This window comes from Tympanuchus pallidicinctus, unplaced genomic scaffold (assembly GCF_026119805.1).
Source record: "Tympanuchus pallidicinctus isolate F22 unplaced genomic scaffold, pur_lepc_1.0 scaffold17, whole genome shotgun sequence".
Lineage (NCBI taxonomy): Eukaryota > Metazoa > Chordata > Aves > Galliformes > Phasianidae > Tympanuchus > Tympanuchus pallidicinctus.
In genome coordinates, this window is record NW_026294690.1 from 6,447,574 (window position 1) to 6,566,948 (window position 119,375).

Sequence of the window (119,375 nt, forward strand, 5' to 3'; positions counted from 1 at the left end):
ATCCAAAGCATGGGGCAAGGAAGGAAGTGGCACTAAAATGGAAATTCTTCAGAAACTGCCATAATTCTCTGAATAATCCTGCTAGTCTAATTAACATTTAACTGCATTAATTGGTGTCTGCCCCCTCAGCAATTCCAGACAAAAACAGCCAACAAAAGCTCCTCATATGAGGATGCTTTGGGACACACAGCTTGCACAGGCCCAGCCTGGCAGGAAGGCACAGCATTGCCCACCTCCCCACAGCACGCTGCTCTTCCCCCCCTCACTTTGCAAGGTTTGAGACAAACCTGCCTCTTCACAGTTCAAATGCACCTTCTAAAGTAAGCCTTTGTTTTCAGGATCTTTTTTTTCCCCCCATTTAATTTAACCCAGTTCCACCCTGTTTCTCTCAGAGCATTGTTTAATTATGTTTCTCTCAGCCCTTGGGGATTGCTTCTTTAAAAATCACACATGATTCTAGTAATTGCGGATGATGACCAGACTGCAGGAAGCACAAGTCACATTGTGGTTTCTCAGTTTGCAATATACTCCATAACATGATGCTAAAACATACATCTGGGGACAGCAGCCACGTGCTGCTACCTGCTCTGGACTCCCACATCCTCCTACCTTAAGGTATAACTAGGAAAATGAAAGCTCCGTCAATGTGGAGCCAGCCACTATTTTTTCTTATGTTTGATGAATTCACCTTTTCAAGCAAAAAACATCCGACCATCTCCCCCGCTACCTCTATCACTTGTAATAGAGGACCTACCTTTAAGTTCTGCCTCCGTGAATTCAGTGAGCCCCCTTCCTATTGATAAACAACAGTACAAAGAGACACTGCACTGTGTCACACAAACTTGAACAGTCTGTTATAGCTGATTAAATCAGTCGTGTCACCGCATCATCTAACATGACTTCAAGGAGACTCTTTGCCATCCACCTCGCAGCACGCGGTATTTCTTGACGCTGGCTAGCAGGAATTCAGAGCTTGTTACCAAAAGGGATTTCCTCACATGGACTGACAATCGCACGGCCCATACCCTCTCTCCAGAGGCTCAGTGCTGGAAATACACCCAGCTCCTTCATCGTGAATTGGACACGTGCAGGGCTGGTCACTATTTGAGCACTGGGTGTTTCTGGCACAGGCTGCAGATTTTCTCTGAAGGTACGCAGCTGTACTACTAGAACAGTACAGGGTTGCTCCTGGCTATGGGTACACCAGCCCTGAGGTATCACGTAGCTCTAAGCCTAATACAGCACAGCAAATTTATTTCCCTGTCGCTTTATTTTAGCACAAAGGTTTTCCTATTTTAATTCAGTTCCTTGTTCCTTTTTTTCCCCCCTGCTGTGGTTTCAATGGTACTTATTGCAATTAAAAAAAAAAAAAGATTTCTAAAACCTCAACATACGATTAACCTTGTGGAATAATTAAATGGACCAACCACCCTATGAACAGCTCAAAGGCACTGGAATCCCTGAATCACTCACCTACCCATAACAGCCTATGGAAACGTCCCAATCTTTTCACGCTTGCTCAATGCACCCAGCCACTACACCAACACCACAGGCAACTTTCTGTGTTGAAAACTAAAATTTCCTGAGACTCCCTTACAGCTTCAGTACGTTCTGAATTAATACTGGGCTGTTCATCAGAGCAAAAACGTGCTGACCCTTATGAAGCGTGAAAGTTACAATGCATGCATAGGCCAACACACAGCGCTTAATTATTCTTAGCAATTCAGAACTCAGCTGGTACTTGCTGTCACCAGTTTCACACTAAACACTGTCATCTTCAGCTTGGAATCTGAAAGCAACTTCTTCAGTATTGGAAGTAGGACAGCATCACTTATCTAAGTTCAGCATCGTCGTGCAAGTTGCTGAGCACTATGGCCCAAGATCTTACAAGCACGTGGGTACTTGTAACAGTGTACAAGTCTTGACAGATTCTTTCCTATTCTGAGATACTGGGACAACTGATTATTCCTTTTCAAGTTTATATACACTAGCTATAGAACGTATGAAATCACTTTGACCTGAACAGCAAAGTGAGAAGCTTCCATGTTAGCAGAGCATCATCCTGAAACACAGGAAAACTACTTGCCATTGGCAGGGAAAACAGGCCCTCTTGACTGAAACAATTTGGGGACTTAGAAATTATAGTTTTCCAACACAGCATGCATAGTCTAGACACGGGAACACAGAGTCTCTTCACATTGTAGGGATTTTCATTCATTTCCTTATCAAGCTGAACATGACTCACCGTTGCTCAGCACACACCGTATGCACATGCTGAGCTGAAATTAGCTTTAAATAAGCTTTCTGCAGGGCAGGGCAGCACAGACAGTGAAGGGGGAAAAGTACTGAGGGAAAACTTTTTTGAAAGCTACTGTCAGTCAACAGGAACTCAGCACTGCAGCCCAGGTCCTAAGATCATTCAAACGTCCGGGTAAAATCAAAGTCATTTATTCCAGGTGAGGGTCTGTTACTTGAAGATTGAACCCTGTTGCTAAGACATGCCCGGGTACCTTTCTTTTACACTGTGCACATAGCAGAAACGTAAGTTCGTTTGGCTGTGTTTGAGCAAGTCATCTATGTAAGCTAGTTTTAGCTTCCCAAAACTCTATTTTAGAGACTCCAAACAGAATTCCTCCTTCAGTCTAATCTCATGGTCATAGATCACACAATATCCGTGTGGGCAGCCAGTAACTGCTTTCTGAAAAGCCAATTTTATCACTATTTCATTTTACAGCAGAAGGTAATCACTCAACTCTGTCAAGCCTCCCTGGGCCTGCAGAGTGCCCAGCCAAGTGAAAACACAAAGTGCAAGCCAAATGAAATCCCTGCCATGCCCCACACAGACCTAAGAACAAAAAAGAGAAATGGTAGGTGTGTAAAAAGGGAAGGTGCTTGTTGACAGGATGTGCAGGCGCTTATATTTAGCAGCCAATGTTCCATGCTGCTCGTGCAAGACCAAGACAAGTAACGGGTGTCAGGTAGGTTAACCGCAAGCTTTGAGCTACATTTTCAGCATTGCTGGGCAGCCGCTTCTGGGAAATTATGCCAGGATGCAAAACAGGCAGGAAAACCCAAAATTGTGTGTTACCTCAACAAAAAGAACAGGAAAAATGTTGCTGCATTTCTCAGGCCTAAGATCTACTAAAGGGAAACATTTCTCTCTCTCTTCTCCCCGACCCCCAGCTCTGTGCACTGCTAAGTGCCTGTTAAACTGATAGCTCAATTGTCTTTGTTCAAACCAAATAAATCAAGAAAGATGCTCCATTTCAGAACATCACTGAAAATAACAGAGCCTGTTCTGTTCTTTTCAGGACAAAGTATTACTTTTAGCTTTACCACCTGACATGTTTCTTTCCCATTAACAGCCAGTGTTCTGCACAAGAAGAAAGAGGTTTCTTTATTCTTTCTTAAATAATTTTAAACAGCATGGCAATACATTGTGCCACACCTCCCCAAGTACTCAGTTACGTATGCCTATGCTATTCATGCAATTCATTTACTGGAAGGACAAGTGCAGAAACAAGATGTAAGAAGCATCTCTTTCTATTTTGAGTGGCTCTCAGAGATACACATACAGCAAAGGCACCTCTGGGCTCGTGAAAGAAAACATTTATACAGATGGCTGCTCCTCACCAATATGGTATTTAAAAAAAAAAAAAAAAAAAAGTAAATTCAAAGAAAAAATCAGGGAAAGTGATGTGAGGCTTGGTATTGTATCTGTCTGACCTTTATAAATGCAACACTTAAAACAGAACTCCTCCCCTGTTTTGCACATGAAACTATTTATGGGAAAAAGCACACATCTAAGAGATCTCCAAGAGTGGTTACAGGCAGAAGTGATGGTACAAAAAAAGCAATGTTTAAAACCAAGAAATAAGCTCATTCTAGCTGATGTAGCTCTTAATACCTGTAAAGTTTACTGGAATCATTGCTTATCCTTGTCCCAATATTGTATAGGCTTTTACACATGCCTTACCTTGCTCTGGAAACAACAATGGAGATACTTCACTAAGTTGAGCATATGCTCAGTATCTGCAGGATCTTTTGCCTTCTAATACTAAAGACTCACCATCAGCCCCTCATCCTCACTAACCAGCGTTGGGTATTTTTCAGTTACAACTCTTCATCCAACAGGCCCAAATGTTCAGGTCTCACTGAGAAGAAAGAGGCACGACCAAAATGAAGCAGACTACAGATTCATACAGCCAGCACCCTGACAGCAGCCAAACACAGGTGATGAGGAAAGAGTACTGGATTAGAGGAAACATTTACTGATGCCTCCCCCAGAGCCACATTGGTTTGCACACCAGGACAAACTGAGGCTTACAATCTGAGAGCATAATTATAAAACTAAATGGAGAGAGAAACAGACTTTGGGACCCCTGTCTGGCAGAGCTGACCGCAGTTCTGGTATACCTGCTTATTATCACGTGAACCAGATTGCAATCTTAGGTCTTCTTTTGCATTTATGTATTTAAAACAAACAAACAACAACAAAAAACTCTGCTTCCTTTATGTATCAAGCTACTCAGGATTCAAGGAGCTCTGGATTGCTCCTTGCATTCTTAGAAGATATGTACTCACACTATGAAATTCATCATGTTCTCAACCTTCATATCGCTGAATTCATTTGTAAGAACAACTCACGTGTGCCCCAAGAAAAGAAATAACAACCCAAAGTCTGAACAGTGCCTGCGATGGAAAGTACAGCAACAGTGGCAGGGTGGCACAGTCCTAGGTGTAGGAAATGAGGACAAGCTGAAACGCAGCAGCTGAGGATGCACAACTGAAGGAAGAAAAACTGCTTACCTTTGGAAGGCCTCAGGTGGTCAGGGATCTCCAGTGAGATACCCTCACCTCCACTGCCAACCCTACAATGAGCTCCTGGAAGGGGGTATCCTGGCTCCATCCCTTCTGGTCACTCAGGTGCATTGCATTGATAACACCTGAGCTCCTCTGGGTTGGCCCTGCCTTCCCACCAGGTGCTCATCAGGCCATGACTTAGCATTTCTGCTACACTGCCTCAAAAAGAACGGGGTATCTCACAGTAGGTGAATACAAAGCAATTCCAAGTTGATGGAGACTGTTCTGTCAGCTTCTCTGGAAATTTAACTGGGCTTTGGAAAAAGCTGACTGGGTAAGCATCACAGATTTGGACTGATGCCACAATGCTGACCATGGCTGAAGGCATGCGGTCTCATCCTCTATCACCACTACCTGTTTCAATTTATGCTGTAGGCTGAGTGTTTTCATGCTGTATCAAAAAGGAGCAGAGCTCTGGGATCTGCAGTGGACTCACATCAGCTCTCCAGACAAGGTTTAAGTTACCAGCTTTAGGCTACAAAAGCTCTTGATGGGTGCGGGGGGGCTTAGCCATACAGTGGAGATTCCCCAGGCAGGGGCCATGCTGTTTCCCCTGTAAAAAGAGATGAGCTGGAAATGAAACAAAGCTACTGCACAGGAACCACGGCACAGATGCCTGCTGGTGTGGTCTCGTTCCAAGCAGACCATAATAATTTTCACAACTTTCTAAAAAAGAACATTTTTGGCAGAAGGTGATCTGAGGTACAGGTAATATTAGATAAGTGCCTTGACATACTTAAAGTTACTTGTAAGAAGAAAAAAAGGCAAAATGAGGAAATGAGGATCCTATGGAAAAAAATGCAAAAAACAGTGTGCTAACAAGGTTTGCTTTTGGTTAATAAAACTAGAAAACGAGTGGTTTATTCCTTTTGTTGTGCTTTACCATTCTTCTTTCCTACTTCTCTCTTGGTAACAAAGAAAGAGCAGAACAAAGGGGATGGACAAAAGAAAAAAAATGCACTAAGATTACAAACCCAGTAAATTTTCAAGGCAAGCATCCTAAATCGTTACATTTAGACAGGAAGCCTGGTGGGTCTGGTGGGAAGAATAACACATGCTGGAAAGAATTCCTTTTCATAACCTATACCATAAAAATTGCCTTGCAAGGAAGACTTTCCACATTAACTTATTGGAAGGGAGGAGGTAGGGAGGACAGAGAATATTCAGATCATTGATACTTTACCAGCAGCTAATTAAATACATCTAATTTTTTAGCATCACCGACTTCAGATAACTGATTATACCTATGTTTAAAAGAAAAGAAAAAAGCCCCATGCAACCAAATCCTTCTCTATAGGTAAGAAATACACTCACTGATGGAGACTGCTAATTTTCAGCAATTCTAACCGATTCTGGCTGTATGGAGCTGCTCTTTCTTTCTACCAACATCACAAAATGCAAAAGGCTGAAGAGGAAACAAAAGTTAAACCAAACCATTTAAAAATTATAGTACTGTGACAGATTTTATTTCATTTTTATCAGAACTACATGCTTGCTACCACTAGGAACACACAGTCCTTATTTTTGTTTTTATTTTCCCTCTTTTAACCTATATTAAATGCCAACCTAAAGCTTGCTGTGCCTTGGAGATCTGGCTCAGGAGTTAACTGCACGAATTTTTATTTAAATAGATAAGCACTTAAGTTTGAAAATTAGACAAATACAAGTGAACAGGAAAATTAAATTACAAATTCAGTTCATACAAATATGTCTTATTCTAAGCACTAAGTCCTGTTAATTAGCTCAGATCTTTTAAAAATTCTTAAAATACTTATGAAACATTATTTACAAAATATATAAATAAATCCTAGGGCACTTTTAAATTAACCAGTACAGCAATAAAAAAGTCACCTTTTTGTACTGTGTGTACTAAAAATGTTCTTGTTTATTGATCATATCCCAGTTGGCAGTATAAAACATTTGTTCACTTACATTAAAATGGGTTCAAATAGAAGTAAGGAAGGTATTGGTTTCAAAAGAAAACAAAACAATATTATAAATGCTTAAAATCAATGAGGCTTCTTAATGTTCTTCCCTGCACAGTTTTGCAGTCATTTTTAGAAGTCCCTTCTACAGTATTTGTCTTGTGAACAGGTCATCTCAAAATAGCAGAGACAAAGTTTTAGCAAAAGAAAATATTCAGTACGTTGCTCACACTTCACAAAGACCTTTTACCAGGAGGGAGAGGACAGTGAGCGGAATGTCAGTGGCCAGCACAAGCCTTTACAACATTTAACTTAAGAGGCAGCATTTATAGAACTAATCACAGACTATACACATCCTGCACTGAACAGCAATCAAGAGGACTGGAAAATATACATTTAGGAAAACAAGAGACCAATGGTTTTCCATTACCTTTGATAAAATTAATGCTTTTCTCCTTGTCTTTTTTTTTGTCTTTTAACCAGCATCAACACCACCAACAACTACAACTACCTTTTCCATTAACATAACATATGCCAGATAACTACTGTACGTGAGAAATGTACAATAAAAGGAGAGAAACCACTGAATTTCCTATGCAGACACATGAAAATATAAAGCCATACAGATTTCAAAGTGCCATGAATACCAAAATTCAAGTGATGGTTTATAGCATGTACAAAAGAAACTAAATGAAACTTGCTCTACGGGTTGTTGAGCCCTTCAGCTACATCTTCAGTTTCCCCTTTGGCTGCTTTGGCGAGAATTTCCATCCATTTCAGCTGCAGCTCTTCATCTTCTGCACTGAAATATATAGTTTGCTGGGACTGGCAGAGCTTAAAGACATGCTTCACTTCAAACTTCTCACCAGAACCTGGAAAACTGACTTCGTATCCCGGCAGAGGAATAGGACGTGGACCCCGTCCATCCTAAAAGAAGAGGAAAGGGAAAATGTAAAATTCCTACAACCAATTCTACTTGAAGACTTGAATACAGGTCCAGCAGTGTGATTACTGGGGATTTTCACGTAACTCTACATAACCTACACATTTTCTTTCACTGAAAATCATTTCATTAGGTACAGGCAATCGTGTCCAGCTCCAAATAGCTGCACGTAGTCCCTCTGGACCCTGTGGGACGTTTGAAAGTTTGGTTCAAGGATGACAAGTACACAGAGTTGAACCCTGAGAGCCACAGTGACAACTGCCAGGGAAGAGACTGGGAAATAAAAGAGAATTCCAAATTTCCAATCAATCAGCGAATCTTCTCAACAGGTCTTGGGTTATTTATGACCCCTGTCAGGATTGCAAAGGAAAGTCAAAGCCCAGATTTTCTGCCATTCTTTAAAAGCGAGATTAACTCAGAGATGTAGGTAGCAATAAAGCTCTCTAACAGTCACATCCTGAGCATAAAGCAACTCCCCTGCTAAGCTGTATGCAGGTAGAGAGCAAGCAGCCTGTTTCACATCATGCCAGCACCTTCAGTGTTAGGTCCCAAAACTCAAGTCCAAACCAGTCAGACACCAAGCATCTGTAAGGAGACGTTGTCTTCTTGCAGCTACGTGTGTAGCAGCCTACTGAATATCTGCATCAGAACTGACAACATTCTCCTCTTCCCATAATGAATACAGATGACTCTGTACATCTATAAGGAAGCCAGAGCCCTGAGAACAATAGCAATTAAAAATCTGTTTTCTAACACTCAGGCTAAAACAATGCATGTCTCACAACTGCTCACATCAATGCAAACAAAGACCTGCATGTACAACACATATTAAATCAGGAAACCTGAATTAATTTATTTATCTACCATTTCTTATTGTTATACAAAAATGTCAGGGCCATAAGCTTGAAGACCACACATTATCTGAGGAGGTTTAAGGCAGCTTCATGTCAAACACAGAAGAATTCAGCTCCTCTTCTAAGTGCTTTATTAGCATACAGTTTCTAGGTACTGCATACACAGCATTCAGAACTGGCACACAGTGAGCAGACCCAGACCTGGCTATATGGCACAGCCAAAGCAAGATGGTACAGGACAGCACAGTGGGCACAAAATGCACAAAAGCACAAGCAACTTCCACCATGTCTGCTCTGCAGATCCCGTATTTAAGTTTTATGAAATATACACTAAGCCTTACCACATGGCAAACTAGAATTTGCCCACGACAGTGAAAAATTACAACATTTGTGTAAGAGCAAACTGATGTTTGAAATGTACGTGTTGCACCTACCCAGCAGTGCAGACACAAATTAAACAGACTGCCTTTGCCCTTTTCTTAATATGATGTGCTTGTGACTTCCTATTTACCTGCCTGATCCACAAGGAAGGGATTTAAGTAATTTCTTAGAAGTGCACTGCTGTCAGATAAGAGGTGAAGCACTCAGCCTCTGGGGGAAGGTCTGTTCCAGGCACCCTCAATACAGACATCTTTTCCTACACATCCTTTTGTATTGTACAAGCCCTCTTGCACAATCACACAGAGCAGCAGTTACCCTCTTTCATCTTTTCTGCTTTCAAGTAGGCTTACAAAATCCTTTTGGTTTCTACCTCCACTTCTTACCCACTTCTGACCTAACCTGAATCTTGCACAAATCATTGAAAGATCTGACTGGGTCACAGACCAAGACATACAGCTCTGCAGAACCACAAGAAAAGGACAGGCTTTGTTCTGTGCAGAACCAATTAAAGCTTCAACAAGGTCAACTAGTGAGCCACAGAAAAAATCTCTGATTTAATAACCCCAAGCTCTACCAAAATCAGTTACTCCCTCATTCGCTAGGAGTAAACCACATTTAAGTGACAAACACAGGATTTTTCTTAGGGAGTTATAAAGCACAGTTTCCACTTGGATCAAGCACCTGGCTATGCCAGATTCCTGCTCTGCATTTCTCCAAAATTAGCTGCTTCTCTAGCTAGCTGTGCTTCCTTAATTCTGCGTTTCTCACTGACACAGAAGTTAGTATCAGTGCCTTGGAGCCAGCTGTCAACACAGGACAACAGGAGAAGAATGAGAAGCTCCAGTCAGGATCTGTGGAAAGAGCCCAGTAAAACCAGCCATCCTTAAGCCTGAGGTGGTTTGTGCTTACAAGCAAACTCCTATAATTCTAGTTGGATAAACATGACAAACAGCTGCACAAATCCAGTCTCTGTCTGAGGACAGATCAAATTGGTATGATTTCCACACATAAATAAACTGTGAATTTTATCCTCATGCATAAAGCCCTGCACAAAATTTAAACTGTGAACACTCAGGAGATTTACTCATTCTCTTGGAACAAGTGTATAAAGCAAAAGAACACAGCTCTTGCTATTTTAAAGCCTGAGAGTCATTCTGCTATTTGCATGAAATTCCTTCTGCAGCACACAGTGTGAACGCTGTCAGGGCCACCATTAGTGTAGCAGGAGTCCCAGGCTGGGTTTGGTTTATTCCTCCTTCCCAAGAGGCAACTTTTTTTTTTTTTTTTTTTTAAGATAATCCCACAACTAATGCTCCTATGGTCACGCTTCACTTGATCAATACCTTTAATATCACTGTTGGCAATATTATTTCCAAAAGGTACCTCTTTTGGGAGCCGTATTTCTCATGTGTTTTGCATAAATTCAAACTAGTAGAAACACTGGGTTAATATTAAGGATTCACTTTGTAACTTTTTCCCTTCAGCTGGATGCTGAAGGGAAGATGAAGAAAGTATGTGAATGGGAACAGCAGTCCTTTGAAGAAAGGACTCACTGATGTTGTTTATAGTCTCAGCCTGTACTTCTGGTGTCTGATAGTAAATCCAGGCTTGGTTGTTGAATGTAAAACAGATTAACCTTGTCCTGTATGCTTTTCTGCTCTTCTATCAGGTGATATATCTCACATCTGAAATAGCTGAGGACACTAACCACTATATTCAACTGTCATAAAATTGACAATCAAATGACAAAGGCACCCTTTCCCCTAAAATACGGGATCTTACTAATAACATCAGAAGGCTCAAGATCAAATTTGGCAGGACACAGAACAAAGAATACAGCATACGAAGCACAGAACTTCCTCCAGCTTTTGACCGTGGCTTTGCATGACTGCCAGAAGAGGGTCTGGGGGATTGCACATCTTTCTGCTTGTGCTAAATATATCTGTCTTACGTCTCTTGGGTTATTACTTATGCTGTCCTGAGACAATCAGCTGAGCACTAGGAGAAATTCTCTTTCTAGGTCATACCATGTAAGAGATGCTGCATTCCTGCAACTTCTAGTTCCAGTCACCTACAGATGACATACACTGCTCCTGCGTGATGAAGGCCAAAGAGTTCAAACCTCTCTTTTCCTCCTCTTGCTCTCCTTGCCCAAGCTTATCTGTAAGTTAGGATGAATTAATGTATTCAAGAAAAACATGAGAGGTCTGAGAATGGATTTATCTTAATATCAGCTGCAGTCAGGACATTGATTCTTGGCCCTGACATCAGGCCTCACATCAGTATTTGATGCTCTCCAAGGAGCAAAAGGCATTCTGGCACAGTTTGCATGGAATACAGGGCTTGCACTGGTGCTTTGCTGATGTATAATTTTCACATCAACTGAAAAGTTTTGCAGTAAATCTCTTATCTCTACTTTGCTTTTTAAAGCTTTTTTTTTTGTTTCCCCTGACTGACTTCGCAGAGATCTAAAGATTGGTTTTGTTGCATTACATTTTAGTGTTTTGTCTGAGGCAGTTTGCCTTTTCAACTTGTAATTTCAGTCATGCATGTCCTGTTGACTGGAAGGGAACCCAGGCAGCTCACTGCCCATGGGAGAAGTTGGATATTTAGCCAGTGAAGGCTTTAGCAAGTGGGCTTTGTCTGGAACTCTAAATTTATCGTTTCAGCTTCTCAAGCACTACAGCATTAGACATGCTTGTTCAAAACCAGAGGTGTTCTCTCTGACAAGAAGCAAAATAAATACAGTTCCAAAGACAACACATATTTCTAGCTGAACATTTGCTACATGGTAAACTTTATTTCAAATACCTGTATAAAATCATGGGTAGTATTTAGTTTTCAGACCATTGCCAGCCACATGCATACAAAAATGATGCTAATTAAAAGAAAATCCTTTGTATCATTACACATACAGCAGGGTAGTAGCAGGCTGAATGTGAGCCCCATTCCTTCTTTTATTCCATCCAGAAGATGAAGCAAAGCTGTATATAAATGTTATCAAATGCCAAATACAAAACTGGAAGTGGGGGATCTGGTGTCAGTGCTGTCACATGATATCATCAGGGCTAAGGAAGCATGATTTGAATCTCTGCCTTTGAGTTTACTTACTTTTATCACAGTCAAATGCTAATTATCTTCAACAGTTCATTTAAAAAAGAAAAAAAAGCTTCCTACAGCAATTATTTGAAGTAATGATAAAATCATGATGCTATGACAAGCTTTACCAAAGGGCCTCTCCTTTTGAGGAGTACAACATAGAAGAGCCTTAATTATAAGAAAAAAAGAAGAAAAAAAAAACAGGAAAAAAAAAGCTTGAATTGTGATATTTAGAACTGCTTCACAGTTCTACTCATTTTATAGTAAAGTGCTTTCCTTAATATTAAGGTAATATAACTTTTGAATATATCCATCTGAAGCCTCTGGAAAACAAAACAAAACAAGAAGATATTTATCCCTAATTTGTCCTTCATTGTTAAAAAAAAATTAAAATAAATGTAAAAAGCTGACTTTTAAAACATTTGCTTGCAACTGTATCAGTAGCAACTATAGATAAGAAGGACATCTGAAATTTCCAAGGCTTTGTGCTAAATTCAGAATACCAAGTTCATTTCTGTTGTTGCAACCAAGTCAAATCCTTTGACCTATTTCTCAGCTAAACTTATGCTTTTTTTTTGCTGTACGACAGCCTTCATGAATGTCACTTTACCTGGCTAATTCCTTGCAGGTACAGAACAAGAGGTTCAGTCTTGGGGATGGTCACCCACATTTTGTACCAAGTCTTCCCTTTTTCAAGGAACTGGAGGTAGCTGCTGAAGAGGCTGTTTTCAGGTGCTAATAAGCTTTGCTTCTGGAGAAAGAACAAAAGAGAGCTGTTTCAATCATTTTTATAGAGTAAAAATACTTACAATACTTAGTTTTCCAGAGTCAAACAATACTGAAGGACAAATGCTGGACAGACCACATCTTGCCTGGATGAGGAGCTTACGAGATATGGTTTAGTGCTTGTGGTACTAATAGGAATGGGAGGGTGGTTGGACTAGATGATCTTGCAGGTCGTTTCCAACCTTGTGATTCTGTGTGATTCTGTGTAAAACAAAGTTTAATCATCATTATATACCATCAAGAAATAGCAGAATTCCATGTAACAGAAGCAGATGCTGAACTGCTGTTCCCAGTGGACAGGAAGTTAAATTTCACTTCTACGAAGTAAATTGAGAATGGCAATTAAGTTGACACTGCTAGTTTCTTGCTTAGCAAAGCAGACTGGGAGGTGATTTCAAATGAATGAAAAATGTGCCTCAGCATCAGTGAGTCTCCTTTGTATGTAAAGGATGGTGTTGCTGCAAGTCTGTACAGAAGACAGCTCTAATATCACTGGTAAAGTAGCACGAGCCTAGAAATAAGAAATAATGGTTGCTTGGAACCTGCCCCACAGAGTGCCAATCTTCCACAACCCACTTTCATAATCCGCTTCACTGCACAGCCAACAGTGATCACACTTTACACATCTGAAACAAGTATTTTGGGAAAGGAGAGAGCAAAGAGAAAGCTGGTGCCTCTCTACATTTTAGAATTACTGTGTAGACAGTGCACTTGGTTCATTCATTCACAGGGCACCAAGTGCTCTATGCTTGTTTTAGATTACTGCTGCAAGAGAGATGGGAGATGTTTGGAGTTTGGAACACAAACTGTATGCAAATACTTGTGCTTCTGTCATTCACATCTTCTCAGCACTGGGATTAGCAGACACTCTTGTGCATGGCTGCAGAGACATAAGCCAAATCAGAGAGTGCTACGGCAAAAAAAAAAGATAGAAGAAATTTCTGCCTTATGATAAAAAGCAAAGAAAAAGAAAATTCCTTTTCACATCAGACTTTGCACAGAAGTCTCCCAAGGATTTCTGCTAATAACATTTGGAAAGCAGCAGTCTCCTCAGATGCTATTAGGTTTGTTAAGACAGTTTCATGTAAACAGGAGGGAAAGAAAAAGTCTGCCTCTGATCCTTCTTTTTCATATCCATATTCTCTTGCATTTTACCTGATCCTCGGAGGACTTAGCACAAGGCTAGATGCATGAGAGTATAAAGGAAAAATAAGTGTTTCTCCTTGGGTTTTTGCAGCTTTCTGCTGTAATCTGCTTTCTGAAGTAAAGCCACAGGTCACATTTCACTGGTTCGCTTTTTGGCTTTTCAGATTAACACAGCTCACTGCTGGGTACGTGTAGGTTTTCACTTCACTGGCAAACAGCTCCACTGAAACAGCATTGGAAAATTTATCTTGAGATTCCTCAGACTGTTTTGAGGCATATTAAGTGCACTTCATCTGTAGGCACAACTATTTCATATACATGAAGTTTCTGATGGTGTAAAGCTCTGAATCCAGAATCTGCTCCATCTTCTCCATGCTCTGTAAAGATGTGAGTTTGGGGAAGGACATCACACATTTGTAGCTCTATATTTCTTAGACTCTAGGTGTGCTTTGGGGCACAAAGTTGAAAAAGAATTTGAGTAGCAGAGTTCAATTTGGCACACAGCAATAGTTTTTATCAGTGTGCTGACCTCTGAGACATTTAATAGCCTGGAAATAAATATGACATTCTGGGAAGTACAGGGGCAAGGGTCAAGGTGGATTTATTTGAACAAGCATTCACTGCAAGAGTTCTGGATGAGCACCAATAGGTTTGTATTTCTTGCACAGAGTTTAGCTCTTTTCCATGCAGGTTGCTTCTCTTGAGGAAGTATAACAAAGCTGAAAGGCAGTCTGGAGGCTATAAGGAGAGGCTTCAAGAAAGAAGTTTTTCAGTTTGTTGTTTTTCAGCACAGTTTGCAACTGTTTGCTGGTTTTCCACGCAGTATTCAAGCCAGGTTAGCATATGTCAGCATATGGGGGGAAGAATGGCTCATGAAGTTAAGATCTCCTGGTGTTTCAGTAGCTCTTTCCAGAATCTGTTACACTCTCTGAAGATATGCCTTTGTGGGTCCACTTTCAACTGAAATGAATGGCCCCTTTTATGCATGCAGTGACTTCTGAATGACTTCTGGCTGTAATTCAAAGGTAAAATAAATAAAAATCTTCTAGATGACCCATGAAATTCATTGCACGTCATAGCACTCACAGCTCTTCCTGTAGTCTAAAAAAACGCATTGGTAAGAGAAGGTTCATTTACTGGGAGATGAAAACAAACCAGTTTGCCAATATATTTCTTGTTTTTGTAAAAATAAGGGTAGGTGATGCTGCTATCACAGTATAAAGCTTGATGACATCCATAGCAATTGTGAAGCAACAGCTTATGCAGTACAATTTGCAGAAGTTATGTCTTGGAGAAAACAGTCTGCATGCTAGCAGGGTTAAGAATATTTCAGTGAGTCCTGACAGTCTTTCTTTTTTTGCATGATCAAGTAAGAAAAACGTGTTCTAATGATATTTTGGCAGGAGTGCAAAAAAACCCCAAACTCTACTTTGCCAAGCTCTGCCAACAGTTATTGTGAGAAACTCAAGGTTGGAAATGCATTGTAACAAAAAGCAGCCAGAAGCTTTTCCTATCTTTTGTTACTTTGAAAGCTGAAGCTTATTTGCAAAACCTGTGTGCATCCCTATAAACATCCTATGGGAACACCCCCACTAACAAACAGAATTCAGTGTGCACGAACGTTCAAATGTCACTGTAGGAAAAAAAAAAGTAACCAAATGATTTGATTTGTTTTAAACGCACTTGAATAACAGTAATAGTAATAATGGTAACAGACACACGAGGGCAGCTAGCACACCAGATGTTTCTTAGATAAACATCATACCTCTGCAGCTTGCCTTTTCTTCTGTTCTCCTACTGCTTCCACTCCAGGGCTGCATGGGCTCAGTGGCAGCTGAAGAAAACACTCTTTACACACTCGATTGTGACGACTGTTATCTGCAAGTGGTTTGAACTCTGAGCATTTTGCACAGATCACCTGCAGCAGAAGGACGGTGCTGCATTAGTCAGCATTAAAACGTAATCTTATTTATACTCTAAACAAACTGAATTGCAGAACGGACGTTACTGAAGTAAAATCCTGAAAGCTTTTGTAAATATAAAATAAAGTGATCAATCTACAATGCTTACTTTATTTACCTCCATTAAGAATTAATATCTTTGTGATCCCATCCCAAGAAATCCATTAAAGAAAACACATGCCTCCTGGGGAATACTTTATAACTGAGTTAAAAAGAGCTTAGGTTTACAGAGTGATCAGTGTTTCCCAATGCCAATCATAAGACAGTTTTGGAGTGAAGGTGGCTGGCACCTCCTTATCAGTAGGCAGTTCAGCCTGAAAGAACTGAGGCATCCAAAATTACCAACCATTTTATGAACACAGCCCAATATAATATGCATTACAACTTTCGTCTGATGCCAAATTAACAGCTTTTGATTCCAAGAACATGCAAAGAAACATCAGTCCCATGAAATCAGTGCCTGCAGAGAGTGATGGATCTGCAGCTCTGGAACTTGCTTCCACACTTAAACCTACTACTTGCTTTTGCACAGCTGCTCCAAGGAGAGAAACTGTCCCCCAGGGTGCAATGCAAGGGCAGTCAGATGGATTCAACATCTATTCAGAAATTACTGTATAATAATACACCACAAATGCCCTTCGGTTACAAGTATATGTTATTACATGCTTCACTGCAGGGCTGTAAGAAGGTAACTGCTTTAATTCAGCAAGCGTTAAGAGCCGTTCTGCCAAGTTATGTAAACAAAAGCAAGCTGGCATTTTTAGAAACATGATAGTCTTTCCTTGAGGCAATTTAACTTCTTTCATTTGCTGCTACTGCCATGTCAGAAAACACTACATAACCAACAACTATTTAACGATAAATTATTAATAATGTAATTCTTATCATCTCTCTGTCCGTAGGGGAAAATGATTATTTCCCTTCTTAAATAATACTCAGCTTTACAGTAGAGCATTTGAAACATAAAGAAACATTTTATGATTTTAGCTATTATTAAAAACTGAACAAAAAAATCCGGAAAGCTGAAAATCCCAGCTCTTTGCAAAGATGTCTCCTCCACAGTAATTTTGTTTCGATTGCTGAGACTGAGTATTTTAAACATCTTAGCTATGCATTTACATCTCCTTCCAGCTGAAAATTTATCTCCACTTCCCAAATGAATAATGGTATTTAAATAACATCATTCTGTACTCGTAACACTGGAACACTGAACCGTGAAACTCGAGTAACAGAAGGGAGGTTTGAAGTCACGTTACAGGAATCAATCTTGTGTTGGCTATGGATGCCATTTCCAGAAAAGTCTGAAAATTAAGCTGTCAGTGAATGGCACTGGGAAAGGGCAGCTAAGTGCCCTCTGCAACCTGGCCCTGCAGCTCCAGCACTCATTTTTTCAAACTTTCCAAGCACTTTGGAACAAGCAATTCTAGACAATTCTGTTTTAGGAAAAGATCATCTTAAATATTGTATGTTCAGTTGCTCATCCCAGAAAGAGCTAGCAAGAAGCAGGGCCACTGGAATGCCATTTTTTTCCTGCAAACAGTTAGCAACCACCTCCCAGATATATGCATGTTCCCAGAGAATGCATCACCTTTCTTTTTAACCACTGATGCAGCACGTGCCTGTAAAGCAGCACAGACTACGTCACTTGAAAAAAGCAGCAGACATTTGCTCTTTTCTACCCTACCTCTGAGGCACTAAAGCAAGTGGGAAGATCTGCTCTGTCAGCAATCTACACGTGAACAATCTATTTAGTTCCTGCACTGAAAAAATAAAGAATATCTTCTATGCTCTCTGCAAAAAAAAACTAAAAGCCTCAATGCATTCTGAAACTTACTGCTCCACACTGCTTGCAGTGGTGCCGCCGTTTAGTGATAGAGTTAAAGCTCTCACTGCAGCTCTTGCACGCCTGCTTCTCCTTGTCCCGCTTGGACTTGGAAGATTTCCTACAGGAATCGCTCTGAAATGAAAAATACAACTGTATGATTGAAGAGAAAAAATACACATCACAACGTAACTCAGAGCTCTCACACTGAGAGAGCAAAGCTCCTCCTTGGGTTTCACAGTATTCGAGTAATTCCAGAAAAGAATTCATGCTAACTCTGCTAATGGCTGAAGGCGAAGGTGGAAATGCTGGTTCAGTCACTGGGTGCTCTGTGGGATTACGTGACTTCTGATCACCAGAACTAATTCTCCACGTCCAGCCTGACTGCTGACACCACTCCTACATCCTTCAGCCTCTCTGAGTCTCTGTCTTGATGTTCCCTGGGTACAGAGGAAAACAGTATCTTTCTGCAGAACTATTGCAATCACCCTGGCTTGTAATGGGGACAAAACCACAATAATTACTTCTAATTAGGCTGGATCTTTTAATTTTTACTAAATTTACAACGGCTGCTATTGCAACGTTTCAAACTTTGATACAAGCACATGGGATGTTTTGCAATTCAGTTTGGTGAAGCACAGTCAGATGGGACTGCTCATTCAGGAAAATCACCATACCCTCATATTCATACATATTAATTGTTCAGCAACGCAAAACGCCTGCAAATCCAACACATGCACAAGCAGAGCGAAGAATTTCACTTTTCTTGTAAAGAACCAGATGTAACCAGTACAGCACTGAGTTCCAACAACTGAACAATGCCTTGGATGATTCACTGGCAAAATGCTCCTTTCAGACACTATTAGAGCTCCCCAAGTAAGGCACATAATTAAGGCAGCCTGATCTTCTTTTACTGACAAAGAGCAATCTACAGAGTCATGCTTTTTATTTGTATCACAGAAGTTGGCCAGTCTCTCCTGTTTCTTATTCCAATTTTGATGACAGTGCTATTTGATTTTTTATGAGACTGCCTTTCCTTCCAGTGGCTAGGAGCGGATTCCCCTCAAGTTGTTTGATCAGAACACTACATCACTGGCAAGCATTATTTTCTCCTTTTCTTAAAAGTCAACATTTGAACACAGAATAAGAAGCTTTTTGATTCTTCTATTAACAACGATTTCATCTGTGTCACTAGAACTGCAAGAGCATGAATGAAGCCACCATTTAAGCTTGCGAGCAAGACAATCTTGAAGAATACAATCCAAAAAATCAGTTTTGGGCTTTTGATTGGTACCTTCATATGCCTGCATAGGAAAAATGCTGAAGCTCCTCTAATATGAACTGAATGTACCGCTTAAATGGAAATTGGTCTACTTGATTTGAACTTGAACAGGAATATCCCGCAGCACACCTATGCATGCTTCTATAATACAGAAATGACTGCAGCTGAATATTTCCTTCCAGGGTTCTCATATTTGACTTCTCATCAATGTGAAACACTCTGGGCAGTGTTCACTTTCAGAAATACACGACCCGTGTATTTGACAAAGGAAAGAAAAACTGAAACTCTATTAGGCCTGGTTTATGTTATGACAGCTATGCATTGGTCTTTAATTTTAGACAGATCTTATTTTAGACAGACTTTAATTTGCGCTGTAGCATACAGCAAACTTTTGATACTAATTTCACTGATCCAAAAAGGCCCTGTATGAAGAGCTCCCCATGTTTGATAAATACCACCATGTTTCTTAACACTTCCCAACATTATAACAATACAGTAAGAATACAGGAGTCTGAAACATTGCTACTGTGGCTGCAGGAAAGATAATAAAAATGGTAACGTATTTTCTTTACAACTTGACAAATTTGAGAAGAAAAACACTGAATGCATCTTATTTAACTGCTGACACTGGGAAAAGAAGCGAGACGTCCTTTACTTTCAATCCCTGTGGAAAGCAACAGACACTGCTGCACAGGCAATCAGCCATCTCAGTCAGTGATGGCTCAGGAGGTTGACACCACCACGTAAACCATCTGAAAAGAGAGGTTTTTTGTAGTAAACAAGGAAATGCACCGTAATTCACAAACCTCATTCGTCAAAAGTTACTTTGCATCTGAGTCATTTATTACTTAAATGACATTTACTGTTGATGTGTGTTAAAAGGGAAACTTCACTTTCCTCAGCCTTTAAAATTCTGGTGGAAAAACTGGATAGGTACAACTCATGCGTAGGACTGTAATGTTTGCAAGGTCAGGGCCTGTGGCTGGAGTGCTTAGGAAAGCAGACATCAAATCAGTAGTGTGATGGGAAGAAGCAGAGAAGAAACACCACAGCTTACAGGAACAGCAAGAAACACAGTGGGCTCAGCAGATTGTTTTCTGTTGTTTATTACTTGTAATGTATTTCGATTTGTTCCTACAGCCAGCCTCAATGCTGCACACACAACATACACAAGGCTGATGAGGCTCATACGGGCAGATGCATGAAAAGATGTTTTCAATCTTTTTTTTTCTTCATATGCTTACATAGCTGCATATTTTCCAGTTACAAATTACATGTTTGCAGACACCCACACTGGGGCAGAACATCATAATGTACTTCTGGAAATGCTGAATATCTGTGAGAAATTAAAATCCTTTGTGTATTTCATACTTTGCAACACAACAGAAGTATTGAGCTTGTTTCTCTATATGCCAATGTCAGACATGCAGGACAATCTTTCAATGGGCAGTACTTTCCTTTTACAAACAGGAAGTTTACTATTAAGCCATATAAACTGTGCACTACAGCAAACAGCCACCACATACTGCACAACAAGCAGGTTACACCTTCTGCTTTATTTTTATTGCCTGATTATGATAATGTGCAACACTAAGGAAATGCTAGCAGTTTCTTCAATAGACTCAGCAAAACCACAGGAAGGAGGTATCAGTTTGCTGACCACCACTACCACCAAGTGGTTTGCATGTGGAAGCTGTGAAGCTCAAAATGTACTTGCTCATAAAATTACTGAAATGCTTCTTTTAAAGGGATATCATTAAAAACTAATTCTTTTCTTTTTTTTTTTTTAATAGAACTGCAACTTACATCTGAATTCACTGCCCATGCTAACGCGATCCATATACATATGCAGAAATACATATATATATTTAGCTTTGAGATGTTCATGCAACTTTCCTATTTATTTCAGGAATTAAAACTTTCTTTTAATATGCAACTTAACCAAAAATATTTAATTTGTCACAATACACCATGCAAATCACTGACATAAATACCTATAATCGACCAGAAGGATCTAAATATGTTATCTAGCTACAACTAAAGTGTGTTTATCCCACAGGCCAACAGAAATGTTCAAGTACCATTTAGGCAATTTTTTTCATAGTTACTTCCCTATAGCAACTGCAACTAAATCAACAGGGCCACCAATTGTAAAAGTGGCCATAAATAAATAAAAAATGCTTATTGCAAATAGGAAGTGTAAACAAACAATAAGTAGCAACAAGCACACTGATGAAGACACTTACTTGTAATAAACTCTTGTTAGAACAGGTCAGGCTGCTGGCATGTTTAACAGTGCTTCAATGATAGTTTGTAAACTTTACCAATAGGTCACAGCCTTGGAGAGCGATTCAGAGGAGCCTTCTAAGTAGCTCCAAGCTAATCTATAATATCCTATAGTATGTGTCTCACTGTGTTGGTTTTTTGTTATTGTTGTTTCTGCGTTTCTCAATAAATTTCAGCTGACCCTAAGGCATTTCCTGAAAATCTATTCTTCTCTGAAAATACTTTAGAAGGGAGAGATATGAACACTAAAAAAATAAATACATAAAAATAGACCTTACTAAGGACTCAATCCTCTTTTTGAAGCAGTGCTTATCTTGCTCAGAAGCAATCACAGATGTTATAAGAGCAAAATGAAAAATATTTTTTTTCTAAATATACCTCGCCTTTGCAGCAGCCAATCACTGGCAGGCCAGAGATGTACAAAGGCACTACCAACTACTCCTCTGTATTGGCAGAAAGCATGCTGTGAAAGCAATCCTCATCAAAATTTGGTTGTGAAGGTGAAATGCTGACTCGTACAAAATGTCAGCATTAACCAGTCTGGTTTCCTTTTGTTCTCATCCCCACAGGCATTCAGTACAGCTCCCCATCAGAACTTAAAAAACCACAACCCTGCAACAGTAACAATCAGCATCCCTCACATTAGGTTCACCACTGGTGCAGCACGCACCAGGAGAGGAGGATGTACACTCCCTGATGGTGCAAAGCCCTGCGAATAGCCAGGAGTATCACTCAGACAAGAAGTTAAGGACAGCACAGCTGCATCAACTAACAGTGGAATATAAACCAATACGCTGGAATATTTCTGATTTTCTCCTGATGGAAAAGAAACATAAAGCACCCCACACTAACCAAGTATTAGCTTTGAATTACTTACCCCTCCAAGCGCACCGCTGTCTGCTCCTGGCATCGATTCCACAGAGCTCGTACTTGCTATCTGAGGGAAAACAACGACACAGAACAACTTGAACACGGACCTTCTAAACATCACAATTTAAGTAACAGAAGCACTGGCAACTCTCATATCTCAGGGATGTCACTCAGTTCTCCACGTCTTTTCCTTGCCACTTACTGTGAGTCCCCACTCTTCTGACATCAAGCGGTGGTGAAACGCGTTATTTTCCTTGGGAATATTTTTATATACTTAAAAATAACAACAGCAAACTTTTTCTTGAAATGCTGCAGATGACAATGAAGTGCAGAGAAATGAGTGTCCCCTTTCTGCAGGAACTAAGCCACAAAGGGCTCTGAAGCTTTCTGTAAAGATGTCTTCAAAAGATCACTGTGGCAGTAACCCTGCTGGAGACTGACTGGCAATGACACTGAATTATTTCCCTCTTGACAGGTGGGACTTTATTACCATTCCTCTTAGATGTATTGTAGAAGTGTCCAAACTGACAATCTCACTGGATTGCACTTAGGCAGACTATGTAAGAGATAAGCAGTAACCACGAAAAACAGAAAATGCACAGTGAAGAGAGAGAGCAAAGGAGTGACAGAGACATGTTCTTTTCAACAGGCTCTGGGTGGTGGTTTTTTGTTAGTTTTTTTTTAAAGGAAATCTTAGTGAAAACAATATTACCAGGAACCATAACTGCTATATGTTATTGCATAGGGATAATCTCAAGAATCAGGCCCAAATGTCAGACACTGCCAAAGCTGTTTACCTACATGAAAGTGTAAGTCTTCTGTAGGTGATTCACAGGCAAAAGATCACCCCTCAATGGCTGTACGATGCTATGTAATCAGTAGGGAAAACAAAAGCACGTAAGGATTGCGTGCAAAGGCACGCAGCAGACACACAACTGAAATTAATCACGAGCACTGTAACATATCAAATGTACGGCCAAGGATGGGAGAAAAGCAATTTGGCAGTTTTTCTACAAGCTTATTATAACCAGAGCCCCGTTTCTAGTAGCTGTTACAGATCTAGCCTGGAATTTACAAGAGCATCTGTATTTCTTGACTCTTGAGAGTGAAAAAGGAACGTTGTTGTCATTTTTTCCTCTGAAGCATGCTGCCAGCATCCTACCAAGATGATGAGGTATGTATGGTAGATGCTGCTCACAGAAGCATACCACTACACAGAACACTCTCACTTTGTCCAGTTGTCCTTACGGAATTACATCCATCTCTTTTTAACTGACAGCAAATTTCTGGTACTTTTAGCCTTGACATCAGTTTTCAAAGCTCATTACCCAGATTAGATTATCTCCTAAAAATACAGGTTAATATTCTGACATAAAAAATATTAATGTGCATACTATGATCATATCACAGCCAAGAGATGAACCAGAACTCTGTCCTGCCTCAGTTTTATGAACGACTGGAGTATAAACATGAGGCTACACCATTAACACAGAAACAAAATAAAACAGGATTTACAAAGCAAGATAAGTTATGAAGTTGAACAGACACTGTCTTAATTAGATAGAGAGAAGTATGCCTATTAGTTTGCCTATTAGCAAAAGTTTTTTTTTTTTCCATCAGAGCATCAATAGTTCTGAAGGCAGCCAGGACTTAAGAATACAGACACAGACTGATGATTTTGCAATTTTTCAGAGTATTTTTAGCTGACAAATAGTTCAAGATCAGTAAGCTATATCGCACATTTTGAAAACACACCATCATTGGCCACTGTAAGTGATGTGATCATAAACTCTGGAGATTTGCAAAGATCTACGCTGCCAGTCTGTGACTTGTGCTGGGATGAAAGAAATGTCTAACAACATCCAACATCTCTCTCGAGTCCCCTGGGAAATCAGTTAAACAAAAATCCAGCATTACAAAGTCACTGAGACAGATTGGGGAAGTGGAGGCTCCTCTGATTGTTACACACAATATAAAAGTCGGGGAGGGAAGTGGTAAAAAGATAAAAAGGTCCCCAGAGTATAATCTCTCCAGATAGATCCTGTGCTCCAAGATCTTCCAACTTTGACACTGATGACATCAATACAGGCAGCTCTGCATCAAATTCCCCAAATTTCTCTCTACCACTTTCCTCTTTAGATTTTAAGCAATTACAGTTTAGATTATTAACACAATTTTGAAGTTAAATGAAGAGATATTGTCACGGCTTCCATGCGACTACTTCCAAAAACAACATTCCTAGTAAACACAGCACAGAGAGTTCACTCCAGTTTCAAGACTATTAAACATTCAAGACTATTCTGCATATGTGGTTGAAGAGTTGAACCTTTCTGAAATAGACAGTATTGTTAAGATCCCTATAAAATGCACTTATTTCCTTTCATCTGCTTACAACTTTTTCAATAATAATAATAAGAAAAAAATAAGTAAAAAAATACATCTCTGAGGAGATGGGGAAAGGTAATAGAGGAAATCTCCCAGGCACACAGACATCATTCCAGGCAGCCAACCACTCATAACACTGAAGAATTACACCTGTTATGCTAAATGAGCCACTCATCTGGAAAACATGACTGATAGGCCTCTTGCACTGAATTACCCTGGGTAATTTATTCCATACCTGCATGGTTGAATAACTATGACTGATATGCATTTGAGAGCCAGAGAAATAGAGCTGACTGTACTGTAATGTAAAACAAAACCAAGAAATAAGACGACAGTATTTGAAACTTAGCTGAGTAACTGCAGCTTAACTGTCAGTGTAACTGATACAGCAAAGAAGAATTAAGCACTCATACTTACTGATGAATCCGGAAGATGTTCCTCTTCTTGAGAAAATGAGCTATTGAAAGCTCTAAAGGTTTCACTGTTCTGTTTGTGCTTTTCAATTGTTGCTTGGATAACCTGAAATAAACAGGCCAGAGAAGACAAGATGTATTACAAAAGGAGCCTTAGAAAAACTTACATTAAAAATACTTCAAAATTATCATTGGAGAAGTTTAGTCATCATTCTATTGAAAACCCCTTTCACTTGCAGAAATGAAATTTGAAATTTAAAAACAACTGTGAATGGCATTGTTAATTCACCACCATGAGCTCAAAAACTAAGAACACTATTAGTGTTTCTTGTAAGTCAGACTGCAAGAATACAATCTCTTACTCTTCACTTTCTTCTACTCTGCACTTGAGGACTGCAGAACATGGGAACCCACTTGAAGCCTCTGCTCACTACAGTGAGGCAGTATTCAGCAGGGGACACTGAGGGGAGCACTAGATTCTCTGTAATCAGTTTTTCCATATGGGACTACTCTGCTTCCTCACACAGCCTCATTTGTACAGAAACCCAAAAGATCATTTTAAAACCGGAAGGTGCTGACTGCATGGCGATTTCATCCATTTAGTACTGGTTTTATATTAACCTGAATCCATTCCCTCTTCTCTTCTTCTGTCCTGTTAAGACAAAAGAAAAAAATAATCAGACATCATCAACATTCTACTCTCAATATTTTCATTAAGTGCAAGTACTGACACCCTCACACCTTCATATGCATAAATATTTTAACTTTTATATCTTCTACTTTATAAAAATTATTTGTAGTTATTGACCTTCATTATAACCAGACAAAATAACTGCCAAAGTGTTTGAATTATTACTACAGCAGAATCTAAAAACACTACTATAAACATCTTACACACTGAACAAAGCCAATCAATATGGCACTTTCAACACACTAACTGAGTGAAGGCCAACAAACTCTTGCACATTTAAATGAATCATCTCATATGCTCATCTTCTGGCTTAAAGCTATACCATACCATCCCAGCCATATAACCTACAGCATAAATTTGTACATAAAGATTCACCAAGCCCAAAAGTCAGAACAAGCACCATACCTGGCCTGTAGTTCCAGTGATCTCTTTTTTCCTGTTATTGAAAATGTATGAGCCACGTTTTGCTTGGCAATTTCTTGGACCTGTCAAAAGAACACATCAACTTCTTGCCTTCAGTCTTCTTTCAGTCATTTTAATGACTTAAAGGTAGATCAGTTATTTGAAATGCTTAGCTGAAAGGATCACTCTGAATACAATACAAAGGTAGAAAAAACAAAGGGTTATTTTAGTAATTACTTATCTCACTACAAAACCTCTGAACCTGCAGTGTTCAGACAACCTACAACAGAGAGGGAAAAAAAGGGGCTCCTGAGTCAGCTAGGCAAAGAATGAAGGCTTTCAACCAAATCACTATTTGTTTACCTTCACTTTATTACATGCTAATAATAACTCTAAAAAAAGAGAACCAAAGCTGGATTTTAATTGCTTATGTATTTCTATACAGTCATATTTTTTTTAGATTCAGATGGGATCTGGCACTGTCTACTGGAGAAGCAAGTCTAAGCATTAAAAACAGTGAAAAGAAGAGAGACAAACCTGCAGTCCTCCAATGTCCATCTTCTCTCGAACACTGAACTTCTGGCCTATCAGCCTGAGTTTTGGCACACAGTACAGCACCATGCTGTTAAACTGTAACAAGGAAGATATTTAAGTTGAAGAGTTCCACATAGGACACAGAATGTATTTTGACAATTTGGGACTCTTGCGCACCTTACTCTGTAATTAACAGGGAGAGATTTAAGAAGTAGGCTGGAGTCACACATTATTACTTGAAAAACGCAGACAAATAAAAACGTGCCACCCAGCCACTTCCTCTGACACTACGTGCTCACTCTGGTACCCATTCAACTGTCTTGAAAGCACAGATGATCTATTCTGCCAGTGTCAGAGAAGCTGGCCAACTCGCTCAGCAGTGTGCAACAGCTGAAATGCCCCCTCAGAAGCACATCACAGAAGTGCAGCCTCTGAAAGGCTTGCATGGCACAGACCCTTTTAAGCCTGACAAATCATTGGCAAAGGCATGAGCAAGGAAGGAGGAAGGAAATCCTAGAGGAAAAAGCATCAAGAGCAAATTGCTGCTCAGAGGAAGGAAGAGCTGGGCTCAGTTAGTGGAAGCCTTTTGTGTGGAGATTAGAGAGATGGAAATGTATCAATTCACAGCACAACTCTGAAAATAAAAGAGCAGCAATAAAAAAAACTCACCAGGAATAAATACCTATCCTGTGCTGTGCCATTCTTTGCTGAAAGTTTCTGAATGTGTCCTTCTTTAATGAGCTCATTGGCTGGGTTAACAATATCCTCTTCACCACCGAGTCTCTCGTAGACTTCCAAAAGCTTGTGCATCTTTTCCTGAAATTACAGAAACCCAGAAATTAAAATCTATACATACATTTCACTTGGCCTATCACCCACAGCATCTTTTTCTGTGGTAAGAGTAAATAAGCAGGAAAGAAAGCATTCTTTCCATTGTAATCTAGCTTTGTGTTCAAGAATTAATACCTTTTCCATGCTCCAATGCTCTTTCCCTCTCAGTCTCAGTCACTTGTGAGTTATAACTGGATTACACTACTTTAATGATATTTTTTTAAACAACATATTGGTATCAATCTGTTTGATATTTTTAGATAATCAGTAATAAATATATATCACTGGAAGAAACATCATGAGGTCCAGTAAAGTCACTTGAAGAACTGAAGGCAAGCATGTTACCAAATTGTTTTCAAGTCTGAATTTGTTAATTCAGCTTCGACTCAACATTTCAGAGTAAGAATTCTACTACAGTAGGATCATTTTTCAGCTTTTGAGAAGTTTCACCTCTTGTACTGTTGCTGGCACAATGGTAGGTAGGTCTCCTTTAAGAAGCACCATCACATTCTGAATTTATAACCTATGTGTAAAACCTCAGCTCCACAGGGAACCCCAGTGCCACGGCTGCAGTCCTACACAGGTGCCTATATAGCAAAAAATAAGCTTATTAAATAGGCCTAAATACATTTTAAAATATTTTCATGTCATTCTGCATCCTTCTACCTTAGCCATTAATCTTTATGAAAGGGGTTAGCTTTTCCTTCTCAGCAAAGCAGTATATATTCTTAATGTTTAGCTGACTTAATGTTAAAGTCCTACACAGAATTTAAACGGATAAAAGTAACCCACTTGCAGCTGCTATATTAAGTAATGAAGCAGCTCTAACAAGTCAAAATAGCAAAAGTGCTTAAATCTTACTACTGAGCAAAAGCATTTGGAAACATTTTGCTTTCAACCACAGGCTGGACAGATATGCTCCAAACTCTACTATAAGCAAATGGTCAGAAAGTGAGGACAGATCTATGCAACTGTGCTCAGGAAATACCACCAAATGCATCTGTAAACCACACCTCAATCTGTATGCAGATTCAGCCAGATCTCAGGTCTTCATACTCTTTCCTCATTCCCATTTGACACAAACTATTTCACTGTAAATGTACACCACACTAATTTCTATGCTAGTCAATTCACCTATCAAAACGAACCAAAAAGACAACTAAACAAATAATACTCGTTAAATAAACACACTGCAAAACAGAATGGAATGGAGGTGGGGGTAGACTCCAACAAGGAAAGCACCTAAGAGGGCCAGTAGACTTTTTCCAACAAACTGGAAGATGAGGCAAAGGCTCCAATAGTTCAAAGAAAATTTAATGCATCAGACTACTTTTCTGGAGGAATGACTGGGATACTAAGAGCAGGTCCAAAACCTGAGGGACATCTGTCCAGCTAGGAGAAGATATTTTGAAAAGATCGTTTCGGAAGCATGATTTATTTCTTCCACAACAGGAGGAAGCAGCCAACACGAATGCTAGCCTTCAGATATTTTGCTATGGCCCTTGCTTTTCTTTTGGTTTGGCTCTGACCCCACACAGCTGCTCACACCGTCCCAGGGCTTCGCAGAGGTGTGTGTGGGACGTGCCCCACAGCTGGGGCTGCTCAGGCAAACAGTGAGCAGAGCAGGAACAGGGCAACCACAAAGTCAAACCTGAAAGTCTTACTTGGATAATGTTCATTTGAGTCCTTGCTCAGGTAAAATCTACTAATCACGGAAGAAATCAGTGTAACGAGACGTCAGGTTCTGATCAGCAAGGGGTACAGAATTATCACAGCAGCCTTTCCTTTTTTGCATACTACCAGAAAAGCATCCCACATGGAATGCAACAGCCTGGTGGCTTCATGTACCTGTTGCCTTTGCAGGTGTTGTAGAAAGGACCCAGCAACACAGTCATTACTTAAGGACTTGCTCAAAACCCAAAACCAGAAAAATTTCCACTGAAATCTAGCTTGAACAAGAGAACATGCAAGACTTAAATAGAAGTAGACAGTTTCAAAATAGGTTTTCTCTGAGACATAATGAAAACAGACACCAGTTGGTTACTTCCCATAACAGCCTCAGGAAGGGCAGACTCATGGCATCCTGACAGCCCCAGAGGGCACCTGGCAGAATCATGTACTATTGCCCAGCCCTGATACCAAGAACAACTCAAACCACTTGGTTTCTAAAATAGAATTTACAAAAAGGCTGAAAGGGAAGATGGGGGGGAAAAGAAGCAAATGTATATAAACAAAGCAAAGTGAGGACAAAAAAAATAGGAAGGATCTTCCTTTCAATTCTGTTCTATCCTATGACATTTTTTTGATAAAGACAATGTTTTGAAAGGACAGAACAAAGAAATAAGGATCTGATATGGAAGAGTAGATAAACCTTGTAACCTATGAACAATCACAGAGTGTTAAGCGTGATAAGGGCGCTTTAGATCTGTAAGATATAGAAGGCCCTGAAAAAAAGTGCAGAGTTTGTGTTGTATGACTGGCTTCAAAATCTCCATTATCTTAAGTTGCCCAACCTGAAGCATAGCTTACCAAGGCTACTACTGACACACTCTAATCTCTTCTCTGCGCATTTAAAACAAGCCAAAATTCAACTAGAACAACCTCCATGCCAGAAAGGATGTAACAAATTAAAAACAGCATAAAAATCTGCAAGGACACTTTATGAGTAGACTGATTTGAGATACTTTAAACATTTTCAGTGAAGAGCAAGTAAAGATTTTATGAAGACCTTCTTCTTCAATGCATTGTCCCCTTAAGAATAGGGAAAGTAAAATCTGGGCTGAAAAAAAATCATGGTAACCAAAACAGGAAAATTCATGATAAAGAGAACTCAGATATCCAACTGATGTTTGAGGCCCCATAACACCATATTTCAAAATCCTCTCCAGAGATGCTTTGCAGAGCCTCTGGCAATGGAGAATGATCAGTTCAAGCTAGCATTTCCATCAAATCACAATTCTATTACACAATTTCTACTCACCATCTTTCTGATGGCAGCATTCGAATGGTTTGCTGCTGTAGATATGAGCTCCAGTGATTCTGTAATAAAGAAAGCACACTATTACCAGATGCAATCAGAAGAAGGTGTAGCATAGCTGGTTTTTTCTTCTCCCTGATTAGTGTTTTTCCTTCAGAACTGCTGCTGCAAAAGCAAGGACTATTATACTCTGCCCTCCCTAAACTGAAGGGAAAGCTTATAAGCAGTTGCACACATAATAACTTTGCATATTCAACTGGTACATGGATATCTATCTAATCATTTGCTATTTCTCTCCTAAAACCACACGTGTGACAAAAAAACTACCTACAGCCTAGTTCTTCAAGTCCTTACAAGCATGCTTTAAGTGCGTTTTCCTAAAGCAGAGTTGTGTGCTCAACGGTAACATGAACTTTACCTTTAGACTTCTGAAAGAAACAAGAACTCCTAGAAACCAACCGAAATACATCCATCGTTTCTCTTTGTTAACAGTCTAACTTGCAGTCCTAGGAAGAATACATGCTTATAAAACCATTCATATTTTCCTCTTCCACCTATTACAAGGATATCCTCCTGCATTTGTCTTTGGGTATACACCTGATTAAATAAAAATTCCAGATGTTCTGCCATTACAAGCTTCAATACTTTGTCACTGTTTACTTGCTAAATCTCCATTCAGTGCCTGAGCTGACATATCAGCACACTTCTTCTCTAGAAGAACTCCAAAATCCCTCTGTATTAATTTGGGCAATAATTTGATAAATTCAACTCTCCATTGCTACCACAGCCCTAGCTTGAAGTATCTGAACGTGTGAAGAAAAGAACACTCTCCAGGATTTTATTGTGTTCATTAGACAGAGAGGAGTTTACACTTACTTTCAGCATCTTTCCTGTCTGGAGATTCTTCTGGAAGTTTCTTTAGATAGTCCTTCAGGAGAAGCTCATAACGAGGAATCCTCTGCACAGGTTCAAGCATGTGGTGCTGCAGCGTCAGGTTACCACACACCTCCTGTTTCTGTAATGGAGAGAAAACAACTGCAGAAGGCAGAAGGCTTTGGTCATCTTTGGTGTAAAACAGCAATGAAAAATGACCTGCATAGTTAGAGGAGCACAAAAAAAACTTTCCAAGCAATCAGAGCTGACAGGTCTTTGTCTCCTATTTCTGACATTTTCTGCAGATATACAACATTTTATGTTTTACATTTTGTGTGTTTTCTCATACACTCAAAAAAGTCCTTCCCACACATGGTATTCCCTCCCCCCACTGCCCTCCAGGATGAAATAAAACCAGAACCTCCACAGAGACACACTGCTTGCTGTACACAACTAACTGTTAGAGCAGCAGATACACTGCTCACACACCATCTCGGAAGCAGTTACCCCGAGTTCTCTCATTTCACTTGACCAAGGAAGGGGTTAGCTTTAGGACTGATTACACTCAATATTACCCAATAAGGCACTGAACTGCTCTGTTTGAAACAGCACTGAGTTTCGCATTGCTTATTCTCACAGAATCCCTATGAAGTGGTATTTCTATAAGGAGCGGGAGGAGAAATGAGAAACATTGTTGAAAAATAACTGACTGGTGTTTAAGTAGACAGAAAGTTTCTCTTAATGATACTGTATCATTCCTGAATCCTGCATCAGCATCTTAGCCACATGCACACACAGCCTTCTCCAGACCATTATTTGTACGTCAGCTCACTAATGCCATGTCTTGTTTCAGCATAAGCAGCCCCTCCATGTTAATTCAGTATTCTTTTCTCAGAAAAAAGCACTTGTTTCAGGTATGTATAGTTTTCCACATAAATATCACAGTCCAAGACACAATGCTGACTTGCCTCATTCTTGAAGCAAAGCCTGGAGATAAAGAGATGACTGTCTGGTAGAAAAACATCAGCTACCCTTCTGGAAATTTCAAGATATAAATTTGTTTAAAAAACAAAAACAAAAACATAGCATACTGAACAGTATTTCTGTTTATAGAAGATTAAGTGAATTTATTATCTCTTTGAGTTTTACAGCACATTTCCCAGAAAATACAACTGGGATGGAAAGAATCTGAGATTCCAGGAAGCACAGATACACAGATTTGCCCAACTGCCTTAGTCCCTGGTTTGTAATATTCCCCAATCCACTTACTAATATAGCCTCCATTGTCTTCTATTCCTGCAACACAATGAACCCTAACACTGAACAACAGGGAAGCAGAGGAAGACGTCAATTCCAGACTCATGTCAGTTGGAATGAATGTGCCAAATGAATCTTCTACAAAAAGCCAGCAAACACAAAGTAACTGCCCCAAATACGAGAACTTTTATATTACGTGATCTCTGAAACTTTACAGAGTTTGCATTACAATTCAAGAGGGAAGATAAACTTTTGTTCTGCATTTAATGAGTTCACATAACAATCCGAAACACACAAATATAGATTGAAAAAGTTCTTTTTTTTGATGGCTTAACTAGAAAACTGACAAAAGAAGAGTCCTAATAAACTTAGCAGCTATCAGGTTTTCACCACAGTAAGTGGATGCAAAACATACAGATAGAATGTTTGTCTTTAAGAACAGCTAAAGTAAGCTCGACAAGTCGCAGCCATTCACATAACACCTATGTGATTTTTTGTTTTCTATTTGCTCTCATTTAGTGTAATTAATAAATGTGAATGCCTGTGTAAGTACTCCATTAACAGCTGGGGCAGACATTGCATTCTTGCAGGATCACAGCAGGCTTCTACTGGTATTCTGAAATGTAAAGCTGAAGGTCGTAAGAGGAGTCACATAAATGCAATTCCGCATCCTGTATGTAATTCTGTACACTGTAAGAACCCTGTAGTAATTGTTCCATGCCATGGAGAGATGTAAAAGCCTATGGCAGCTCCTCTGAAATAGAAATGCAACTGCAAAATCATTTGTATATACAAATAGTACAACCAGAACATCAGGCTGAAGTTTTCCATACGCTAAACCACCACTTTCTGATACACTGTAGACTTCTGCTGTAGTTCTATTAACAGAGGCTACAGCAGTTCCTTGAGTAGCAGGGAGAGAGGACTCAAAGGACACTGGTTGCCTGTAAAAGTACCTGTGGCTCCAGGTAGCACAGAGATAGGCCAGATGAGTCAACTAAGCCTCTCAGGACAAATCTCTCCCAAACTCACTATACTCACAACAGAAGCAGAAGGTGCTGTGATGCCAAAGCTAAAATAACCTACAGTGAAATACTGCCATCAGTAGGCTTCAGAATCAAATCTCCTGTTGCATCCTCTGCCCTAACACTGCCTGCCAAAGTTCTGCTAAAAGATGCACATGGTCTTGGGCAGCTGCCAATGTGTTTTGCAGAGAGGCAGCTAAGAGGAATTATTTGTGTTGATGGTACGCAGTGCAGATACAGAATTTCAGGGAGGGCAGCTCTCCATGCTGCAGAGAGAATAGTTACTAACTAAATTATCCCTCAGAAATGCATGCCAGAAGACAGCAAAATGCCCACGCACACTGAAAGCACAAGTTCTTCTAAGGGCTTGCACTAGAAGAGGCCCAATTTCCTCCAGAGCTGTGCCTCTGCTTCCCCCTTCCACGGGACCAGGTCAGGCAGGGAGTGCTGGGAGCCCAGCCGGAGTCCTTGGGGGCAGCAGGCAGGTGAGGAGGGCCGCGGAGCCCCTTGCAGAGAAGCCAGAGCCCCAGGGGCCCAGCAGTGCCTGGGCTCAAATTCCAGCCAACAGATGCACTTAGCTGCACAGAGCCTCAGCGAGAACAGGCTGGATTTAGACAGAAAAAGGTTAAGAAAAGGCCACATACAGTGAGAGTCTGGTAGAAGAAGAGATTTCCCAGTTCCCGCTGCCTTTCCTCTGCTCTTCCAAGAGGGAGCTTCTGTCTGAGAAGGCCGGCAGCCCTTACCCTCTGCACAGGGCCTCTCCTCTCCCAGCTTGCTGGGATTACTTGATTCCCGACAGCTGGCCAGCCGACAAGCTCCCATTTAGGGCAGCAGCTGTGCTCCCTGCTCAGCTTAACCCTCTCCCTGCCAGGCCTCACCTCCCCTGAAGGATGGTCCACACTTCCAGAACCTGCGGAGAGATGCCTGCAGGCCTGCATCCTGCAGCTGGACCAGTGCCTCAGACAGGTCCCACTGACACTAGGGTAAGCAGAGCTCTTCCTCCTCCCCACACAGCTTTCCTCACGAGTATGATCACACGAAAATCCATGCTAAGCACCCTCTGGCAGAGCTGTGGCCCTCTAGCACCACGCACAGCTTAGTGAACCTCAGAAACACCACATCAACAAGGGCGTCAGAAACTCCGACAGCTTCCTCCAGGTGGTGCCACCAGTGATGAGCCAAAGTCAAAAGCATCAGCCTCATAAGGAAAATGTCCACGTTAAAAAGCAACACTTAGAATTAGTAATGAGAAAATGAGTTTACAGATGGATATGTTGAGTATCAGAGCAAAGGGTGCCCTGCATAAGGTAGCACATAAGGCACGGCAGCCCACTAAAGAGGCAGAGAAGTGCTCAGGAAGGACTGAGCCACCAATAATTCTCCATTCCGCTGTGTAAATATGAACAGAAAATACAATGTACGGCAAAGCTATCTCACTCTCTCCCTTAAGGAGAGAACTCACCCCATTCTCCTCACATTCCAGGACATACATAGGTAACAGAGAATTCCAAGATAGTCAAAACTGCCAGGCAAATGGGTAAGTTTCATTCTTTAACTTCCGCTTCTCCTCTTGAATACTCAAGGGGGAGAAAAAGCCAACTATGTGAAAACTCTGTGTTGCACAGGAAAAACAGAAGAAAAATCTGACAATAAAATTGTATTTCTTTTAATTCTAAAATAGTACCACCCTGTAGCAAAACACTGCCATGCACTGGAAATAAAATAAATGAGGATCTCAACGCCACATCAAGCTAGTTAACAACATACCTGTATATTCTGAACAACATCTTTGAAAGGAGATGATCTCTGCATGCACGTATTCACCATGTCCATTGCCCTGTCAAAGTTCTTCACATATTCTCCATACATCTTCAGGAAAGGAGCCAGTTTCTGCAGGATGTCTCCTAACCGTGGGTTCACACTCCTATTGGAAAGAGAACGCTAAGTACAGAAATCTGTGAAAATCAATTCTATTTTAAGAGAGAATACACAATAACAGACTTCTACTGTTATCTCCTACCCACCCATGGAACCCAGGAACACATCTGGGCTGGCATCTCCCAGTCCAGCACCACACCAGGCTGGCCCTTGCTTGTGTTTGGTACTACCAAGCAGCAGCAGGAAGTTCAGATGAGCCTGAAGACCTGCAAAGTCCCCATTAGTACCAACAGCTCTGCCCAAGTTCACAGTTCCAGGCAAGGAAATCCGTTTGCTTTCCTCTGCAGATCTGCGTTTTTAGTTAAATTGCACATAGGAAAGAACAATTGCTGTGATTTGCTGGATTCATACTACAAAGATACTGTAGTATCCCTGGGGAGCTGTGGCAGCACAGCCACCCTGCACCCTCTTTCCCTTCTCAGCAGCACAGCCTGCACCACTGAAGAGCCAGGTAAAGCTGAAGCTGTCATTTATGGGGAGACATCCAGAGGGCCTCTACGGGAGCTACATGTATAAACGACAATGAGAGCTGCATATCCAATTTTCTCATGTTCCAGTCCTCTTGACAGAACCAGTTGAAGATTCCCTTCCATTTTTTCCCCAGCTTTCCTCGCTGAACTCCTGACTCACAGTCTGTTTACACTACTGTCCTTTAGCCACAAAATGAGTTCATGCCCTGCCCTGACTTCCAGTCTCTCCAGTCTTCCTTTCCTTTATTACATCTCTCCCTGTAGACACAGGTCGAGTGCAAAGGTGCTGACACTTTTTATTCCTTATGGATATTGATGACCTATGAGAAGAAGACTGGACTCTAGCAAGAGGGATGGGAGCTCATATCTTGACTTCATCATTTAGGATAGCTGGAAAGGTCAACTTTGTTGACTTTAATATGAGATAAGGTGCAGCATCAGCATTATTAGCACCTTCCACTGCAGGGCATTCTGCAGCCACCATATCATCCCAAGTCAAGGGTCCTACATCTGCATTGCAATTAAATGGAGTGATAGGCAGAAAGGTTAAAACTTACTACAGTTGCCAAATTTGGTATTTGACTATTATTACTTACATTAAAACAAGAACTATTTTCTTAAAGAAAGTGTATGTACAGTGTAACAAATAATATTTATTATTTCACAGAAGGCCAGCAAATTATTGGGTGAGATCTTGTCCAACACTGTGGTACTAAACTACAATAGAAACAGCTGCATAACAGATGTAAACTCATTCATGGGCACAAGGCTGTCTATCTTATCTTTCTAGATTTTCCTTTGTTTGGCTGATAAAATGCTAATTTTATAACAGTGAATTTTACATAATCACTACATTAAAATATCAAATGGATGTGTCTCATGAAGTCTCCAACATGGCACGCAGAGTCCAGACTGCGATACGATGATGTGTCCTTCTTTGGAAAATATCCATATTTTTCAGTATTTCACATTGGGGACAAGATCATCCATGGAGCAAAATAAGCACTTCGTTTCTTTCCTAGTACTACAATTTCACAGTACTGCAAAACAAGGATAGTGGGAATACAGTAAGAAAAACAGCTCCAATAGTACTCTGGTCTGGAATAAAATTCTCATGAAGTACTGTAGAAATGCTGAGTGCTCCTCACTGAGGACTACTGTATTCAGGAACAATAGAGATAAAAGAGGTTTAAGAGACTCCATGCTAATGTGATAAACAACAAGTGAACTACTGCATCAAACAACTAAAAATGCTGGAATAAAATGAGATGCCCGGGTCACTAAAGTTTCTTGAAAATATATTTTAAAAGTAATTGTACTGACAGTTACCCACCATTCTTGTGTAATTCTTGTTTTGAGCTCAGGAAGAAGAAATTGTCCGTGGAAACAATAGATAGAAGAAATATTTGAAAAGATGCCCGTTATCACTTCAGATGAAATACCTGCTTCTGACAACTTAGTGCAAAACACCTGCATGAGACAAGACAGTACCAACACAGAGTTTAAAAGATCCTGAACACGGCGGCATCAGGTTGTAGTACTGCAAAGCTGACTGCCTCAGAACAGAGCCACAACATCTGACTTCTGGCACTCAGTCCCTGGGGATCACCAGCTTAAGCATTCTCAGGAGTTTCACTAAACATAAGCCCATTGTCAAACAGGGTCAGATTTATGCATAAGGGCTTACTTCTCCGTTAGAAATGTCTGGCGTGGTTGTAAGTCAAACAGATTGAAACTACTGAGAAGATGAGACATCTTGTATTTGGGAGTGTAAGCTGCAAAGAAGAATCAGTCCCTGAAGAGCACTTACTGTTATTTACACAAAGCAAAATCAACCCTTTGATTATTTTGTTTCTCTGTAGGAAAATCACACTGTACTGAACAAAAGTGAAAGACACTCCCTGGGTTTCTAGGGGTCTTGAAACAGCCTTTGCTCATCCAAAGCAAACACTGGAAAGCTTTCCACAGAGGTTGTAGGGTTGGATGGTGGTAGATGACTCTCTGAAGGCTGCAGCTTCTAACAAGATTTCTAACTAGGTGACAGTTTGCCCTGTCTCTTTTTTTCTTAAGCAACGTTAATCATCTTCATTTTTCCTTTGCTCTTACTGCACATTCATGTTTTTCTTTATATAATAATTACATATTCCATCCAATTGAATTACCTGATCCAACAGATGGAGTCTTTTAACATACGCTTCTTCTGTATGGAGCAGTTCATTTGCAATGTTGAATAGCTTTTGGGGCTCTGTACACTGTTAAGAAAAAAAAAAAGAAAAAAAAAAAAGAAGTTACAAATAACAGAATCCATCTGCTCCAGCAAAACTAACCTTCACCAACCGTCCTCCCTCCCATTTTCTCCAGGTCAAACGCCCTGCCGATAAGAAGCCCAAAGTGAAGGAGCTTAACACATTTCAGAATCTGCTCCACACTTCTCACCAAAGCATCAATTTGCCTTAGAGAGATTTTTTAAGCCATTTTCTGAAAGCTGGAGAGGACATCACTTTATTTCTTTGTGTTTTCATTTGATATGTTTTTCTGTTTTTCTGGTTTTTTTTTTGTTTTTTGGAAACATCCACTAAATCTGGAGATATATCTAGTTTATTTGATTACTGAGACATTAGACTGCAAATTAACAGTTCTCAATTTTTAACTTGGGTCATGCATACAAAAACAAACAGAAACTAGAAAAGACCTGTTTGGGCACACTTCACACTCCCTAGACAGTGCAAGGTTACTCTCTGCTATATTTCTATGAGCTCTGTGCAGCTTTAAACACTCACCAGTTTCAGCAGTGTAACTGAAATTACCCAGCAAAGCCCTACACTGTGCTCATTAAAATAAATAAATAAGAACTAAATCAAAAGCTTGAATACAACTAGGAGGCATAAACTTACTTCACCATTTAGCAAGAACTTACACAGACTCCACAGACTCTTGCTTTCCTGTGTGTTTAGAAATACCTGAATTAGGGTGACACCAGCTCTAGCTTTCTGACAAACTCTAGATACCTTTGAAGGTCTAGACTTCAAACTCCATGTCTACATGTAATCATATCAAAACTGTGTTCCAGACTTGAGGGCTGGTTGGTAGAAACAGGAGTACAACACTGGAAAGGGGCAGCAAGGATAGTAAAGGGTAAGGAAATTTCAATGGGCTGGAGCTGGGAAGAAGACAACTGTGATGTAGGTTAGAGAGATGTATAAACGGTTAATGGAACAGACAGCAACAGTTGGTGCAATTATTCACCATTGCTTGCATTGGAGAACTGACTGCATCAAATCAAACCACTGAAGTGCTACTTCAAGACCAAGAGCTGCTTCCCTAAGCACCACATCCCTGCGTGCACAGCCCTGGAGCACACAGAGCAGCAGGCAGCAAAGGTTCCCACAGGCTCACAAAAGGACAGACAAATCCGCAGAGAATGAGTTCAGCTGAAGTCAATTAAAAACAAAGCCTGCTTCTGCTCCAGGAAGCACCTGGGCCCCCAGCAGCAGCAGAGATTTCTGTCCCTAACACCTATCTCCATCTGCTTGCCAGCCCCTCACTAGACACACAACACGGCTAGAAAGTGTCACTGAAACTCTCTCTTTAAGCTTCTTCAATGCCATCTTGTTTTGATTACGTGCAAAGTTGAAAAGAAACAAATTGAAATTAAAAAACACATTCAGACAAACTGCTGTGCAACCAAAAGACCTGAAAGCCTTTTCAAAGCTAGCCATGAATCCAAGCAAACCAGGCCCACAGCTACCCTACACGAAATAAGGTACCACTTAGCTCAAGTACCTACAGCTCTGTGACAGAAGCAGCAACCAAGGGACAGTGAGGACTTTTGCTGTATTGGAAATGCTGGATTGAGTGACTATATGATATATGCTAATATTCTGTTAGAAAAGAAGACACAGCACAATGCTTTGAAGCCGTTATGGAGAAACACAGCTTATTACAGATTATAATGAAAGACACTGCTGGCCATTAAGATTCCAATAACTGGGATCTCTTGCTGAGAAGGAATTTACTTGCCAGATTTGCTGAGTGCCTGAATGAAAGGCACTGATGTCATCCGGCTGGCACACCAGCACCCAGAACATCCTCTGATTTGTTTGAGTTCTGAATTTGAAAAATAATTATTTTCAACCAAATACATTCGCTCTCGAAAGTAAATCTTTACATAGCACAGGCACTTTCTAACCTCCTGACCTTCACCATCTGCAACTGAGTTTATACTTACAAAAATCTTGCTGACATCTGCTCGAAGACTAAACGACGGCCGAGCACAATATCAGCCTGAGCTGAGCATTATGTTTTAAGGCAAGATCATCTTCAGCTGCTCCTTCTGCTAGTGGCAGACAAGCATGTTTTTCAGACAGATCTGCAACTTATTCACCTTTCAACTGACATAACGTTGTACTTAAAATAGTTGATGCAGTGAATTACGAGGACAGCCCAGCTCCAACCATCCTGCGTTGTGTTCTTGGAAGGACAGATTTGACACAGGCAGAGCTGTACAGCAGGGAATATGGACAACATATTTCATGGTCTGTGTTTCCTTCGTTTCGAAGGAAAACTAAAAGCATGCAAACTGAAATGCATTTATATTCCTTATGTAACAGCTTTATGTAAGTCTCTGTTCACATTTACTAACACAACTACAGTAAGACAGGAATCGAAAGAGTCCTGCTTGCTGAAGTAAACAGGCTTCAGCCTAATGACTTTGGCAACAAAGATGGCTGGGGGAAAAGAGTCCTCTTGTTGAGGTAACAAAGAAAGCAGAGACACAGCATGCCCAACCTAAGGGGATTTGAGACACACCTAACATCTCTAACGCTGAAGTGAACCAGTAGCAAGGAGAATCACAGAATCACAAAATGGCCTGGGTTGAAAAAGACCACAAATATCATCTAGTTCCAACCCCCTGCTGTGTGCAGGTCACCAACCAGTAGACCAGTCTGCCCAGAGCCACATCCAGCCTGGCCTTGAATGCCTCCAGGCATGGGGCATCCACAGCCTCCTTGGGCAACCTGTTCCAGTGCCTCACACACTGTGTGTGAAAAACTTCCTCCTAATATCCAACCCAAGCCTCCCATCTTAGTTTAAAACCATTCCCCTTCTCCTCTCCATGATCCACCCTCGAAAACAGCCGTTCCCTTTCCTGTTTATACGCTCCCTTCAAGTACTGGAAGGCCACAATGAGGTCTCCCCGGAGCCTTCTATTCTCTAAGCTAAACAAATACAGTTCCCTCAACCTTTCTTCATAGGAGATTTTGCATACTTCATACTTGATTTTGCACCAATTCAAAGGGGCGGGTATCTGGGGCTGTCACCGTCTCCAGCCTACTCAGAACAGGCACCTGGTAACAGGCCTCTGCTCATGCAGGTGGCTTTTATCAAACACACTCAGCTTAGAGTACAAACTGCACATGATCTGAGTGACTGCTACAGGGGACTGGTGAAACGCATTTAGCTTTGCTAATAGAGCCCTGCAGAAAAAGTGTGCCATTTACAAGGCATGTAAATGACATGGCAAATAAAATACTCAGCTTTCCACTTAAAATGAATTCTAAGCTCTTTTATTCTTTGTAAATACATTTTCCTCCTCCTTTGCCCACCATGACCACTTGGCAGGACCACAGTCCCACACGACAGCCATACAACCACTGCAGGACCTTTTCAGAGCAGCTGAGCTGGCGGAGTGACAAGGAAGATGAGAAAAGGGAAGTGTAGGTGCTTATTTGTGACACAGGAAGCTCACTGCAGTGCTTGGAACAGCAGTTGCGTGATGCTCTTTCACTTCTGCGTTGAAGGTCCAACAGTTCGTTTTCAGCTTTACTTGTGTCCATAAAACATTTTAAAATAAAGGAAATGCACCACCAGCACGAGGTTCTCATAAAAGGGCAGATTTCCACCTGCAGTGGGAGTACATCTGCACCCACAAACACGTAAATTTGCCAATCACAGACACAAAGTGAGTAACAGCAGACACTGTTGTGCAATGAAGGGCCCCAAGCACATCAGCGCTTCCTGAGAGTCTGACCAGCTGCCCACCAGGTGCCAGGCACTGGGAGAAGGGGCTGCAGGCATTGCCCTCCTTCAAGCTGTGGCTGCCTGGAACAGGGTGGTGGGCTCAAGCCAACCTGTTGCCCTCCCTCCTCTGCAGAAGGTCCCAAAAAGACCATAGACAACTTCCTAAGCGAAAACGTTAAAGCAATATGGAAAAGTCGTTGTATTGTAGGGCTTTTTTGTAGTGCTGAGATCTTACTTTATTCAGCATATTCAACGAAAGTGAAGACGAGAACATATCCGATTTTTCTTAACTTGCGCTCTATGACTGGCTACACTGGTTCGCTCAGTGGCTAACTTGTGCAGGTTCATCTAAAGGCTTGCAAAGTATCACTGAATCAGGAAACAAGACAGAAAGTTCCCAGACAAAGCTCTCCCACTAACCTGCTGTAAGCCAACTGATGCACCAAATCAGGAGGCCTCCACAGATTCTCATAAGAAAACGATTACTTTGGCCACACTCCCTAGTGTCAAATCAGGAAGTGAAGATAATCACTTCATATCCTCTTCAAGGCCAAGTCAAAATCTTTTTTTCCCAAATACATGTGGAGATAATCTTACCCAGAGGTCTGACTTTCAGGACTGCAGGTCACGTTTTCCAACACAAACTGCACTGTGAAATCAGAAGCACAACTCCAGCTAGGTACAGGCAGAACAGGAACACGTCAGTGACTGTACGAGGCCCAGGGGGGCTCTCCATTATCAGCATTATTTTACACAGCAGGTTCTCATGAAGCGGGACAGATGGAGAAAGGCATTTTTTTATGATTATTAATGAGCACACGTTACTATTAGTGAAAAATATCTGAACAAAAGGACACAAGAAAGCATTACCCATCTCAGCAGCATCACTCCACTGCTCCCAGGCAGTGGTGGTCAGCAGAACCTTGGATGACAGAGGCTGCAAAGCATGACAGCTCTTCAGTCATGCTTTTGTCATTGCTTTTTTTGTACCCATCAAGGCTAACGTACCTCAGTTCTCAGTGCTCCTGACATTTTCTGAAACATTATCAAGACTAATAAGCTCCCCTTGTTCAGTCTCATTCTGATAAAAGATTGCTGGAAATCCCAGCAAGTCACTCCTGTGATTTAAAACGTATCTCAATAATTGTGTGCTAACAGTGAGATCTGTGAGCTTGCGCTGCAGACTCCCAAAGGAAGCCACACCACACTGCAGAGCTGAACCCAGACTAAATAAAACAATGCAAGTCATCCATCAGGCAGCATGACTTCACCAGCCAAGGGATGTGTGAAAGCTCGGGTGATAGACAGCGCTCCGAAGTACAAATCTAGAGAGGAGAAAAGCAAATACGATTCTTTTTCTACTAATGTTTATTCATGAACTTCGCTTAACGCAATACCCCAGGAATCACTGAGCCATCGTTAAATCATTCTGCAGCTGTACTTCCCATGCATCCTCCTCCAACTACAACAAAGCTCTCTGGAAAACGTGACTGTTTCATGAGAGTGCTGGTTACCTCTGCCGCGCAGCTGCAGCCCGGTACCGGCAGCGGGAAAGGGGAGGCAGGAACAAAGCCCTGACACACAGCCTGCCCTGGGACAGCCCGGGTGGAAGAAAGGCTCTCTCCTGCTCACACACCAACATGGGTGCTCACTGAGCTCTTCCTCCCAGCCGTTCTGGCATGTTGCTTTCTGGAAAACTCCCCGCTTTCTTAAGGGTGATGTGAACTCAGGGCAACCACATAACAAGGCAGCTTCAAACTGAATCATGCTTGTTGGAAGCCATGGCTCTGTACCCTTACAGACTCACTCTGCAGCATCCAGATTTGCATCAGAACCAAAGGGCAGACTGAAAGGGTGCTGTGAACATGTAACACACCAGTTGGCTACACCTGATCTTGAGCTGGTGCACACTGCGTCCCCAGAAGAGGGCACAATCCTTACACTGAAGGAGAGGCAGCATGTCTTTAAGCCTTTCCCCACACGTGGCCATAAAACTGGGCTCACATCTTGTGGTCAGTGTCAAAACAGCCTTCTCAAAACTGAAATCAACCCAAACTGCAAGGATAGACCTGAAGTACATCACATTAATGTCACACCTGTCCTCCCGTACTCATTCAGATGAGAAGTCCCAATAGGAAAAAAAGGAACACAGAGCATTTCCTCCTCTAAAGATTTTGCCCTTTTAGAAATTCATTAAGAACCCTACTAACAAATATGATCATGTAACTCAGTGTTTAATTACATTATTTCACACTATATGGACATTTAGCCTAAGGAACACTATTTAAAAACAGCCATCAAAACTCCAATGTCTTAGACCAGTAATTATTTGTAATATTTATCAGTAAAACTCTTCTTAATGACACTGTAAAGTATTCCACTTGGGCTTGCCGCAGCTGCTTTTATACTGCATGCCTAACTTGAAAAGGAAATCTAATACCCAGATTAAAGAATCATTCCAATCATTATTCATCATTTTCTTGCTGATATGTTGCAAGTAATAATTTTTAAATAATACTTTAGTTGCACAAATACCTATATACATATATTATGAAGATAAAATAATTGAATGATTTCATAGTATACGTGTTTATGTATGAAGATACACATAAAGGAAAGCGAACAGCAGCAGACCAGAAGCCATGCACTGTGATGGTGACGCCTGTGATGTGAGATGTAAATGAGCTTACACTAGTGGAATACTGAAGAGATACCAGATGTTAATGGACACAAACTAAGTTTTAGCAGATGGTAATAAGAATCTCTCCCACTAATAGCTTTCTGGAGGATCCCCCACACCGATTTCTTGCATACAACACACATTTCCCTTGGCAGTGCAGACCAGTAGTCCTGCTGGATCCCATCTCATATTGCCATGGATTATTCCTGCGCAGGACGCGGGCTGCCTGCCCTGCAGCCTTCCTGCCCAGCTGACAAGCTGCTCCTCTGCCATCCCCACCAGCTACCAAGTGAGACTGCAGATCTGCAGGCAGGCAAATGAGATCACATCCTCTACATATACAGCAAGCACCCAGGTTTGCCAAGCAGACCCAGCTCTCATGGCCCTCACTACTCCCCAGTCTGCAGGATGCTTTATGGTGTTCCAGTCCACAAGTCCTAACAAATGGTGGCAGGGGTGAGCAATAAGAACTGTGCTCAGGCTCCCTCCTGGATAGAGACCCTGGAGATCCTGACACCTGAGCTGAGGCTCTGCTGTACTTTGGAGCCTCTAGGATGAAACACTACTAGCTGAACAAATGGAAGTTGGTGCAATTAGGATGGAAAGTGTCAGTTCCTTTACAAGGATACAAGCAACTTTCACTTTGACAAGGACTACTTGCCAAAATAAACTCTCAAGTTTTGCTTTCAGGTCAGCTATTTCTGTGACACCAATGGTATCCATGACACCAAAATCACAGTTTGCATCCTTTCCTCTTGCTGAACTCCCACTGGTACCTGACAGACTTAAGGGAATTCATCTGAGTCTGTGGTACTTGGGTCTGCCAATATGCAGCATGCTCCAGGCAGGCAGCAACTCCCACCTCATGCACACCCAGGCAGCAACTGGGCAGCAGGAGAAGGAGAAGTCTCTTTGAGAGACTGATTCTTAGTTACGCAGCACTTTGGCAATATTAAGCCTCACTTCTTTCTGTTGTCTAACAGAACCATCAGTGTAAAGGTAGGGTGGTAAAACCAGTCAATTTCAACGAGTTTAACATGCACCAAAATTGCAAAAGGAGCAGCAATTAAGGATTGGATGGGCAACACCTGTCCCAGGCAACAATGCTGGTGTTTGAGCCATGTGAATGGAATGTGACTCTAGTCACACAAGCCTGAGCTTGTAATAAAGAGAAAGGGCAGCAGCATAAAGCAGTGCATTCACTGGAGAAGTTCCGGGGCTTTTCGTACCTTCCTGGAGGTGTGTTTGTCTCAGCACACTGTCAGCTTGGAAAAAAGGGGGACATCACAGAGCTTTAATTTTACTCTGAAGTTAAAGCTGTCAGCACTGAATGACAGAACTTCAAGCACATCACAGACTTGCATACAATTTCATCACTCTGTAATACTCACTGGTTGATCTGATCTAGGAGCTACCAAATGAGTTTAAACTGTCACCTCTCCCAGAGGGACAAACTCTTGACGTGCATAACTCAGGATTTATTCTGTGACCTCAGCAGAACCACTCCATTCACACTGAGATGTGAGCACTACAATTCACTAGTCTGGTTGTTAGTGCTCATGGTATTGTTCTGAACACAAACCGTACTCTCATGATGTCCAAATGAAAAACAACCCAAACACAAACAAACAAAAAAAGAAAAAAAAAATCAAGAAGGGGAATATTTTGCAGACATATTGCTTGAAGCATCTTGTTTTCCTGTGATGAAAAGTCTAACCTATTTTTAAATGTAACTGTCCTGATAAACAGAAAATCAAAGGAATGCCATTAACGTTAAACAGATGCAGCAAACATACAACAGCATGGACCCCCTTATTTTCCACAAAATACCCTCAAAATAACTTTTTGCATTCAAAAAGTAGCCACACTAAAAGAATCCCAGGCTTCTTTAAAAAAAAATTATGTATATATATACACTGCTAAGTGAGATTTCCAATGTGAATGTCCTTCCAGAATATAATGCCCCGACCCTGGAAGATTAACTATCCAATTAGCATGTCATCTCATGGAGTCCCACTGCAAACAACGTGATCTCGTAAGTAGGAGCCAAACCTGCACAAATTCAAACAAAAAACACAGGGTCCAAGTCTTTACCTACAAATGGAACTTCAGTTTTAACAACTTGTCTCTGCCTCTGATGCACTCTCATAAGAAGGAGCCTTTTAAATTAAGACTGGAAACCTTTCTAACAGATACAGTCTAGAAAAGGAACAAGCTATGACCCAAACTGAGCAGGAAATCAATGTCTGTCATGATCCTCTGACATAAGAGCAAAGAAAAAATCCCAAACACAGAAAAGTGGTGCAAGGGATCTCTGAAAGAGTCAGAAACAGGCTTCAGTAAAGTAACATTAAACCTCCTTACCTTGTTTATATCCATATACTCTAACTTTGGCACTTCCGCTGTTTCTTGTTCCTCGCTACTTCCTTCATCAATATCACTGTCTTCATCCTGTGTGGAGTCTCTCTTCTGCTCTGCAGAGGAAGATTTGGTGCCCTTTTTGTCAGGTTCCATCTCCCCCGGATTCCCAGACACACTGGGCTTCTTCTGCTCTGCACCTTCTTCGTTGGGGAAAGTTTCCCCTGCCACGCTACAAGAAGGGCTGTCAATGCCACTGTCTCTGTTGGGAATTTTACCATTACCGTTCAGTTCTGCAGTTGAGTCTTTACTGCTAAGCTCTCTAGAGGGTTCTTTGCTCACACTCACAGCAGTACAGTCTTCATGGCTTTTGTTATCGCCTATGCTTAGCTCTTTAATTTTCATTATGTCTGTGTTGGATAGATCCGCACCGCACGGCACGTCTGGCTCATTTTCATCTGCTTCACTTTTTTCATTTGTTGAACAGCCGCTGGAAGCTACCATGTCACAGTCACACGAGCTCGACTGTTTGGATGAGTCCAGGCCTGGTTCCATCTTAAGAGCTAAATTCAGCTGGTTCCTTTGAAGAATATGTACAGGTTGCCTGCAGGTGAAGAGAAAGCACCCCAGCCATTCACATTAACAATGAGAGCTTTCAAAAGCACCTCAAAAGAGACTGGGCCTGATTATCATTTGTTTCAAGCCACATTTCTTACAGCCCCCTGACAATACCAGGAGGCTGTGTACAGACACTGCTGTAACAACATTCACCCAATATTCAGATAAAAAACACACCATTCCTAACCATAAGTTACCATCAGAATCCCAAATCTTTAACACTCCCCACCTTGCCCTGAAGTACAGTTTGGTTTGAACATTTGGGGCAAGAGGAATCATCTGTTAAAAAAAGCATTTGTTTATGGGTTTGTTTAAACAGGAACTCACTTTCTTCAAGAGAACAAAGTCTTTGTGGCAAGTTATTTTCTGTCATAGAGGGGACCTTTTTTGAAGCACAAGAAAGCATTACTTCTTCCTATCTGAAAGAGACCTTACTAGATTTACCCAGGTGGTAACACGCTAAAGGGCACAAGTACAGTGTCTCTGTCTCCATTCTCTCTTTATGAAAACAATCATTTAGGTCCAACAGCCAAGTTTAGTCTTGAAGAGAATTTTCACGTGTTCATGAAATGAGCTGTTTTGTACATCAGCTCTGACCCCATTCAATGTTTCATACTTAAAGTTTCTAAGGAAACTGTTATACACTCTGCCATTTCAAAATACACTGACACTGAACTATCCCCCACCTCTAAGCAGCAATGCAACAGTAAGCCTGACACTGAGTCTTAAGCAGAGAACTCAATTATTTCGTATCACAGTAATCAATTTCCTATAATGCAAAAACAAGTCAACTTACTAAAAGCAGACTCTGAGCTACTCACTTGTGGGAGAGCACTCAAATTCAGCAGATCTTACACTCCAAGTTACAAACTATAACCACTGCAATATATAGTTTAAAAGGTACAATAACATGTTTACCTAATACTTTCAAATTTCTCAATGAGAGTGTTGACTCCTGCCGATATTGGTACTTCCTCCTCTCCAGGCGCTAAGCTCCTTGATGACTTGGGATCAGCTGGTAAAGGCCGAGAAGGTGCAGGAGGAATTCTTTCTTGCCCAGGCTTGAGGTGGACAGGCTTAGGAGGTACTAATAAAACAGGAGGAAAAAACAGGAGGATAAATCTTCATCTTCTTTATCTTAAACTGGAAAAAAAAATGCAGGCACGCGATGCAGAATGAGGGATATCCATTCTTTCAACCTTCATAAATTACACTCAGCGCAGTCCCAAACTATTCCTTACACAAAAGCAAACTGTTGTACACTAAAGAAAAATGATGGTCTTCTATTTTGCATCTCTCCAGTTGTATAAAACGAACAGTGAGGCTCGCTGAAATTTACCGCTTCCTTGTTACCAAACAGGATGCACAGCTCGCACTTCGTTCTTGCAAATAGGCTCACCATCTCAACCACGCCACCGAGTTTCCCCTCCCATGACTTCTCAAGACTCCAGCACTCTGTTCAATCTCTTATGTCGGGGAAAAAAAAAAAAAGGAAAAAAAAAATCTGAACCAAAACAACCCACCACAGAAACAATCCCACCATGGATTTCAGTGCCTTCTATTTGCTTGGCCAAAAAACCCACAAGCAGAACATAATAGCTTTTCTTCCTTTCATTCTCCCTCCCCCATGTCTTCCGTGGTGTAGTCTTCATAAATTTCCTTCCTCTTTTGCTTCTACATTGAGTTATATACTATATAAATAAAACACATTGTGAGAACGTGTACATTCTGCTTAAGAATTCATCGGGAGGCAAAGGTGCAAAGTTAAATACAGTATTTAAAAAAAACAGTAATTAAAATATATATATATTCAGCTCTTACATTGTTTGCAGAGTAAAGGGTTTTGGAAATACGTAAGCAGTAACCCATGGCAACAGGTTCACGTGCTGCTACAGTTTCAGACAGAGAAAGCAGCCACATAGTAGCAGACGTTACAGTAGAAGGTAGGAAAACTGGCAGTGTGATTACTCCCAAATGTGCACTGCTTGGAGCACTGCTGCCTAATGATCCCATCTGGGCTATTCAAGGAATTAATACACAAATGGGGGAACTCTACAAATGTATTTCTTAAACATTGTTTTCAAGAGCAATGTATTTCAAGCATTTCCAATTTTTAAATAGTCAACATGGCGCATGGGTGTTATGAGATTAACACTGTAATGAAGCTTTAATCAGCAACTGTTCTAAGTGTAATTTCAGCGTTACTTTCTTGACGAGGCTACAGCTGAGACGTACGGTCCCAAGAAGTCAATCTCTGTTGTCCCTACCCTGCAGAATGCTGACTGTTTCAAGCTCCAGATCAGCCTACGGTCCTCCCTCCTCTGGCTATGGACAGTCACTGTCTGAGGTCAGTGATGATGAATGGCTGGAGCCTTTGAGCTCTGCACGCAGTCAGCATTAAAATTATCTAAGTGACTGAGGTCGCTTTCCACCAAAGAATAAGATCAAACCTAATGATTTGAGCTCTAATGGGATGCTTCGCATAGGATGACTGCCTAGGCAGTACGCAAAAACATTTGGAATTCTTGTCTTAAAATGAAGATGTTACAGTTCAATTTTGAAAACTTCACCACAAAACCTGTTTTACACACACACAAAACAGTCAAGCAGGAAAAGAAAATTATTATTGCATCATATAGGTGCGTCATGCAGCAGCTACAAAATAACCTACCCTACATTTCCTGTTAGGTTCTTAAGAGCTTAAAACTGGGTTACAACACTCTGCAGGTGAACTTCACTGCATCTGTGATACGATAAGGTGTAATAAAAAGAAGGAAAATAAAAAGTAGTCCCTTTGGTTAGTTCTGAATTCTGGTATTTACCAAGGTAATTTGGAGGAAAAGATGAATCAGCACAGGGGCAAAGATCCTGCCTTTCTTAAACACTGCTTACAAAACAAAACATTAACCACAGATGTCTACTGAAAAGTTGACACAAAGAACCTACGTCCAGAATTTCAAGGAAGTGGTATTACTTGTCACAGTATCACAACAGCCAGGCAGCTCGTTGTCCAGCCAACAAGCAGGTATCTAGTCATAACTCAACAGAGAAGACAAAATAAAGTCCACATTAAACTAATCTGCAAAAAGTGTTCACACCATATTGCCGATTTCCACTCTCAAGTCCATTAAATGACATGGCAAACATTTGTTACCCCTCATGCATTTTACATACATTTAAACTAAAAATCATTTTAAACTCCTACAACAGCAGTAACTGATAGATCTGCATACTGAAAAAAAACATAACACCAGATGAGCTCCTCTGTACCTGCACTGTCATAATAAGTACTAAATGAACAGTCAATCCTATAAAAACCCAAAGCTGCTGCTTGCACATGTGGGTGCAGAACCCGCAGATGGAGCTCAGCCACAACCACCATCGCCCTCCTGTTCCATTCTAGAGGCACCAGTGTTGTTTTGTCTCTCTGCACTGAACTCCCCTCTGCCTTGCACGCTCATTCCACAGGCCCAGCCACAGAGCACAGAACCTGGGTGAAGCTCTCAGTGCCCAGCTTGCACATAGACAGGCAAAATGGTGGAGAAAGGGAAGAAAGGCAGCTGTGGAGAACAGTTAGTGTCATGGGATGTGTTTCAGGTGGTGGCTGAGAGCTGAAGCCACGTGCTGGAATGGCTCTTCCCCAGCCTTCCTCCTGAAGGTTTTACGTAGCAACTCAGTGTTGCGTGGAGGAAGCAGAAACCAAACAAGATACACTGCCTTTGTTGCAAAATAAACAAGTGAAATAACGAGAAGCAGAGGGACAGAAATAGAAAACGGGAAGACATGGTTAAATATCCGGGAGAAGTTACAGCCCAGGGCTGGCCCATACCTGGCTGGCCCATAAGAGCAGGGAGTAAGGACCCCTCCCTCACCTCATGGCAGGGAATAAGGATCCTTCCCTTAGCATGACTAGAGCATCTCAACCACCGTGTTACTTCAGGCCTCCCAGCCCACAGGTTGTCCATCTCACAATAATGCCAAGGGTCAGTACACACTTGGTAGGTGATCTGATGAAGGCTTTCCTATCAAATCATCCCAGCAGTGGTGGGCTTGTCACAGCTTGCAAGGAGTTACGTGCTGTGATTTGCACTCACAGTATGTATGTCTAGATGATACATATGTATATTTAAATACAGACACTTAAATATATATAGTTTATATGATTTCAAAGTGCGTGTACATAAATACATAAACAACATTTATAATTTTATGTATCTGTATATGATAAGTCAGACTATGAAGAGCTATTCCCTGGGAAGCAAATACAGACAAAAAAAATAAAGAAAAAAGAAAAGAAAACATGACCCAACAGCACACAGCCTCAGGTAGCATTAAAGCAAGCTGTTCCTGGAGTCTCTGGTAGTGATGCCAGCACGTTCCACTCAACAAATCAACAAGAAAGAGCTTGAATGAAGAATCCATGTAACTCTAGGATAAAAGCTTTGGGAATAAAAGTTCTTGCCTAAAAATGCCATCAAAAACTGGACGGAAGATTCATGTATGAATCATGAATGATTCATGAAGAAAGGCTGAGTGAACTGGGTCTGTTCAGCCTTGAGAAAAGAAGACTGAGAGGGGACCTGATCCAGGTCTATAAATATCTGAGGTGTGGGGAGCAGAATGGCGAGGCCAGACTGTTTTCAGTGGTGAGTGGAGACAGGACAAGGGGAAACGGCTGGAAACTGCAGCATAGGAAGTTCTGCACAAATGTGCGCAAGAACTTCTGTACAGTGAGGTGACGGAGCACTGGAACAGGCTGCCCAGGGAGGTGGTGGAGTCTCCTTCTCTGGAGATGTTCCAGACCTGCCTGGATGCCGACCTGTGCGACCTGCTGTAGGGAACCTGCTTTGGCAGGGGGTTGGACTCGATGATCTCTGGAGGTCCCTTCTAACCCCTACAATTCTGTGGTTCTGTATTTTACAAGGAAATGCACCACACTGTTACTATTACTTTTTTAGAGATGGCCACCAAGATAAGCAAGGATAGTTTAAGGAGAAATGTCAACCTAAACACAGGCAATTTAATACACACTGACAACAGTTGGGGGAACTGTTTCTGTCCCATGACTATTTTCGTATTTGTTATTTTGATTATTTCACTTTTCTAGAGGCAAGAAACATTCTCCTATCTTTCCTTAGCGTACAAACTATGAAGGTAACAAACTATTACTTCTAAGGGACAGAAACCATTTCAAATTTACAAAGTCAATAAAAGTGAAGAAAAAAAACCTTTACCATCTCCCAACCTTGCAAAAGATCGTACATACTGTCCTCTACTGTTACATGTACGTTAACTGCAGATACTGTTTAAAGGTAGTTTTATTATAAAGAATATAAGTGAAACAATAACACCACAAATTTTAAGATGAAGCAGAGTCTCCCAGGAAGATGAATGGCACTTCTACAACTACATCTTGTAATACTTACACAAATCACACAAATACTTTGTAGTTTTGTGTAACTTGGCACACTCTGAGCCAGTAGGTCTGATTTTCAAATATTGGGTACTGTGTGACAAATTCCCATGGGATGTCTGACTGGGACTTGTTTCATGTTAGGTTACTTTTACAGCAGCATAAAGAAGCCCAGTTAGCTGGGTTCTGTCTAAAAGAATAATAGCAAGAATAACTATTCAAGAAAGCATTGTACCGTTGGGTCATCTACTTCATTGAGTCTGGCAGGACTGTGGAATTAACACAGCCCACATATCTCCTGGAAGTGATGAGTTTAGTTTATTTTTCATTTTTAAAATACATTAATTCTATTCTGGCATTTCCTGTTGCTACATGTATTTCTTAAAACGAATGGAAAACAGATCCAGGTTTAAATAATAAGCTATTCTAAACACTTTAAAAAAAAACTAATGACAGAGAATGAAAACAATATTGCTAAATTAAATTTAGATTTCACAGCTATATGAGGTATAGTAATAGTAAAGGGAATGTAAATCAGTAAGTTAAGCAATCAATTTCTTCTTGAAGGCTTCCCAAAGATGCCTCTAAAACTGGAAAGATAATACAACCCTCCTACTTGTATCGGAACCTCAGAGCACAGAATAAGTACTTTGCTTTGACTTAAAATTTAGAAAAAATAATTTTAAAATGTCACATATGACAGAAGCTTGCAGAATTGCTAAGAGGTCAAAGCCACTTGCCTTGGGGTTTCTGCAGAGGATGCATTTTGGCCAGTGGAGTTTTGGGTTTGGGCTTCCTTCCAGTCTGATGGATACATTGCGCCGGGCTGATATGTTGCAGTTCCCCACATGCTTCCAATGCTGGATTTGAGTCAATGTGACATTTGATTTGAAAAGGAGAACAAGGGCAACCTAGAAGGAAAAAAAAGAAAAAAAGCAACATTTATTTCCTTTTATTAATCCTGGAGAAAATGTATGCTAGTTCTAGAAGCACATCGTTCTCATCATATCCTAAGGAAAGGGGCTAGAAGTGCAAGCCATTCACTCAACCAGTCTGTCCAGTTTCAACCTCCATACTGAAGTAGTTGCCTAGTTCCAGTCACCAGGAATTTTGGTAAAGTTAATAATTAATTTACTTTTTTTTTTTTTTTTTTTTTTTTTACAACAGACACCCAAAATAAAAGAGTAAATATAAAAAAGCAATTTCAGGAAGATTCCTCCAGTCAGAAATAGAGGTATAACGTCATGCTATTTGGTAAAATAAACATAAACAAGCAAGAAGCATCACCTAAGTTATGGTGAATGTGTCCCATGTGCGTGGGAATGGTACAAGCTCCACTCCTTCAGAGATGTAATCAGTCAAGCTGTATTTTGCTGCTATTTACTATTCGCCCTTACACAAAATATTAGCATGCTCCCAAAAGGCTGCAGTCTAAAAGATCCCATTAAGATATGATCCAGTGGGAAAAGAGAGAAAGGTGTGATGAATGTTTGCTTGCCTTTTAATTCCACATTCTCAATTCATTTTCTGTGGGTACTGTGGAAAACCCATATGCTCACTTCCACATGGTGGATACTTCTTTTTACACTTCTCTTGTAACAAGTCTCCAGGAACATCAAATCTTCAAACTACCTTTGATAGTGTGTCATATAAGAAGGCATAAAAGTGGTTTTAAAAGGCTGTGGTTTAAAATTGCTGCAAATGAACGCAGGAATATATTGGCTTCCAGTAGGATGAAAAAGTGGAAAACCTATCTGATGTAGAAATGTGAATGCCAATCCATAAATCAATAGCAAAGGGAACTTGACAAATTCCTGTTTTGAAGTAGACTAGCTAATTGCCCAGCACCCTTCAGGAGAGGGAGCTGACCTGCCCCACGTAGAAAGGATTCATCTGAAGGTGAAAATCAATCTTAGCCTTCCTGTGATGTGTTCGACAACACAGCATTAGCCTCACAAATGCAACCTAGTCTTGGTTAGATTTACAGTAAGATCAAAAAACTGAAACAACGAGCACCTTCACCCACAGCAACTGAACGATCCTGGGTTTACACTAATGGTATTAAATCAGGATGTGACCTTTGGGATCATGACTTTGAAACCTGAGCCTCACGGACTGCTTGGGAAGATTAGCTGATGCTGAAACTTTTGCAGCAGTACGGGTTTAAAGAAAAAAAAAATCATAAGATATTAATGTTGCTGACAAAAATAGATACAGACAGCACAAATATATTGCTCTGCAACCCAAATATACAACCCTGAATTCCTTGTCACGGCCGCCAGTTACTGCTGCTGAAGCTTCATTAGCATTTCCACTACTGAATCTGCTTTTTAGCACACTTAAGATCAGCTATTAAGACACGCTTCTATTAGAAACCAGACATTTATAAGCACTAGGTTTTATTCAAATATGATTTCACTTATCAGGAAAGTGCAGTGAAAGCAGAATAGATTGTTAGAGCAGATTAACAGATTATTTCAAACAAATCATCACAGAAGGAGCTTATGCAGCTGCCCCAGCTCTGGGTACCAAGAGCTCTCCGTGACAACAGCCATGCCGTGACGCGGCAGCTTTCAGGGCAAGGACAATCTCCTTCCCATTCTCAGTAGCTCAACACAGCAAGAAATTAAAACCACGCACATGAGAAAAGCTGTAATTCAATAAAATATAAACGGCAGCATACAGAAGAGCCCCGAGTGCTTCAGCAGGAACTGGTGATGGTGGATGGGTGGCAATCCTGGATTTTCTGCACGTGCATTCGTTTCTAAGAATGACTTGAACAACCCAACTCTCAGTGGGTGTTTGTACCTACAGCAGCTCCCTCCTACAGCAGAATCCATGCAAACAATCGTGGTACAAAATCTCCTGATGAAGGCAAATGCCTTCGTCCTGCCCAAAGCGAGCTCTGAACTTGGCTCCACTTGCTCCAGCACTTGTGTTCAGAGGCACTTCCAGAGCAAATACTTTGCAAAGCCTTACTACTTCCCATTAAAAACACCTTTTAAAAAATATATATATATATCATCTTCCAAAAATACAGCATTTTTGTACCATCTTGTATATTGCTTACATGTTGCTGCTGTTCACCTACTGCCTGCACTTAACCTTCACAAATATTGATGACACACCTAAGGAGCAAGTGAGGAAGCAAAGCAGAAAATAAAATTGATAAGGTCTGAAAAAGATGAGAAACTTGGAAAGCCACAAGCACCTAAAGCACAAAATGTAGTGCTGGCCATAAATCAAGAAAAATATGCATGGATGAAACCACAAAAGTAGCTTTCATTCTTTTTTATTTAATCTCAGCCAAGATGGTTCCCTCTTTTCATCTCTGATGTGGCCCCTAAGGACTGCTTTTTGCACACAAGACAAAAATCCACTTTCTTCACATATTTTTTCAAGCACTATAAAATGATCTGTGAAAACAAGATTTACTGGATTATTTCCCATGGAATTCTCCAAAAGTACAACCCACAGCCGGAGGAGTGTGCCAGGGTGCTCCTGGGAAGGGACATGGAGCGAGAAGATGCATCTCTACCAGAGTCCTCTGAGCTGCAAGAGGAGGCAGCTCAGAGGACTCACCCAGCCCTCTTCCAGAGGAGGATTCGGGCAGTGCCCAGTGGGACACAGCAGCACCTTGCCATGCCAACCCACCTCCTGCTCTCCCTGGAAAGTCACACAGAATGACCAAGGATTAGAAGGGATGAAAAATGCTGGACTTGCAGAAAAGGGCTCAACAAACTACACACACTAGAAAGGCAGTGATAAATAATACCTACTTTAAAAGTTCACTTTTTCTGAAAATTAATATCATCGGAGGATTTTTCCAGACATCCATAAAGATGAATCTGACTTTATTTCATTGCATTACATTGCATTTTTTATTTTTTTCCCCTTCTTATGGCAGTACGGCAATGCTGAACATGCAGTGCATACTGTGAGCCCCATACCTCCATGGACACACTCAATCCACGTGCTTTGGGCACCAGCACAACCAGCAGTCAGGGTGAGGCCATTCCCAGTGCTGCTGACAGAGCTTCCACTGCTGTCGCCCACAAGCTCCTCAGGCTCCCACAGCCTCCAGTTTCCTAATAATTTGCTGAGTTAGGCTGTCATTGAAGTCAACAGCTTCAAAAGGCAACTCAGTGTAATGTGATCCACAGGGTCCAACTCTAAGAGCACAGGAAGACATTATAATTCTCTACTCTTTCTTCAAGCTTATAAAAGGGAAACTACTCCAGATGGAAATGAGCTGCTATAGCACAGATGCATCTGGTTGTGGTGACTCCACTCCTGATGGTGTTTTGCAAAGCGCACATCAAGTGTGTGAGTGACCAGCAACAGTCTGACCAAATCCTGTGAGAAAAAAATTCAGACAAACAAACCAGAATATAGGTAATGGCACAAGATGCTTCTGCAGTTAACCACTACGTGCCCAGAACTGAGCAAACTTAACAGCAACTCTCCAATATTAATAACCAGAGCTATTTTCATTAGGTATTGCAATGGGAACATCGCTTCTTCCCACCTCCTGGCTACAAACTGAGCATACACAATGACCCCTAGCCTCTCCTAAAAGGTTCTCATTATTCCCAGTTCCAACATCTCTATTCTCAACTGAAACATCCACTTAGGCATTCCCTGATGCTGTCTCTGGTAGGTTCTCTCTTTGTTCCTCCTCCTTACTGAAAGCCTTTCAAGGAGCAGAGGCTCATGTTGTCCTTAAGGCAGAAACCTGCTGCTAGAAAGCAAGGGGCTGCAAGGGCAGAACTAATGTATGCTGTGAATGAGAAAACTGTGGTAAGAAGAGCCCTGCCACAAATTAGAAGGTGCTGATTATGCCTTCCTCATGTCAGCAGGAATCTGTTGAGTGGTATAATACTTTGCCCTTCACACTCAGGCAGTGTTACAGACACAGTTGTTTAAGGATGTTCTTAGAGAAACTAAAGCATTCACCACGCTGGATGGAAACCCAGTTTTGTGAGCCTTAGGTGCAATGAGCTGCAATGAAATTTGTCTTGCAAAGCAAAAGAAAGACATCACCTCTAGCAATGGCATGACACTACCCTTCTTGTTGCAGCCAGTTACAAACACCCAGCAGCACTCTCAGAGGCCTCCAGAGAGCTGCAACTTTCACCCCCTCTCCAATTTCACGCTGCCCTGCCTCAGTCTTGCTCCTGACCCCTCTTGCTGAGTTGGAGGCAGCAATGGCCTGTCCCCACGCTGCCATCTGGCACATCCTTCTTTCTCCTTTCACACCGCTTAATTAACTCCAGCCCTTCCCTCAAATCCACAAGAAACTCACCTCCTCCTCCTGCCCAGTGCCCAGATGAACCACTGGCAGAGCCTCATGCACGGCTCCCCAGGTCAGCCTGCACTGCCTCCTGTCCTCATGTCTCCCTGCCTCCTGTCCCTACAGAGCTGCAGGTGCCACCAGCACCGCTCGCAGGCACACCATGTAGAACTGCAGAAAAGGCAGCATGCAATGGGGCTGCACTCATGTCCTTCTATCAAGCTCGATGACATTAACAATGGTGACTGCACATAACATCTATTCTTCTGGCATTCCAAAAAGTCAGCCTCAGTAAGAAGAGTGACAGCAAAGCTATCACCATAAGCTTACAGAAACAATCCAGAAGACATTATATTTGAAAGCAAGCAATTTTATATCAACAGAGATATATATCACTTACTTGTATTCAAGCAGAGACACACACATTTTTCTTCTTTGCTCAGACTATAAGGCAACCAAAAGAAGGCAGAGCGGTTCCTGCTGCAGCTCTTGTTTCATGGTTTAAAATGCCATGCTCACAGGAACTGGCCTCCCCCATCCCACTTCCTATGATCAGTGTGGTTAGGTGACTCAAAGTATACAAACGTGGCAAGTATGAGCTGAGGCGCTTTACTAAGCAAAAGTCAAAGGAGATTGCTGCAATCTGCAGAAATAGGCACTTAGCTTTACGTTTCTGAAACACAACACGCAGGATGTAGATGATTTAGAATCCTGAATCTTTCTAAAGTAGTAAAGAGGATAAAGCCACATGTCTTTAAAAGCCTTCTGTTTAGATACAGTTTGATATTAATGTGAGAATGGCATGTCACAGAAAGCAAAAACTCCCAGTGCTCTGCTCTGAAACTCAGCCCCAAGCGCAGTCACACCGTAGCCTTCCCAAAGGGCCAGCTCGGGGTGACTGTGGAGCCCCTGAATGTAACAGCATTAAAGTCTGCTGTGAAACAACCCACAGAAACGACAGTGACTGTAACTCAGCAGGGACAGAGCTAGCCAAAAGATTTCTTTAAGTCCTGAAAACATGCAGCCCTCCTTCTCTCCTTTTCTGGTTTCGGCTCTCAGAGCAGAATGCTCTCCTGGGAAATGATGGTCTGTGTCCTTACGAGAAAAATACAAAGTTTGTAAACCACAGCAAACTACTGAGTGTCTGAGGAGGGCTGTGAGAAATCGTGTAGATTGCGTTTAACTTACAGCCACATAGAAACACATCCAGAAGAGAGATTTTCTTCCAGAAAAAGAGCTAAAACAAACAGATTTGTGTATATAATGCACAGGAAGGTCCAACAATCCCCAGACCTGCACCTACAGCATTTTGCCCTCAGGTTCACTGTACTTTTACCCTCTTCTGACTTCCTTTAAATGTCTCAGGTAAGGACACTTCCTTTAACAGACACTTCAATAACACTCTTAGGGTTACCACTGAACATAGCTGTCACAGTATTTTACATAAATCTGCATGAAGATCTCCCACCTTTAACATCATCAGCTAGTTTTAAAGCAAATTACTGCATGCTAACCCAAATAACTCCAGGCTATGCTTCACTGGCAGCGGTACACGCTTTATGCCCCTTGCCTTTCATCATCTGAATCAAAACAGACGTTATTGAGAAATCAGTTTTTAGTTCTGAGTTGTTCTTCCCTGAACCGCTTCTAAAAGCCAACTGCTGTGGGAGTACAGGTCCCAAAAATGAGCTCACTACAGAGGTACAGCATGTGCTTGTCAGTCCTGAAGACCTGCAAATAGAGGTAGGTGCACTGCTTTCATTGCATTTAACAGTACTTGCTAATACTTGACCACTGAATAGTTCATTATTGCCTTCACAAGGGGATGAGATTTCACTGTTGATTTATAACCCCTTCCAGCGCTTCTCAATTTTTCACAAGTGCTTTTCAGTACTGTTAAAAACCCAGCAGTGTGATCTCCCACGTGCCTTGGACAACATTCTGCTCACACAGTAAGGTCACCTGGCCTGCGGCTGCAGGACGAGCAGCACTGCTGTCCCTCGGGGTCCTGGCCTCCCCCAGCCACTTCACCAGTGCTCTCACAACAGGGTGAGATGGTAAAACCCTTAGGTGCTGACTATAAACCCCTAAGATTCCTAAGATAAATGTTTGCTCTACATTTATGTGTATATTTCATAAATTATAGATGTGCGTAAGTGGAGAGAAAATCTCCAAATGACAGAAACGAGGAGTTTCGCATGTAATTCTCACACTGCACTGCTTCAAATATATGTCTAAAACATCCCTACTGAGACCTTCACACTCCTCATGTCACAAACCAAAGGCAGAAGCATGAGCTCAGGAATCCAGCTGCCAGAACACCACTGCACACAGCCCTGCGCCAGGGAAAGCGAGAGGACAGCCCACCAAACCAAAGAGGCACTCAGCTGTAGCTGCAGGCTTTTTGCTCTGAATACAAGCAGCCATCATCCCATCCCAGCCAGCTCAAAGTAACGACTCCTAAAAGATTGCTTGGATGTTTCATATTCACACCGCAGCCAATCAACAAGATCTGCTGGGTGTAATTCAGCTTTGAATCAGCTTGCAGCAGACAGAGACACTTTAAACTTTCCAGGACAAGTAAGATGAATCTGTTAGCCATGTGGAAGGTCACTTTTCCCTAGCAAAAAGCAGTCATTTCACACCAGGCTGCCAAGCCAGTCCTCCTCAGAAGGAGTGAAGATAAGAAAACGAGCAGGGGAAAGGCAGCAAGGCCTGGTTCCTGATATTGGTGAGTTAAAAAGGAATGGAAGTAGTGACCAGAAAAGCCATACTGGGAACAGCCTGAAACAAAATAAAACTAGGTTCACTTTAAAAGTAAGAAAGAACGAAACTGAAGCGAGGCATTACAGAATACCTTCCCCAGTCAGAACTAACAATAGGCATGTTAAGCCCAAACACAAAAATACTTCAATTTCCTGTACGAAACAGTACGAAACAGGATGTGGTGGTGCAGTCAGTGCTCTTTTACCTGTGCTGTCTGAGGCTACTGGGGACACAAGCAGCAGCTGCCTGCTCAGCCAGGCCCAGGCATGGTCACACCAATGGGCAGCCACAAAGCTGCATCCAGGTCACAAGGTGCAGCCCACCCTGCTCCAACTTTGGCAAAATAATTCCAAGGCTTAACTGAAAATCCCTCATGGGATACAGGAAACAGCTTTTCAATTTTAACTTGTCATTCAAGTGCTGGTGATTACTCAGAGATCAGTCGATTTTTGAGTCTGGCCACAGTTTTACAACATTTATACTCAACGTGCTTTTCATACAGGCATACAGAAAGTAACACTGCAGGATACTGAACCCACATCCCTATAGCTGGAAGGCAGTGCTATGAACTTTTGCAATTAATCAAAGTAAAAAGGACAGACTAAGACAAACTCATTCTTCTCAAGAAAGCATTTGCCTGGCTTTTCCCCTTGAATGGTATAATTGAATTACTCCAGGCTAAAATAATAGGCACAGTAACTTTCTGTGACACCAAGATCAAAGGTAGAAAAAGAAGAAGAAGAAAAAAAGGAGATTCTTGTATCTAGTAAAGAAAGCAGGTTAAAGAGTGACAAAGTAAAGGGGTAGCAGCCTGGGGCAGATGTCAGCTAGAGTGACACTACAAGGGACAAGAGCCCCACCAGTAGCAGCACGTGTCAGGATGCCACTCACTTCCCAGGGAAGGCAAGAAACATCCTCTGCAGCAGAAAGGCAGCCAGGGAGAGAGGGGCAGCCAGGCTCATCTCTTCAGTGCAGCGTAGTCTTAGTTTATTTCTGCCTCCTGGAGTGTAGAGCAACTCATCTGACTTCGGTACCAGGTTTCAGATTTAATTCCAGCAGCAGGCAAGGTCCAGGTGTCAGAAGTTCTGCTTAAGTTACTGCAGGTGCCCACTTGGACTACAGATAATCAGATTTACGTTCACATATTTCATTACAAGTATAATGAAGTCCAGAATTCTTTAATCCATAAAACCTAATTTTGCTTTTTCTCTTTTGCAAGAAAATGGAAGACAATGCTTCTCCCTTCCTAATTTACTCCTGACTTACCACTTCCTTCACACCACGCAGAAGAACAGCAGCAATTCAGAGTACCCTCCCCTACCCCTTCCCCTTGCACTCCCCAACAGGCTTCTCATCTCCCTTTGCAGGTTATGAGCTCAGTTCAGTGCTGGTCCCCAGATACAGCCTGACTATTCCATGCACATCACTGGGAGATTCCCCTTGGGCCACCCCAGAGGCTCCACTCCACACAGTGCTGCCTGACTCCTGCACACAGCATCTGCAGCCATTACTTCAAAGGTCCCCAAGGACACAGCGCAGGATGCTGCTGCAACTGCAAACTCATTTTCACCACAGATTTCCCAAATGAAAGCTGCCACTGCACCCATCCCTAAGCCCTCACTGATCCCAGAGACCACACTGAGCCCCCCCACAGCGGAAAGTTGGAACACCAGTTATTCAGTGCAACTCTTTCTCTTTTTTTTTTTTCGCTGACAGGTAACAGGTTTTTCATTATGAGAGAAGAGTCCTGATTTACACTTACACTGATTATGCAAATCAAAGAGTATATTTCAAGTTAATAACACTCCCGGGAGTTCACATCTGTACTGCTTTAACACAGGAATCATAGCACCAGAACAATCTGTTACTGTAAAAATCCAAAGAGATTTTACACAGGTTAGACACAAACAAATTACCCCAGCCAACGCCGCTCCAATTTGTTCCTCTCAGATTACCTGCATCTGAGTGATTTACTGTCTTGAGGATTCTTTTCCTAGAACAAAGAGAAAGATGGCAGATCTGCCTTTTGCAGAGTTATTTATATGGTGGGAAGGAGAAAGAGCATTACACTGCCCAACCTCCAGTGATTTACAGCGCGAACACAAAGGCCAGGACACAGCCAGGTGCTAAGAACCATCACTGAGACCCCAATCTTCTTTTCAACCTGCTCACAGAAAAAAAGGCTTCATTTATTTCCCCTCTTACTTGAAGCTTCTTACGTTTTTTGCTAATAACAAAAGGAACATGCAAGACTCTCTCACACTGCTCTGCTGATGTGTTTGTGAATCTTCTTAATGGCACACATTACAGTGGGTAAACTCTCATTTAGCCAATACGGAGAGATTATCCTTCACTTAAGATTTAATGACAATATAATGCATCTCCAACTGTGTCCCAATTAACTGTCTTTTTTTTTAATCTTGAAATATTTTATTGGTTTTAGTAAACTGATAATTATCTGTTGCTCATTTAAAAGACTATTTAGGTCCTAAACAAAACCAGGCAAACAGGTGTTTTTTTTGCTAAGGAACTGAGCTTCTCCAGGAGAGGCTACCTTTTCTCCATTACCACAAGGTGCTGTAAATTCCATACTGAGGCATTTAAGCAAAATCAAATTCATTACTGAAAACTGTAATGAGTATTTTAAAGTGATATGCTATTTTGGTAGCAGAACTGCCTATTGCAAAGTATTGGCAGTAATGCACTTCCAGTATAACATATTTCAGCTCTAACTGCTGCTTGGTATCATCCTACTGGAAGCGTCCTGCCTTGTCAGAAAACAGCACGGTCACGTAGTCTTCAGGCAGCTCAAACATGCAGTCACATTAGGCCACCAGAAATCTGAAGGTTGAGATGCTTAGCTTGTCTTCCTCTCCCCTTGCGATCCAATAACAAATAAGGGATTTGCAGTTACAAGTACAGTTGGAGTACATGTATATCTGACCTTGAGCTCCTTCAGAAGCAGTACAGCCAGCACAATGGAGGCCTCACAGAATGGCTCGAGTTGGAAGGGGCCTTAAAGTTCATCCAGTAACTCCTGCCATGGGTAAGGTTGTCACCCACCAGGTCAAGCTGCCCACGGCCCCATCCAACCTGGTCTTAAGCACCTCTCTTAAGCACAGGACTTGGTAAGGTCTGGCCATGAAGTTCTGGATGCCCACATCTCCTGGACCTTTGGTCCCAGCTACAGGGCATCTCAGCTGACTGGATCAGCAAACCTCCAATGTCTGCATACACTGCAAATCTGCTTTGTCTGCTGGAGGATGACACTTGCATGGAAGATTGTTAGATCATTTTGTCCATTAGTATCTCGCTCAGAAAGCGAGAAACATTTCATTGTATCTGCTTCAGGCCTCCATCAGGGCTTTAACCAAAACACGTATCCTGACCCCCAAGCAACAAGCAGCAGCAGGCGTACAGCCTGTGGCTGCACCTCTCCAGGCTGTCAGCCAAACCTCCAGGAGCAAAGCTGGCCCAAGCGCTGCGCCCACCACAGGCCTGCTGCTCAGCGCTGCCTTGTGCAGAAGAGTCTGATGGTTCCCAGTTCCTACCCAGTGACTCACGAGGTAAGATAAAAAACACTGACATACACATCGTAACCAGGTCCAATAAAAAACCTTCAATGAAGCAAAGTGGTTGAGATAAGGCGCCGTTTCCCAAAACAAGGCTAGTCCCACTGAACTGAAGCAACACTGGGCACTCCTGATGTCAAACTCAGCTCTGCTGCCATTTCCAAGGAGGTACACAAGCATATTCTGCATTTTCCAGATGGAAGAACTAAAAATCAAATGTTATTTTGCTTGCACTAACATCATCTTGGCCTAGATAAGTGCTTTTATTGACTGTGATCTACTGTCTCTAAGGACTCAAGCAAGAGCAGGAAAAAGAACCCAGAAAGGTTAAAGGTGCTCCACATAAACAACGCAGGGATAAGTAAACTGGAAGAGAATAAAAAGCACTGAACTGATTCCAGTATTTTGGATCCCAGAGCAGACAGGATGGGATAAAGCTTCCTTTATATTTACTTCACCCTGGCAGGCACCAAAGAAAGTGCACCAACTCAAAGGCCTGTAAGAAGGACCGTGCAAAAAAAGCTACAGTAAAAAGATCTATTGTCGGTTTTCCCAACAAAACTCTAGCTAATTTACCGTATCTGTAGTAACCATTTCTTTTCTGTTACTCCTAATCACATTTTCATCAAATCAGTAGCTACTGACAGGCTGTAAGAACATTCTGCAAGCACCTAGCTGATTATCTGAAACAGCAGCTGTAAATCACAACACTAAAATCCCGGTGACATACAGCCAAATCTTTGTCCTCAAGAGAAGAACATACCATTGGATTACAACTCTGAAAGTTTAAAGAAAGCTAGGAAAAAAATGAAACTCAAGATGAACACATACATATAAATACACACACATTACAATTTCAGAATCAGATCATAGCATACACTGTGCTAATGCAAATTAAGACATGTAAACAATTTACATTTTCTCTTGCTCAGTGACAATCTTCAATCCTGAAATAAGAGTCTGGTCTGTCATTACATGAAATGCAACTGGCATTTTCGAAGAGAATTATATGGATGATAAGGACAATTATAAACCATGTTACTTGCTCAGGATGTATCTAAATAATTGTGTATAAAATTTTATTTCATAAAATAGCGTTTACTGTACGGCAGTAATTGTTTCAATAATTAGTGGTTTTCAGGAAATTCCTGCCTTGTTATTTCATATTGTCCTTTTATTGATGGAGAATACGGAATACGTACAATGTATGCTTGCTGGCAAAGCTGAACGATAAGGGGAGAGGACAACTGGAAATAACAGAGGGATTTAAGAATAAGGGTGATTATTGAACTTAGAAGTCATGAAGAAATACACAAAGAGATCTAATAGTAGAAGAAAGAAGAGGAAAAAAAAGGTTATTGAAAGATTATTTCAGATACTGAATGACTTGTAATGAATTTATAATTCTGATCTCTTACTTTACTTGGCTAACTACATAATTACTTCATATTGTCACAATTTTATCAGTCCTTTAGAATGGGTTATGGATAAATGTGTTCTGTCATTGTTGTCATTTTTCTTTGGATTTATTATCATCTATTGGCTCAAGCTAGCATAAACTGCTGCAAATATCACAGCACACAGAAAAACACCTTTGAATGGGTCACCTTTTGGAACAGTAACTTTATACCCCAAGCAAACAACTGAGTGAGCATCAAGCAACCAAAGTGACATATACACCTTTAAATCTGCCAGTACACTTTGTGCTTCCTTAGCAGCACATTGCTCAGTGTCAGCAAACTTGAAAATTCAGAAGCCCTTCAAAAAATAACAACAATAAGAAGAGGCATAGGAAAGCACACTCACAGATGAGCTGCAATGAAGCCTGATTATGCCTTCATGTTTGCTCCAGCCCCCTGGGTGCCCAGCACCCCACAAGTGTCTGGCACCAACCACTGACCTGTGGCATCAGAAGACGCTTCTGCATCCTGAAACATGTTGTGATTGTCACCTTAGTTAGCACTCAGAAAGCGCCTTAAGCTATGTTATTCTGCTCATAAATTCATTGGGCTAATTAGCTTAGGCTTCACCCTTCCTATACCCAAATGGGGCATTCATAAATATATGCAAAGTGTGCATTATCTTCCACCTCCCTCAGCAGGGAGTGACAGCTCTCTTTTGAGAAACCCAAAAAGAAGATGACAGCCACAGGCTCCAAGCTCAGGTTCTTGTTCCCCTCTAAGCAAGACACCAAGCCATGCTGTAACCCCAAGGCATCAGCCCAGCAGGAATTGCATCCAGATGCCCAACACAAGAACCAAACCTGAGGGGGACTCCCAGCCCACAGTGCTTTTCACCCTCCTGAGCACTTGCTGCTCTGCAATCACCACCCAATGTGGGCTCCATCCATCAAGGCTTTAACTGGCAGGTCAAAACACTCCATGACAACACACGTATCCCAGGACTGATTTCATCTTTGGAGTTCATCTTTTTTGTACACCTTAGTTTCCAGGTATAAAATGGGAAAAGAATACCGTGTTATTAAAGTGTTATGAAAATAACACACCAGGTTAATGTTATGAGGAAGGCACAGAGCACAAGACATACAATAGAGAGCTACTAAATTCCTCTACCATTTCCTAAAGGAAGGAGATGGATTTGATTAAGGAGAAGTGTGCCTGGCTTAGATTTTGATACATTTTTTGTAATCTTAGAATTCTTTAAATGTCATCTAAAAACATTAAGTAATACTTAAACTCAATATTGGAAATACATGTAAGGGCATAAAATCTCAATTTATTCAGTGATTGTGTTAAAAGAGTGTTGAAAACACAAATTATGATGTTAAATTAAAATTCCTTAGTTTTGGCATTTGAAAATGATACCATTTTAAAATATTTTAAAAAACTAAGCTACCAGAAAGGCAGATTGCTGGATTCACAACATCTGAATATGAAGTAACACGGCTGCCAAATTGAGTGACTGTGGTATTCAAAGAGGATGCGAACAAGTCCATTAAGGCATCGCCATCTGGACACGGGGGACTGGGAATGGTGGGGGCAGGAGCCTCTGTCCTCCCCAGGGAGACACTGCCTTGTGAGACCATCATTACCTTTATTATTTATACCACAGCACTGACATTTTACAGACAGATAAAAGACCAGAAGCCCTGCCCTTGGGAGCGAGAACCTACAAGGACAGAGCAAAGCTATATGACCAGCACCAGCCCCAGTGCCCAGTTTCTCCCCTTGTATGGGGAAGGAAGGAGATCACAGATCGGGAGCTCTCTCTGGAATAGGCAGTGACGCACTGGGAACACCCAGGCACTGCAGTGACAGCCACAACACTAAGCAGCAGTACCTGTAAGTGATGACAGGCTATCAGACAGAGGATTGCTGAGGAAGGTCAACCTGTGACTTGCAGTGTAGAATAAGTAGGTAAGAACCAGCAACAGCATGAAATACCCCACTCCTACTTAACTGTTACTGATGTCTTTCATTTTCCTTTGCATTATGGCTGTAGAAATGAACATCTTAATTTGTGTATGGGTGGCTCTTTACGCTATTTCAGAGAGATGCAGACTGTCAGCCCAACACGGAACCATCTATTGAGCAGTCAAATCATTTTTTCATTCCATTTTCATCAGGTCCAAACCCATACTCTGTCTGAGCTGGCACCATAAGATGGATACCAGCAATAACAGCTCCAGAAGGCAGCAAGAAATGGGAAAAAAACACAGGCAAACATTTACCCCCAGGAAAAATCACTGGCTTCCTTCCCCTCTGATGCTCCAGGCAGGCCAGAGCACCAGAACTTGGATTCACTGAAAAACTCCCTCCAAGCAGGAGCACCTCCAGTCACTGCATCCTGACGGCGTGCTGCCTCCTCAGAAAACCTGCTCTCACTGCCTGTGTCATCAGGGAGAAGAAACAACCTCAATCTGACACATTTTATCTCAAAACTGGGGCAAGCTAGCAGCTCACACATTAACCACTGCTGAGCCAAACAGATCGGCGGTGCTTTACTTTTCTGCAGTAATGTGACTGCCAACAGTCGCATTCTTAGACTCCTATTTTGCTCAAGAATGTTCCTAATTCACGTAAAATTAATTAAAAAGGCAGGAAAAAAAGGTCTGACATATAGGAGCGTGCCAAAAGCCACTCCCTTACTTACTTCAATTGCCATTTTCAGACTACTTTGAAGAAATCCAGGGTCCAACAGCAGAGAACGCCATCCCTTGCACTGCAGAAGCAGCATTAATTCCATTTTGTCACTTAACTTGGAGCTTAAAGTTGGAAAGAAAACTCATTCCTAGAGATTTTTCAGATGTTCTGTTTTCTAATACAAATGGAAGTTTTTTCTATGAGCTGAAGAGAGGCAAGTCTCACTAAGGAAAACAGAACTCTCATATGCAGCACCCATCTACAACCAAAAGATCCCAAATTTGACAAATAACCATTCACATGCATTTCTTTAATGAAGAAACATTCCAGGTTATTATTACGTTAGGAAATATGCCTTAAACAAGAACATGTTCATTATCCAGACTAGATGAGCTTTAAGTAACCAGGTCTAGTGGGAGGTGTCCCTGCCTATAGCAGAGGGGCTGCAATGAGATGATCTTAAAGGTGCCTCTCAACCCAAACCACTCGACGAGTCTGTGATTACAAATCCATGCACCAAGGCATTTGTAAGGTGAAAAAATCTGTTTTATGTATGCCTTCACCTTCCTCACAAACATTTCCCCACATCCATGAGCTGGATTCACTGCTGCTGATGCAGTAGATTAAATACAGTTCGTACGTACATCTGAACACATACTCACATACCACCAGGCCGACTCCCAAACTTCCTCCAACACCCGATCTACTTAACACAGTTCTCAGCACTGAATCCTCACCTTGCAAACGCTTCTTCCATAGCATAAAGCCCTGAATGTGCATACGGAATTCGGAGAAACTTTTGAGAAGGATCACCAAGTTTTAATTAGCTTGCTTTTGTTTATTTTTACAAAGCACATAACCAAATTTCCTTTTGTCTTTTAATACAGAGGAAGAAATAGGTTAGTATTCATTGTGGATAATTATCTCAAAAAGCTGGGCTCATGTTTCTGCACAATGCTTTCAGAGGTACGCAGACAAATTATAGCAGCCAGTATCAGTACCCTTTCACAATGCCATATTTTGGAGAAGCTATTTATTCTTGGCTTTGTCCTCGACAATGCTTTAAATCAATTGCTGATTTGTCTGGATAATTAACATCCCAAATCCAATTCTTCACAGATGAATTGGAGCGGGTTTGAGTATCAGAGAATGCAGCTATTCATCAGCAGACAGTCCTCACTCAGTGGGTGCACAATGGCTTAAATTTTACTGCACACTGAAGATGATGCAATTACCAAGCTTGAAAGGAATGTAATCTATACCACCAAAGAAAATGTTCACAGCAGTATGATCAGTGAAGGATAAACAAGAAAGCAATATTTTACCATTACAAGAAACAAAAGTACTGATCTGCAAAACCCAACTGCCTACATAATGCGCCACTATGCTGATAAACAGTAAGCAGTTAAATAGAAAACTCATTACAGAGAGGTGGATTAATGAAAATGTGAAATCTGCTACCCTTAGGAGGCTGCTATTAGTCCATTCACATCAATCTAATTCTCACTTTTATTATTATAAGCAAACTGGTGGCAAGTTATTCATCTCTCCAAAAGAAGCACCTGAACTCTTCCTCTTTTGACCTTCCTAGTCAAAACGTTGCCCAAAAGCTCAGCAGATCTGGCAGTGCAGGACTCATTCTGGGCTACTACAGTGCAGTTTGCAGCCAGCAGCCCTGTAACAACTTCTGATGGCCCGGCGAGTGCTCTGCGCCCTGCCTCACAGCCAGCAACAGCACTCACCTTCCAGACCCCAGAACTTCATCCCAGTCACAGCGTGTGCTCCTGCCTTCCATCCGAGTGCTCCCAAATTATAGGTCTAGCACTTGTCTTCCCAGCAAACACAAACTGGAAAGCTAATCTCCAGCCAATCACATCCAGAACACAAGGCACAAACACCTTTCCAGGAAAATAAACTGCTGTGGCCAAAAGACACGGGCAACAGAAGTTTTTGTAGGAAGCAAAGAACTTACTGTTTTGGCTTGTTTTTAAGATAAATTAACACAGGTGGAAAAAAATAAGAGAATCTTATTTCTTCAGCCTTTCTTCAAGGTCCCTTCATTGGCTCTGCCAACAGAAAAACATTTCAATTTCTGCAGGTATTCAGATACTCCTTTTGTTGAAAGCAAATTTCCTGTATATTAAGGATGATTATACCTGCTGTATTTCACATGACCAAGCTTCTACTTTTTCATCAGCTATCCAGGATCATTTACATGTCGCCGTGGATCTGTCTATACCTTTCAAGTCATTTTCCCACCAGCAGATTTAATGTCTTTTTGCCTCACCACTGAAGCCACTGATGCCATGTTGATAAACCAGTGACATGTTCAACTTGTATATTTGCTCCTCACCTTTCCTCCCCCTGCTTCCCTCAGCTGAGCGACCTGAATGCCCCACAGGTGTCTGCAGGAGATGGCAGCAACATGGGCCAGGTCAGCTGCCACTGTGTTCAGGAGGAGACTCTTCATTTGCACAGCATGATCTGAGAGCATTCTGACCCAAACCACACAGTGTATTACACTGCCTTCTAACCACAGCTTGCACTCCTTTTCTCTGGGTAACGTTCAAACTAGCAGTAGATGCACAGTCTGAGACTTGCACATGCCCCCAGGAGTTAAGTAAGCGGCTTAGAAATAAACCCACATCACATTAATTCAACATAGATTCCCATACTATCGGGGAGAACTCCTCATATCGTTCCCACGTAGAAAGGGATGAAGGAAAAACAGGATTAACTTCACTTTGAAATATTCTCTTACTCTTTGCTCAGTCTTCCTCAAACAAAAAAAAAAAAAACAAAACAAACATTCAACCCAACTGCTGTACTTGGGCACACAAGTGCAAGAATAAATCTGGATGCATTGATTAGGTAATTTCACTGTCAAAGGACTACCTCAGGATTCCAGATCGTCAGATTGCATTTCTACATTTTAAAATAATAACAGGAAAAGTTAATGAAACATTTTCATTGGATAACTGCACAGAACAGGCACAAGAGACTGCTGCTCTGAAAATGCATAGGTAGAAATGATCTATTTTCGCATGCAAGAGCAATCTTCCAAATCATACATTCTAGAAACTCTTTGTTTCAAGAGCACTCAAGATACAGCTATGCTTGAATTTTTGTGAACATTTTGTCTTTCTGAACTGCAAAGGTGACACCATGTAATCTAGTGTGATTCCCCTGCCTTGATCTATCCACGCAGAAGATGACCAAATGAGCTCATTGTAAAAGCAGGAAGACATAAAAGTCACAGGTTATACAGTAAAGTACTTGCTATCTATTTTTACTATGAAGGTTTTTTTTTTGTATAAAAGCATGAGGAGAAAACACACCATTAATGGGAATGTTTGCCTGCCTTTTCTTGGTATTTTCAAGTTACCTTCCTAAGCACAGGAGTGCTTGAGAGCTCCTTGGGCTCTGAACCTCCACCTCAGTGATTTTTCATTTCCCGTGAACACTGATGACAATAAGCATAGTTTGAGCAATTTTCAACAAAATGAAGCAAAAAAAGAACTCATTCCAACAGACAGATACTCATCTCCTGAAGCAGACAAGAGAACTAATTATAAACATGAAGCTCAGTGATGAGAAAAAAATTAATTACTGAGAATTACTTTCACTGAATGCCAATTTACTAATTCTAGCACAATAACCAAAGGCATGAAACGAGCATTTCCCAAACACACTCAGCCTCTCGGACACACGGCCATTGCTGGAGCAGCAGAAGAGCTTTGGTGCCCCTGGCCCACCTGCACCCACACTGCCCAGGGTGCAAGGAACCCAGCTGCAGCATCTGACAGAAGACACAAATAATGACTGCAAAAAGCCCACACTGGGACCCATTCCACACCTCACCTGGTGGAAAGCAAAGCTAACGCAAGCACAAAATACAACCAGGAAGTCAAAACCTGGTGTGAATATTAGATGGAAGATATTCCCAGTACTCGACTACCAAACTAAAAACCACCAACTGTCAGGAATATTCGGTCTTTCTCCAGTCTGGGTCCTCCATGACCTAAATATTCACTGATTAGCACTTCTGTGCATTTAACTCTTCAAGGGCCCAATCCTACAAGAACGGAACCTCCTGCCTCTCCATCCACACTGCTGAAAACGAACAAAGAACGCTGCTCCTTTATAAGGGAGACTTACCATCTCACAGGGGCAGGCTGTGAGCTCCGACAGTCCCCTGCATCTCATACCACCCAACATGTCAGTACGTTCACGGCAATTGCTGTTCACTCTGCTTCTCATGCCAACAGGTTCCTGTGCAACCTGCTGTAGGGAACCCGCTTTAGCAGGAGGTTGGACTTCATGATCTCCAGAGGTCTCTTCCAACCCCTGTGATGCTACGATTCTATGAAAGATCTGCATTAGAGGGCAGAACTTCACACAGGTGCTGGCAGTGGGACTAGAGATGCAGTTTTATACCATACCTAATGCAGCTCATCCGTTGCGTAGGGAAGCATGCTGAAAGCAGGCCGCACTCTGATGGGAGCCAGCAAGACAAGACCACAGCCCCCAAAAGACAGAACCGAGCCATTTTGCTTTTCCCACCTCACCACAATACACAGCACATCAGCAGGCTGCACCCAGCAGAGCCCAGTCACAGCACAAATCACCTCTGCAAACAAATCAACACAGATTCATCTTCTTGCTTTCTCAGACCGAAGTGTCAGTTGTTCAAAGAAAGCAGCCCACATTAAAGCCAAGCTGTCTTTGATAAACCAAACAGGTTGAGACCTACAGTATTTTCAGTGAAGCATTTCCTCCAGATGCATCATTCTGGAGGCAAAGGGTTTTTAATGCCACATCTACATTTTTAGTAGAAACAAAGCTTCAGTGGATCTCATGCTTAAGTGAAGATGCTCTGTTTGGGTTTCCAGTTGGAACACACAACTGCAGAAACATTGTGGTTTTTTTGTCTTCTAAACAGTTCTATAAAAATGGGACTCAGTTTTAACAACAAAATGTGAATTCACCCATGCTACTGAGTTTATCAGTTTTGGTGGGGGAGCAAGCCAACACCCTGTGTCTTAAGAAATTAAATTAATAAAATTAAATGATTTTGGACCTGGCACAAAGTGCTTTGTGGCAATCCACATACCAGCACTCCCCATGTACCAGGGAAAAGACCAAGCAGAAGGACTGCACTGCAAGCTAGCACCAGTCTTGGACAGAGCAAATACAGATTGTTTCTAAACACATACTGCAAAAAATGTGATTGCATTCAGTAGCCGAAAAGCTTGAAATAAAGTCTTTCTTTACTCCACACAGAAAATGACAAAATGAGCAGAAAGATATCTGTGTCTATCTATCTATCTATCTATCTATCTATCTATCTATCTATCTATCTATATCTTTCTCTGTACATATCTCGGTTTGAGGCACCAGTGTCTCTTAGAGTACTGCTGCTAACTTTACATGAAGTAAAAACTGTAATTTCAATCTCCAGGATCCATCCTTGAACACTTAGAATGCTGCAAGCCACTGAGGATGTCAATCCACCCTACTCCCATTGCACCTTCATACATCTAGAGGGTTTGGATTTCATTAAAGCATCAAGGCTGTCTCAAGCCGTGGGAATAAGGGGAAGTAATTTATTGTTAGAAGAAAGACAATTACTCTCCTGGTTCACTCAGCAAAGAATTCAATTGATACAATCACCACATTTAACTTCAGTATCACTAGGTACACAGAGTACATGAGGAGGAAAGAGAGTGACAGGAGTAGCTGAAATCTATTTCTGGTCTGATCTTTTTTTTCTTTTCAATGCTATTCCCAAATTCATGACTTTCAAGTTCTTGTCTCTAGCATTTAAGGTACGTTTCCTAACTTTAAGGCTCTTGAAAGCAAGATGTAAAACCACAAAAATCTGTATAACCGAACTGCAGCAGATTCTTGCTCTTACTTGTTCTCATCACTGATTTATCTCATTGCTTTGGGCCTCTGCTCAAACAAAATCTTTTCTCAGATACTCAAGTTGTATTTCCAAAAAACTGGATTTTCTGCACAGTTGCTATATTTGAAATGATAACACCAAGCAACAGTAAGGAAAAGGGGAAATAATGTCACATAGACATGAAGTTCTTCAAAGGGCACCATTCTACTCAGCTCCAGGTAATTCCTGGATTTCAGTTCCAGTGTTAGACAGAATTCAGTACTCATCTAAATTTAAGGAAAAAAAAGTCTTTATATGACTTGTGTAGCAGCAAGTAAAATGTTAGGTTGATAGGAATAGAGGGGAAAACCTCCAGCTCTTTGTTTTCTCATGTCAGGCAAGTGTAGTAACATGGCAAAGACAAAAGTCATGTTGTATTTGCTTTTCAATTGACTTAATAATGAAACATGCTCACTACTCTGCCACAGGAACAGCCAAGCCCATATGTTCTAGGAAGATGTCAAAGATAATACACTTCATCTCGAGATTCACATATGACAAGGCACAAGAAACAATTGCAATTTTTACTTCAATGAATCCAAATTACAGTGGGTTTTTTTTTCCCTCAATAAGTACACAGATATCTTAAAAGTATTTTAAAAGTATTAATTACCCTTCTCCACCGATACTGAAATGTCACCTCCATCATCTCCACAAAACATCCACATGTTACTTCATTAAATACACACAAATTACACAGCTTGCTGTTACAAATAATAAGCAACTACCTTCCCTCCCACCCTACAAGCCCTGCAAAGATGGCACTAGAGAAAGATCTGTACATAACTTATCTAGTTCCCAAACTAAATATTGCCTTAGAAGAGCCCTGAGATCTGTCACCCCAGAATACTAACCCTAATGTAAGCATCTGTCTAAATACAGACAGCATATGAATGCATATGCCAACAGCTGTGGGACTGGAGACCACAGCCACTGCCTTTCTTGCACACCTTCTCTTCTTGTACCCCCCCCCTTTAACCCAGTTTTTCGCTCCCTTCCATACACTGCCAGCACTTCAGAAGAGCTTGAAGAGCCCTGTACAGCCCAACCCTCAGCAAGCTGGAAAAATTTGTACAAGGTGGAACTGTAGTGCCTCAGAGAGAGGGAAACTGAAGACAAATTCCACCTCACACCAGACAGGGTGTCTTTAGCAAGTCTCAATGAGTGGGGAGGGGCAACCTGCATCGCTTCTTGCTAAAACCTCCAGGCACTTCTCTTGTACTAGGTGCATTCAGTTCCACTTAGCAAAGAAAAGAAAATAACTGTCTCTTCACCAAAATCCGATTTCTCCTTCACTGCCCATAGGCTCATGCTATATTCCAGCCTTAATTTGAACACAGATGTTCTTATAAGCATCAGTTTACAGGTAACTTTCAGAAGTGATGCCACAACTGCACAGAACCATGCAAGAGCTCAGCAGAACTTTTTGGGGCTGCAACACCAGAACCACGGGAAATGCAGACACCTAATTCCTGGCTGCAGGTCCTCATGTCCCTGTTTAGATTCCATCTGAGCTACACTGTGAATTCTATATATTACAGCACTTACCCAAAAAGCCCCACAGACACAATGTACACTAAAAGCTGGATAACACCGAGTGCTGAACCAACAGGAGCTGTAAGATATTCCCTGCAACATCTCAGAGAATGCACAGATAAATATTTAGAAAACAACAAAACACAGAAGGGGTGAAGGGAGAATCTGATCGAGGTCCCCATGTTGTCATGGTGACTTCAGAGCCATTATGTACTTCAGACACATTTAGAGGAAAGCTACATTTTTACCCCTCCCCAAGCAAATAATGCAAGGAGAAACAAAAATCCAGCCAGCTTGTCATAAGTCAATCAAATGGCAACACAATTCTTTGCTTGGGGCCCCCTAAAATACTTTAATAAATACTTTCATTGCACTGTGATGCTTGTACTCAGACAGCATATAAAAGGACATCAGCAGAAAAATAGAACCAATATCTGCCAAATCGGTTTTCTCAAGCAAGATGAAGATGCTGTTTGAAATGTTTCTGTCAATGCTTTATCAGACAGGTTTCTGCCTTCAGAATATTTAAAACATCACTACTTACAACACCATTTCATTCCTCCCCATTTGCAGATGCTGTTTGCTAGCAGTTGGTTTTCCTTTAACAAGTACTACCAGTTCCACATGCTGCTGTTATCACACAATCAAAAACCCTCTCAAAATCTACACGCAAATGCCACACAAATACGGATTTTAGAAAAGCAAGTAAAGAGATGATAAAATCAACCTGGCTCATTACAGCAGCAAACACAGCCAGTGCTTTACCACCAGCTTCTCAACTGCTCCCACCAAACACGCACTGCTAAGCACATCGACACCAAGCAGCGGCAAACGCACAATGAAGCCAAAGAGCAGACAGCTGTTAAGGCACCATTTTCTACGTGATACCTGAGCAGACATTACCGAGCCCACAAACAGCACGACTTCAGCAGCTCGCAGGCTTACCAGAGGCGCACCCGCACAGCCCGGCCAGCCATCTGCCCGCTGCCACCTCGAGCTGGGTAGGAAACCGCCGCGTCCACTTCTCAGAAGGATCGCTCCGACAGCCCCCACCCTCCAAGTTAATCAATTAATGAAGCGAGACTGTTTTTCCTTACTAGGCACCGTACGGACACTGGGTCACTTGAAGGTTGCCCGTTCTTTCCTGCTGTAGGGCCTCCCAAATAACAAACGCCCATCCAAATTCAGCTTCTTTTTTTTTTTTATTCATTCAAAGCTGCAGGAATACCCTCAGCCCTTGACAATGCCAGCATGCATGATGAAAGAGCAAAAGTAGTTTGGAGGCTGCCGAAAGCCGGCCCCGGGTTTCCATGGCAATAGGCGGAGGGGAGCGAGGGGAGGGGGCTGAGGCGCTGACAGGCCGCGCTGATGGCTGCGCAGGGCCGGCGGGAGGGGACCACCAGCACCAGCACCAGCACCACCAGCACCACCAGCACCACCACCCTGTGTTCTTCCACATTCGCTGAATCTCCTAAGGATGCACCCTGCTACTCGCAGTACTTGGGTGTGATGGGGAACGCTGGCCGAGGCACATGCTGCCCATGAGCCCTGCAAGGAAGAGCAGAAGAACTGGGAAAGAACTTATTCACATACTGGTGTTTGCACTGATGGCAATTCCCATTCAATTGCAATTAAAAATTTGCTAGCAAGGATGAACCTGTTGCAGAACCAAGACTGTAGCAGGGATGACCAGTTTCAGGCAGGCTCGATAAGGAGCATCAGCTTATCACTACAGCACAGCAAGCAGTGCCATTGCTGGCATTATCGAGTGTATTCTGAAGTACATCAGTCAGTGATTCTGTTACTGGTGGCAGCAGACAGGAGAAGCACTGAGTGACTGCAGGGCAGTGCCACTGCTGTGGTGAGACCCCAACTTGTTCCCACTGCATCATTAGAGTTCCCCTTAAGAGATCCACCAAAATAACCCAAGGCAGAATGAAGCCTGGCACTAAAATCCCAGCAAGGCTGGCTAATAGTCTAATTGCTATGGGTTTACAGCATTGGTTAATGTACTAAAATTTAAAAATAAGTTAGAGATGACACTTTGTGTCAGCTATACTGGTGTATATACTGAGCTGAGGTTGGGCTCACATACATACAGCCTTCACTACATACAATTTTAAATGTCACTGTTACCACGATGATGATCTCAGGCTAAATATAGAAGACAATGAAACACAAGACAGTTGCACATGGCCACCACATGCAGTGACAGCAGTGTGATGTGTTAGACTGACACAACACTTGGCTCTCCAGAGCAACAGCAACTTCCACCGGCATCAGTTCACTATTAACTACTACTGAAGCAATGTACTTCAATTCTGCGTGCTAAGGAATACCCATTCACTACCTCTGAGCGTACAGGAATTGCTGAAGGTCTTTTAATAACAGCTGTCAAATGGCACACCAGTCAGATCTGTTGCCTCAGCATCTCAGCACAGGCATTGGGACACCTGTGTCACACCAGCTCCCTTGGGATCTGCAAGCACAGCAAACAGCAGCACAGCAGCTAAAGGGAATCCGCTCTAAATTCCACGGTGTGTTTACTTAGCATTTCCAGCAGGCTTATTTAAAAAGGGGAAAGTTAAGCACAGAATGGAGCTGAGGGCCATATGAATGGCCAGCTGCACTGTTGAGTCAAGGTTAAGACATTGTGAGAAAAGTGGAGAGCCAGCTGGGCATGAGGCTGGAAAAGCCCAGCCTGGCTACAAGGATTTCATGTATAGAAACCCTGGCTGGAGCTGGTCCTGGTCCCACAGCTGCTCCAACACACCCAGAGCAGCTGCCTTCTCTTATCTCCCTCCTCCACCTCTGGGTCCCACATGGAAATATAAGGTGGCACTGGAGTGCCAGTGCTCCTCAGGAGGTATAGATGGTCTCTCCCCAGCTGTGGGGAGAAGACCCCTAACCTGGGTCTTCTGGTCACTGCACTGTCTTCTGACTCTGGTCACAGCACTGATTTCCACTTTGGTTTGAGGTGACAAAATTAAAGTAACTCATCTTGCGCAAGACCAACTTTTTTTTGAGAATTAAAAAACGTTTTCCCTAACAACATTTCACAGTGTGAAGCTGAAACAATTTTCTATGTATACATACATCATGCCTAAAACGCACACTGCTGGAACAGGAATAGGGAATCTGTAAAGGAAAGGTAGCCCATCCTCCTGTAAGCAGCAAACAGCCTGATCCGTGCATTTGTACAGATTCTCCTCCCCAGTCAAATACGATTTCAGCATTTCTTCTCTATGTCATAAATCAAAAACCCTTATACAAATAAAATGGAAGTCCTACTTATTCTGTGACATCACCTTAAGAACGCTCCCCTGATCACACAGTGCGCAGCTTGCACCAAGCACAACTCCATGCCTTCCCATGCTCCCACAGCTTCCTCACCAGTGCATCCTCGTAACCACTAGTAGCAAAGCATCGCTCAAAGCACAAATCCTAATCTCTAAACAAACTCAGAAATAAATCTGCCAGCACAAACATAGCAAAAGGTTTTTAACTCCACACAGCCAGAGACCAACGTAGCTCAGCTCTGCTGCAGCCAAGAGGCAACAGAGCAACTCTTGGGTCATAGCCCCACAGAACAGCACAGAGCAACAGCATGCAGCTCAGCACACGCAGCCTGCTCCTGCATGTTTCTGGCCTCATCCTGCACTGCCACTGATGCCAACTCTCTTGTGCCTCTCCCTTATTGGCAGCAAGCTCCAAATGCTATCAGTCTGCAGCATTCCATGTCCCCTGCCCAGTGGCAGACATAATCCAATGGCCCGACGACTTCACCATGCGTCTCCTTCCCATGGGGAGAGCAGGCTATTTGGCTAGCAAGTTTTTGTAAAGCTGAAAGTAAAAAAAGAAAAAAAAGAAACAAAACAAACAAAAAAGAGAAAATAAACAAAAAGCCACATATATTCTGGAGCCCTTGACTTCTTCATCCATCTGCCTGGTTTGAAATGAGCCTGCGGTCCTGAGAGCAGTGAGGGACAGGCAGCACAACGGCAGAGCCTTGCTTCCCTTGCTTCCTCAGGAAGTCAGATTAAAGAGTTGCTGCTGATACAAGGGAAGCTCAGCCAGCCCCGGGGAATTTGGCCGGGAGTGGCTCAGATGTATTATTCTTTTTGTTAAGAGGTAGGCTGGCACATGGAGACAAAGGCTGCAACCAAGGCACAGCAGAAGGCCAAGAAACTGCTGCAAGAGCATATATTGTAAGAAGTCCAAGAAAATGTATCTTTATACATGTCTATAAAAATCACATTTGTACAGGTATGTCTGGAAATGATAGCCAGAGCGTTTCTCCAAAGACTCCCTGGACAAATAACAAAGCATTACTGCTTCCAGCCTCTATAACAGCTAAATAGCAAGACTCCCACAAGCCAGCATTCCCGTGATTAAGAGGCTAGTATCACTGTGCTCCGATGTAGTAACACGCATCATGCCACGTCTCCTAGTAACAGGGCACAATATCAGATGTGCAAAGCTGAGAAAAGAAGAAAAAAAAACCAACAGACTTCAGTCTGTTATTGAGAAAGACAAAGTAGAACAAAAATGACAAGCGAATGGCTATTTATTACTCTGTAATCTGCTTGAAGCTTTTTATGAGAATTGTTCACACTGAAAGAAATGAAGAATTAATCTTTTGGTTGCTGGCAGCCCTCAGATTGCTGATAACCTCTTCCTTGTGGGAAAAAATTAGGTATATAATTAGAAAAAAGAGGCCATTGTTAAGGATAAGCTAACACTTCATATCATGTACACAGCAAAAGAGGGAACAAGGAGATCCCTGACATTTGTTCACCACCTATTTAATAATCTAGTAACCACATCCACCTGCGAGTAAAACTAAGGAAAGCTGTCAGCCTGCCTAATTGCAACATCATACATTTGATACAGACCTATGATTGGCTACATATTAATAGCACCACTATCAGTTGTATCAATTAATAGCATCAACTGCAGAAAAAAAGTCACTAAAACCCAAAGGCAAAGTGACTCATTCCAACCAGAAAGTAACGCTGCGCTGAAGAACCATTTTTTGGAAGGTATTAACTTTTAAATAACCACCACAGAATCACACTCACATCTGAGAGCTATGCAGGCACACAACGAATGCACTGCAGCCGCCCACATACAACAACTGAGAGCCAAATGATACAGCAGCTCCTGAAAGCAGATTCAAGAGACAGCTGGCAGTTCGTAACACGTATTTCTGTAATTCTCTCCTGATCAAAGATGGCTGTGTTGGCAGAAGCAACTCAGGATACCTTTCACGAGCCATTCAGTTTTTCCACACACTCTAACCCAGTCCAAGTCACTAGAAATGAGCCTATAGTGATTGTTTTTTTAATTTATTTTTTACAAAGCTGGCTTTTCAAAACGCTTATGTTTCCAGCATTTAAAAACCTGTCTCTGCTAAGTGCTAGCACTTCCTTTGTGCAGAAGAGGAAAATTCCTCATAGGAGCTCAAAAGGCTTTCAGATGCTGCCTTGAAACAAAGGCTGCTTTAAAATATTAATCAAAAAATCTTCACCAAACACTGTCATTTTTTTCCTTGAATCTGCATTTATTTGAGTTGCATTTCCAACTCTAAAGCATGATTTTTGCAACCTGAAGTTTCTCTGGCAGCAACGGGTCACATCAGTATTCATTTGCAAGCTAAATTTTTGATAACTAAATACATTTTGAGAAAATGGAGTTAGCACTGCCGTCAGTCAGCTCTGCTGCCAGAATACACCCTGTGAGAACCCAGTAGGCTGTTTCTGCCTAAGATACACATTTTTCAAGCTGAGCATCCTTGAATTGGAGGGGGTGACTGAGTGGCACTGCATGGAGCAGGATGCAGGCTGGGAGCAGCAGGACTCACTGCTGGCTCCCTCCCCACCTGCTGTTCTCCCGCTGGGAAGTTCAGGTGCACCAGCTGAACCTCATAGGATTGCAGAAGCTGCTCCCACAGATTTTTTATTTATTTATTTTTTTTGAAGGATAATCAAGACTTTGAAGGTTGAAAGCAAGCGTATTATACCTGCAACATTCTTTTTGTAGAGGGAAGTTAAACTACTGAATGCTAACAGTCAAGGAGAGCTAGATGTCCCGTCCCTGCAGACAGCCAAGCCCGGGCTGCACATGCTCTGAGCGCCTGGTGGAGCTGTCGGTGTCCCTGCTCAGTGGGGTTGGACCAGATGGCCTCCAAGGGCCCCTTCCAACTCAAACGGCCCTATGATTCCAGTTAATTGTTACTCAACTGCCCAAATGATCTCCACAAAATAAACCTTTGCTTTCCTGGACTTAAGCAAACTAAACTCAAGTACTGCCCCGGTCTTATGGATTCGTGCAATTTATTTTAGACACTTCCCCTTAAAATCCTGCAGAAAAAAAAAAAAAAAAAGTTATATCACTTGTTGGGTTTAACTGGTATCAAGAGAAGGTTAAACATCCCAACAGATTCAGCTACTGAAAGTTCTAGAAGAAAAAATAACAAACAAAAACAATTCTGTAATGAAATGAGAGGCATCGGTCCTTATATAAAGATCTTTGATACATCCATTTTACACCACATACTCGATACAGGTTTTACAGGTCACTGTACACAAACTGTACCTAAAGGCAGCGCTGATAACACCTTCAGCAACAAGCACTGAAGTACAATTAAACTATTTCAATTCTCATTTTATTTATGTGGTCAGTGTATGCTTCAGAAGTAGCTCTTTCATGAACTCCTGAACTTGTATGCAATCACTGATGTGAAATTTATAACCACTTGTAAAACATTCAAAAAAGAGGAAGAAAACTGGAAAGAAGAAGCAACAAAATACAACATGCATATTTATTGACAGTTGACTTTGCAATTTCCAATTTGGGTTTATCAGGACAAAAACCATGGACTCATTTCCTCCAGTTTCCAGTGAAACCCATTATTAAAATACAGAGTTTTAAATAGACCGTGACTTCACACAAAACACAAAGATAGCCTTTGTACAAGGGGAAACACACTTGTGTGCTCTGAATGGCGCATAACACTGAGCAGCTCAGCAAGAGCAGGAGCCAGGCCATGTCTTTGTTAATTTTATATATACGTGTATACACAAAAAAATTAAATATAGATGTCTAATTAGTACACATGCACATACATGGGAACGACTGTGTAGGCACCTTGACCTTCATTCCCTTCAATAACTAGGAACCTACTAAGAGATAGTTTGCTGCTCTTACAGTAATTTTTCACACTTACTTTCACAGATCCTCTGTCGAAGAGCGATAGGAATAAACAGTCATTCACAAACAACAAGACAGTGAAGAAATCTCTTCCAAACCCTTCCCACACTGCTCCTACAGAGGACAGTGCAAGAGATAGGCTCTCTGTTACTGCTCAGGTGAGCAGCTCTGCAGTTCACCTGGTGTTACGAAGACAGGCTGAAAAAGGCTCCATCAATTTTCCTTCTCGTGCACAGCTCTGCAGTGCGGAGCGCCAGCCCTTGCCCTGGGTGAAGCACTCTGACAGCTGCCTGCTGGACCAGTGGGCAGCTTTAATTTCATTATTACTACAAAAGCACCTAACAATCCCAAAGGAAAGCAGAGCCAAGTGAGATAGGCACTGTACAAACACTTACTAAAACAGTCTTTGTTCACAATCCAAACAGGGAATGCTTGAAAGTGAAAGAAGGGAAAGAAGTCCTGTGTTGCCAAGGTTTCCCAGCAGGCGCAGCTCAAGCAGGCACTCCTGGCCAGGGCTCAGCCACTCGCTTCCCTCTGGCAGCAGCTATCAGGTGAGAAAGTAAGTGGAGCCTCAGACTTCCCCCCCAAAGCATGTAAGTGAAGCACATCTTGGATTCACACAACTCCTCACTGGCACACGGGCAGCAGGGAAATTTTGATGGGAATCCCCTGCTAAAACACTGGCACAACATCACTAGTGCTATAGAAATCAAATCGTACATTAGTCATGCTCCCATGGAAGCAGAATGTGTAATTCTGCAGGGGAAAAAAACGCAAAGGAGTACACAGAGAATAGACCCAGTGCAAAGAACTTAGCACCATAAAGGCATTTCATGCAAGAAGAAGTAAAAAGAACACAGTATTCTGCCATACAGATTCATTTGTACTGAGCACTAAGTGTATTTGCTAAGAAATCATTCCCTTAAACGACTTAAATTGGTGCTTCCAAGCAAAGCTTCGAGGCTTTCAAAGCACTCGCTTCCTCTCCACGCTACGCTGGAGCACTCATTCCACAGCTGCCATTAGAAGTCTTAATGATCCAAAGGCCTTGTCCTGCACAAGTAGAAGTGCTGGATGGACTATTACAACTCTATTAAAAATTGATTCTAAATGTATCCACAGACACATGGGAAGAGACATCATGGCTCACACATACATTTTTACCAAAGTAATAATACTCAGGAACAGAAGTGCATGTTTGTAAGAATGCACACGTAAATACGTGATGCTCTAAAGACAGACCAACTCTCATTCTGGAGCACTGGCCAAAAACCCACAGTCTGGGCCAAAGAAAGGGAAATGTTCAGCAGACCCTCAGCAATGGCAGCACTGTGCAGTAACGTGCATTTTGCACACAAGCAACGGTAAAAGAACTCCAGAGCAGCAGTCGTGGTGCTGAGCTGCTTTCAGAGCTCCTGCCAGGGCTGCTTTCCTCAGCAGAACACCCAAAGGGAAGCATGGGGCTCCTGCTTCACTTACTCTGTTTTCATATGGATTCAAAGACAGTAAAAATGGTATAAATCAAATGGCTCTGTGGAAAGTTGCATGGTAACAAAAAGACTGTTATTATATCAGCAATTTTTGTACAGGCTATTTCTCCGCATTTATGACAAACTTCTTGCATTCACAGCTTTTTTTCTGCAGCTTTTGCAAACATCTGTATGTGTGTACGCTTTCACATAGAAGAAAGTCTTTTTTTCTTTTTTTTTTTTTTTTTTTTCCCTCTTTCATATTTTCTTCCACTTTATGTAAAATGGAAGGCTTCAATTCACTCAATTGCTCATTTCTCTACCAGGCTTAAGAGGTACAAATGACCTAGATTCCTTGCCAGGAACAAGCAGCAGCACACTTGCCTGACATGGCAAGCCAGCATGGCTTACTAAGCCAAGGCAGAAGTTAGAGCTGTACAGAAAAAAGATTCTGAGCATTCCTGTTAATTTCTATATTACATCAATCAAAAAACAGTGCTCACACAAAGATCTGTGCCATGATGACCAAGAGAAGCCTGCAGTTTCTAGAGCCTTCATCTTGGATTCTGGAATGTGTTCGATCATAACTAACCAGGCTTAATAATAATCTTATTACTACAAAAGACTTTTTCCCTCCAAACCCCAAAGCACTTTATGACGTAACACTTCTGTTGACGTGGAATAACTGATCAATGACAGAAACTGCAATCACCTCCCAGCTGAGATTTAGCAGGCTTTTTCTCAGAGGAACCAGACAAAGGAAAGCCAAAGCGATAGGCTGAGCTCCTTGCTGCTGGCCAGCTGCCGCTCTGCTGCAGCCACTGCTGCTCGTAGGAGCACTGCTGCTCAAACAGACCATCCAGGGCTGCCCTGGACCCAAAGCACGCTCACTTCCTGCAGCAGGATTTACTTTTGTTCTCTCATTTTTTTCAGACAGCCATGAAACTACATCCTGGCTTGAGGAATAAAGTTACCAGGCCCTCTTGCCTTGCACCAACGTGCCTATTTTATGGCACCCAGGGCTTCTATTTTGAATGTTGAGCTTCTAAGCACAGCCTCTTGCATGGGTTTAAATGTCTGGCACAAGATAGTCAAAAGAGTCCTTTGTTCCAGCTGGCTGCCAAGAGGTTTGGATTTAGGCTGGTTATCATTTGTTTCGTCCATACTAATGACATGCTTTAGACAAACATTTGGCAATGCATTCTTGGCTGGAAAAACCTATTTTCTCGAGGAAATATCTTTCCATATTGCTAAGTGGATAGGAAAGACAGGACCCCTATACGGAAAAGGTGGAAAACTGTACTGGTTACAAAATAAAACACAAAGCAAACATACTGGACTACAGAAAAAAGAGCTGGGCAAAAGTGAAGCAATGAAAGGCAAGGCACAATATTAAAGAAATACCCAGGTTTCCCACAGTGAGAAAATGTGTACACCATGGAGTCTAACAAATTACCCATGCCCTCTGGTTATTTGCAACAGTTTTAATTCAGAGTTTCACTGAGCCGCCGTGTGACTGCTGTCCTGCCACGTTCTTCTCCAACCTGTAAAACACGATTTTCTACACGAGTAAGGTCAAGTTTGTATTAAGCTAATTAATTTGTTGCCTTAGGAATTTTGCAGACTTCTGGCTGCCACCAGAATCAGTTCAGATCCTCTTTAATCAAAAAGAAAACTAAGTTTTATGCCTTACTCCTTGTCCCCCTCAGTGTACGTGCTGCACCTTGAAAAGATTCTTGAGGATGCTTTTCAAGTTTGATTTTAAGAAGAATGAGGGAATTTTCTTAACCTTGCAGTGAGCCATGGGCAGGACAGAGCCCAGGACCACTGTTACCACTGCCACCAACAAGGCACAATGCTCTTCTCCAGAGCCCAGGAAGACCCAGAATCTGCAGCTAAGGCAGCAATAATGTGCTGTAATTTACTAAATTGAGATTCAAAAGACGCTTAATTGAGGCTAAGGTTTATCAACAATAAATTCATCACACTCACCTGGCTCTGTTTCTAATTGGCCATCCATAAACTCCCATCACCTCATTTCAAACCTAATCTGAATATGGTTTAAAGGTTAGGCTTGCATCTGACAACTGGTTCTTTGTTTTCTTTATAACTGTTTCATGGGGTTTCGGGACAAAGCTGAAGAAAGGAATAACAAAAAGTTGACCACAAGCAATGCAAGAGAATAAAAAAGAGTGAAGTGAGAAACAAAGAGTTTCCATAACAGATGGACAGGGAAGAGGGAGGGCAGCAGGGAACCCCGCAAATGTCCTGCAAACTATTTCATGCCAGCTTAGCTTTGTTGAGATTGGACAAGGAATTTCTCCATTTTAATATACTGACAAGGTATTGGGGTGAAGAAAGTGAAAGGGGAAGAGAAGCCAGACATGCTTTTAATCTGCGCTCGGGATAAAAGACAAAGCAAGACTGAAATTTAAATCACAAAGGCTGACAATTAATTTCAATTTTGCCAGCCCTCCAAACACAAGCCTTAATGTTCATCCTGCCACTGAAGAGCTTTCCAAGCTGTGTGTAGGCCTGCCAACCTCCCATCTGAACGGAGGCACCCCAACAATGCCAACCCCACGCAGACCACAGAGCTTTACCAATTATGCACTCTTAGCCCCACTTCCAAATGGATCCCAGACTGACCCTTTGACTGAGTAAGACAGCATATGAACTATTGCTTGACCTAAAGCCAATACACACTACCTGGAAAATGTAGAATTGTAGCCTTGGAAAAGTTAGCTCGAATCCTGCTACTATAAATACAATATGGGTCATTTTCTCCATAGTGGAACACTGCAAACCTGGTGCTAAAGGAAGCCTGGAGCAGCTACAGGCTTCAGCTGCAGCAGCTCTGACTCCAGCCCTGAGAAGCAGCTCTCCAGGACAGCCACCCTGCTGTGCTGCTGGGCTCTGCTCCCAGGAGGTGCTTCCAGCCCCATGTGCAGCCCCACTGCTTCACATCCCAATTCCAGGATTTCAGGACAAGCATTCAGCCACGTTACTTGGCTAACAAACTCTACAACTCTTCTATTTTTAACCTTTGTTCTTTTTTTTTTTTTCTTTTTTTCTTTTTCCTCTACCATGATTTGGGAAGAAACCTATCTGGGTTAATATTCAAGGGCATTTTTTTTTTTTTCCAAATCTTTTCTGTATTCTCTACAGCTGAAGGGAAAAAAAACAATTAGAAAAAAAAAAGCAGGCAGTGGAAACCCACAGGGTGGGCCACGTAGCAAAAGTCTGCAGCTCCTACAAATTAGCAGTAGTGAACAGACAAGCAACACGATCTTTCCAACTGTGCAGACTGAACTGAATTCCTTAGTGAGAGCCTGCTAATGAAAATGACCCATCGATTTCCCCAAGATTAATTGTGGGACAGATTTCAAGCACAGGTGGACTTGCCAGCATACATACTGCAGTGTCACTACCTGTTCGTGGATTTTTTCAGAGGAACTCAGTCACTACATCAAGAACGTACATAAATTCATGAGCCACACTCGCACAAATCTATAAGCAGAACTTATGCAAGACTTACTTTAAACATCTGCTAAGCAGATGATTCCCAGATCTTCAGCAAGAAGCATCATTCCTCCTTGCTTCTCATGTACAGCAGCTTTTTTGCCCATTACTCGTTGTCTGGGGACAGACTAATAAGTTATATTGGATTAAAATTTACAAGGTAAGCAACATTTATCAGGTATTTGGTTTTTATTCACTTTAACTAAACAAGGAAACAAATAAAAAAACTGGAACCAAATTTGACACTGTAGAATTTCCCCACAAATTCCTGTTCTTCATACTTTGTTACCGCTCATAAAAATGTAAATTTTGAAGAGCAAAACAAAGCACATAATCCAGCACAATTACCAAAAGCTGGAACACTGCGAGGAACATAGAATACACCTCCGTGTGTCAGAGTACAGGAGAATGCCCCAGTGAAACTTTCATGCACAGAAGGAGCCGCTGTGGCTCCTTCAATCTCCATGAATGGCATTAAGTGAACAGGAGCAAGAATGTCAAGTGTCTCTGAGAAAGTTCCTTGAAGCAACAGACCAGATCAGGGTCACACACAGCAATCCTGAGCAGCCAGAGCTTCATTTTGCTGAGAAATGTAAAACAGGTTGTTAGTAAACAACAAAGAAAACACACATGGGAAGGCAAAGCCATAGATACATGATTTCCATTGGAGAAGAAATACAGGTCACTTGCAAGCTGCCTAGGTTTTACTGTTTGAACAACAGTATCAACAATATACCAATCTTGACATTTTTGATTAAAAGCACAGTCAGGCACATTACTCCCAAAACCGGTGTGATTGATGCTATTGATTAGGCACAACACCTGAGCAGCACGCTCACCAGATGGTAAAGCCACATGATAGGAACAAAATCTACAGCAAACCAAGTTACTTAGAAGAAGGCACAAATACTTCATATGAAATTATGCATTCCACTATTTTTAAACCAAATACTGTTTTCACACACCCATAAGCCTCCTAGATACTACATGTTTTGAATGTGATGGCTAGGCCCACCTCTTAGTCCCCTCACTCTACTTACAAATTCCTTTTTAAGATGGGAAGCAGTGAGAAACGTTTGCACGTGGACAAAAGCATTGCTAAGTCTAACTCAGAACAACATGGAGCTGCAATTCCTTGCCACAGCCTTGAGCTGCAGGGACCAGCCCTGGTTCTCTGCCCTCACAGCCTCGGGCAGCATCGCACTGTACGAGCTCACACTTATAAAACCATCACAAGGAACCCTTTACACCAAAGTATTTTGTTGACTTGTGTTTCTACAGCAAAGTTTTCTGCTCATTTGTCTACTGTCTTCTACACGCACAAAAAAGCACACAGGAGATTGGCATCAGCCCCAGACTTTACCCCTCAGTTTTATCACACAACTTCAGCATACTGAGCTCAGCTCTGCACTGAGAACCACCTGTCCTCAGCCCCACATCACGGCTTGCATGGCCAGGTATGTTTTCTAGACACGTTGCTCTGGCAGTGCCGTGCCTGTGACACTGCACATCTGTAACTGCAGTCAGTACTGCAGCACAGCCTACACAGAGCAGGGTCACAAAGCACTCCGCTTCCCATGAGCTGAGCGGTCTAAGAACACAACCTACGGTGTCTGCCCTTCCTTCTGCTATCAACTTCACACTCAACAAGAGCATCATTTTTAATTCCAGTTCATCAGAAGGTGATTACGGTTTGTTATCTTTTGCCCTTATCAATTTTGTTCAAAGCCTTCACATAAATCTCTCAATTTTCTTTCCCTGCAGCATGTAAGCAGTTTTGATATATGGCACTGAAAACTTCCATACAAAAACATTCTGGAAATTAAATGTTCTGATTCTTTCCCACATTGATAAAGAAATAGAGTGTTCTTACTACATGACATCTTCTTTTCATCTTCAAGCATCAAGTGTCATCTGGTGGATTGACACAGAACTGCACTGAAAGTAAACTTTCTTCAGAGTATATTTTAAAGGGAAGTAAAAATAACCAAAGAAGAGATTCTATTTACCTACAACCTCAGAAATGCAAATAATACAAGTACAAAGCTCTCCTGTGTGCAAGAGGTGACAACAAGAACAGCCGTAAGACTCCCAGAACACACCTAGGCACTTCACTGCCTTACTTAGGGGAAGTTCAGGAAACTCCAGGTACCACAGCTTAGTCAGAAACCTACTGAAAAGCATTCACCTTTCAGGGATAAGGCTGAAGTAACCTCGCACATTATTTAAAACAAAAACATCTGATGTACAAGTAAGTGTGAAGGTGTTCTTTTCCTGAACCTCTAAGGTGCTGTGTGTCTCCTGCAAAGAAGAGAAAAAACTCTAAAATTACTTTTCTTTTTTTAAATGTAATCTGAGATCTGTAAGTAACTATCTGAGGCTGGAACTGAAGCTTTAAAGGAAAAGTTGCCCTCAGATATGTCAAAGCTGTTTTCCCTCATGGGGAATAGAGGGGGAAGAATACAAATGCCTCAATCAAGGCCAATGAGTGTGCCGCAGCGCTCTAAAGAGAAGAGAAAATACTTTCTCAAAGCAAAACTTCCTTCTCTTGTTGTGAATTTTCAGCACATTTCAGTCTCTCTTCTCTAAACCAACACTGACCTTTGACATCAGGATTAACAAACGTACACCTCCTTTCTCATGGGTGGAGGGAAGTATGGGTAAGAGAGCAAGAAAGAGTAGAGAGACTGTAACAAACTGCTAAGGAAGCTAAAGGGAAAAACCAAACAGAACACAATAGCCACTGCCAGGATCACTGCCAAAAAAGTAACTCCACTCACAGCGTTAATGCTTTGACTCTGCAAGCATCTTCATCTCTCCAGCCCCAACACGAATGCTTTACTTCATAGGCATCAATTTTGAAATACATTATTACACGACTGGTAAGCTTGATAAGCAAACCATGGAACAGACACCTCTGGGAAACATCACGGTTTCTAGGAAATAGAAGAGTATTAAATGAAATACATAGCAATCAGGTGTATTTTCAGGCAGCCTTTCCAACAGCCTCATTACCTGTTGTGGGAAGCCCTGGCTGCCAAGAGCACTGCAGCTGTTGCATGATTGGGGCCATTGCAATGTCTGCTCACCAGGGAGCAAACGAGCTTGCTCACCATGCACTGCAGAAGTGAGCCTCAGATAAGTTCAAACATAAATCAGAGGCCAGCTGGATGAGCACTGACAAACCCCATCTTGCACGAGAGCCTCTGGCTGGCCATATCATTGTGTGGACTGCAATTTGTCCCCAAGCACAGCCAGAGTTTCACCTCTCTATCCTATGCCTTCATCCATACAAAAAAACAGCTTCTCTGCAACCCCAGGGGAACATCTTTCGGTCTTTCCCCAAACCTGGGGCAGAGGGAAATCAGTAACTGCTGCATGTGAAGCAGAGTTCAGGCTCTGTGTGAAAAGGGAAGGAAGCAAGTGTCTCACCAGATGCCTGACGGGCAGCCACCACTGGAAGAATGTTTGTGGTCACTGCTCCCTCAGCACCCCAAGGCACAGCTGTTGGCTGGTGTTGACAGCACTCACCTGAGAGTGGACCCACCTGGTTGCAAGGGAGACCGCTTGTTTCAAACCTTAAGGGTTATCCAGACCATAATAAATCCTGTTCTTCAGGCAAAGAGCTGCCTTAGCAGTAACAAGTGGTGCCAACCCAAATTTTTGGGTAGCCTTAAAACTAAACCCATGTCCAGCAGTCCAAATTACCCAATTCTTCTCCTCTTCAGACTGTAAATAAAGTCCTCAACTGCCCCAGTTGAGGTAAATCAGAGACAAAAAGCTTCAACAGATCAGAGGAAACAAAGCCAATCCTCTTCTCTGACTTTCTCAATAGCTGTCAGAAGTCCAACTGAGCTGACAAAGCCCGAAAAGCATTACCTTAAGGCTCAATTCAAAGGTAGCTGATCCACAGCCAGATTAAGTGCAAGTACTGTATGCTGACATCTAAGGCTTCCGTTGTTTGAATTATACAGTGTAAGCCAGTACTTAAAACAGGGCAAGTTTCTGGTTCTCCCAGTTAAATACTGTAAAGAGATAAATGCAAAATGCAATCTACATAATGGCACAAAAATCAAGAATCACAGGAGCAGCTCTGAGTCTCTCAGTAACCTCAGTCACCTGTGTCCCAACTGCAAAGGAAAATGTATTTCTTATCCAAAAAAGACGAAGAACAAAAAGTCAGGTATTAATCACTGTACTGCTTCATGTGCGTCCCACTCTTGCTCTGAGGTGAAGATAAGCCCTTGCCATTATTCTAGCAGGATAAAAAGCTCCCAGCTCTACTCACATGATAAGAGGAGCCCTCTGCTGCGAGCTGCACGCAGTGCTGTGCCAGCACCAAGTCATGTTACAGCTCAAGGCCCCAGAATGTCTTAATCTAGTGCCAAGTAAAGCCACTTCAATGCGGTGTCTTCATACCCCATTAAGGATTGCAAACCCTATGTTTAGGGGCATGGAAAGAAGTGGAGAGATTTATGAGAATTAGCATGGCTGTATCTAGAGTTTCCTACAACACCCTCTTTTTCCAGCAGAAGAGATCTGTGGTCTTCTGAGGATTCAACTAAATGCCAGTTTATTCAACAGGAGCAGACGGAACTCCACCAAGCACCAGCTCCAGCTCAACAAATCTTCTGACATACATCTTACAGATTCCTTAAATACAAATCTTTCTAGTGCTGCCTTTATTGTCAGTGCCAAGTACACTGTCTGCCAGCACGGTAGTAACTCAGGCTTGCAATGTGAGAAGAGGGAGGGGAGGGAATAAGAAGAAAGGAAACAAAAAAAAAAAAAAAAAAAAAAAAAAAAACCCCATTCCTAACAAAACTAGCAATTAGGAGTTTCTTGCGACACACCAGCAGAGCATTGGTGATCAGCAGCAGCAGTACAGCTAAAAAAGCTATTCTTCTGTTGGACTCAGTTTGCTGACACACAACGCCAAGGCAGACTGTGCTACCACAGTGACTCCCTGCAAGATGCCAAGAAGTGGTGCAGGGCAGTCCATGCTTTCGTTTCCCACTTTAAATAAGATCATTGCAAAGCTCCTCACTTTGACAGAATCTACATCTTCCTATTTTTCAGGATCCAGCACCTTACTTCTCCCACCACCCCCCATAAGTACACACACAAGCCCTGAGTTGCTAATCACATGCCATGATATGTTCACAAGAATGAGATTCCTCTGAGTGCTGCACTTTCCCCCATCTTCTGCGTGGTTTCATACAAAACAAAATCTCCCAAGTTCAAAGTCTTTCTAGAGGAAACCAACCTCTTCATAAGCAGAATCACGAGAGGAGCCTATGATTTCCACCGCAGTCAACTCTCACCCATCCGACACAGAGGAAAAAGAAACAGTCTGTTTTGTTCCTACATCTATTTTCCCAGTGGAACAGAGGGGTGTAGCACAGAGCAAGAGCATGTCCCTCTCATTTCCTGCTGCTACTGACCGAAGTCCATCATACCACCTAGATGATAAAACCTCTATCAAGCTCGTAATTAGAGAGAGGAAAAGACAGTAAAATAACAACTTAGAATAGCCTTGCTTTTATCTAATGATATTGACATGTTGAAGAAAAAAAATTAACTGTTAAGCACCCTGCATGTTAAACAAGATATTATCTCACTATCTGCATCTTCAAAGAATTTTTAAATAATTTAAGGATTACCCAACATTTGGCCACAAAGGAGGGAAAACTAGCAACACGACTTACAGGATCTCTAACCTTGGCTCCTTGAGCAGCTGCTACAGATCTCTGTGCACACTTATGACCCCAACTTCAGCAAAACAAATAACAGTATTCTTGCAAAACTGGATGTAACTGCAAGGGAATATACGGAACCTCCATGAACTCACAGAATCTGTATTTCCTTTCCACTTTGGTAAGCATTTTATGCTCTGCTGTACAGGGTCTGCTCAGTACTGACTAAGCTGATAACAACATTAGGAGGCTTGTGCTTGTTTTTGAGGTGCCATCCTAAAACCCATGAAGTTAAAGATGACTGTGCAGAAAGCAGAGTGATTCACAATTCTGAATACTCCTGGCCAGATGAGATGTGACTGTGGCATGCCCAAGCCTACAAACACCATATATCCTCACTTAATAGTGGGTTAGCTAATCAGGGGATAACATTTGTTTTCTCATAACAAATCCATCCAAGGTTCTGGCAACATGCACACCATGAACTCTATTATAGCTACAACAGATTATGCTATTTTCGAAGGCCCCTTAAAAGCAAGCAAACCAACCAACACAGCAAGAGCCCCCCAGCACAACTATGGGCAACAGAGACGTAGCCATCCTCCCATGCAGCAGACCCTCAGCTACTTTGGCCACACTTCAGCACACTTTGAGCATTCAGGCCCAAACAGCCAGGCCCCAAGCATCTCCACTTCTCAAAAGAGAGCTTTAGGAGAGCTTCTAAACTTGGAGACGTGCAAAAGGAAGCAGCTGTTCAGATTTAAACACAACCAGTTATTTTTACATGAGCGGTGTATCAGCGTATGAGGGCAGGAAGAAAGTGAAGGTGTTTGCATTAACGTTCTGGATGAGTTACTGTGCCTTGAAAGGCTTTGGAAACAGGTTTGCTGGATGGAGCACGGGTCTGCTGGATTGCACCAAGTGTTTAGAGCAGATCTGCCAGTACTGAAGAAACATCCTCAGCCTGGAAGGAAGTCATTATCATGACAGCTCTCAAGAAGGGATGGTGCTGCAATTAAATAAATTAAGAGAAAACTAAGAGATTCATTTCAAATATCAACAAAAATTTGAAGATGCACTGAACATGATTTTAGCCCTTGAATTTGGGCTACGTGGAGCACAGATTTAACGGTGCACCAGAACAGCAAGCAGCAGCGCTGACCCACTGAGCCCAGCTCCAAGCAGGACACGTACCTCAGTATCCCCACACCGTGTGCTGTGCATTTCAGCCAGGGCACAGCACCAAATGCTGTCATAGTCTAACTGCTACAAACACTCCTAAGCCCCTCGAAAATTCTGCTTGCAGAAATCCACAGCAGTGTCTGTGCTACAAACCCTCCATAAATCAGACTTTATCAAGACTGCCATTAAATAAACGAAAAAATAACAATACAGAAAAATTACAGACTTCCAGTTTTTGTTGGTTTTTTGCTTAAACAAACTTGCTCAAATCCTGCAATTGTGAGGTCCAGCATGGGGTTCTTAAAAATAGGTTTATCAAGATGGAAAGAGAGAAAAATTCAGACACTGCAGTTTAATCACATCAGCAACACCAGCAAGTTTAAATAAAGAATCTGGATCACATACCATTCAAAAAGGCCAGCTGGGTGCAGGGAAAGGGGACAAATTCATAGGCAGTGTGTCAGCTAAAGGCACAACAGCACTTTTTACAGTACTGAGAACCAAAAAGACAGGACCAAACCAAGAAAACATCATCTACATCCAGTTTCTGCACATTTCCAACACTGAAAATCAAACTTGTTGGCTACACCCTTTATGAAGAAAAATCTAATCAATTACATCTTTTATTCTTGACACAATAAGCAGCAGAAATTACATTAACTTACTATAAACATTTCCATGAACTGATTATCCAACCGCAGCACCAGCCAGAAACACGTAAAGAAGCAGCATTTAAAACAGAACTCTGCACATAAACCCAACGGTAACTTGAACTTCACCACCACTACTTCCAGCCAAGACTCCCTTTTCCATTAGTGTTTGTCAGACGGATTCTTTTGCTTTACAGGCATGCGATATGGCGGATCAGCTCTGGTCCTGCCATTAAAAGACATCCAGGAGGAATCAATCCCCATGTAAAGTACTGCCTACTCAGGCTGTTCAGACAAGGCTTTATCTTGCTCCATCCCCTGTTAATCCCTTTACGTGTGACCTCCCCTCACTATCTGGCTGCAGAAGCATTGGGGGTAAATATGTAATATTCCTTCAGGCTGTGTCTTTTAACACCAAAGTTGCTGAAAAGCCAAAAGAAACCCAGAGCACTCAGCATAGTTTGCTGTAAGTGAAGTGACAGTCTTCTGCATTATTATGCCAGACTGAAAAGTAATGATTTGGATTTGAAGGTCTGACATCCATTTTGAGCATGTTTGCACACTTTTTCCACCACTAGATTTTTCAAATCTAAAGCCATGATGGAAGTTACAGAATCGAGTTACATTTGAACTGCTCCCCTTATATGTTTATGCTGTTTTTGCAAATCCTAACCAATGCTAAAAAAAACTCAATAAACTGAAATCATATTCCAAAGAAATGTATTTTCAGGCTTTTGGTACAAATGATGCATTCACAGCAATCTTAAAACTACGGCACGGGCCATTTAGAAATCCTTAATCCACTTCAGAAGTTAGATCAATACAAAATACCTATTAATGAACTAAATGCCTATTAGATGGAGCTTCATCTCTTTTCCCCACTGCCTGAAGCCACCATCAGTTTTCAGCACCAGTGCCTCCTCCGACAGCCCCTGAGGGATTTCACATATGATGTGCACTTCTATGGAATGACAGCGATGACCGGCCTCGCTGCTTATCGTATCACCACACCCAGGGCTCTGCATGCTACACCCACGGTCTCCATGCTCAGCAGTCTGACTTAACAAATAAAGCACTTTTTTTTCCATGGCAAGATAGAGGAACTTAAATTCTGGGGAAAAAAAGAAGCCAGGCGAAGCGGCAGCACGAAGATGCAGTTAATGCACTGTGTGCAAATGAGCCACTTAAACAGTGAACTTCTGATCTAAACCTTAAAGTTTTAAAAGGCTGCAAGCACCAACGTGCATTTTTGCAATCTGGTCACCGGCCGGATATGCAGATCAACATCATGTTTGCCCATCACTGTAGCAGCTTATGAATGTTTAAGACATAACGCCAGCCAAGCAGATGCTGCACAAAAAACACATCTTGGAAAAAGATTCCAGCATGAATATCCTGAAGAATAACAGTACTACAGAACCATGTGGGGAGAGGAAAGGTAACAGACCTGGAACAGAAGGAAATGGAAAAAACTCGTGGAAGGTGGACGGTTCTCCTCCAGCAGCAAACAAGGGTACTCAGCTGGCCTGGAGCAGGACAACGAGGTGAAAAGGAAAGCTCAGAAAAATCAACAGGATTTGAGTGTCATCCAATGAAGCTTATGGAGTGAATCAGGAGGTGAAGGCATGCAACCTCACGTGTCTGGACAACCTGGAGCAAGCTCTTAGCAGCTGATACCTGGGCCTGGGAGACCTGAGCAATGTATGTGCAAAAGTGGATGTAGCAGAAAACAAAGAGCAATGCTTAAAAGCAGCCTGTGCTGTCATCTTAAAGCATATTCTGCCATGTCATTTCCAAATTACAGACACCATCTTTGGCTCCTGGGTCTCCAACCCCCCACTGAACATAAAACAAGACAATACCTTATGGAGGTCCTATTACCACAGTTCACTACTTAACACAGTCACGCTCTATTTTTGGCAGTGGTTTTCTTTGTAACCCAGCTGAGCAAGGAGAAGAGGAAGAAAAAGGAGCCATCAAAACAGTACATGCTATGCTGCAGTTGAAGGTGACTTACCTGCAGGTTTCTTATTTGTGAGAATCAATTAGGATTCAAAATGCGGTACTTTGCTGGTGCACACAGCAGCCGGGCTGAACATTCCCCACCTCCTCGTGTTTGTTGCCAAAATACAACGTTTTAAGAGTTTGAGCAGTGGAACCACTCAGGTGATTCCTGCTTGCCAAGAACAATCAAACTAACAAATCAGAGCCAACCCAGAAGTGAAGGCAACAAGCTCTTCTTATGTCTCTGCATCCTGCGAACACCAACAGTGGACCCTGCTCCCCAAGGATACCGTGGCTGTGGCCACTGGCAGAGCACAAACACTGGACAAAAACAAAGATCAACAAAACAGATCCTTTAGCCTCAAAATTCACTTGTGCAGATTCTTTGTCCTCACAAGAAGATGAGCAATTTTTAAAATAACTCTTAGGATTTCCATGGTCTGGAAAACACACATTAAAAAACTGTCTCAGTGTCTTCTCTTTCAAGTGAATAGAAGAGCATCTGTTCTGCATTCCATGTGAAGCAACTCCTCTGACTGCACAATCATCAAAACCAAGCAGCTCTAACTCCGACCAAATACCCAATTCCAGCCATTCCAGGGATGAGGCAGGCTTTTATTACCAGTTTTTCATTCTAAGGAAAATTTACCCTCCCCTGGCTGGTCGCTTGTGAACACTTCATTAGAAAACTAGGAATGGCTAGACATGTATTTGCTGAAGTTGAAGATACTTTCACGAAATTAATTTCTGAAGTGCATAATAGCAAGGGGCTGTTGTTCGCCCTCAACTTCCGTATTTGGCTCCGCACTTTTACAGCTCAGGAGCTGGCTGTAAGAATTTCAATAGCGATTAATAAAACAGATACAGAAGGGCTCAGCAGGCAGCACTGTTTGTTTCTCCATGGGAAACTTCAACCAAGAGAACGACTCCCGCAGCCAGCGCGAGCGATGCGCAGAGGTGGCACACCTGGCTCCAGCAGGAAATTGGAAAGCTGAGATTTTCCTCTAGGCAAATTCATCCACCCCCAACCCAGGGCTTTGCAGATATTCCACAAACAGGAAAAAAAGGGAAAATATTTAAATAGAAAAACCATATACGCTACTTCAGTGCAAAGGGTAACAGTTCCAACATGTAGCTATCTGCTGTTATAGCCGGGGGCCAGACCTTTAATCAGTGTCAGTAACTGCAGATCCTGCCACAGCTCCAGGAGCTCTGGGCAGAACCGCGTCAGCTCCGGCACAAATCTGACTGCAGGGGCACAATCCCACTGCTGTCACAAATTTACTGGAACACAATGCACTGCTTGTGCTGGCTTTGTGTTTTCATGCCAGGTAGAGGACAGCAGAGATGGGCTGCAGAGAGGAAGCTATGCTGGTGCTCAGCCATCCTGAAGCACCCTGAGGAACCTGCCTGTCTCTGCAAGTGAGAGAACCGAGCTCACTGCCTTCCTCACTCTTTTCCAGACCGATGCAGGCAGCGCTGGGCACGCTGTGGGACAACAGCAGCATCCAGAAAACAAAAGAATAGGAGGCAGAGGTCTGGATGAAATCCAAAAATACATAATTCCATTTTCACCTTGTTTATTCAGTTCTCTATTCTTCTGCGCAGTGGAATAACTTTTTCATTTCTGTGGTGTCCATAGGTTCAATTTCAAATGTACATTCCTCAAATTCTCTTCTTCCTTTTTTGAGTGGTTTCGGCATTTCAAAGGTTGGAAAAAACCTCTAGGATCATCTAGTCCAACCATTCATCTACCACCAATATTACCCACTGAACCATGAGCAGATGGATTGATGGCAGCCACCATGGGGACACCTGCCCTTTCCTTACTTATCTTTTACTTACCTTTTCCTTCTTTTCCACCTCAGCTGTCCCTTTATTCCATTCACTTCAGTTTAACACTAACATTTTCATTCACTGTTTTGAAGATATGGGTGAAATTCCAGACACAAAGCACCTTCAGATACACGCAGGGATGGCAGTAGGTGACATCGTATCTCTGCAGAACTTATTGTGGAATGCTGCGATGTTTGTGAAGCGACAACCAAAATATGCTGAGCAGGTGATTCTTACCAAGCATGGTAAAACCACATCTGGAACCTTCTTCAGGCCTCCTTTCCTCTCTCTTTCCCCATCCCCAATGTTTGGTACAGTAACTTTCACCCCGTTCCAACCTCAAGGCCCAGAACGATTGCTGAAGTAGCAAGAATCTCATGAATGTAAATATTTGCTCAGGGTTAAGTTACCAAGAGAGAATTTCTGCTCAGAGCCTGCAAGCTCAAAAAGAAAGAATAAAGAGAGGCCAAGAGTTTAAAAAAACTAGTGCCCAGTGTTAAATTCCTTCATTACAGTTAGACACCTGCCTGCTTTTCAGAAGCCTGAAACAAGCCAGAGAAACCTCTGACATTTACATGTCTCTCTACCTTGCAAACGATACTGGGACTACTTGGCTCTTTGGACTTTTGGAAATAGAAAGGCACCAAGTCTCCATACAGCTCGCCATGATGATGTGCGAAGAAGAGCATGCTGCACCCACGCTGTGCCTGAGTGCTCATCCAAAGGCTGTAGGTTGGGTTTCCCATAACAGGCTAATGCTGAACCAGAGTCCAAAGTCTCAGTGTTTCAGCCTTACACATTAATTTAAACAGATCAATGAGCACCACAAATAACAGCAGATTCACGTATAGCTACACATAGCACAGTGGCTCTGTATACTTCAGCAACTCAAAATGCTCGTCGAGAGAAAAACGGCAAATGCCATGAAAAAAATCACTCAGCAGTCCAGCATAAAGACACTCTGTACTTCTATCTTTATTAACTCAAAGAACTTCTGAGATGTGTCAAATCAGACTCTGAGGAAATGCAAAGAATTTCAGAAGGACTGCACTTCACAGGAATTACATTTCAAAAGGAGAAGCTTCAGCCTTTAATGTGCAATTTCAGTCACGTCGCTATTTCTGTCCGTACTGCAATTCACGAGGACCCAAACCATTGAGCAGTCGCTCGCCTCTCGCAGCCGTTTCCTGTGGTCTGCTCCATCCCTCTCTGTTAACGCCTTCAAGATTCTGTCATCCAAGGAAATGCCTTTTCCTACTACTAATAGCAGATTCGAAGACCATGAATCGTACATTATTCCATTCACTGCCTGATGACAGCTTCTTACTCAGCGTCAAGAGCTCGCCCCAGCGCTGCAATCAATACTTGTAACACTGCAGTGCGCTGTACAAACCCGCGCAATGCGAAAACTCAGAAATGGCCATTCTCGCTTCTAAGAACTCTGAGCGCTCCAGAAAGTCACCAGCATCTAAAGAAAGTCACAAAGGCTGTCTCAGAGCCTGACAGATTCCTACCAGACAGAAAAACTCCTTCTCCAGGCAATCGCTGCACGACACAGCTACAGAGAGGAGCCCAGGAAGGCTGCCAAGCTCCTCAGGGTGCCGGCCACGCTGAGCCCAGGCTTCCCTACTCCTCCCACCAGTGTGCACTACGTCTCTCAGGCAGCATTAAGTGCATTCATGCAAAAGGAAAGTTAGACTTGGGCAACTGTTTTATATTGCAGTCGACCACATTACTGGCCAGCATGTCTGACCAAGTAACACAAATGGAAGAAGCAATCTGCTGCCATCATGCAGGGATGCTCCTGCAAAGACACCCTGAAGGGGGTTGCAGCATTCCAGGCCCTGAGGCAGGCAGCTCAGCTCTCTGTTAACACAGCTTCTGGAGGCAATGAGTTTGTGTAACCACCTCTCTGAGCACCCCAAGGAGCGTACAGGGAATCCTATGTGAAACGACTGAAGTTATGCTGAGCAAACCTCCTCCTCTTCCCAGCACTGCTCAGCCTGCTCCATCACCAGCCCGCTGCCTCGCACCACAGACTGAAGCCAAATAATTCAGTGCAACCCTAGAAACAAGTAAGTGCAAATACCAATAAATGAAATAGGGTTGCATTTTGCACAATGACCAAAATAGCAACAACAGTCAGTGCACCAGAAGAAAAAGCAGGAAGTATTTTGGGTGGTAGTGGTCAGGGACCGCAGAGGCAACGCGCTGTAAATACTGTCATTACTGGGAAGCCAGTTCACAACAGTGCACCCTGGGTGCTTCCCACAGAAGTACACAGCGAATACTGCCCATAGGAAGCAATGGCCATGCCAGGGAGGGAACGGAAGGGAGCATCAGCCCCTGCCTCCATTCAGTGCTGCAGGGCAGGACTCCCTGCATGAGCTCTTCTCTGCGGAGCCACAGCCTTCCAGCACCGAGATACAGCACGCAGTATCCTAAGGATGCTGAGCACAGAGTACAAACGTGCAAAGCCACTGACTGAGGAATAAAACTCAAAGACCCATTAAATTTTAAGACACTGCAAAGAATAAAATGCAGATATGGTAGCATGGTTACGCTAAACCTCTTGTAAAAGAGGGATGGGGAGTAAGGGTAGAAGGAATCACAGAATGGCCAGGGTTGGAAGGGACCTCAAGGATCATGAATCTCCAATCCCCCTGTCACAGGTAGGGCCACCAACCTCCACATTTAATACTGGACCAGGCTGCCCAGGGCCCCATCCAGTCTGACCTTGAACATCGCCAAGGACGGGTCATCCACAGCCTCTCTGGGCAGCTGTTCCAGCACCTCACTGCTCTCTCTGTAAAGAACTTCCCTGACATCCAACCTAAATCTCCCCTCCCTGAACTTAAAACCATTTCCCCTTGTCCTGCAGCTATCAACCATTTCAAAGAGTTGATTCCCCTCCTGTTTGTAGGCTCTCTTTAGGAAGGAGGGGCAGAAGGCTTCCCCTCAAGCACTCCCCAGCACACCTCCACAATACTTAGACCAACAAAGGCCTTCTCAGGTTTCACTCCTCATAACCCCCAAAGCAGGCAGTGCTTGCCAGGACTGCCTCCCGATTACCGCAGGCTGCAGAGAATGCAATGCTGATGTGCAAACATCTAGTCCCAATTTCATGGGAGATTTTCGTGGTGGTGGAGGTGTGGGGTGCCACGTCTGGCTGAGCCGAGCTCAGTGCCTAGCAGGGAGCTGGGGAGGGGAACAAGGAAGCTGAGTGCTGAGAGCTGGAGCTGGGAGAGCAGCACGGATGGATGGCGGCCACCTCATGGGGACAGCAGCTGAGGAGCTCCACCACCTCCCTCGTCATCCGTCCTCTCTCACCCACCTGTACTTCAGTTCACCCTATCTCAGGCTATCTCAAATTCTCTCTGTTTCCGCGTCTGAAAAATAAATGATGTTAATTTTTCATTTAAAGGGAAGTTCAGGGAATTTGGAATAGGAGAGATATTTTGCAAATAGCACCATCATTCGTCACGAGACAATAATCATAAACCAAGGTCTCTGAAGCAAAGCATTCACTTTCACATTAAAATTTGATAACGCCAACAAAAGCAAATGCCACAGTAGTTATTACTACTTTTAATCTACAACATTGTTTATTGCACACAGGTAAGTTAGTATTCACATAGTCAACAACTCAGAGCCCCAGTACAATATCTGCAATCAGTCATGCAAAATAGAAGCATTTATTACTTGTTTTTTTATCGACCACCTCTCTTTAATAGTCTTACAATCTTAAAGTTTTTATTATTTTGTAAAAGAAAAATATTTAAATTGTTTACAGAACAGCCTGAGGAAGCAAATGAATCTTATTCATAAGCATTTGAAAAGTTTACAGCTGGAGAGAAACAAAGCATTAATCACACCACAGCTACATTAACACTCGTTGTCCTTTTGACTCACATAAGGACTATGCAGGCACACCAACCAAAGGAGGACCATCTGCACCAGCATGACTGCTGTCTGGTGGTCTCCACAAGATTCCGACATCACAAGTAGGTACAAACAATTTGAAGGCAATACATTCATTGCCATCCAGCAGGGTCAGCAGCAGCAGTTATGCTTCAGTCAGGAACAAGAGCGTTCACCCATCGAACCGACTCATGCAGAAGGACAGAACCGTTTCCAAGGACAGCCCAAGGACGCCGTTTGGTTTTCATTGAAAACCAGAAGGAAATGTATGAATTTTAGATAGGATTTCAGAAGGCTGCAATCTCCAGATCACCCCATCCCACACAGCTTGCTTGAGAACAAAGGTTTCCCAAAAACAAACAACTAAGAACTTAATCGTGGAGCTTGCAGTATAAAAACCTAGGGCTTGCACTGAAAACAAACAAAAAGCAGCCACAAAGCCCATCCTGAAAATACTGCAATGCAAACAATGCACAAGTGAGAAGTTATCACCTTGGATTCTGACCTCCTGTGCTTTTCTTCCTGGTGCCCCAGGGTCCCAATAACCTGCTCCCACTGCTACTGCCTTAGGACTCTTCCTCCTCTTTGATCACGCTACAGAAGCTCATCCCACATGAGAAGCCAGGAGGACCATCACTGCTCTGTTGAATTAATCACTTCCATTGGCTGGAACAGAAAATCCTTTCCTACATCTGTGACAGATTTCAAGACCAAAAACACTTTCAAGCCTCAACCTTCAGTGACGTGGTACAGGAGACACTCACAAGAGCTCTGCAGGTCAGCCTCTCCTGTGGCACTGCCAGACCACACTGGATTTTCCGTAAGGAAAAGGTACCCTACTGCCATCTCCTATCTTTCTTCCCACCTCTGTGGAGGATGATACCATACCGGGCTTGTATCTATGCATCTGTAAAGACACAGAGCTCCTCTGGAAAAACAAGGTCCTGCATTCATTTCTGGCAAGACATGCAAGGTGCCACACCGAAGGTACTCTGATTCCAACTTCCTCCTGAAGTCCAGTCTGGACTGAGCCTGGGCTCAACAAGCAGGACACATCTGATCAAACGCACAAGAGCAAGCAAGCTCTGCATCTGCAGACATCACTGACACCAATCACCACACTCCAGCCGCTCTAACTTTGAAAACAGAAATAACTCACTCACTAAAGCCAACCACAGTCACCAAAACTACATGTTCGTGCACACGGTGGGATATTTATAGCGCCTATCTACCAACATCTAACTAGAGACCTTTGGCTCCTTCTGCAACTAATGGAGACAGGCTGCTAACGCAGGTATCCCAGACCACCTCCTGCAGGTGTCAGTCTGCACTGCAGGACCCGTCTGCAAACCCAGCACACTGCAGCTCGCTACCGAGTTGCTCAGGAGATGCCAGAGGTCAGACTGGGTGTCCCTGGAGCCAGAGCAGAGGGGGAACATCAGCAGGTCTGCAACTCACAATCATCTTCCTGGGGTTTGTCCAGCCTTTACCCACCCAAGAAGCACGGCAGAGAAGAAATTCCATTTTTGAAATATTCGGATTCTTTCTTCAAAAGGATTTCCTTTGAACTCAATTTAATTTTAATCACTTATCTCTAGCTTTATTAAGCTAAAAGAAATACAAACATAACCAGCTCGCTCATGTCAGCCCATGATGTTACAACCACAGCTCTCCTGGTTAGAATATCATCTGTGTAAATACAGCATCCTCACAAACAGGATGGAAACTAAAATACGCACCTTATAACGAGCATAAAAAACACTTTTATCAGTGTGTTGACCAGTACAAATTCCATCTGCATTGTGCCCACTTCTCTGTGTGGACAACAAACCCAGCTCTGCTCACTAACAATTGCCAATGGTCTCTTTCACTCCTTGGTGCTGCTGCGTTTCAGGCACTGCAAGAAGACGTTTGCCTCCAATTCTTTCCAACTGTAGAGCCATTTTCCTTTGTGTTAAAGTTCCCCCCAGCCTGCACAGGAACGAAGGTAGAGCGTATCCCTTTAACATAGTTTAACCACTCTTAATATTTGGAATGGAAAATGTGACTTAGGTACCGAGGTTTAAAAAACAGCTACGATGTATGCGGCCAATTCTCTAAACACGAATCTCATAAGGATTTTCAGGGTTTTTTTCCTTTTCTTTTTGCACGAGAACGTAGCGCTCAGGGGAGACAGCCAGCTCAACGCAACAGCCCATTACGGCTCAGAGCTTTCCAATTTGCAACTAGAAATGGTTTACATTAGAAGCACTAACAGCTCCAAAAGGTATTTAAAAAGGAGAGCGCGGAGCAAAAACTTGGCATTTCGCGACGCCTAAATATGGATCGGCAGGAAATAAATTTGATCTCCTCGGTTAATAATAGCCCTACCCGAAGAAGAGTTTCACAGAACCGGTTTTATGTGGTTTTCGGAGAACTAAAAATACCCGGCCGCAGCTCGGCGGCCGCCGGACAGCGCGGGACGAGCCCAACAAAGGTGCGGGAGCGAGCGGGGCGGCCCGGCCTGCAGCCGAGCGCTGCGCCACGGCGGGAGGAAGAGCGGAGCGGAGCGCAGCGCTCCCACGCCGCGCCGGCCGCCCCGCTCGGCCCCGCGCCCCCCCTCACCCCCCCCCGGGCCGACAGAGGGCCCGGAGCCGCCGGGGGAAGGGGGAGGGCGGGACGCGCTGCCCTCCGGCCGCGCGCACCTGGAGCGGGGCCGCCCGGGGGCCGGCCTCCGTCCGCCGAGCCCCCGCCGCCCGCGCCCGGGCGCTCCCCGCGGGCCCCGACCGCCCCCGGCCTCCGCCAAGGAGAAGGCGGCGGGAAACTTCTCCCCGGGGACGCGGGGTCCGGCGGCGCTCCTTACCCGCCCCTGCCCCTGCCCGCGTCCTTACCCTCCGGCTCCATCTGCTCCCGCCGCCGCGCTCCGGCGCTCCCCGAGCCGCGGCGAGTCGGGCCGGGCGGCGCGCCGGGCTGAGCGGTTACAAAGGCGGCCGCCGGGCGAGGGGGGTGGGTTTCCTCTCCCTCCCACTGCAGCTGCATCGCGCCGTGAGGCGCCGCGAGCGGGACGAGGCGCCCCCGAAGGCGGCGGAGGCGGGAGGGGCTCGCGGCGCCTCGGCTGCGAGCCGCCCGCCCCGGCGCGGCCCGGCCCGGCCCAGGCGGCGAGCGGGACCCGCGGGCGGGGAGGGGCCGGCCGCCCTGCGGCCAGGTGCGGCTCCCGGCCCGGGGGAGGGGAGCGGGGCGCTTCGCGAGCCGCTCTGCGGGCCTGGGGGCGGGGGTACGGGTGCCGAGCCTGACAGCGCGCCGAGCCCCGCGGGGGAAAGAGGGGCCCGAGGGGACGGAGCTGCGGGGCGCTGCCCGGGCAGAAGGCTGCGGTATTGAGGGACGGCCGCTGCTGCCCCTCCAGCCGGCTTCTCGGGCGAGCGACCCTCCGTGCAGCAGGGAGGGTTTTGTGCGTTTTGCTGGGCAAAGCCCCGCAGTCCTGCGTACAAAAGCAACGTGGTGTGAAGCTTCCAAAGGCTGCAGGCAGCCTCACCAGCTGTTGCCTACAATGCTGAGTCCTCGCGGTGCAGCTGCTGAGGCGCGGGGCGTGTGGCGAGGCCGAGCCGAAGGAGCACATGGCCACAGACAGTGCCCAACACCACTGTCCTTTCCTTGGCTCGCAGGGTGGAGAGCGAAGAGAAGATGAGCACTAGTGCTTTGTCCTCTCGAACAGCCCAGCTGCTGCCCTCCTCCTGGAAAACCACCCCACGCCATAAGGGCTTTCCGTGCTGCTTGAAGGCCGGCACTGACTCACTGCTCTGGGCCTTGTCAGCAAAAGAATCAGAATGGTTGGAGGAGAGCACAAAGGTCAGCAACCATCAACCCATCCCTACCACGCCCACTGATCACATCCTCAGTGCCACATCTACACGTTTCTTGAACAGTTCTGTGATAAAATTCATAAAAGTGGATTTCTTTGGACTAATTATTTCAGAATATAACGGCTAGTTCTAGAGTAGGAAGTATGAATAAGGACTAGCTAAACCAGAGGAAGGCAGTCTGAAAAAGACTTACCAGCAAGGAGCCAATCTGGATTTCTTGACACTGCTTTGATGAATCCCATCTATTACATTCAAGATCCTGCCTCAAAGCACTATTACACATATACGAAAGTAATACACAAGCAGCCATTTCAGAGATTAAACTCTTTGTATTGCTATTCAAAATAGTCGTAGCTCCCTGAAATTAGTCCTGTCCTTTAGTTCAACAAGACTGATCATCTCTGAAGGACTTTCTTATCAGAGCAGATCCAGCTTACCTGTTACTGTTACACAGTTGTCAGACATGGCCCATGTTCAGCAGAAACAGACTTAACAACTGTTGGACAATATCCAAGTTCTTTGCTCTCAGGAAAATGAGGTCCTTGCTTTAAGGTACTGAGCTAAGACAAACAATCGTTTACATTAAGCATATTTGATATGGCACCATAAGAGCAAATGACCATCATTCTTTAAAAGGGTTGTTTTATTTCCTGTGCGTTTCTTTCCTCATCCTATCCAGCATTTGGGTTTGATTGGCTTGCTTTCTCAAAGAGTTAGGGAATTTTTCATCGGCGGTGCTCTCAACTCCTACAGTCTGAGCATGGGCAGTATTTAATTTGCACCTCTGACCAGAATCTGTTCAATTCAATGAATACTTCTGAAGGAAATTTACAATTTAAGCAAATATTAAGTTGTGGCCATTGCAACAAAGGGCCAGTGTAAGTTTCTTCACATCCAAGAATAAGCCATTTCTTCAAGTAGGGTAAGTAATCTGCAGTCAGAGAGCAATTTCAGTACATAAGCAACAAAGAAAGGTGTGCTCTTTTTTGCAGCTCTGCAAAGGAGTTGAAGGAATAACAGCTGCTGAGAAGATAGGCTGCCACTACCAGCAAAAGCAAACCAGCCACAGGAGTCGTTCTGTAACAGGAAGGTGTTTGCTGGGATGCTTCCTCTGAATGTAGCTTAGTTGCATTTTTCCCCCTGAATTGAGAAGCATCCCATCTTTTAAAAGTGTGGGGAATGAAGCCTGGACGGGGCTCTGGGACACAGTTGGAGTAAAAGCATAGAGCTGAACCTTCGACTGACCTGCAGGCTGAAGATCCATCACCAAGTTCAGCCTTTCCTCCTCACATGACTGTCAGAGCTGCCTCCCTTCAGTCTCTCATGAAGGAAGTCATAATAGGAACTAGTTTGTCTTGCCAACACTTCTGTCACTTCTGCTGTCCTCAGGCTTCACTTCACAGAAGTCAAAGCTTCTGCTAAATAGAATATACACTGATCGGCTGTCTTCCGCACCAAACTGCATCTTGCTGAGCACCATACAGCCTTAGTTGTATTAAATCTTACTTACAAATGCAAACTGCACTTAGCACAGCATACTTCCATCCTTGAAGCTTTGAAGCGCTGGGCAACATCCACTGAATGTTCCCTTTATCATGGGATATTTTCTATTGTTTTCAAACCCTTTGTGTCTAATGCACATACACACAAGGCTAAGAGAAAAGGGCCGATACACACAGCAGAAGCAGTTAGTGAAGTTCACACAAACACTCGTTTTTTTCTCCCTGCAAGAAGAAAAAAGTTACCTGTCACAACGCATTAAAATTCTTCTACAAGAAGAGTGCTCTCAACACAAATTAATTCTCCCACATGGTAGGCTGTGCAGTTAAGTAAGGATTAATATTGCATGTCCAGGAAAGATAAATGTTAAAAGGGTAAAAATAACCTCTCATCCATCTAACAAGACACTGGAGACCAAGAAGCTAAGGCTTTGCTAATACACGGTTTTGTCTACATGCTTTTCATGTAAGAGCTGCATGTTGTGTTCTCTTCCAGATGATGTAATCCTCGGGGTGACCCTCATGTGCTTTTGCCATCATATGACACTCCTCTACTGAATATACAAAGTTCCTTTGTGTACAGATTCCTTATTTATAACTCTCAGAATTTTGATCAGAGCATGATTTTTTTTTCTCTTTGAAGAGACTACTTTTAATTTGAAGATGGAGATTTGGAGATGAATGTAACTTGTCTTTGAGTATTTATGCAGTTTCATTTTCATGAATCCGAAACTGAGCCTTTTCAATTACAGAGAAAGAAGTACTGCTTTATTTCTCATTCACAGTGAGATTAAACCAGCAATGGCAACACAAATTGAAAATTTATGGCAGCACTGAGGCTGATTCTGTTGCTTTCACTTTATATTTAGAAAAAAACTGGGAATAAATGATTCATCAAAGGTGGCTTTTGAGGGGAAATACTTTTGAGATGAACCCCACTGAGGTAGGGTGGTTTGTTGTTTTTTCTTTTAATGATACCTTAGGCATAAACAAGTTAATTCCATATTCACCAACACCAGTTACCAGAGCAGCAAGGCATCCAGAGAAAAATAAAGAACAGAGCAGCAAAGAGACAAAACTAAGGAACTGCAGATAAGAGTAAAGTCATCCGACATCCAGGACGCGGGTCTTGCGGCAGCTTGTTTGTGCAGCCGTCAGATTTTTTAGCAGAGTGGAACACTTAGTCTTTAATCCCTGCTTTGTAAGTGACTGAAATTTGTACTAGGGACTGTAGTCCTGAACACTGAGGGATTTCAAATCCTACAATTTCTGATCTCAGTGGTATACATCAGCCTGGCAGTTTTTTTGTCATTGATTCATTGATCAAATTGATTCAGATGGTAAAATACATGAAGTTGTGCTCTGGACTCTCTGAAAGCAGAAGCAGGCTGATATCATAGATAAGCTGTGATCACAGTGTGTCACCTTCTCTTTCCAGAACCTGATCTTCACAGGAACAAAAAAATCTTCTTGCAATCCCCAAGGAAGCCCACAGAGTCATTACTCATCTTTTAAATGCTGTGCTAGCAATAATCCTGTTGCTCTTACTATGATATCAGTGGTCTGTAAGAATGCTGGGTTCGCTCGCTTTGCTTCTCTCCAATCTTCTGTGTCTCTGAGTGTAAAACAAGGGCAGTGCCCCAGATCACTGGTGGACTGTGGGTGTCCTGACCAGGAAAGTTACACTTCATCTGCAACTATCCACAGTCACAGCTGATGAGGAGGAGCAGGAGGTGTTACTGACCTCTTTAGCTAAAAGCCAACACGTGTGGCAGCCAGCAGACTCTTGGTCTGTCGGTGAGTGCGGCTCTGTTTGCTAGCCACAACCAGAATACCAAGGTGAAATTAAGACAGAACACAGCAGTGTTGCAGAAACCTCTGTGCATATATGAGGTGGTGTTTATGGCGCTTCTGCGTTTGTATTTTTAGCCTACTGAAAGGTGTAGACTGGTCAGCCATGGACATCCAGCTGCAGAATTGGGGATGAAGTCGGTGACCCAGAGGGTCCTTTCAGTCCCACGTTTGTAATTTACTTTGTGTCACGTTGTAAAGTAAATGAGGAGTTAAAGCCGCCATTTGATTAACTGTTTTCAAACAAAACTGACTTTTATACTACCTCAAGAACAAGATATGCTTTATGAATGCAATCATCTGACATGGCACAGACACATCGAGGTTGATATTTTTCAAAAGCAAAGCCTTTCAGGAACATAAACTCCGTTATTCAAAATGAAAAGGACTGAGGTATCCAAATGCTCCTGGCTTTGAGCAGCACTCGGATGAAGCCTTTTGAGAAATTATTAGTTTGGAAGTAAGTAACGTAAATGGCATTGTATATTTTTACCCCCAAATTTTCAGTAAAGTAAAATCAGTGAAATTCTGTCCTTTTTTGCTTTGATAAGTCATGTATTTAAACTGGAATCTCTGAAACAGAGAAGGAAATACTGTTTTTCTGACACAGTTTGATCAGGAGTTTATTCCAGTTTGAAAAACACTAGAAATGTTGACTTTTAAGATCTGCCGCGTTGGTCCAGCAGACTTAGGTTAGCTTTTCATCAGGAAGAGAGAATTATAGCTCCTGATTTTGTCACCCCAGCCAATATTAATCTGGGTGCAGAAACCAATGCTGATCTGAGCTTTGCTCATGGCGTTCTCATAATGTTACCGAAGTACTTCAAATCAATTACTTCAGTATTTGTCTAACTTATGGGTGACCCTGCAAAGAAGTTAAAGCCAAATCGTTTAAAACTGCTCTCCTCTGACAAAAATTGTCGGAATGGTTAGTACAATATTTACAGAATTAATGCAAACATTTTTCTTTAAAAAATAGATTCCTTGACCCCTCAAGTGATTACTTAAGTTTTCATACAAAAACCACTCTTCAACCATCACATATGAAAGTTTCAAACCAGCCATCACCACTTGCTCTTCTGACAGACGTAGACCACGCGTTATCACAATCTCAGTGAAGTTTTGCCTTAATCTTTTGTGCAAATAAGCAGCCTCTTTCTTCAACCTCTTTGCAGACCGAACCACTCAAAAAAGAAAAGATGGCAGAATGAGGGCAAACCATTTAACGTAGGTCTTTCTTGTGCATTAAGCAAATTCTACTGAAAAGTCTCGGGGCCAGTGTTTCCCCACATCTGCATGCACCTCCATATCTTACCACGATCCAGTAGTGATTAAATGTCTTCTTCTTCTTGCCTTCATACCTTAATGCTGCCCAGTGTAGCCTACGTTTTCATTCAGTCTTACCACAGAGAGGGGCTGGTTGGCGCTGGGAGCTGTTTTTACCAGATGGTAAAAGCATCTATCAGATTATTTCACTTATATGAAGAATGATAGTATCTAGAAAGGGACACCATGAATTCACGTCCAGCGCAGACCAGAGCCATCAGCCTGTTTCTTCATTACTTTTCAGACCAGTTGATCACGTTGGGAGCAGACACGGGCATGTCCTGTAGCCATTGAAAGAAGGGCAGAAAACATCCGTAACAAAGGAAACTGCTATTGAAGGCATAATAGGCAGGAGACAAAAGAGGAAACAAAGCGCCAAAGCAGGTCACACTGCGTAAGCACAGCTACACTATCTTTGAATGAGTGCATGGGATGGCCCTGAGCTGACAGGTATGCCTTCCCAAGTGCTGAAGCAAGCTAGACAGAACTGGCAAGAAACAGCCAACGAGGAGATCAAAGATGCAGGAGTTCATCATTGCTTTTCAACAGAAAGTATTCGGGGGTGGTGCGGAGCCCAGTGAACTTCTCCCATCAGTTCTAAATCTCCTGCTGATCAATTGCAAAGCAGGAGCAGGTTCCTGGTTCTCTGACTCCTAAAAATAGTGTGAGATCCCCAACTGTCATGGAACGGCAGGGAAGACAGCCAAAGCATGACAGCCTCTATAAAACTGCACATTGAACTTCACTCTGCCTGCCATGCACGTGTGGCCATGCTGCCCATTAGGAAATGAGATTTATGGTTTATTTCAGTAGTTCTTGCTTTGTTCCTTTCCTTACAACAAAGACTCAACATTTGCTGCAAGAGCCTGAGCAGTGCCGGCCTAACCATTGCCTTTCACAAAGACCCTGCACAACTGGCAATGCTGGGAAGCAGCAAGATGAAAACATGTAGAAGTGTTCTTTTATTTGCGACTGCCTCCACTAAACTGGCCACAGCCTGCTGCACTACCACGAGATCTTGGCCACGCTGCTTGGAAACAGTGCTATCAAACTCCTGATGGAGGAGAGGCCAAGAGGCAACGCGGGCTGAGCTCCTGCTGCATGAAGCCCGTTCAACCAGTGCGAGCTGGAAAGAAATTACTTGTGCTGGCCCACCACCCATCCCTACAAGGGATGACAATTAGCAGGCAGGGCAGGCTCTCGGTCATGGCAGGTCCAGCACAAGCCCCAAATACTTGGTTATGTGGCATAGTGACAGATGGCAAGTGCTCAAGAACCAAGCTGAGGGAATAAAAAAGTAGAAAAAAATCCCTTAGAACTTGTGGTTCCATTTATTGTCTATCATGTGATTCTTAGGGTAATCAGTTGCAGCAATGGTAACCATTCATAAAGCTTTATGTTCCAAACCTGCCAAACTTGTCAGAAGAGCAAGAAATACATTCAAGATGAGCTGTGAAAAGCCATGGGGAACACTGGCAAAGCTAAAGAGGGGAAGGAAGGAAGGGGAGTGGGAGGGAGGGGGAGAATTCTTGAGACAAAAGTCAAATCTTTGAGCGTGGAACAAACGGGATGATTTTCGCTTTGCCATCAGCGCACGTTTTCTCTGCAGGCAGCCAAGGAGAGCGGGCAGCCCGAGCGAGGAGCCGCTCTGTATCGCACTGCCATCTAGCGTTCTCTTCGCAGACCTTCTCCAAAACAACGCCGTTGCAAGAGATGGGATTTCCATGCTCAGGCACACTGAGCGTAGCCCTTTCACATTTTCTACCCGTTAGCGAAGAATGGAATTCTGTCACGTAGAGCTACAGCTCGATACAGGACTTTTAGAAATGATTTTAAATGCTTACCCTTAATCCGGAATTAAAGAGTTAATGAGAATGAAATGACCCTTTATAAGGCTGTAGAGAACCAAAGAGAAGAAAAGAATTACTGTAGGACATGCAGTCCTTTCCCAGCAAGCTGCAGCGACTCAAGGTTTTCCTTTTGAAACACTGCAATGTTCTGCAGCCAAGACCTCAAAACCAGACGCTGGCACTACATTTAAGCATTGGCACTTGGACTTCTATGGGTGTTTTGTTGTTGTTTTCTCTATCCTAATATGTGGAAGAGAATTCTAGAAAGATGGGAAGAAGATTTATCTTCCGTACTTGGTCCCTCTGCCCCCCCTCTTAGACCACAGGCAGTGGTATTTCACAGAGCTGAGATTACGGAGACATTCCAGGCATTTAAGCAGCTCTTTAATTAAGCACAAGGGGGCTGGACTGGAAATGTGGTACTTAGAGCACCAATGCCACGTAGAAGAAAAACAGACAGACCTTCATTGGTGGACAGACTTGGTAGAGAATATGACTTAATAGGCAACTTTATATTGGCCAGATCCCCCACACATTCTGCACAAACCAGCAGGAATTTTAAGCCATCTGTCCAAACGTGTACCTTGATGTGCCGGGCACTGAGAACAAAACCGTACCACCAGTTGGCAGCGGGCAAGGAGCCGGCACTGCTGCCCGGCCTCCACCAGCTGGTGTCCCCAGGCAGGGACTCACGCTCCTTCCTGCTCGCCTTGAAGCTTCACCTTACTTAAACCAGTTTTAGACTGGTTCAGCCTGTTCCAGTATAAACTGCTGCACATCAGAATAGCTGTATTTTGGGTCAGGTATGTAGGAGAGGCCTTCAAGCAAACTCAGATCTCTTAATGCAACACTACAGGAACAAATGAAGTTTAAACCATGTTTGGAATCAACCTAACCTGGGGCTAGTCAAATTTATCCGCTTAAACTTGATGCTCACATTCAGAGAAGCATACCTGTATTTAATTTGACTCAGATATTAATTAGAAGTACTTTGATACCGTGCTTCAATAGAAAATCTATGAACTTCAATTGAAGACGACTGCTGCATCCTAGGAAACGTGCATGAAGTATTCTGGACTTACACACACCAATGTATTCCTTTCCTGCACCTTCTCATCTTACACTGTTCCTTCTTTCTGTAATCTCATGTGCCTTTTCCTATCCCAGTAGCTAATAAAGGCATGAGTTGAGCCCTTTAAGATAGAGAAGTGCACACTATGCAGTCTGTACTACCAGACTGCACTAATTTGCCAGCTGCTTTTTTGGAATTGAGCTGTTCTTAGGCTTTATGCCAAAAAATCCCTGCCCACAGCAGCTCCAGCTGCTCCAAGTTGCTCTGACAGTCCAATCTAATCCATTGCTGCCATTTTTTCCTAGCTGCCTCTTTCATATTCTTGCATACCTCCCTCTCCTTCTCCCCACCCCTACAAATACACTTCAGTTAGCCCACAAGGAGGTATTTGGGATAGGACCGGTGGCTGCTTTTGCTGCTGTTCTTCTGCCTCTGTGAAAGCAGCATCTCTTGTGCAAGAGATCTGTAGGAGGCCCCACCAATTCCTCTGAAGGCAGATGGAAGCTGCCTTCAGAGGAATTGGGGGGCCTCCTACAGGTGATGCAGAGATGTAAGAAGAAATATTCATTGTTCCTTTGCTGGGCAATGCTCTGCCAGGTCTTCTCAGAAGAGTTTTGATCCCCACAGACATGAAGAAGCAGCACGAGTGACAAGTCACTACTCCTCAGGAAACAATCTTTTAGGTTAAAATGAAGAGTTGAACTCACCTCAGGAAAGGAATCACAAAAGATCGAGACCACAGTGGCTTTAAAAGTGATTTTAAAAAAAGAAAACAAAGAAAAAAGGTTTGTGTTCTTATCATTTCCAATATCCAAACAGCTTCTGAGACTGGATTAGAAAGACAGAACACAAACATCCATCTTCAGCACTCAGCCATTCTCTGGGCTCTAACTGTAGTTCTGCAGCGGGGTGCTGATAACGATTGGGGGTTGTAAAAAGATCTTAACTGTGCATTTCACTGAGTCAGTGAAAGACATTTTGGAAAATAAAATACACTTGGGCTTCATCCATACAGCACCAAGGAAAAGAGATAAAAAATCAAAGATGCAAACCTTTTCTCTCTTCCCCTACTGCTCCAGTATTGATTCTACAACAGGAACTTAACAAAACCCCAAACTCTAGAGCCCACCCCTGGTGAGGAAAGTTCATGCATAGAGCCCCACTGGCTGTGTCTGGGTCGAGGTCGAGCATATCAGACCTGAAGGCCAACGACATGGTCAGGGAAAACAGATGAAAGACAGACAGGGAGCTGGGGCTGAAACAGCTTTCTTCCAGCCTGGCCCTTACTGCCCACAAAATGCACTGCTTCACCTCCTGCTTGCCTGGGCAGCTGCTTCCTCCTCCCACACCGCCACACAGTCAGACACACCGACAGAACTGCGCACCAGGAGGAACCGGCCCAGTTCCCAGCTGGTTTTACAGATCAAGGCATTTGGAGACAGGAAAGAAACAGGAACTCCCAACTTCTTGCCCGCAGATCTGAAGCATGGCAAACCTGTGGCACGCGGGCTGTGCCAAGCGCTAAGCAAAGCAGCAGCAGCTGAGGCCACACAGTGACCTTCAGAGCCACCAGGTTCCTTGGCTCTGGCTGCTTCAGTCACGCTTGAACTCTGCTGTTTGATTCAAGTATTTGCACTAATTAAGAAGGTTCCCTAAGCATGAAAAGCATGCATAGGCTGGAGATAGAATTCCTAGCTATCAGCTATCTCTGTGGAGAGATGAAACCACAAGGAATTTGCCTTTACAAAACCTGACTATTGAGAGCCATTACTAAATAACCGCACAAACACTAGCTAAAATAAATGAATTCCTTCCCCATCCCAATACGGCAGAAGTTCAGGCTATTCTTTAGATACAGAAAAACCTCCTGAAGCTGCAGGTTCATCAGCCTCCACTCTGAGAGAGACTTCTGCCTTCTGAAGGAGAACGATTGCTACCTGATGTTTCAATTGGAACTGGATGTGCTTTAAGGCACCTTCCAACCCAAACCGTTCTGTGATGCCATGAATAATTGTTCATTTGGGTACAACAGGATGCTAACATTCCACTTCTGCATCAAATACTCTTTATCCCTTCGTAAAGCCTTCAGTTGCACTAATTTGAGTTCTAGGGTAGAAGCCACACAGGGAAAAAACCAGTCACATCTGAGATGGTAGAAGCTGCCTGCTTACCCAATGTGATTTGGAGAACGGAAACAAACTGCCTTAGTCAGGAACAGTCTCTTCACTAGAAATGACCATCATGCATTCATTCAGTGCAAGTGCATATAAAACTCCCAATGAATACATATATAAAGTTTTAAGTACTCTTTAAATTTTCAGCATAATCAGATTTACACTGCTCCAGCCTGGTGTTGGCTTTACATCAGAAGTAGTCTATTTTAATATCTGTAACCAGACCCAGAATCTTTTTCTTCCGTAATCCCTGTTTAATTGTATCTATAATATGTAAGTTTTGACATCTTACAGCCACTTCACTTGACAGCTGTCAAATCCGATGACTTAGGAGAAGCACGTCCCAGCGCCACAGGGTTGGATATGGCACGGTGATGCAGATTCCATGTATGAAATCAGGTCTCAGATTACCTTGGAGATCCATGCGTAGCACCTAAGGGAAAATAAGCCTCCTCTGCAGCTGCAGTAATTTCTTTTTGCGGAAATCTGCCTTTGCACTGAGAAGCAGCAATCTGTGTCCTCTACTGAAAGGACTGCAACACCCTTGGGAAAGTGAAAGGAAGATGAAATCATCTTTGGAGTAGTTTGTACATGAATGTTTTTCCTAACAACTACTAAGGAATGTTTATCTGCTCAATACAGAACTGAGATTTACCAGATTTATTAGCTGCTTTGCTTGTTTTCAAGCTCACAGGACAGACCTTCACAGGTTTCCACTGTTTCCAATAGTACCTGGGCTGCAAAAATACCTTTACCTGGCGCTGATCATCGATCTATATCATCAGCCTTTACAAACACACAAATGTAAATATATTTTTTAAAGTGTAACTTCTGTAAATGTTTGCAACTGCATTTTACCATTTATCCAGAGGGATCTCCAAAAGCATGCATGTCAGTTTGCCTTGCCCTCATCCCACAAAACAAGGAACATGGCGACTTGCGGGCTTGCTTCTCTTTATCTTTAGGCGCCTCAGTAGTCCTGAAAAGCTGCCCTGCTCCTCCTCTGGCAAGACTGTAGCTTTGTTCAAGACTACAAGAAACCAGGATCCTACCCACTTACTGAATCCATGGCAAGCAAGGCAAGCAGGGCAAGCATTAGAGCTGATAGATTCCCCCAAACTAAATACAGCAACATCTGTACTCTGGAATTTTGCTGGTGACCCACCCTCACAACTCAGCACCAGCAACATCCCCCTGCAGGCACTGAATTTTTTCTGCACAGAAAACAGACAAAGAAATTGCTGCTTTAATTTATAGCTTTTAAGCTGAATATTCTACTTCCATTGTTTTATTTTCCTATGAAAGCATTTTTAATTCTGCTGCCTTAGTACTTAAACAGGTCTGTTCTTGTTCTTCTGTCACTTGCATGCATCCCTCAAATCAAACTGCAGGTACAGCTCCCACTATAGCAAAAGCAGAACTACACAACAAGGCCACACATCCCAGTAGATGTACTCTGCTGGTGGAATGCACCAACAATTCAGCAAGCTTATTTGAGGTTTTGTTAGAAATTATGCCACTCTCGAGTTACACACCGTGATGATTAGCTGGTGTAATAAACCTGATTGCTACCAGTGATACAAGTAGAATAGCTTTAAGATTCCCACCTAGGAAAGTGAGAGTTGTAGTATGGAACCATAGTTAATATTCCTGCGAGTCAGTACCAATTAATTGTTCCAGGGATATCCTACAGACACAGCAAACCTTAGCCATGCTCTCAGACTTCAAACCCTCCTTCCCAGTTTTTTTGTTTGTGGTTGGTCGGATAATTCTACTGGCTGAACATTTTCTTACTGTGTTTTGAAGAGCACATAAGCAATGAATGCATCATCTCAGGACCAGGAGCCACCACAAGCACCGGCCCTACCCTTCCCACACTGGTGACAAACAAACGTGAGCCCTTTCCTCTGCTGCTGCCAGTGCTTGCCTTTGTTAGTGGAACAGACTCAGC

General features: G+C 42.7%; 1 protein-coding gene across 4 annotated transcripts; it reads right to left on the reverse strand.

Moving 5' to 3' along the window:
- Positions 1 to 6,299: 6,299 nt before the first annotated feature.
- Positions 6,300 to 106,846, reverse strand: FGD3 (FYVE, RhoGEF and PH domain containing 3). Of its 4 annotated transcripts, none has more exons than XM_052678467.1 (19): positions 106,684 to 106,846; positions 53,845 to 54,015; positions 48,610 to 48,778; positions 47,080 to 47,677; positions 38,177 to 38,266; positions 37,348 to 37,484; positions 35,374 to 35,530; positions 31,328 to 31,466; positions 30,455 to 30,513; positions 27,313 to 27,459; positions 26,647 to 26,739; positions 26,113 to 26,192; positions 25,638 to 25,668; positions 25,021 to 25,122; positions 22,226 to 22,285; positions 17,793 to 17,915; positions 15,763 to 15,915; positions 12,676 to 12,816; positions 6,300 to 7,715 (listed from the first exon to the last, which is right to left on the reverse strand). In XM_052678467.1, exons 1-19 carry the CDS (start codon positions 106,829 to 106,831, stop codon positions 7,491 to 7,493), a joined length of 2,823 nt encoding a protein of 940 aa, XP_052534427.1. In that variant the 5' UTR covers positions 106,832 to 106,846; the 3' UTR covers positions 6,300 to 7,490. The 4 variants fall into 4 exon arrangements, 3 of the variants coding, with proteins under 3 accessions (XP_052534427.1, XP_052534428.1, XP_052534429.1); XM_052678468.1 differs by lacking the exon at positions 106,684 to 106,846 and adding an exon at positions 93,791 to 93,902; XR_008205602.1 differs by lacking the exon at positions 6,300 to 7,715 and adding an exon at positions 14,007 to 15,009 and having other exon boundaries at positions 12,718 to 12,816.
- Between the last annotated feature and the right edge of the window lie 12,529 nt (positions 106,847 to 119,375).

What these genes read in the sequence shown, in the direction of transcription:
- FGD3 (XM_052678467.1), bottom strand. Translation starts at nt 106,831, where the DNA reads ATGCAGCTGCAGTGGGAGGGAGAGGAAACCCACCCCCCTCGCCCGGCG. An exon ending in GAGAAATTTGAAAGTATTAG is followed by an intron (nt 47,678 to 48,609) that starts GTAAACATGTTA and finishes CTTCACCTGCAG; the next exon opens with GCAACCTGTACATATTCTTC. An exon ending in TCACTGGAACTACAGGCCAG is followed by an intron (nt 25,669 to 26,112) that starts GTATGGTGCTTG and finishes TTGTCTTAACAG; the next exon opens with GACAGAAGAAGAGAAGAGGG.